This window comes from Hypomesus nipponensis, chromosome 2, assembly GCF_054491055.1.
Source record: "Hypomesus nipponensis isolate SF chromosome 2, ASM5449105v1, whole genome shotgun sequence".
Classification (NCBI taxonomy): Eukaryota; Metazoa; Chordata; class Actinopteri; order Osmeriformes; family Osmeridae; genus Hypomesus; species Hypomesus nipponensis.
Window position 1 is genome coordinate 13,628,824 of NC_140362.1, and position 106,654 is coordinate 13,735,477.

The following is a 106,654-nucleotide window of genomic DNA, read 5'->3' on the forward strand; positions in this document are numbered from 1 at the left end:
ATTGAGACACAAATGAACATTTCAAACAACGCATACAAGACAATCAAAAAGACCCACTGCCTTTATAACCACGGTAACCCAAAGCCTCTGTAACTACGGTAACCCCTCACCTAGCTGCATCTGCTGGTGAAGCTTTACAAAGGGGAAGTGACATCACATGGCACGCCACGTCCACAGGATTTTATCATTACATCAAGAAGCGAAAAGAAAACTATCACCGGGCCATTGAGAAATCCTGATTGGGTATACTTCTAAAGCCCTCTGTGACATGCTTGCGTGTAAAAAGGGCTATACAAATAAATTTGATTTGATTTGATTAAAGGGTGGAACAGGTCCTATGATTCATAGCAGGTGGGATTTCGGAGGATCAGCAGAGGATCCAACAAAGCAACACCCTATTACCAGCTACACCCATCTCACCTCTTCTCCAGCTCTCTCGACCTCATTCTCTTTCTCTGCTACTCTCCCCTTCTCTCTCTCTTTTGCTCTCTCTCTATCTCTTTTGCTCTCTCTCTCTCTCTCTCTTCTCTTTCATTAATGCTTCAGCTTCACCCCAGCAGATAATTCTACACACCGACAACTGGTCTTACCCTCTGTCTAGCCCTCAAGTCAACATTGGGCACCAGGCTAACGGATAACAGTTGGAACAACACTTTCTGATGATTTGATAGGCAGTCACCCACACACAGCCCAGCTCAGTTCAGCCCAGAGGTGACCCAGGACTAGCCCTAGCCCACAAACAGCCCAGCTCAGTTCAGCCCAGAGGTGACCCAGGACTAGCCCTAGCCCACACACAGCCCAGCTCAGTTCAGCCCAGAGGTGACCCAGGACTAGCCCTAGCCCACAAACAGCCTAGCCCAGTTCAGCAGCAGCTGTGGAATTCCCTGCCAGGGTGTTACAGCAAACAATGTACCATCACCAGAGGTGTCTGCAAATATCTCCCCACACACACCAGCTCTCTGCCTGCCTGCCTGCCTTCCTGCTTGCCTTCCTGCCCGCCTGCCTTCCTGCCTGCCTCCTTTCTTGCCTCCCGGTCTGACAAGTCTGGTCTCGAATGCAATTAGCTCCATTCATGAAGAATGGTGAAAGATGCATACAAAGCCATGGGATCATGAAACTCCAGGATTCTGTCTCTTCTCATAAGATCAGCTGTAATAGGAATCAACAACATTTTCAAGATAAACCACAACAAAACAACATCAAACTCATATTTGAAGAAAGCGGCGGAGCAGCAACTGCTCCCTCAGTTGTTTCTGGGAGAGAGGCTGTGGGAGGCGGGGTTAGGGTGTGGGAGTCACCTTCTCGGCAGTTCCCTAAATGTCTGCAGACGTACATAAAGTTTGGCCAATCAATGGATAAAGCAGGGCACAAATCCCACCCCCTTGAACATCCCCAGTACAAACAAGAGACCCCAACCCCTAATTCCCACAAGGCCTTGCTCCCTCTAACCTCCGCTAAGCTCTAGGCACTTTAAAACACAAGGTCACATACACATACACGGAATTTCGTTTAATCTCTTTACCAAACAACGGTTTCTTTAGGAACTCTAATTTGAGTCTGTGTGAGGTTGTAAGTCTGACAGCCAGTTCAGATTGAGGTCCATCGACCCAGGACCTGACAGGAAGTCCACAGATCTCTGTGTTGGGGGGGGGGGGGGGGGATCTGAGTCAGCAGATTTGCAGGACACACAGCTGAAGGCTCCAAGTCCATCCATCTATGTTCATCTGTCTGCAGCACCAGTGGTTTGTTGGTTGGAGTTGTGCTACAAGGATTCTCACATGCTTTCTTTGCTTTGCATTGATGCTTGACCAAACCTTAACCCCAGGTGTGGCCAGGTGGGGGCAGGGGAAAGGGAAGGGGTGTAGGACCCCCAGAGCAATGGAGAGGTTTGGGGGGTTCTCGAGGGTTCCTATCATACGTTAAAAGCCAGTCCTCACTGGCTACCGAGCCCTGGCTGTCCCGATCTTACGGACCAAGCTCTGATACAGCCAGTCAAAACATTCCGATTCAAATTTTGAAATTCGAAACGATAAGGCGAGGAAACCCCTTTATCGGGCGACTCGGCAGCGAAACCCCCGACAGGTGACTCCTGCACACAAACACGTTTTCCGATCCCCCCTCTCCCCACTTCCCTCTCTTCCCCATCCCTCCGTCGCTGCGGGCTCAGTTGCAGGGCAGCCAGGTCGAGTAGGCGTGCTGCTGACACGTGAACACGGGCTGCACCTGCGCAACGTAATAGTTACTGAAGTTGCCGTCGGCAACGTAGGGTGCGGGCTGGTAGTAACAGGTCACGTTGGCCACGTTGGGGATGACGTTCTGCTCGGCCAGCACGCGCACCGCCAGCATGGCGATCAGGCCCAGCGTCTGCCGCCGCTCGTGGCCCATCAGGCACACGGTGCTCTCGTTGACCACGCCGTGCAGCGTGATCAGGTAGTCGTGCTTGCGGTCCTCCAGGCCCGTGAAGTGGTTCTGCAGGTAGGACTCCAGCTTCCTCTGCTGCTCCAGGATGTCCGAGAAGTCGATGAAGAAGCGCGAGCACATGTAGCGCTGCAGGGACTTCATCTCCGTCTCCGAGTCGGCGCGGAAGCCCCTCACCAGCAGGTGGCAGTATTTCAGCAGCCCGCCGCCCCGGATCTCCTCCGGGTTGCGGGTGCAGATGATCTTGTGGCGCAGGTGGTCGAGGGCCTGGCCGAAGTCTCCGAAGACGCTCTCGCCCACGATGGTGGGGTGGAAGGCCGGTGCCATGGGGTTCTCAGAGCACTCGTAGAAGAGCAGGAGAGAGTCCAGCTGGATCTGGAAGGAGTCCACGCTGAACTCAAACTGCCTGCGGAGGGAGTCCACGAACTTCAGCTCCACGTTCTTCCCTCGGTTGTTGGATAGCGAGATGAGACTCCAGCGGTCGGAGTCATTAGACACCTTTACCATCTTCTGTACATAGGCCTCCTAGGACACACACACACACACACACAGGGGAATTATGTAACAGATATTCGTTGCAATCATCTGAAGCAATTAAGATCATTAAGAGAAGCAAGTCATATTATTTTACATCTGACATTTAAAACCATTAATTTATAGCCTGAGCGTCAGACTCCATTCAAAGGGACACTGCTGGCCGAACAGTAGCCGACAGGCGGCTGAGACAGTATCCGCTTTCAATTGGTTTAATGTAAATCCGCTTAACGGCAGCAAACCAACATTTTACTATCAGTAGGCTATAGGTAACACCGGACCAACGCTTCTAATTCGCGTCAAACACTTTCACCTCATCAGACTCTTAACAATTTAGGCTATAAATATAACCTACATACGTATACATACAAGCCTAGTAATCCCGTTTTAATTTTTTATGAAGTAAAATATTTTCAATATTAGAAATATTTTGATATCGGTTCAGACATGATTTTAGATCTCAGAAACTAAACTATACCTTTAAAGTTAATGGAGTTATTTTCTTCTTATTCACTCCGTCGGGTAGGAAATCCAGAAGGCAGTCCAAAACGATATCCTTCACAATCTGAAAGTCAATTTCTCCCTTCATATCCGCGCAAAATATCAGGTCGAGGTCCTTGTACCCGAGTCCACTGTCCTCGTGAAGAACGTGGCTGGCAGCAGACCCGTTTAACCTAACGTCCCTGACATTGATATGCTTCTCCTCCATGCGGCTCCGGACCACCTTCACGATCTCCAACGGTTTCATCTCCAGTGTAGGGAAGTTACCACGGCCATGGATGGGGATGGTCTCCGTAAGAATTGCGTCCAGCCGCTGCACTTGCTCCCAGCTGAGGACGCTGACATTGCTATTCTCCAGCTCATTTAGGGAACTAGCAGAGCCAGAAGAACTGGTGTCGTCCTCTGACATTGTCGATTAAATAAAACCGACTAAGATTTTTTTTTTAAACTGACAACTGATCTATTAAGTTTTCAGTAGCCTAATGCTGGTCAGCGGTCCGACTCAGATTTACACGCAAAAAACTGTATTGGGGATCAACGTCAAGATAGACAGCATCAGTATCCTCAGTGATAAGCCGTTTCCGTAACCTTACCCTATCTTACAACAAAAATAAACAGTATCAAAGTAACTCATCTGCACTCGTTTGCGAAAGTGCGCAGTGAAAAACAGACGCTGAGGGTCTGCAGAATATATATAGATGCCTTTAAGAAAAGACAAAAAATAGCTTCCTTTAAAACTTGTCCTTGCTTCTGCTTTCTTCTATCCAGATTTTAAAACGCGGACATCATCGCGCGCGTGCAGTCCCTATATGTGAGTCCGAGTGCTGCGTATTACAGTCTGGAAGCAGCTAGTAAGCCAGGGGGTTCGCCTTTCAGTCCGCGAGTACATGGCTAAAAAGAGGCACGCCTATGATTTTATAAATTTGCATGAATAGCCTACGCGAGTCGCACTTGGCACGCGGTCCGATGATAAACCCTCTTTGGAATCCCGTGGGTTTTGACGCGCGAGTCCTACATATTTTATTGCCTCTACCCAGAAACATAAATAGAATCCTCTCAGTTGTAACCGTGCTCTTCAGACCTCGCTATCTATATTTTGCTGATCCCGCTTCATTTCACTTGATAGAATAGCTTTACCCCTCCGTCATAGAATCGACTCTCCGTTAGGCTTCTAACACTTGTCTCTGGAAGACAAGTTCTATTCTAGAGATGCCCGCGGCAGTTGCTCACGCCCCTCTCTTTCTCCGGAGTGACAACCATGCTCACCAATAACTGGTTGTCTTTCGCTACAGCCTTGCCCAAAACATCACCTCCACCACTCTCTTTGGCTTAAGGGTCCACTAAGACAGTTATGTAACATTTAGCGTCCATATAAATACATGCTAATTGCTCCATGTGGAATTCGTTTTTGAAAAGAAAGTTAAGGCTTAAATCATTGCACTGCTGCCTGCATTCATGGTAGAATATGCTAAGGCATGATTATGGTCTCAGAAAATAAATAATTTCAGACACAGATCTTCTTGGTAACTCTAGGGTACTTTACCAGTTCGGTTTGCTTCGTTTGGCAATGCCAGATCGCCCTCTGTGGGCTGAGATTGTCTCCATCCACGTTTATGTCTGTAGTTTTACTAAGTATCAAGCTACTGCAAAAGGTGCAATGTTGAGCCTAGGTTTCCTGGAATAGATTTGAGCTGTTGAGGAAACACGGTGTCATATTTTCTCTAATCTCATTAGTTAAGCCGATACTCATTATCTTTCACTCTGCCTTTAAGACGTGTTGGCTGCTTCTGTGCTCTGTCTGTAAGACTGCTTGACTGGATGTTTTACTGCTTGTTCTAAGACATGTGGGCTGTTTCAATGCTCTCTTCACCTGTTTGACAGGCTGTTTTACTGCTTGTTCTAATACCTGTGGACTGTTTCAGTGCTCTGTCTCTACCTGTATGACTGGCGGTTTTACGGCTTGTTCTATAAGACCTTTGGGTTGTTTCAATGCATTGCCTACCTGCTTGACTGGCAGTTTTACGGCTTGTTCTATAAGCCATGTAGGCTGTTTCAGTGCTCTACCTGTAAGGCTTTCAGGCTGTTCCACCATTCTGTCTCTCTGGCCCTAACTCTGACCTCACAGTATCTACCTAAGCTTCCAACAGCTCAGAGATCTTATCTCACTGAGCCAGAGATGTTAGTGGGTGAGAAGATGACAGTCTGTAGAAGTGTGTGTGTGTGTGGTGTGTGTGTGAGTAGGGCAGCTGTCACTGAGAATCCATCAGGTGGAGTAAAGCTGTGCGTCACAGCAATCACCTAGGACTGTAACCCCAGTTTATCTCATTTGCTCTGTGACACAGGCAGCCCAGCCAAACACACACACACATTACATTACACAGACTGTTCATACCATGTTCACATAAGATGTACATTTGCATTCATAAAAATGCAAATGAATCCCGTACAGTGTAAGCTGTCCTTTGATAGGCTAGCACCAGCAACAGGCTCCTGCCAGTGTGTGGAATCGTGAAAGAGCACATCTGGAAATATGGAGCTGGTCTTTTACGGCATCTCTGGGCCTCCTAAACTCCTTAATAAATGATCATGATGGTTGGGCCCAGTGAACTGTAAAGAGAAACCTAGGTGTTCCTTGTGCCAGCCATGTGACAGGGCTGCTGGATTTATGCCCTGTGATGTGCAGCTTCTCGGTGGAGCGCCACATCATCTCTGTCTCTGAGCTCATCCCATGGTTAGGCCCGCGGGGAGCGTTGAATCAAACGTCTCACTAACTGCCTAGACCTGTCCAATGACAACAACAATGCTGTTTTCTTCATAGCTCACAACTCGTTGGTAACTGGACTGGATGGAGCAGACAGATTAGCTAAAGTTCTGAAAGGAGTGACAGTGATCGGTTAGTGTGTTAGATGGAGTAGAAATGGACTGGCAGAAATTCAGCCATTTGCTGTGTGACAGTGATTGGTTGGATGACTGGAGGGAGCAGTCTGGGATTGGCCGAAATGCATGATGGGGTGTTTTTGGAGCAAGATCAACCGTGACCGGGGGAAGTGTATCCCCAGAGAGACCATAGGAACAGCTCCAGAGAGACCACACTGTACAGGGTCAACTGGTCTTTGAAGAACAGAGTGATCCAACACAGCACCTCATCTCTCTAGCCGGAGGTTGTTATGCTACAGCACCAACCACTGACTCGCCAGCCCAGTAACTATCTGGAGGTGCATGTTGAAGGGAAACAGAAATACCCAAACACCTGTACACACACACACACACACACACACACATCGCCACCACCATTAACACTGCCACTATCTGACTAATGTGCACAGACTTGCCAGAGTGAGAGAACTGGAAGAGATGGTAATGATGGAAAAGGATGATGATGTCTGCTGTTAATGCTTTCAAGGTAGGGTGAAAAAAACCCCCACTAGAGGTGATTCTCTCTCTTTCTTTCTTTCCTTTCTTCCTTTCTCAGCGCTCTCTCCGTCTCTCTCTTCATCTTCACCTGACCTCCACTCTGTTCCTTCCTGTTTCCATCTCGGTTTTTGTCTTCGGCCGTGGAAACAGCCTATATGCGTTCGCGTGGGTGTGTGCGTGCGTGTGTGTACGCGTGTGTGTGCATATGGTGGATGTGGGGGTGGCCTTACACAGCTGTCTTCACCATCTATCTGGCTGTGCGGGGGTTTGAAAACGAAACCGTCCAATGTTGATGGCCACTGCACAAGTGGCCGAGCTGCTGGAACCACATGAAAGACGCCTCCTCGTTACCGACACAAATAAACAAGAGGCTCTCGATCGACGCCACAACGTGCTGCTGTGTCCCTCCTCGACACCACTCGCTCTCTCCCCATTCTCCTCCGTTCCTCCCTTTCCCTGGCCCCCGGGCCGGTGCTAAGTGGATTTCCAGGCGGGCCGCATTAGCCGAGTGATATTCCCAGCGCCGCTGGAACAGTTAGTTTTGGTATTTTGTCAGGAGCTCCTGAATGAAATGGGATTTCCAGCACGCTTCGGTCATCTTCGCTGGTTGCAACCGACAGTGACAGTGTTGTGGAGACCTCCTCTGCTTTTCCAGAGCAGGGTTATGTGGGGTCACTGCAGTGAGCTGCAGTGTTTTTGTCACACATGCCACCACCTTCCACATTTCGGGGGCCGCTGTGGTTTTAAGTGCGATGTGTGTGTCATGATGTGTGTGATAAGCGTCTGCTACTGCGGTAAATAGGGTATGCTGTTCCTGCAGAGTGATGTTACTCTCTAAATTTTGTCTTTTCCAATTGAATATTGTATAAAAAAAAGTCATATATACATATGACATGCGTGCCATTCACATTTCAAATGTACTACATATAGACAAATAGATGTACATAAATACACGAAAAGACATCAGCGTGTCCGCTGACATGTTCATTAAAATAGAAATGCCACCTCTCTCTACCGTCTCTCTTGCTCTGACGCGCGCAAACACCATGCCATGCCTGTGGCAAGGTGTGAGTTTGAATGTGTGGGGGCGTGATTCTCAGCAGCCCGAGCCGGAGGAGACTGTGGGTCAGGCAGGTGTCTCTGACCACGGAGTAGCCTCAGCCTGAGCCTCAGGACAGGGTGAGGGGATCCTCTGTCTGAGATCTAGAAGGTTCCGGAGACCTGGGAAACACCAAACACCAGGTCGTGACGCAGACTCAGAGAACCTGGAACACTGGCGGGTCACAACCTGGTTGACTTCAGTGCCCGACAGCCACCTTACCGGCAGGCAGGCTGCACGCAGGATGTGATCTTGGCCCAGGAATACGGGGGTCTATAGTTAGGTAATCCTCCGGTAACTGGCTCTTCGTCCACTAAGAGGGATAGAGAGGACTGGTCTGATAGCAGGGGCTGGGAACGGCTGTGAGACTCTAAGCTGCTTGAAGAAGCTTAAAGCACATCTTTGTGGCTTCTGGTGGGACTGAGGGGTATGAATAACTTTGGATTCACTTCAAACAGAGAACGTTTTCCCAGTCTGTCTTCCTTCTCTGTTCTGGTACAGGGCGGGACTGGTTTGGTCCAAGTCTGGCTTGGCCTGGTCTGGTCCAGGCCTGGTTCCCCTTTTTCCTCCTCCTTATCAGCAGCTCCTCCCCCTGGAGCGCGGCACGATCACTTTCCCATCTGCCCAGTCAGACCACTGTCAGGCTCTCCCTGTTTCTGTGCCGGAGGAATGTCCTCCCAAAATGCTTTGCTGCTCTGCGGAGCTCATCAGATCCCCGGGAATGTCAACCTTCCCCACTGTCATCACAAGCACAGTCACTGTGCCCAAACCGGACAGATTCTAGATCATTATGGTGATGTAACTCTGGGCCTGGAGAACCATGATCACATACGTATGGAAGTCTCTCCTAAAGCCAGTCTTCGCAATGTGGATCGCATAAAGACAACTATAGATTTGACAACACAAACTCATTCCCACAGCATTCATCGTTTATTATTCTGAATTGTTACGCATACCGGTAATAGCAGTAAGTTGTTTAGGTTGATTGCATAACTGGTACCATCAGAACTACGTAAGCGAGGTAACAGTCTCGGTTTTCATGGTCCTGTAGACCTTAAACACATTGAGAATGTATCTTTATTACAGCCACACAGTCCACCCCCCCTCTCTGCCCCCTCACTGCCTGATTGGTCTTAATGTGTAATTATCAAGTCTCTTTCTGGTTCCTCATGTGGTAATCTACTTGCAATTAGAGCTAATAAAACCACTCTATCAGATACACCCCCCCCCCTTCCCTTAATAGTTCCAGCTAATGAATCTCTTCATTCAACACTCTCTCTTTCCCAGTCAGGGTCAAGACTTCCCATCAGCCGAGATGACACCCTAATGGCCGCTAACTCATGCAGGAAAGAGCTTGTTTTGGGAAGGCTGACGACATGTTATTGCCATTACCTTCCTCCTTTCTTCTCTTCCTGCCTCGCCCTTTCCTCTCTTAATGGCCGCCAACCCACGCAGAGCCGAGCGCGTCACGGGAGACGCGCTCCGTCCAATACCTCGGGTTACGCTGAGGGGATTCGGCACCCATGATGAGCTCCGATTTGACGAGGCAATACTCACCACGGCAACAATGGAGATCCAGTGAGTTCCACTACCTCCTCTTCTCTCATCCCTTTCCCTACCCATGCTCCTCTCCCTCTCCCTACCCATCATCTCCTCTGCTGATATCGCTTCCTCTCTCCGGTATTCCAGTAAACACACACTTGAGTGTGACACAGTAACAAGACAGTAGTCGGGGTCACTGAGCAGGTTGGCTTTTTATTGCATGCCTTTTTGTCTTCGTACAGGGGGGAGGGGGGGGGGAGGGGGATACCAAGCCAACACATGGGCTCTGGCTCCAGGCTTACATAGCTGGCTCCATAAACAACTCAACAAAAGAAATCAACGAATCAGAACAAGAGAGCCAGCCAGGAGAAAGAAAGTCAATTGTTGTGTCGGTATGTGGTGTGTGTGTGTGTGTGTGTGTGTGTGTGTGTGTGTGTGTGTGTGTGTGTGTGGCGTGCTCTGCAATCTGGTCAGAGTGAATGCAAGGCGCATTCCCTTCTCCAGCCCTTGTACATTTTGATACAGAGAGAGTAGCTTGCTGCCTCCTTCTCCTTCCAAATCACACACACCCTCCTCCCCCCACACACACACACACACACTTCCCCCTCCATAAACATTCTCAGCAGAAATGTACGACTGAGAGCCGAGTGTTGAAATAGAGAGTAGCTCACTGCTTCCCTCGCCTTCCAAACAGTGTGCAGTTTCACACACACCTTCCCCCACCACACACACACACACACACACACACACACACACACACACACACACACACACACACACACACACACACACACACACACACACACACACACACACACACACATCCCCTCAATAAACATTCTCAGCAGAACTGTATGACTCAGGGCAAAGGGTTTCTAGGTATCCCTCAGGTCAGGTTCCCCCCTCATCTAAATAGGCACAACCTCAACACTGCACAGCTGGTTATGATACTTTGGACCCAATTGGTAGTTCTGAATTCAAAACTGTCCTTGCCGGACACAATTTACACATATTTGGAAGGCAATATCTTTTGGGAAATCATTCTCGTTTGGCAAGTATCTGCAACACAGGCGCTCCAGATGCACGGCGTCATGTCGGAGGATTAGGTTAGGGTGGGTGTCAAAGGTTGCGGCTACATTATGCGATGTCTTGGAAGCAGAATGGGTTCATGGGCGTAGGTGGGTCTGTCGATGGATGGATGGTATTGTGTCTGACGGTGTGTGTGTGTGCGTGCGTGTGTCGTGCAACAGGTCTGTGTGCGAGTGCGTGTGGTCTAATGTTTGTTCCAGGTGGGCGTGGCCACAGGGCCTTGGCTGGACCTCTCCACCACCACCAGCTCCTCTGGGTTGCCACGGCTACTGTAGTGGACAAGCAGGTCCTGGATTGCCCGCTCCTCAATCTGTGGGGAGGGAGGGGGAGAGAGGGAGACAGAGGGCAGAATGGGAGAGAGAGAGAGGTGGCAGGGAGGGGTTAGAAGGGGAGAGAGCACTAGTGTTTGTGTGAGACAGGAGCAGGGCAGACACAGATGTAAACACACCCGGACACACACACACGCTCACTCACCTGGATGAGGGCCAGGGGTTTCTCTCGGCTGCGGATCAAGGCGGCCTCCTGCTGCCTCTCCTCCTCCACGATGGAGGCAAAGGTTACCATGGCGCCCACGGGGGGGCTCCCCGCCGCAGCCGCCCGCACCCAGGGGCTGACGGGAAAATGAATGACGCGGAGGATCAACAGTGGTAACCAGGGGCGACAGGCAGACAGCACTACCCCTGCGCCACTACAGTTACTCTAGAGCCTGTGGGTGTGTGTGTGTGTGTGTGTGTGTGTGTGTGGGGGTGGGTGTAGCACCAGACTTTCTGTGGTGACCCTACTCTGTGATTATGAGTGATCAGAAGCGACACAAGGCTCTGGCCTAATCTCATCTGATCAGCCTCATGCCCTACTCTGGACCAGACAAGCTCAGGCCAGACCAGACCAGACCAGCCCGCTATCTAAGGACTGCACACAGATAGCGGTGGGGGAAGGAGTACGAGAGAGAGAGAGTTATCTCTGTGTGTGCTGATCTTAACTCACTGAGTCACTAACTTCTGCAAACGCACACACACAGACGAATGCTCACAAGCACATCCTCCCAAACACTTCTTGCAACACTTGTGGTAAGATAAAGTCTCTGAGGTCTTAAACTAGCTACTTCCACCGAGAGGAGGGGCCGTCAAACACACCAACTTCTCCAGTGCGTCCGTGGGATATGTTTTTGTGTGTGTGTGTGTGGTATGCATGCGTAAGACAGTGTGGATTTGTCAGAGGTTTCCTGTGTCCAACGGCGATAGACTCACCATGGGACAACAGTGCCATCACATGGACAACACTGGCATCGCATGATCCGCGACGTACACGTTAAGTGTGTTTGTGAGTCCGTTGTGTCACTGTGCGTCTATCGGTACTGTGTGTGATTTTGTGTGTGTGTGTGTGTGTCTCACCCAGCTGGTTTCCCAGGCTCACACTTCTCAGGTTCGGCAGCAGATTTGAAGGTGACTCTCCTTGCTGCAGAGGCCGCAGGTCCCTGTCCGCCCTGCCCGACAGCCCTGCCTGGAGCCCCAGGATGCCCTTGGACCCGGACCTCCTCCTCCGCCAGGAGGTCCCTAAAGGAGCGAGAGGAAGGGGGGGACTGGACTGTCTTGGCCCTGGAGGGGAGGGGAGGTGGGGTGGTGGATTGGAGGAGGAAAAGTGGGACAAGAAAGAAACTATCAGCAAAGCCCTGTCTGTCGACGCCAGTCCTTCCTGGCCGGATTAATATCTCTTTTCAGACTAGGTGCGTTTGATCGAGATCTCCTCGTGCACCGGGTGGGTGGGGTTCCTCAACCTCACGACCAACCCGAATGGCACGTAAGTAAATGTGATCCCAGTGAGAGCAGGGTGCTCCGTCAAGCGAGACAAGCGCCTCAGCAGCGTAGACAGCAGAGGTCACGTACCAGGCTTTGATGCTCTTTGGGGGGGTGAGGGCCGGGGCGGCCCTGGGGAGCGCGGCCTCCACACTGCCCTCCTTGGTGGCCTGGGCCATTATCTTCCTCTGCTTCTGGGAGAGCTTGGCCGGGATGGGGGACGGCTTGCTGCTGTTGGTGCTAATGTCGCGGGAGGGGAGGGAGGAGCGACCGATGTAGGAGGGAGGAAAAGGAGGTGGGAGGGGGGGGGGCAGAAGGAAGGAAAGGCGGGAGAAAAAATATATATCAGGAGCTGTCAGATAGAGAGACAGACATGAACCTGTGTTGGCCTGAATGCTTCAGTTCACAGACAACATCCTGTGGAGCAGAGAGTCAACAGACGAATGGTACCATCCACACCTTTCTCCTACCCCCGACAAGGGAAGGGTCTTTCCCCCTTTGTCCTTATCTCCCAGAGCAGGAGCTTCAAAGCCCTGACCCAGCAGGGGGTCAGGAACAGAGATCACACGGTCCCACAGTATCAGAACAAAGGGAAGTACTTGGAGGAACTTTCTTGTGTGGACTTACAAACATGTTCTCAAGGACTACATGGCTCATGGACACTAATTCAATGACAGTAGTCGACGTGTTATAATGTGTGTTTTTCCTCATTTACCTAGAACGTTGTTTTATTGATGTTTGATTATAACTCCCCTTCAGGTATAGTTAAATCAGTCAATCTTGGTATCAAAATAATTGTAACATACTAACAAAACCAGTTATGAATGTTGTGTTGTTATATTCTGAAGTTTAAGCATTCCATGGACATTTGAAATAACGGAACTCAAAGCTAAAAGCCACTTCACACCTCTGGGCAGGTCCCAGAACGACGCCCAGGTGGAAGTAACTGACCAATGAGAGAGGTCACCGTCACATGGATAAACCCCCGTTCTTTGGAGTATAAAACCCCCAAAAGTACAATCACCCTCGCTTGTTTGTAGGATTAACCTGAGGTGAACGCGTCACTCTCTAACCTATTCCTCATAACCTGCACATTCACTTAGCGCCCGGAACTTTGACAAGATTCCGTTTTCTATTTGTTGGACATAACGAACCATTGACTCCGTTCTTCAAACCGACAAAAGTAACTGCAATTTGCAATATTTCTTACTTGTGACATATTGGCATGTTGTGATTTAATTGTTGATGTTTGATTGTATTTTACAAACAATTTAACTTAACCATCGTTAGGTCAGTTGCCATCGATCGTCCATTGTTACTATAGAAGCCTCTTCCTCTCTACCTCTTCCTCAGCTTCTTCCCCTCCCCCTCCACACGCGCTCTACGCAGCCATTGTGTAGTGCGCTCTCATTAGAATCTAGGCCTACTGTACTGCTTTAGCCCAACTAACCCATAACTTATCTGGTATGTGTTCACTATAATTACATTCTCTTAAATAAATCATTGTGTATAATACTCGCTTATCTCTCACGTTCTATGATCTGCTCTACTTTCATAGAATTCACTACTTAAAATTAGACTGATTATTACGAGTGCTATTATTCAATATTATTCAATAAGGTTCCTCTGCTCCTTTCACAATTCAGAGGTGGTGCCCCCAAGAACCACTATACTTTATGATAAACCAAGTATTGCTAATCTTAAACGTGCAAACCACGCTACACCTGGTTCTATTTCCTCATTGGACGCAGGCAGGAGGAGAGCACATACGGGGCGGGGATTCTAGGCGGGGCTCTCAGGCTCGTCTGGGAGTGGGCCTCCATGTCCATGATGGCTCTGAGGTCCAGGACTGGCGGGGTGCAGACAAGACTGGAAGAAAGGTGGGGTTGGGGCGGGGGATTAGTGTAACCATCGGTAGTATACCCATCGCTTAACACAGCACACCCAGCCTGGCCACACCTGGTGATGGGCTCTGGGGCGGAGCTGCCCGAGGAGGCCTTGGGGATGGGCTCTGTGGCGGAGCTGCACGAGGAGGCCCTGGGGATGGGCTCTGTGGCGGTGCTGCACGAGGAGGCCCTGGGGATGGGCTCTGTGGCGGTGCTGCACGAGGAGGCCCTGGGGATAGGCTCTGGGGCGGAGCTGCGCGGGTGAGGGAGTCCGTTCCTTAGGGTGGACGGGGTGCTGGGGGGGGTCCTCCTCCGCTGGATTCCAGCCCTCTCATCCTGCACACAACACAGCAACTCTGGTTAAATGCACCATCGGAGTGTGTGTGTTTGTATGGCTCTGTAGAGCAGGGCTCTCCAACCCTGTTCCGGGAGAGCTACCTGCCTGTTCGTTTGGGCACCGACCACACTTATTTGACCCAATTTAACACTGGTTATCTGATCAACCAGCTAATTATTCCAAGAATTAGATGTGCTAGATTAGTGTTAGAGCGAAAACCTCCAGGCAGTTAAGCTCTCCAGGAACAAGGTTGCCCCCCCCCCCCTCCTCGCCCGCCCCCCCCGCCCCCCGCTGTAGAGGGCGTGTGCGTACCTCTGTCCTGTGGAGGCCGATGGGGGACTGCAGCTCGCGGGGGCTGCCCGCCCCCACGTAGCTGCCCTCCGAGTCCGAGGTCAACAGCTCCTGCAGAGACTCCATGGAGCTGCTCGCCCCTGGCTTCACCAGGCCTGGGGAGGTCACTGACAGGGGCAGAGAGTGGGGGGGATTAACTTTGTTGGACAACGATGACCCTACAGTGAAATGACCTTACACTACTGCATGTGTGTATGTGTATGTATACCTTGAGTGGTTGCGGCGGGGGGGCTCTGGATGATGTCAGAGAGGTTGTACCCCCCGGAGCTGTCGGAGCGTCGCCGGGGTTTCCTCTTGGCCTTCATCCTGGCCTTCTTCAACAGGCTCTCCCTGAGGAGAGAGGAAGAGGAGGGCGGGGAGCGGGGGGAGAAGGGAGGATAGGGAGGGAGAGGAGGAGGAAGGAGAGGGGACAGAGAGGAAGGGAAAGTATGATACAGTAATCCTATACAGTCCTACTGTTTTTGCCATAATATAGTCTTCTAGTTTTCTAGATTTGTATACATTCCTGGTCCTCCCTACCTGCAGCTGTACTCCGTCTCTGCGTCTCCTCGGGGGCTGAAGGGCGAGTCTGGCTCCTCCTCCTCGTACACACTCAGGTCCGGGGCGTCTGGGTAGGGGGTGATCTGACGCTTCTGCATGGCAGGGATCTGACAGAGTGGAATACACAGAGCGAGGGCAAGAGAGGACGAGAGAGGACGAGAGAGAGGACGAGAGAGAGAGAGAGAGAGAGAGGACGAGAGAGAGAGAGAGAGAGAGAGAGAGGACGAGAGAGAGAGAGAGGATGAGAGAGAGAGAGAGGACGAGAGAGAGGACGAGAGAGAGAGAGGACGAGAGAGAGGACGAGAGAGAGGACGAGAGAGAGGACGAGAGAGAGAGAGAGAGAGAGAGAGAGAGAGAGAGAGAGAGAGAGAGAGAGAGAGAGAGAGAGAGAGAGAGAGAGAGAGAGAGAGAGAGAGAGAGAGAGAGAGAGAGAGAGAGAGCACGAGAGGAGGGGAAAGAGGAAAAGACAGGGACAACAGAGAGAGGAAGCAAGGCATAGACAGACAGGTCGGTTAAACACGACCACAGCACCGCAGCTTAATGGACCTCAGAGAGAAGCTAAAAAGGTGCTCCTAGGTAGCCCCAGGAGCTGTGAGGGGGCATGACCCAAACCCCACCCTGGGCCAGACTCACCATCCTCCTGTACGACGCAGACAGCTCCAGCAGAACCTCATCGCTGAGGACATCCAGAGCTCTGAAAGGAACAGAGCACTTAGAAAACAACCTTCAACCCCCCTCCCCCCACCCTGACCACCACATGCGTAGGCCACTCACCGGGTCTCCAGGAGGGCGGCCATGTTGAGCACTATGAACTGCAGACAGGACAGCTTCAGCTGCTCTGCGTTGTACACGGCAGAGAACTCCAGGAGCTCTGCAGCGTTCTTCAGAGTCACTGATTAGGAGAGGAAAGAGAGGAGGGGGCCAGCGAGGAGAGGAGGCGGGCAGGTTAAGATTACGGGTTTATAAGGTGAGACTGTGAGAGCCTGACTCTGGCGGCACAACACCATGTATTGCAAGAAGACTTATTGTGAAGTGGAGGTGGAAGGTTGCTCAAGGGGAGAGGGTGAAGAGAGAAGAGGGTGGGGGGTGCGGAAATGAAAGGTCTGAAAGAAAAAACTATGGCGGGCGAGAGAGACAGAGAGAGAGCGAGAGCGAGAGCGAGAGAGAGAGAGAGAGAGAGGAGAGGTGGAGAAGGCGTAGGAGAGGTGGATGAGAGGGGCCTGGGAGAGGGAGGAGGGCTGAGGTCTGGAGCGTACGGTTCTCTGTGATGGCCACCTCGCACATCTCCTTCAGCCTGCTGATGAGGAGCTGGTCCGCCACAACCAGCACGCCGCACACAAACTCCACGCTCAAGGACTCTGGGGGGGGGGAGGAGAGAAGGGGATGGAGAATTCATTCATATTTTTTGTTTCAAATGCTGCTTTTCGACAACCGAGTCCATCCAAGCTGGAGGTGTTTGATATATTTGATTCAATTCACAGGAAATAATAATAAACATTTGAGTTGAAATGAATATGCATCTGAACATACTGTGCCGAGATGGATTTAGCTCAGCATTTGACACTTAGGGTGTAGGTATGTGGTCCGGACATTCTGTGAGGTGTGTGTGTGTGTGTCGGTGCGTGTGTGTGTGTGTACCTTTGATGGTCGGGGACTCGTCAGTGTAGACGTACTCCAGGATCACCTGCAGGATCTCGGAGCTGGTGGGCATCTCCAGCGCACTGCATGAGGTAGCCTGCAGAGGGCGCACCGCAGCACCCACACCACCAACCAGACCATCATCACATCACTCCACACCAGTACAGTACATCCCTGAACTACACGCCAGACAATCTGACCTCAAGAGACAATCACGCTCGGACAGAAACTCAGAACACAGGCCTACCTCAATCCAGGGGTTCCCCAGCATACTGTTGAAGTACTCTGTGGAACCGCGAGAGAGAGAACACGCTAGAACAATCGGCACGCCTCACAGCCAAGGAGCAGTCCAGTTACGACCGAACGGTGACTCACCAAGTCGGGCGCACAGCACACACTTGTGGCAGGGGAACTCCTTGCCGTCTTCAGACCTCAAGGTCACATCACACAGGTAGGAGCTATGGAGAGACACACACACACACAGATGAGTGTCTCTCCACCTGCTTATCACCATCATCCCGTTACACAGGAGGGCTCGTCTTACACACTCTGCTCACCATTTCTTGGGGTTGAGGCGGGGCTTGTGGCCCGTCTTCTTGGGCACCACGCTGATCTGCCCGTTCTCAAACTTCACCCCGTCCAGCCTGCCCAGGGAACATCGTCCAGCCACAATCAAAACACGCGAGAACATGCCTCCACACCAAAAGATACTTTGCCGCCAAACCTACAGCGGAGACGCGTTAGGGTGAGCCCTCACCGTGCGGACAAACTACCTATGCCCAACTTCTTGGCCACGCCCTGCAAGGTCTTGACCGGGTTGGCCCCTCCCTCCGTGGTGCCCGCCTTGCCAGCCTTGCCCTTCTTCCCAGGCTTGCTAGCTTTCCCCTTGGCCTTGTCCCCGTCGCTCCTGGCGGAGGGGGGCAGCGAGCGGTAGACGTCCAGGGCCGCGCGGCCCCTCAACCTGTCCTCGAGCCCCAGCTCCTCCAGGGTGGAGATGAGCTGCTCCTGGCCCAGCCCGGGGCCCTGTCCCTGGGAAGAGACGCGGGGCCGGGCCCCCGCCACCAGCATCTGGCAGCAGTCGGTGTAGATGAAGGTGAGGGCGTGCTCCAGCATCTCGGCGGACACCTTCTCCAGGACCAGCAGGTCGCAGCCCACCGCGTCCTCGCTCCTCCTCACCTCGCCGTCGCCGTCCTCGCCGCCGCGCTCCGCCAACAGCTGCTTCCGGAAGAACTCGGACCTCATGGAGAGGAGGTACTTGTGGGCGGGGAAGGTGCGGTCCCCGGCCTGCAGCGTGACGTCGTGGATGCTGTCCGTCTCGTCGGCCTCCTCCAGCAGCCGCTGGAAGTGTTGGGTGAGGGAGGAGGGGGAGACGGAAGGGATCTCATACAGGCTGGGGGGGGAGGAGGGGAGCAGGGAGGAGGAGAGGAGAGGAGAGGAGAAGGGAGGAGGGGAGAGGAGAGGAGAAGGGAGGAGGGGAGAGGAGAGGAGAAGGGAGGAGGGGAGAGGAGAGGAGGGGGGAGGAGAGGAGCAGGGAGGAGAGGAGCGGGGAGGAGAGGAGAAGGGAGGAGAGGAGAGGAGAAGGGAGGAGGGGAAAGGAGAGGAGAGGAGGGGAGGGGGGAGGAGAGGAGAGGGGAGGACGAAGGAGGAGAGGAGGGTCAGCCTTCCATATCCTACTTGGTGTCTATGTTCAACGATTCCAAGGCTCCTCACGCTCAACGTTTCCAAAGTGCCACGCCCCCCTACCTGGTTTTGGGGTCCGACTGCAGCATGCCAAAGTTACGCCCCTTGGTATCCATGGTGACGCTGACCGCCCGGTGGACGTACGGAAGCTTCTCGAGGCGGATCCGCTCGTAGGCCCCGCCCCCCTCGCCGTGGCCACACCCCTCCACAGCCCCGTCTGGACAAGACGAGAGACAATGACAACCAGCTTGATCGAGACAGAGAGAAATACGGGGCGCACACAGGCCCAGTTGTAGAACGCACCGATTTAACCCAGTTCCCATCTGAGAAATATTAATAGTCTCTAATTGTGGAGCAGGTTCTCTCTTGACACTATAAGAGACAGCGAGTCAGCACACACACACACAGATTGTCCTTGGCACTAATCACTGAAACGCTGCTCAGAACTGTGCACTTCTAGTCCTCCCTCAACTTCCTGCACACGCTTTTTGTATGTCGCGCCTAACCAGAGCGTCCTCTCGACAGAGAACCTTCCGCGTTCGTGGACGGCTGACCTCTCCTCTCGCCGGCCTTCCTGGGGTCCCCCAGCCACTGGCCGCTGAAGCCCTCGCCCTCCGGCGTGATGAACATCAGGCCGCCGCGGCCGAGCGCCATGTCGGACATGAACACCTGGCGGCCGAACGCCCAGCGCACCTGCCGCACCGGGCTGCCGCAGGAGCGCCAGCAGAACACCTGGAGGATAGGGGGGGGGGGAGACAGGGGGGGAGACAGGGGGAGGATGGTAAGCCAGTAGATGGCCATTAGGGCCGTTGGGATAATGTATCTTTGGCCTGATTGGGGTTTGCTGCGTGACCAATTCTGGTCCGAACCCCACACCTTCCGCCCGCCCCCATCCCCCGGGTCGTCGTACCCACCCTGCCTGCTTGATCCAGGGCCAGGATCAACACCTTCTCCCCCCCGCTCTCGTTCAGGACCTGGGGATCCACGCGGTGGTCCAGACTACCCCCGCTCAACAGAACCTTCCGGATGTTCAACTGCCTGAGGGGTTGGGTGGGACAGAGGAGAGTCAAAAGGTGGAGAGCTGGGCCTGGTGTGACTGTCCCACTCCATCCCACGAGGGAGAGACCAACACCCACCTGGACGCCAGCTTCTTGCACTGGTAGTCCGCCAGCAGGTAAACATCCCCTTTCTCCGTCACCACGACCGTCGCCCCGTTACTGGCTGCCGCCATGGCGATGGTCACGTCCTTGTGGTGCAGGGCAGAAACTTGGCGAGGAGCGGTGACGCATTTCTCTCCGTTGGGGTCCAGCAGGTAACCTGAGGGTTTGGGTCATGTATAAGGTCAAATAAAAAGCAGGATGACAGTGGCGATACAGGCGGGTGCCACATCAGCAGAATGCTGTTACATTGTTACAAAAGGCGTCCTGAGGTTGCGCCAGGTACCATAGGATTATGGGTGTGTGTGTCTCTCACCTAGTTGGCCTCCGTTCAGACCCATGGTGTAGACGGCCTCCCTGGTCCACAGCACCGTGTGGAACCTTCCTGCGGCAACTCCAATCACAGTCCTGCCTTTCAGCGTTTTGGAGAATACCTGTATCCCATTGGACAAGGCCCAGGTCACTCAATAACCAATCAACAACACAGGCCGAGCATCACTGCTGTTTCATACAGCCTTAAGCCTTCCCGCATGGGTTTAATGTGGGCCCTAAGCCATGCAACTTCCTCTGGAAACACTTAACACTGGTTGAACTCTGAAAACACAAACGCATTTCAAACAGAACTGTTACACATGCAGACTGAACACAATTAATGACAACATTGCAATACCTGGCCGGGGAGCAGGCTATTTCCCACCCACCCTCACCTGTTTGGGTAGATGGCTGGCGGCCGGGGGCGGAGCCAGGCCCAGCTGGTGGGAGGAGTTGAGTCCGAAGGTGTACACGTATCCCTCCTCCGTCAGCACCACCGTGTGGTCCCTGGCTGCTGCCACCTGGGACACCAGGTGAGACAACAGGCCCTCCACCACCCTGGGCACCTGGGGAGACAAGGGCACACAGGAGTGAGACAGGGAGAGACAAAAGGCACTCCACCACCCTGGGCACCTGGAGAGACAAGGGCACACAGGAGTGAGACAGGGAGAGACAAAAGGCACTCCACCACCCTGGGCACCTGGAGAGACAAGGGCACACAGGAGTGAGACAGGGAGAGACAAAAGGCACTCCACCACCCTGGGCACCTGGGGAGACAAGGGCACACAGGAGTGAGACAGGGAGAGACAAAAGGCACTCCACCACCCTGGGCACCTGGGGAGACAGGGGTGAGACATTGACTGCAGCCTCTCCATCACACACCCGGGAAGAGACCAATTATAGGGGGTCTCTCCCAAGCATCTCTCTTTTTCTATTTGTACAGTTGGTTAGAGTTAGTACAGAAGTGTAGTGTTCAAGGCTAGTAAGTAGGTAGTGTGCAGTGTCCAATGTCTTGGGCAGTGTATAATAGATAGTGTGTAGTAGGCAGTGTGTGGTGTCCAGTGTAGTAGATAGTGTGTAGTAGGCAGTGTGTAGTGTCCAGTCTAGTAGATATTGTGTAGTAGGCAGTGTGTAGTGTCCAGTCTAGTAGATAACGTGTAGTAGGCAGTGTGTAGTGTCCAGTGCAGTAGATAGTGTGTAGTAGGCAGTGTGTAGTGTCCAGTCTAGTAGATAGTGTGTAGTAGGCAGTGTGTGGTGTCCAGTGCAGCCTCACCAGGTATGTCTGCTCGTCCCCGTGCCCCAGCCGGCCCCCCTGGCCGTGTCCGCAGGTGAACACCTGCCCCTTCTGAGACAGGAACACCGAGTGGAACTTACACAGCACCACCTAGAGGAGACGACAAGCACATGCCGTCAGGACATGCAGGAGGACAGTAGCAGCCGGTGACCGTTGGGCAGTGATCCTGGGGGTGACCTCGGTCCGGTCTCCGTGGCGGGCCGAGGCCTCGTGGAGCAGGAGCACGGCAGGACGCCTGCGTGGGCCGTGGCACAAGTGGAAAGGTAAACATCATTACTAATGCATGGCTCCCTCCCCTCAGGATCTCAACAGGGCCGCGGGATGTGCTCTGGAGTAGAGCGATCACTTTGATACACTCCAGCGTAGGCCATTTAATTAAAAGGATGTCATTCTTAGGATTAATATTTAACCCACCAGCACCTGCAGGACAGGGATGGGAGCACAAAGGCACTGTCTCCCCGGTGTGTGTGTGTGTGTGTGTGTGTAGGGGAGGAGGGGAGGTCGTGAAACAAGATCTCTATCAACCCCCCACTGACCTGAGGATTATGACAGTAAGGTATCCTCAACCAACTCACTAGCTAGATGACCAGGCCATAGGGCAGGGTTCGGGCTATATTTTGGGGCTTGGGATCAAATGTTAGCTTAACACCCCAACAGTGAAGTAATAAATTAACAGGCCTGAAGCATCTGTTGAATAGTCAATAAAAAAGCATTGATTCACCAGGATGAAGGCGGGCTGGTCGGATGCTTATCTATCGTCAATATTTGTTCATCCACGACAAGAGTTTAATAAAAAGGATATTCCCCTTGATGCAACTTGCGACTTAGAGCCAAGGACGTGAAGTATAATAACAGACAAGCAAAATAACAGCCTACAATGCACACAGACAGCCAAGAGTCCAGAGACAGCCAGGAGCCCAGAGAGACAGCCAGGAGCCCAGAGAGACAGCCAGGAGCCCAGAGAGACAGCCAGGAGCCCAGAGAGACAGCCAGGAGCCCAGAGAGACAGCCAGGAGCTCAGAGAGACAGCCAGGAGCCCAGAGAGACAGCCAGGAGCCCAGAGAGACAGCCAGGAGCCCAGAGAGACAGCCAGGAGCCCAGAGAGACAGCCAGGAGCTCAGAGAGACAGCCAGGAGCTCAGAGAGACAGCCAGGAGCCCAGAGAGACAGCCAGGAGCCCAGAGAGACAGCCAGGAGTTCAGAGAGACAGCCAGGAGCTCAGAGAGACAGCCAGGAGCCCAGAGAGACAGCCAGGAGCCCAGAGAGACAGCCAGGAGTTCAGAGAGACAGCCAGGAGCTCAGAGAGACAGCCAGGAGCTCAGAGAGACAGCCATGGGCCCAGTGCAAAGTCAAGACACCTTTAGGACTGCATAGGTGAACATCTGCTGAGGCAGACCTGGGCCTATGAGACTGTTATGGGCCCCCATGCCTCCCCTCGGTGCCCGGTGTCCTGTCTTCCTCACTCACTCACCAGACCCTCACAGGGGATTAACCTGCTGTGCTGCCTGCCTGCGAGTCTAACGACCAAGTCACACTGACAGGAGAAACAATACACTGGAGCTGCATGGGGCCTCGGGTTACACGCACCTCGCCCATCTCGTACCCTGCATGCAGTGTGTCCACCAGACCATCCAGAGGAGACCTGCCTCCAGGCTAGCATCAGCGTCTCCGTGAACGCTGCCGACCCGGTCCATAACAGCCTCGGTTTGTGCGCGCGGAAAATTGGAAGACGGGCAGAGACAAACACGTTTTTTTCTTTCTCAACCAATGGGGTTTTCCCCTGAGCAGAGGGGCCTGTTGTGAAGGCGGGCACCCAGGAGAGAGGCCCTGTTTTGCAGGGGGACCTAGGTGACGACACGGCCAATCCCAGTGGACCGTGCTCGGGTTCAGCTTGCTGCATAACCCTGGTTTCCACAGAAACCCCCCCCCCCCCGAGGGATGAGGGTGAGAGGTAGCAATCACCCAGGAGACCAAGGTGTTTAAGGTGGGGAAGCCCTTTCGCGTGGACTCAAGATGTTAAATAACCTATATATTTTAAAGGAGTTTGGCTAAACCTTCCGGCTGCTTGCTTGCTCACTTCCTGTTATGTCCCGTCAGGTTGGAAGGTACCCGGCAATAGTTCTGTTTACCTGCTTGATGTACACCCCACTCCGGGCGAACACATCGACGATCTCAGGGTGCTGTCGGCTCTCCTGGTTCCCATGACCCAGGCTGAAGTTGGTGTTGTTGCCCCAGGTGTAGACCTCAGTGGGATCTGGGGAGGCAAACAGCCCAGGCATCAAAACACTTAACTCGACTGCCCCAGCTGCCTGGAAGCTCATCTTGACCTGCTACCAAACCACAGCCCTAGAAATACCCCCCGGATACGCTCCAGCCCAGCTCACCTGCGTTTCGGAAAACCACGTGCGACGGGCGGTCCTTCATGGTGAGGTCCAGCACCGAGAGACCCTCCTTATCCTGGGTGGACAGGAGCCCGCCGTGCTGGAACACAAACCCTCAAACTGGAACCACTGGTTTCACCTCCATACGAAAAGACATCCAGAGCCACTGTCCCAGCTTTACCCGACGCATATTTTACAGACTCAGTGTAGCTGAATGCTTGAACCCCCCCCCCCCCCCCCCCGCCTAACCAGACAGAGAGAGACCCACCTTGACCAGGGCCATCAGACAGTGGATGTGTCCGTAGAAGACGCTGCGGTGCAGGGCCGTCCAGCCCGACTCCTTGTCCTTCACCATCATATCTGCTCCCCGGTGCTCCAGCAGCCACTCCAGCAGGGCCCTCTTCCCCAGGGACGCCGCCAGGTGCAGGGCCGTCCGTCCGGAGGCGTCCCGCAGCGTGGCGGCGTTGTGGCAGTGCGCCGTCAGGAAGGCTCTCAGACGCCCCTCGGAGCCGCCCGTCAGCGCCGCCATGACCTCGTCCGCGTGCCGGGGCGAGCGGCATTTCGGCGTGCAGTCCGGAAGCGCCTGGCTCATCCTGACCTCTGACCTGCCCTCGCTGGGAGTCCCCTGCCCTCCCCTCGCTTTTCTACTTTGAAGCAGTGGCCCTCCACAACCCTGTGCTGGACTCCCCCCCCTAGTCCCACACCCCCTCCCCAGGAGGAAAAACTCCTAAACAAACAACTGTGACAGATACTTGTCAACGCAGTCTCAACTCAAGCTCGGATTCTAATAAATATCAGTTGTGTAACAGAGCTGCTCAGCTAAATTATCAAAATTATAATAATAAATAAGACGGTGGAGAGATAGTGTTGGGGTACTAGAATTGTGCTTGTGTTGAGGTTCCACCGCACCCTAGCAACCCCAGAGCTTTGTTAAGGCTCACCTCAGTCCACCATGGTGACCCATTCACAGTCCAACATCACAACCAGCTGTGCTCAGAGCAGAAAATGGCATCTGGAATTTCAATAAATACTAAACTCTAGTTTTATACAAATATCATACAAATATAGATGTATATCAAAAATATGTTCTTAGTTCAATTGTATCTTAGATCATTTACAAAGGCAACAGTTCCAGCCCCCTTCAGAGACCCCCCACACTAGTCCATCACACACCGAGGGAAGGACTCCACTCCCCCCAATACACCCTGCTCCTTCTCAAAACTCCATAATTAGATTGGGAACCTAGGGGCAAGAAACACCAAACTTGAACAATAGGCAAATTCATGTTCACACAAAAGGGCAGAGGATGACCTCATCAGCTAAAGGCTTTTCACATTCATGAATATGAAATGCATTATTTGCACAGTCTGAGACCTCTACGCCTTGCAGATGGTCTGTTCTGTGGTGGTTTGGGTTACCATGGTTGTTTTTAGCACGGCTGATGCAGGGACCACCAGAGGGCAAAGGTCAGATAATACACCTAATTTTGTGGGTCTGGGTTCAAGGATCGGTCACTAGTAATACACTTGCAATGCTAACTGGCAATGCTGACTAGACAAACTGAAAGTTATATGACTACGTTTGGAGAGAATTGGCACAATTTGGCCTGGCGCTTTACCCAAATACTGTTTTGCATTAAACTTGAAGCGCATGATGATAAGAATGTAGACTGACAAGTTCTAGAGACAAGTTGTAGCTACACCACATAATTTTATGTAATATTGGCTAAGCTAGCTTCACACCTACCTACGTAGCAAGTCGCAATTTACAGTCCAGTTGCAACACTTGAGACTAGCTACCAGTCATTTTAGTTAGCTAACTAACTAGCCACCTCCGCAACCTCTATATCCATAGTTTGTCGACACAATTAGTCTAGCTAGCAAGCTAGGTGCAGACAGGTCAGTTAGCTAGCTACTGTATGTATCATTTGTTTTGATCATGTTGAAACAGAAGGAGGGCGTGTAAAGATGTAGCCTAGATTGGGCTAGCTAGCTAACTGACACATCATCGCTAGCTTCTTTGCTAGCCGTGGACAGTTACATAGTGCCTGTTTCCAGTGCTAGCTAGCAAAATATCTGCACATTTATTATATATGTCGTACCTGTCGCTAGATGAAGACTGATGTAATCATACGGCTGGCATCAACGGAGCATATCCAAAGTGTAATCTCTGACATTTTTAAATGCGTATGAGTTTGTTAAACCGGTTTATTTTGGCAGAGCAGTCGAGCACCAATCCCTCTATTCGGATTCTCAGCACAGGAGAGAGGCTTTGCAACACGACGACTTCTCATTGGTTGGCAGCACTTGCATCGCAATCTTTGATTGGACTTTGGTACTGCAAAATCTGACATTCTGGAAACCTGTGCGTGGCTGAAAGGTTTGCATCCAATGTCATTCGCCCTGAGTAGGAGCGCACACCTCAATTAATCGTACTAATGTATTAAAATGAAATCAGTCCCAGAGAGATATCCGTCTCTGAGACCATGTGAAAGTCTTAAGGGAACATTTAAGGATAAAGTTTAGCGGTTACATTTTTTTAATGAAAACTATTCATGAGCCTAATGGTCAAAGGCTGTAGCCTATTAGCCTATCTCACATGTAGAGTGATCATTCGATTTAAACGCAACCCTTATTCGAAACATTTTGTGTGCATTCACAGCAATAGTGTTCGCTGCATGCCGTCATGCAGAGTCTCTAAAGTTAGTGTCAGGAGGGAGTAACAGTTAAGAATAGGCTTTGGGTCGAGAATGTGGATCAGGTTACCCAAAGAGGTTCACACCAGGCCGTGTAATATGACATTAATGAGGCTGCCTCCAATCATTATCAGCACCCATTCACAAGTCTGACAGTCACAGCCTGCTGCTCGGGGTGCAGGCTGCAGTCCGCTCTGAGACACGCTGCCTGGTCCGGTTCAACTGGGAACACTGAGAATACAGAAGAGTGCTTAGCGACAGTTCTCTCTCGCTTTCTCTTTTGCTTTCTCTCTCGCTTTCTGTCTTTCTCTCTCCCAAAACCAAACCAATATCGATTTTGGTTCTACGCTGACCGCTGAGCACTCCGAGTTCCTCATTAATCAATTAGGAATACAAATGGGCTGTTATCAGCCACTAATCAAAAAGGCTGTTTGAAAATTGTAACTCTAAACAGCATGTCGATGGATATACAGCAGCGACCTGCGTGAACATAATGCCTCCTCTCCGCATTTAAAAGCTTTAAGTGAGGCCCTGTAAGTGCATCAGACAAACTGATTGATTTAGATTTAGAGAGTGTGTGGCATAGGCTACTAAAGTTTCCTTGTGGAATTAGCTCGCGTTTCCCTTTTGCAGAGGAATTGAGCATGTCTTTCTTTCTTGTCATGTCTCACGCACTCACACACACGGATTTATTTTATTGCAGAAAACCAAATATGACAATTAAAAATATGATCACATGATAGACTCAGCCTGAGTAGCCAATGCGTTTCACAGTACCCGTTACACTGAATAATGGCATATCCCCTCCTCCCGTGGTTTGTGCCGTGGCACGGAGTAGAATATCATTCCTTTCTCACACATGATAAGATCATCTGAAGCGGAGAAGTGTATGGGCGCATGTTGCAGGGGTGTATACATTCCGGTTGTAACACTTTTTTTTGTTGAAAAGCGGATTTCTACTGAACTTAACTGGTTCAGGCGTATGCAATTTTCCAGATAGGCTGTACGGGAAAATGTATGATTAGTAGCCTACCGGGAAAACGGCAGCCTATTGAGAAACATTAACTGTTTAATTCGCTGGTTTCTTTTGCTTAAAACTTTAAGGATACCTCATGGAGCTGAAGGACATGTAGGCCCGGAAGAGAACGATTTGGACACGAATTGATTGGACTATCACCAACAACAAGTCGGGAGTGGAGCTATTTTTTAAGGAATCACAGTCCTGGAAACATTGAAAAGTTACTCTTTATCCCCGTTGAGTACCCGAACCGTGATCGCTGTATTTGCTTAGGGGAAATACAACATTTTGACTCTAGCAGTGATCCTTTAACATCGCCGATTATAAGGAGCAAGAGATGAAAATGCGCGTGGAGAGCTCGTCGTTTTCTTGTAAAGGTAAAGAACATCGGGGCAGCACGAATAAGTTTACTCTCACACATTTATTGTTTTTCTTTGCTGCTTTTGTGTCGGGTGCTGCTTGTCCAGACAAATGCGTATGCTCCACAACGACTGTAAAATGCGTAAACCAGGACTTACACGCGGTTCCTCAACCATTGCCAACCAACACAAAAACCCTATTTATTACTGGAAACAACATAACCCGCATCTCCGCGGCGTCCTTCCCGACACGGCTGGATCAGTTAACAGAACTGTATCTCACTGGAAACCAGCTGGAGTCGCTGGACTCGAAGGTATTTAGCAACTTGCCAAAGCTCAGGCTCCTGGATCTTAGCAACAACCGGATCCAGAGCTTCGACGCCGCGGCATTCCCTGCAAATAATACGGTCCAAGAGCTTGTTCTCAGCCGAGTTTTCTATAACCAGTCCTACACAGAGGAGCTTCTCAGCCTGCTGCAGAGCGGAGCTCTCCCAAAGCTGACCCGCTTGGACCTGTCCAACAATGAGTTGCTGGTGTTAACAGATGGTACCTTCTCCCGCCTCCCCAGCCTGGTTAACCTAACCCTCCAGAACAGCTCCATCATCTCGATCCAGGACGGGGCTCTGAGGGCCCCCCCACTATTAGAGCTGGACCTGCGGGACAACGGCCTGCGGAGGCTTTCCAACTCCACCCTGACTGACCTCAGCCTCCACCCAGGAATGTTGCTGCGGATGGCAGGGAACCCCTGGCGGTGTGACTGCAACATGGAGGATCTGCTGGCCTGGCTGAAGCAAGGGGACCAGGTCCAGGACCTGCAGAACCTGACTTGCTCTGACCCGGAGGAGCTGAAGAGCCAGCCCCTGGTGCTGCTGGAGCAAGCCCAGCTGGAGTGCTCCTACTCGGGGGACATGAAGGGCGTGCTGGAGACCTCGTACGTGTTCCTGGGGATGGTCCTGGCCCTCATCGGGGTCATCTTCCTGCTGGTGCTCTACCTCAACAGGAAGGGCATCAAGCGCTGGATGTATAACATCCGGGACGCCTGTCGGGACCACATGGAGGGCTACCACTACAGGTACGAGATCAACACTGACCCCCGACTGGCCAACCTCAGCATCAACTCTGACGTCTGAGGACAGACCCGGGGGTGGGGGGGGTCACCTCTACAGACGTGACTATCCTCCATGGCTGTTTGGCCTCCGGACCACCCCTGAGCCCTCACTCTCAGCTCCAGAGCTTCAGCCCCAACCCCAAAGCCCCAGACCTCCAAGCCCAAAAACCTCTGCCTGTTTTGCATGCTCCTCTCTAGCTGCAGAGCTATATTGCCTGATAATTGCCTGATCATTTGCCCCTCACCCTGCAGTGTAGCATGGCATGGACTAGCAGTCATTACACGGGGCTACCAGGAACGACTCTGCAAGGGACTCGTTTTCCAAGTGCAATCGATTGGAATTTTCTCAGACTCTTCTGTTGAGACACCCGGGCCACCGATGGCCTTTTAAAAGAAAACCTGACAATAGTGTTGCTATGCTTCAGAACCCGGTTATTTTATGAGGTGCAACTTTTAATTCTTGTAGTGCTCATATTTACTAGTATTACACCTATGTGGACATTCGTAATTATAATGTTTTTTCCATAAATGTGTCGAGCTGAATAAAATGTCTTTATTGGCCGATCTTCTCGTGTGTGCCTAAGGTCTTTAACCCCCCCCCCCACCCCCCCCCCACCCCCAAAAAGAAGAAAAAAAGAAAGAAATGTGAGCTATGAGGGTGGGGGGAGGGTGAGGGGAGGGCAGGATTCTGGAGAACAGAACACTCGCCGCAGCTTCAAAGCCATCGTGCTGTAGGCATTACCACAAACACATACACACAAGCACACACCCATCATTTTTTGTTGTTGCACACCATATCATTATTGCCTTCAAAAGCTTGATTTCAGCCATTACTGGCTGTATCCTCTGTGTTGTGAAGGGGTTTCAGTTGTTTTTGATGTAGGACGTGGAAACGCTTTGAAGATCTACTCGACCTGGACCCTCTCCTTCCAGGCCTAGTAGAGCTCAGGTCCGGCTGAAAACATCATTAACAACACGGTCAAATACCTGTGTCTCTCCGGCCCGGCCCAGATGGTGTTTGACTTGCAGCCAGGAGACACACCGAGGCCCTGACGACCACAACCTCAGGAATGGCTTTCTATCAAGGCATTCCTCCTGTATGTTGTCATTGTAAACGGATGCAAAATGAGGGAGGTGAGGGGCCTCTTGACAAATGGCAGTGACCAAACACAGCATTGTGGGATTCCAAGGTGTCATGGTTCTAAGGTGCCCTTAGTACCCGAGGTGGTTGTAGACACAGACACCCACCAAACACACACAGAGGAACTGTGTACAGCTAATCACAGCCTTTGCATTACCTGTAGGTACATGTACTGTGTAATTGCTCCGGGACAATGGCGAGACCTCCCTCCTCTGAGGATGGCATTTCTTCGGGGGTTGCATAAGGTTTTCACACATCTTTCTCCCGAGTCGTGCGTTCACAGACCACACCCACCACTACTCTCTTGCTCCCTTTTCCTCTCTCTCTCTCTCTCTCTCTCTCTCTCTTTCGCTCTCTCTCTCTCTCTCTCTCTCTCTCTCTCTCTCTCTCTCTTTCGCTCTCTCTCTCTCTCTCCCTCTGTCTCCTCTCAGGTGAGGGTATACCAGCGTCTCTCTCTCGGGGGCATGCAGGTGCACCCTCCTCACTCGCTCATGTTTCCAAGGAGACCATCTCAACTCTCGCACACTAGGGGTGCTGAGGAACGGCAGTCATCTGAGTTAACGTTTGTGTGTGCGCGCGCGCGCGTGCGTACGCCCGTGGCCCTGCACGGCAGAGCTGGTGTAATTACGTGGGAGAACATTGAGCGTGGGGAGCCAGGGGGGTGCAGAGCGAGTCTGAGCTGCTCCTCCTGGAGCCCCCTGACTCACACCAGGGGCCCGTGGTGCTGGGCTTCCAGACTCCCCTTCACAGACCCACAGACAGGCAGCCAGCCTGGAAGGCAAGCAGGACGAGAAAGGTACACACAAAGCAGACAGGCAGGCGGGCGGGCAGACCGACACCGAAGTAGTCAGAAGGAGAGAGAGAGAGGGGGCCACGCAGAGACGGACACCGACATGTACACGGAGGCAGACAAGCGTACGAGTCCTGTGTGAGCTGTCCTTTCGAGCCTGCTGACAGGAATCACTTCGCACCTATGGGACAGACTCGCTACAGATACCAGGGGAGACCAGCCCCTCTCTCTCTCTCTCTCTCTCTCTCTCTCTCTCTCTCACTTACTGTCTCTCTATCACACTCTCTTTTTGTCTTTCTCTCCCTCTCTGTCTCTCACACTTTCTGTCTTTCTCTCTCTCCCCCCCCCCTCTCTCACACACTCGCTCACGACCCTGGTCAGAACAGTCTTCGTAAGTTATGCACACACACACACAAACACTCCCTTGCATACAGTCTTTCACTGAGCCACATTTAATATTCCGTGTTGTCTCCCGGTGGTGAGAGACGGAGGGCCTGACGGCTAGCTTATCAGATGGCCTGTGAGGGAGTAATTACATTCACTGTGCTGGTCCACGGCCCTGCTGGCACCTGGCACGCCGCCCCAGCTCCAGCACCTGGCAGGGAGCCCCACCCTGACCTTTCACAGCAGCCTCGGCTGTGGAGATGGTTCCCTGCTTCCTGGTTCGCTGGGATCGAGCCCCAGCCTCAAATCCAGGTGAAGCTGCAGCCCTAACCCCGACCCTGCCCCCCCCTCACCCCCAGCCTCCAGCCCCCAAGCGCCCATCTTCAGCTCTATCCCCAGCCCTAGCCCCCAGCTCCAGGTCCCCCGGCTCATATGCCCTCCCCTCATCCATAATGTGGATTGATGGTGGCGGTGGAGTGGCACCGCGGCGCGCGGCCCGCAGCTGTGTGCTGGGCTTTGATGAAACACCCCTACCTTCAAATGAAGACTGAGTCGATGTGACAGCAGCGGCGGCTCTCTGAGAGAGGCCTGCCACCGAGCATCTGGCCACCGGGGGGGGGAGGGGGGAGGGGGAGCGAAGTGTGTGTCCGGGTGTGATATCAGAGTGAGGCGTCGCTTGGAAGGTGTGTGTGTGTCGCGGTGAGGGTGTTTCTCGGGGAGCGGCGAGGCGTGCGTGTGTTCTGAGGAGAGCTGTGTGCGTGTGTGTTTTTGAGAGAGTACTAAGATGTGTCGCGCGAGTGTCGGGGTGAGCGTGGCGGGTGGATGAAGTGTTCGTGTTGTGACTGCACCCTCACTGTCTGCCATCTAGCTGCCTCTCGACCGTGTGTGGTGAGCTCATGGAAACATCATCCATCGCTCAATATCTCCGCTGACACAGCGTCTGTCTGGAGATCCACCTTCCCGTTGACTGACAGCCGGGTTACACCTTGTCTGGAACGGGGTCTGACAGCACGTATCCAAATACTGTGGGTTGGAACATTCAAGTTGTCTTTCGGAACATCAGCACTGCTTTCCTTCCGTCGCATGAGAAACGAACGTCATTTGGAACACAAACCCCAGCAAACGGGTCGAACAGGAACCACTATTCCAACTCTGGTAGTCATGCATTTAGGGAGGAAGAGGCTTGTAGGCAGTCTTGGAAGGCTTCCTATAGTACCGGCTTGATGAAAGTGTGCATCGTTGGAAAGTGTGTGTGTGAGTGCATGTGTGTATAGGTAATTGTTACCCTCTCATGTTGTCAGAGAGGTGTGAAACCAGAGCTGGAGAAGGAGAAGCTGGGAGGAGGAGTTAAATGATCCACACGAGCACACACACACACACACACACACCATCCCAGATGCACACAACCCAGTTGCCGCGCTATTTCTCCCTGCAACAAGACAGGAATGTTAGCACCAACTTGATTCATTTGTGAGCACAAGCCAACTCAAACAGCGATGCGAGGGGAAGGTTGAATATCAAGTCTGTGCCTGTGTGTGTGTGTGTGTGTGTGTGTCAGTCCACCTTTCTGTGGGTGTTCCTTCACCCTGGAGCAGCCAGATTGAGAGAAACAGACAAACCTTTAAAAGCTGATGTTGTTCTTTCATGTCCAAATAAGTCCAGACAGATTGATGTCCAGCCATGTGGGAACACCAGACTTGGTCGGCCCAGTCTGTGCAACCAAGGTCATTACAGAACGAGATGGACTGGGTTGAATAGACAAACTCCGAAGGATGTTCCATGAAACAATTCTCAGCATGGTAGTTATTTATTCCAAGGTTGTACAGTGTATGAACGTGTGTTGTCGTAGCAACACCACAGTCTGTCTCAAACCATATTTATGCAACATGTGGCTTCTCTGTGAAACAAAGATTCCAGCGGGAGTTATATCTGCAACTGACATAGCTGATTACTTCCACAATGTGTTTTTGCACATCCGTGTATCGGGTTAGGGTAAGGGTGTGTGTGTGTACGTACAGTATGTATGCGTGTGTGTGTGTGAATCCAAGGAGGTATGGTTATTAAACGGCAGGTAATACGCTGTAGACCAGCGGACCGTGTCGCCGTGAGTAACGACCTCGTCACTTCGGCGGGGACGGCAGAGACGGCGCGCGGGGGGGGGGGGGGGGCGTCCTCGCCGCGCTGAGCCCACAAGGCCGAGCGGCGCCACGCCTCTTGGGGGACATGCCGCCTCTCCAAATGACAATGCTCGTCCGACCATGGCAAAGGGAAGTGGAGAGTCCCATCAGAATAGAATAACCATCCCTGCTAACGGCTGGCTGATTTGGCATGGATAAAAAGGAGAGTACAAGAGCATCATTTATCCTGTGGGTGTGTATATGTGTGTGTGTGTGTATTTGTGTGACACTTACAGTAAGAAGATCAGCCCGTAACATTGTACGTGGAACCTGAGTGCTTACGGAAAACACTCCGCCACCGTTGCTCTGGTAACAATCTCAGGCCCCCCGCTGTCAGATAGCCCCCCCCCCCCCCTCTTACCCCCACACTGCCATCCTGTCGTGACTGACTTTGCCTCAGAGGAGGGGGCTGATCAGTGGGCCTCCGTGCCAGCGCAGTCGTTTGCCAGCCGACCTGGGCCACAAACGAGACAGACACACATAGCCCCCCAACCGTCACATGAAATGTAATATATTAAAGTGCTGGGTAACCTGAGTGCTGTATGAAGATATCAGATATGTGTGTCGGGTGTTTTTGTGTGCGTATGTGTGTGTCCCTGACCAGACCACTGATACTGTCCACATGTCAAAGGTTTGGTCAATGATGCCCTCTCTTGTTACCCCTCCCTGTGTGTGTGTGTGTGTGTGTGTCTGTGTCTCTGTGTGTATGTGTTTGTGTGTGGACTTAGGGGTCTGTGTGAGGCCAGGTGTGTATCTGATCGTGATAAGAGTTCTCGAAGGAGTTGCCAAGTTGGCAACCTGGTCCAAGTCCATGACAAACCCCACCTGACCTTTGTTGAACCAAACACCAAACTAGTCCCCTCTCGGGGGCTAGTCTCTCTCTCTCTCTCTCTCTCTCTCTCTCTCTCTCTCTCTCTCTCTCTCTCTCTCTCTCTCTCTCTGTCTCTCTCTCTCTCTCTCTCTGTAGTGGAGCATTGTCATGACTTGGCATTTTGAGATGGAAACCTAATTTGTCTTGATAAAAGCACATTCCTGCTCTCTGTTGGGGTAGAGAGGATTAGGTCTCACCCTCAAATCCCCTCAGCTATGTGGGAACCAACCTGGACACAGCCTGGCTGGCCTGGGTAGGACCATTTTACCACGTCAGGCCGCTGGGGTAACCTGTTCTGGACATCTGTCATCAGCCAGTCAACCAACTGGTCCGTCTGCCTGCCAACCTGTTAACCTGTCTGTCTGTCTGTCTGTCTCTCTCATGGAGCCTGCCTTTCCCATGACCACGGCAGTGAGACCGCAGCCACGAGGCCCTCTCCCATGCCATGACAGCACAACACCACCGTTTGTCTCTACTCCTGAGCGGGATGAGTGAATACAGATGGTCTTCTCTGGGCTTCTCGAGCCCCCGCTCTTCTCTTCCCCGCCTCTCTCCCCCCCCCCCCCCCCCCCTTACCCACCCAGGAGCGAGGAGGACGGGAACGCCACTCCCAGATAAATCATTTTTAAATCAGATCCCAGACACGAGTGGGAGCTGCAGAAAGGACGGCCGCAGGGCCTTGTTAGTTCCGAGGGCGCGCAGAGTAGGGGAGAACGTCTCTCTTCTCCGCGAACATCGGCCATTAGAGGAGACGCGACTGACAACAAGCACTCACGGTCTCCCTCGCCCGCCATCTGGGCCCCTCTCGTCTCCGCCGCCGTGTCGTTACGCGCAACGTTGACGTTCGAACGTAGACACCTCGGCCGCGAGCGCATTTATTGTTTTAGAGACACGAGGTGAGTACACAACACACATCAGAGAGAGATGGAGGGATGCAGGGAACGCTGAAACAAACGTGTGTGTGTGCGCGGTCTAAAGGTAGCACAAGAGAAAGAGAAACATGGAGGGTAGGGTGTGTGTATGGCTGTGTATCGTCACGATGACGATGCTGTTGATGGGATTCAGATTAGGCAAACATTCAAACATTTCCAATTACCATTGATCGGACATTTAGATGACAGACGATAGATCTGCTCGCAGGCAGATATACTGACACACAGACGCACAGATAACTGTGCACAGAAGTACAGGGAGACAGACAGACCGACATGACCAGAAAGGCGATCTGGCAGAGAGGTCAACATACAGACAGCGTCTGAAAGTCAGACAGATAGAGGTAGACAAACAGACAGAGAGACTGTCAGACAACGGACAGACAGAGAGACAGACAGACCGACAGAGACACAGACAGAGAGACAGACCGACAGAGACACAGACAGAGAGACAGAGCGACAGAGACACAGACAGAGAGACAGAGCGACAGAGACACAGACAGAGACAGAGCGACAGAGACACAGACAGAGAGACAGACCGACAGAGAGACAGACAGATGCAGGGAGACTGTGTCAGAGAGGAAGAAGACAACACAGACAGGCAACAATTCCCAGCCCATAACCCCCCGGGGGAGACATGAATATGCACACTACACCACGGATTGGCTGGGAGCGTGGATGTACGGCAGTGAACAAACAAAGGACATTTACCTCTATCTTTCTCACTTTCTGTCCCCCTCCCTCTCCATCTCGCTCTATTTATATCACGCACCAAGCGCCCCTCTTTCTCTTCCCCTCGCTGTCCCTCTCTCCCACTCTCGCTCAACCAGATGTTTAATTGTTAGTGAGTGCTGACAGATGCTGCGATTGTTGCAAAGGGGGGGGGGGGCGCAAAGATGAAGGTGATCACACCATAAACAAACGACGACACACAACAACAGGGTGACATAATGCGGCTGTACCCGTTCATTCGACCAGCAGAGAGACGCTGGCAGAGCGTCTCTCGGCCGGTCAGTTGACCCCAAGGGAGAGAAAAGAGAGAGAAACGCATTGAGATTAGAGGAGAGACATAGAGAGTGGAGAGGGGAGAAATAAACCCAACGTAGCGAGAGAGAGAGAAACATCGACGCGAGGATAGAAGAATGGAGGGAGAGAGAGGAGGAGGGAGGTAAAGACGGGGTGTAGCGGAAATGAGAAGAGAGAGAGGAGGAGGGAAGTAAAGAGACAGATGAGAGAAGAGAAGCGTCTGTCAGAACAGCGGCAGGGAGGAGTCAGGCTGGCAGTGAACTACAGAGGAAGAAACGAGCTTTGGCATCGCAAGTAATGGATGACACAAAGGGGAAAAAAGAAAAAGCTCAAATGTTCTCAGAAAAAAGGCTTTATGAAAGTATGTGTGTGGATGGGGGTGGGGTGAAAGGAAGCTCTCTTTGAAGAGTAAAAACGGAAAAATGAAGATGTTCCCTGCACAGCACCCCACCCTCACCCTCACCTCCTCTCCTCTGGGTGTGTGGAGGTCAGAGCCCGAGTCTGTCAGAGCCGCGGAGGAGACTCCATCGTGGGGAAGAAAGACTTCATACTGACAGGGAGTTCTGCCTCACGCACCTCACACATCCTACTCCAGTAAGAGCCTGGGGTGGTGGGAAGGGGGGGGGGGTGTTGGAGAGGGGGGGAGGGGTGACGGGTGGGGGTGGAACTCCAGGCTCCACACAACTCTGAGAGGGAGAATGATGTGCTAAGTGTTCCAATCACTCAGCAACCAGAGGAACACTCTGGTCTCAACGACTTCCTGTGTCACGATACAGAGATACCGTATGTAGCCAGAATATATCCAGCAGGGGCGGATTCTTGTGGGACTATTAAACACGCTCTGCACACACACACACACACACGCACGGTGTCTGTGCGTCTGCTGGGCGTTGTTTGGCTGTGTGTCCGGCTCTGCTGAGCTAATCACATGAGGACAATGCTGTTGTTCTGTCCTGAGGCCAGGGCACACACACACACAGCCGCCCACACAGCCCCCCTCTCTCTCCACACACACACACACACACACACAAAATGAGAACCATGTGGAACGGAGAGAAGGACCGGAAAGCAGAAGAGAGGGATCAAATCATAAAAGAGAGAGGCGGAGTGGGGTGTGAGCGAGTGGAAAGAGAAGGGAGGGAGGGAACAGGCATGGGCATCTCTCTGCTGGTCTGCTCACGGACTGTATGCACGCACACACACACACACACCCACACACACCCCGCGGATGGAACTGTTTGATCATCATTTGAAGATTAGCATCAGTGATGGAGCAATTCGCTTTAGATCCACAGGTTGAAATCCCACTCCACGCGTCACTTTGGATCAAATCATCTGCTAAATGAATCCGTTTGAGACCGTGGCGTATTTGTATTCTGGGGTGTAAAGGGAGTGGAGTTTTGCATGACTGAGACAAGGACTTGGGTTCCATTCTGAAAGGCACGATCTGTGAAGCACAGATAAGTATTTTGACCCGGGTCATGTGGTTCTGATGATGCCTCCTGGCTGCGCTGAACCACAGCAGCTGCACAAGCCCTGGGAGACACAGAGGGTCTGCTTCACACACACACACACACACAGACACAGACACACACACACACCCACACACACACAAGAGACCAGGGTCTGTGGCTCCAACTGTGCCTTTCCCCAGAGCTGCTCTGACAAGAGAGCAGATTGGCTGATCTGCAACTCTCTCCCAGACACACTCCCAGGATAGGCTAGGCTCGGCTCACTGTCGGGCCCTCGCTGCACCTGTCAGTTCTGGCCCTGTCACACCACTGTCACTGCGCCAAGGCGAGGACAGGTTCAAAATGTGAGATACTGCAGGTGGATAAGAATAACCGCATAGCCGTCCTCATGTGGGACTTCTTTCACAGTGTGTCTCCGGCCAATCATCTGAGGGCTTTGGCTCCCTCGTTCAGCTGACTCCGCTACGGCGCTCCAATCTCTTTGTCAACCCCCCAAACTAAACACACAAACAGGCTCGATGTCGCTACGGCGTACCATTCCTGCCGGGCCTGCCTCTCACATCCAGGCTCCGAATCCGGATGTCACCTTGACACTCCATGGCCGGGGGGCAAGACTGGATCTCTGCCCAGACCCGGCCTGCAGGCATGGCATTTCCATGGGCGACACTGCAGGGTGGCCCAGCGAGGCGCGGGAGGCACGCTGCCCGATAATGAGTCCCTCGACAGCCCTTAGAAAGCCTGTATATACCCTTTAGACTAGTTAGAGAGGCCTGGGAGGGGAGGGAGGGAAGAGGGCGATCGAGTGGGTGACCGAAGAGAGACAGGAGGGAGAGGAGGAGGCCCGCGGCTTCGGCAGGCCTCAAGACCCGCGACGCCATTCGTCTGAATCTGCATGGAAGCCTCTTGTTGTCATGTCATTGGGACATGACAGACAGCTGCGTGGCCACCCTGTCCTCTGAAGACAACAGGGAACAAACGTGACGTGGAACAAGGCGACCCCCACCCTCCGTCTCTGACGCGTCAGCCAGAGGCTCTCCTCTTATCTGCTGCCCGGGGCGGGGACGTCCGGGGTCAAAGTTCAGGGCCTTTGCTTTGCCCATGCTCCTCTGATATGAGAGCACCGATCCCGGATCAGGCGCTCCGGGACCATGTCGACTCCGGATCGGCTCTTCAACACCTGCAGGGAGAGACGGCTAAGTCCTTGAGGAGGAAGCCCAGTTAAACACATCAGATGACAGGTTGAGTTCCAGTGAAGCTGGAGTCTTCAGAGGGCCAAGCACAATCTGTCCTCTTTTCTCTCTCTCTCTCTCTCTCTCTCTATATATATATATATATATATATATTCACACATTCCTACATAAGAGGGGGGAAAACACAGAGCTGTCTCACGAGTGCACGCACACACGAACGCACACACAGTCCTCAAGCGCGCCATTAATGAACGCGGCGAATCCGGCCTGCGCCCGTTTTGATGAGTATAAGCAGCAGAGCCCACTAATGAGCATCACAATGTCAACCTGGGCTTGAAAGAGACGAGAGCTTCTCATTTGACACCCTGTATCATCTCCCTGGGTTAATTGCCAAGGACAGACAGACAAGCAGGCAGTCGGGCCTTACGGTGGCAGCACATCACAGTGATCTGAGAACACTACAGGCTGGCTCTCTTCTCCTGTTCAGCGCTGGTTCTCCTCCCCTTGTTCAGCTCCTTTGCCTGCGCAGCGACAGAGCCTTTTTGTCACTGCCGGGCCAAAGGAAGAGCAGTAATGTGTGCGCTGCTCTGGACGGATCTAATTAGCTTTGTCCCTCTCGGCTGTGACGGCTCTCTGGGGGACGGCTCTACGTGCTGCTGCGCTCGTCAGAGGGTTGCTTGGTTCAGCGCTGGGCACGTCCTGCCCAGCAACCGGGATAAACGCAGCTCGAGCCACAGCCACAAAGACCCTGTCTGAAGGCACCGAGACCTCCTGCTGCATAACTGTCTGTGGCGGTTAGGTGGAGCGCGGGGGGGGGGGTCTAACCTGAGCAGACAGGGAGTGTGCGCTCGCTGGCCGCGGAGACTGGGGGGTCCGTGTGTGATCCGCGCCCGCACAGAGGCAGGGAGTTCAGGCTCCGGCCTGGCGAGTTTTGCATACTCGAATGCGTTTTTCTGCTGCGAGTCAGACAAAGCACGGCGTCTCTAAGTATAGAGTGTAGGCTGACTCATCACATGACCTTTTGATTTGTCTGTCCCCCCGGCAGAAACAACAGTTGCAGCGCTACTTTATTATGAAGCTTCCAGATCGTTTTTGGTTTGACTTTACGGGCTCATGCAACTGTAGGGCTCCCTGATCATGAATCAAAACCCACAGGTAATGCGAGCGCACGCAGGGAAATGTTGCATTCATTTGAGAAATTGTGTTTATTTTATAGCTTTATGTAATTACATTTTTTGGACTTGCCGAAAAAGACAACTCCCCCACCCATGCTTTAGAACATGTAGACACACACACACACACACACACACACAAGTGTGGGGCGCACACACTGAGCCAATGACAATGTTTTATTCTCACACAGAGAAAGAGGGGGGGGGGGGGGTACAAAAATACAGATATGACTTCATGTAACGTTCCAACACATTTAACATGGCACCATAGGGGTTCATTGTGCCCATGGGATGATCACATGATTAGATGTCGAGGCCATCTGACCAGGCTTCTGGGTCACCTGACGCCCTTCTCCAGGTCTTCGGGGACAGGTTCTGGTGATCTACAGAGAACAGGTGTCTTCTCCGGGAGGAATGACCCCATGACCTCACATCCTCAGGTACGCCACCTTGACACGAAAGCAACAGAAATGCAGAGAGCACAGGAAGGTTGGAGGCAGTAAGGAAAAGGCGACAGTACGGCAGATGTAAAGAGGAAGAGAGACCTTTCTTCCGTCCTCCGTTGCATAGATACGTCAACCCAAAAGAAACACGCGCCAAACCCCGCTCACGTCGCCGTCACGACGCAAAAAGGACGAGTTACCGGGTTGAGATCAGGGGGATCCGATTGAAACGTACCTGCGCGCGAACTCCATTAGGAACACGCGGTGAACACGGGCGCAAAGTACACCCGAGACGAGCCGTGAGCAAGAGGGGCCAAAACAACGGCGCTAAAAAAAGAGGCTGGCTGGAGTGTTCTTCGGCTCTGATATTTAAAGGGGGCAGTGTTCCGTGGCACTGTGCGCCTCTCTCTTTGGGCCCGCCTGGTTGGGTGGTTATAAATACCAGCACATTAACAACCATTACCCTGTCTGTCCGGACTGCCAGCGCTCACGGCTTTAATCAGCATCGGGAGAACGGTCTCCCTAAGTCTGAACGCGGGCCGGGGAGGAGGGGCATGTGTGTGGGGGGTGGGGGGGAGGGGGTAAGGGTGGGGGGAGGGATGGTCCATCTGCTGGCTTTCTGGCTCTGGAGTGCTGGGTCTGGACCAGGATGATGAATTGGGTTCTTGTGTAACCCAAGGCCACACGTGCCTCTCTCTGAGGGCTGGGGGGGCCGTGGGTTGGGGGCTGTGGGCCGGGGCCAAGGCCGAGGCTGCAGACTGGAACTGGGGGCTAGGGGAGCGAAGCTGGGGTCTGACGTCCGGGGGGGGCTGTTGTTTGTCTGGTCCCTGGAGCGAATGCGGCTAAGCTCCACACCATTACCCTCAGCAGTGGAGCCGCTCTCAGGCAGAAACAACATTTCCTGTAACTCTAGACGTCTCCAATCGAAGTATCCAAGTGTAAATCACCATTTCCTTCTCTCCTCTCCTCGCCCACCCCCACCTCGTTTTTCTAGCTTTCCTTCAAGTGAAGAAAAGGGCTTGAGGAGTTTGAAAAACAAGGAGGGTTGTGAGAGACGAGGCGTCGTGCTGGTAGAAGGGCAGTGAACTGGTAATTAGTGTCTTCTCCTGGGGCGACGTGGCAGGCTGGCAGGAAACAGTGTCTTAATCAGACACACGGTGGTACCTGTATACAACACACGCAGACGGGAGCCACACCAGCCTCTAAACGCACTCCGCGAAAGCACAAGTCACACCATGACAGATGGCCGTCAAAACTACAAGTTTGCCAGACGTGGGACATTTTGAACGCGAACTTCGTACCGGGTGTTCCGAGGGTTGTTCGGAACAGACACGGACATCGTCATCCGAGACGCCTGAATCCATCCATGAAGTTCAGCCCGGACGAGCCCGGAAGATCTCGGGAAAAGTTCCACCCGCGCTACCCACAATGCTCCTCACCTGATAGGCATCGCAGCGCCGCAGGGACGGAGGCAAACAGGAAGTGCAAGTGGTCAGCAGCCGGAGCACTTCCACACAGGAAGTCTGAGGCAGTTCCAGAGGATGGACACTCACGGTCCTCTCCCAGTCTGTGATCAGTCTGGAACGCACACACACACACACACGCGCACACACACACACACAGAATGTCAGGAGCAATAGTCCAATTGACAGAAAGGGAGAAAAATGTGGACCTGGGAGCGATATTCATAACTAGAGACAGAGGGCGCGTGCAAGTGAGAGAGGAGCAGAGAGAGAGAGAGATGGATGTCCTGTCGCAAAGGGTGAATATGATCCAGTTATCCAGGTGAAGCCATCTGTGCAGAGGCTGGGCGAATCTCTCTCTCTCTCTCTCTTTCAGCCTATCATAGTGAGAATGTCAGCAGGAAGTTGATTAACGGGTCACTGTTGATTTTGGCCAACAGTGTCCCCGCCTTTCTGTCCAATCAGAAGTAATCAAATCATCGTCTCCCCCAGTGACAGGCAGGATTCAATTAGACGAGACCTCACTGATGCCGCGGATTCATTAGACACATCGACTCCGTGCAGCAAGGGCGCAAGCACACACTTACGGACGGATGAGACAGACGGGCAGATGGGAAATAGAGGAATGGACAGACGGGCGGATAAGTGTGTCATACTCTTCCTGTGAGCGGTCGCCCTCGGAGGCGGAGCAGTCCACGTAGAGTAGCTTCAGGGCGCCGGCGGCCGAGCGTGACTGGCTCGGCGAAGGCGGGCGGAGGCTGGGGGAGGAGTCGGCGACGTGGGCCATGAAGGTCTCCCCAGGAGCCCACAGCACCAGGGAGTCGCTGTTCAGCAGCCACAGCTGAGGACACACACAGGCGTCACTCGCGCCCCCCCGTTCCGTCTTCCACCCCCCCGACGACACACAGCATTTCGATTTCATGCTTTCACCTCATCGACACAAGGAAAATGTCACTTTCCTTTCGCACGAGGCACAAATCGAATCCTCCCTACACCCACGCTTTCATCAGGGCCCTCCCTCCCTCCCTCCCTCCCTCCCTCCCTCCCTCCCCCTCTCTCTCTCTCTCTCTCTCTCTCTCTCTCTCTCTCTCTCTCTCTCTCTCACCAGGATGTGGGCCCGCTGGTCGGGGGTCTGGATGGAGAAGCGGAAGATGCTCTGGGACGAGGAGAGCTCCAGCAGCCTGGCGGCCAGGGTCCTCTCCAGGAAGGCACGCCTGGACGCACGCCTGGACCACAGCAGACACGACACCGGGATCAGACACGGCAGTCACGGGACGACCAATATACGTTCAGATCGAGCACCTCACACTGTGCTGACGTGCTTCACACCATTCAAATCCATCTGGCACTGGCGCAAAGGATCTAGGACCCTACACCGTGTCTACATTGAGAGCCGTGCCCCCCCCCCCCCCCCCCCCCCCCCGCCCCCCCGCAGCATATGCGAGGCTGTTACCTGTCCGCCTCCTGTCCCTCCCCCTCGCTGGTTCGAGATGCCCCCCCAATACTGTCTCCATCCTCCTGGCTCACCTCCACCTCTGTGATATACAGCTTCAGAGTGTCTGTAGGCATGGGGGCGGGGGGGGTTATAGTTATATACACATGCATAGTTGTACAGCACCTTGAACATCCTTGATCAACAGCTCGCATGTGTGTGTGTGTGTACCTGGTGTGACAGCCTCTCCCAGGCCAGAGGAGCAGCTCTGGCAGGAGATAACGGTTCGTCGACGACATGGTTTCTACACACACACACACACAAGACAGCTCATCTTGTTTACAACGCGAGCAATCGATGAGCTCGCCAGGCAAAGAAACTGACCAGAAAAGGCACCTGAGCAAGACTGACACTGAGTGTCCTGAAATGACTCTCTCCCTCTCTCTCTCTCTCCATCCCTCTTCCTCCGCTGCCCCCCCCCCCCCTCCCAGCCAGAGAAACGGCCCAAGCTGAACAGAGAGTGAAGGATAGGAGCAGAGGGACATCCATCCTGCTGGGGGAAGGGATTGAGGGAGGGAGAAATTTGGGGTGACGGTGGCTTCGTTTTCCTCTGTGTGTACAAACCTTGGTCGAGCTTCTCAAACAGATCCAGGACAAGTTTCCTCCAGTCCCCTGGCCCTATTCCCCTAGCCCCGGCGTCCTAGCCCCAAACACTTCACTAGTGGTCACCTTGGTCTCATGAGTGTCCCCCTCCTCTGTGTCTGTGAGTTCCTGGACCTCCTGTGTGAGGGTATCCTTGCAGCCGCTGTCAGAGGGCAGCAGGAGGTAGGAGTCCCCCAAGAGGCAGTCCTCCGGTCGGGGCAAGAGCTTGAGGTTGGCGAAGGGGTCCGGGTGGCAGCACCAGTCATCCACCAGGGCGTTCCAGTTCCCATTTGGCAGAGGTAGAACACGCCGGAACACCCTGGAAAACAGACCCAGTTGAAACACCGAAGACGGCAGACAAAGAACGCTGTCTCGCCTGCAGACCCAGTTAGAACACAGTAGACAGCAGAGACACCGTCAGAACACGTGGACGACCGTTCCTTCTCCAAATGAACCTGTCTCCTCTCTGCTGACTCAGCGTGGAAGAGGAGGGGGAGAATACATCCTGCAGGGGAAGTGGGGGGGGGGGAGGACTATGTTTCCTCCTCCTCGCAACTCATCCTCCTACTGTTTTTATTTTATTTCTTCTTCCGCCCCCACCTTCCTCGTCCTTTCTCACCTCACCGTCCTCCATCTCCTCATTACTATCCTCCTCCTCACCTGTCCTGCAGGAGTCTGGTGCCACAGGCCTGGCAGGTGAAGCTGTAGGTCTCCCGCACCCTCAGCCTCTCCATCACATCCCGACAGGGCTCTGAAAGGGAGCACGCGCACGCGCGCACGCAAGTCAGAGTTAGCAAACAGGTCTTCAACTTGCACTAGAGGACTGCAGTCAATAAATCCTGGTTGGACGGGAGCAGCTCGGGAGGACGAGAAGACATCAATCTGGTTTGGTGATTGGATTTGTCACTGACGCTTCGCCCAGCTGTCCCTGCCTGTCTCTCTGTCTCGCTCGGCGCTGTCCTCACAGACAGCACACGCACCTGCCCTTTACTCACCAGGCAGGGAAGGAAGGAAGGGAGGGAGGTGGGAAGGGCTCGAGATAGACAGGTATGAGGGAACCGTAGGCAGGCAAGAAGAAAGGACTAAAGAGGGAGGAAGGGAGGAAGGATGGCGTGGCGGAGTGAGGAGCAGCTCACTTCACCGGTGTCTGGGTCAATATTAATGGCTGCCCGGTTGACTCCGGGGGAGGTACTGATGGTGTCCATTAAACTGGGGGGTGAATCACAGTAACAGCTCATACTGCAGTGACTCAGACTGATAATCTGTGTGTGTGGGCTAGCTGGACCCCTGAGGATAGTTAGCACATACAGTAAGCTATTCCCCACCTCATCTACACTCTACTGCTGACAGTAAAAGCCCAGATGAGAGCTGAAAAAAAGACTATTTTGAGCACGGAATTTATAAAAAATGAAATAGCATGTGTGTTTGAGGCCACACTAAAGCAGGTTATTACTTTCATCTACATTCTGGTCTATTGTGATGCGCATCCTGTAGTGCAGTTCCTCTCCCGGTTGTCCGGAGGTCTGCACAAGGGACTCCTGTGTGACACTGACCCCTGGTGGCAGCTTGAGGGATAGCAGGCCTCTGGCTGTATGTACCAGGAGGCTCGACTCTCCTGCTGTCACCCTGGCCTCTGCAGGGCTGCCAGCCACCTCACTCCTGGGAGACCAAAAGAAAGGACAGTGAAACATAATGGCATGTTCCTTTAACCACTGTAAACGGCAATAATATCTCATTTTGAGCGAGGATGTGTGTGTGTGTATTAGATACAAGAGAGATGAGGAAAAAAAAAAAAAGAGTTAAAAAAATATATATAAACAAATGAGTCAGACAAAGGTCAGTTAACTCTGAAGTTTGCTGTTGTTTCTGCTACAGTTTCAGCTCAGTGTAACTATCTCAAGCATGGAAGATGGGTTACCCCTGTCCAGTCTAAAAGACCATGCAATTGTGTCCACAAGCCAGACAATGTATCTCTGTCTGTTCCTGGGACAAGCCCCCTCCCCAGGGTAAATAATGTGTTTTCTTTCTAAACATTCCCTGCATCATTAGGTTTGTAACGGCCAATTCAGATTCTCTTGTGGCCCATGCAACAATCACACACTAGTGATATCCAATAAGAGGGCAATTGTTTTTGACTCAGACTGAGATTAAGCTTCTTACATTTTTTTTTTTTGTATGCTGATGTATGATTCATTAAAAATCCCTTTAAACACACGCATCATAGCACAAAAAAACATCATACACCAGTAGACATGGGGTGATGTATATTACATTTACTGATAGACATAGAATATACTAGGTACCACAAATAGTTGTATATTCACCAACATTTTACATTTTAAACTACTGTAGTTTGGACATGAAGCTGACACGTTAAGTAAAATGAATGAGTACTCAATTGCTAGCAATATTTTACCCCACCTAGTGGTCTACCTTATGGCTACACTATACAGACCAAATTATTGGAACAGCTACATATTACACCTACAGGAGCTTTTATGCCATCCCATTCTAAATCCACAGGCGACAGGCCTTATTATGGACCATAATCAAGCCAAAACAGGAAAGGGCAGAATTTGGGATCGGTTCTAACGTCATCTGCAAGCCAGGTCTTGTCACCCAACAGCAGTGCCCAAACTCCCTAATGCTCCATATTATTGCCTGTGTATTTTGAATGGATGTCATAAAAGCTCCTACAGGTGTAATGTGTAAGAGTCCCAATACTTTTGTCTGTATTGTGTATACATCAGTGGGCGCATATGTCGCTTTAGCTAGCAACCATCACTAAGAGCTGTCTTGTTGCTTGATAAAAACAGACAGGATGGTTTGCTGGCTAGATTCAGAGAGTGCATACTTTTGCAAAGCAGGTACTGTGCCATTGCTAGCTTGCTTGCTAACGAGCCATCTAAAGCTGTGTTAATACAATTGAGCTAAGGTAGCTAGCTAGATAGCTCTATTTATTGCCCGCATAAACTGTAGAACATACTAACCCCAGAACAAGTAGTCCACTCTGCAACCGTTTTCTGAGTTCAAGAAAGATTCCAACTTGTCCGTCGTTGGTCATGCTATCCCCCATCACTGAAACACACGTGTTGTGTTGATAGCTACGTAACCCAGATGAACAAGAACTGATGGCAAACAGTAGTATGGATGCCAAAGGGAGTTAATGGCCCAATAAATCCAAGGTTTGTCAGAAGTGAAAATAGTCCTAAACCTCTATATTTGCGATGGAGCTGATGCTAAAACTGTAGCAGCTATTCAGCAAGTGGAACTGTTATGGCTGTAGTGTAGAACACATCCAATCCTAACGGACAAGTATGATGAACGTACAAAAATCTGCAATGCAGTCTGGGAGCTGTCAGTTGGATTGTTTGGGCTTTGTGACTGTATCCAGGGGCTGATAATGGTGACAGCCGTTTAAATCACCAAGACAAACACAAGGAAAGCTATGAATAATGTAGATATGATTAGCCATATCTTACTGGCTCGCAAGCCTTCTGTGTCTTCATGACAAGTGTCACAGACTGCTTAATCGAGTGACACCGGGGCCCAGCGCAGCGCATCAGCAGCAACACAACGAAGAAGAGTCGGAATCGGAAGCTAACTAGCTTGCTTATGATGCTGCTGACAGCTGTGTCCTTTATCCATTAGACGTTTTCTGAATAGTGACAGTTGTTCAGCAATATCATAATAACGGTAAGCATGATTCATTCACGTTTACACCCGTTCTTCTTGTACTGCCAACATGGCTAATGTTACCTAGCTAGCTAAACAATTACCTAATCGCATCCGGTGTCTTTATTGGGTTGTTGTTGCGTTTGACATTTCACACTAGTTAACCTTTGGGTTGTTTGTTAAATATCACTTAATTATAAACTGTTCAGCGATATATTCTGTAACAGTTCCCCCTTCCCAATTCAGTGGTGTCCGGGTATTTAGGTGCTTTGTATGACGAGTACTGGTGTGTTTTACTCTTGATCATATAGAGGCTCAAACTGGCTGATTTTCCATAATAGCCAGGCCTAACAACAGGCTACTGTATAGCTAACCCTGCAGGGGTCTTTGCCATTCATGTATATGAGTCATGGGCTGCTTGCCCCAGGCCATTATATAGCCACAAGTTATATTTCAACTGAGATTTGAGATGCATTCAGTTTTCTCATTTATTACATTCGTGTGACAACTCTAAAGTGCCAGGGAAAGATTTCACGTGCCACATTTTTGACTTTCCAAAAGAAAGTTTCATTGTGTGCTGGCCATGTGATCAAGTAGAGCACAGTCCCCTTCTTTGCACGTGCAGGAATGTGGTATCTCAAACTGGATTTACATCCTCTGGAAATCAGTTTTAGCTGAAAGGGTGGCATTGTGGTTCCCTGGTGCTCAGTCGATTTCCCCATTATCAGCGAGATTTCCTCTCTTCCCGCCCCCCCCCCCTCTTCCTCTCCACCTCTCCTCCTCTCTTGGGGTGTCAGACACAGGGATCTGGTATGCGTTGCATGATTCAGCACTGCTGCCTCCACCAACCTCATCAGGCTTGGCCGTTTACTACTGCCTGCCAGACTTTGCACCTCATGTATATCATGTGACCCGTCAATAAACAAACCCTGCCTCTTCATGAGCTCAGCAGCCCTCTCTCCCAGCCGAAGGGCTGTCTGGGTTCCGGATTTAACGGCATGTTTAATAGCGAGATACAGATTAAGCTTTCATGCATGAAATAGGGCTGTGAGTGTTCAGGCCTGTCATAACTTTGAGTCATTATCTTCCTGTTGTCCCACCCTCCCTTCCCCTCTCCATCCCTCCACCTCTCATGGTCTCTTTCTCCCCCTCTTCAACCTGGGTCTTCCTCCCTCTGTCTCCCCTCGCCGTCTCCCTCTCTCCACTTCCCCTCTCCCCCGCAGGGGTGATGTGTGTCGGTGAGCCCGGTGTTGCCCTGTAGCCGACCAATCAGAGGGGAGGATGAACGCGGAGGAGGTGGAGCTTCTGAGCGACTCCAAGTACAGGAACTATGTGGCAGCCGTGGACAAGGCCCTCAAAAACTTTGAGTACTCCAGCGAATGGGCCGACCTCATCTCCGCGTTGGGGAAGCTCAACAAGGTCGGGCGCCTCATACACAACACATGTCAGGGTCATACAAACAGGGTCAGATGGCTGAGCAGTTAGGGACTCGGGCTATTAATCAGAAGGTTGCCAAATGACGTGTCCTTGGAAAAGCCACTTCACCCTACTTGCCTCGGGGGGAGGGGGGGGGGGGGTGGTGTCCTTGTACTTACTGTAAGTCGCTCTGGATAAGAGTGTCTGTTAAATGACTAAGTGTAAATGTAAACACATCCACCCGCATCATCTCATCTTCCGCGCTGACACCCCGGCAGCTCCCGAGCCTTTTCGCCCACTGTGCCGCCGGACGAAGCACGGCAGAATCTTAACCTCCCCTGTCTGTGGTCCGTACCAGGTGCTCCAGAACAATGCCAAGTACCAGGTGGTGCCTAAGAAGCTGACCATCGGCAAGCGCCTGGCCCAGTGTCTCCACCCGGCGCTGCCCAGCGGCGTGCACCGCAAGGCCCTGGAGACCTACGAGATCATCTTCAAGATCATCGGGCCCAAGAGGCTGGCCAAGGACCTGTTTCTCTACAGGTAGGCTAGGCCGGAGGGACAGCTCGGAGGGTCTCTGCGTACAGGCTGGCTGGACAGCTTCACCCTCACATGTACTGTCATGTAGAAGTACTAGCTGTCGAAAGCATGTTGTTTTCTACATCAGGCTATGCAGGAAGAAGTCAACGTGTATTTGTGTGATCTGTCTGTTACTTCCATTGTGTGTGGCTCGTCCATGTTGACTTGTGTCCCGTGCTCGCTCTGTGCCACAGCGCTGGGCTCTTCCCGCTGCTGTCCAACGCAGCCATGTCGGTGAAGCCAGCGCTGCTGGGCCTGTACGAGACCTACTACCTGCCCCTGGGGAAGACCCTCAAACCAGGCCTGCAGGGCCTGCTCACCGGGGTGCTGCCCGGCCTGGAGGAGGGCTCCGAATACTACGACAGGTAAGCTGGAGCTGGGGGGGAGGTGTGTGTGTGTGTGTGGGGGGGGGAGGTGTGTGTGCGTGGGGGGGGGGGGGGGATCATGTAACACGCGTAGGAAGTGAAGAGAGGCCCCGAGGACATGAATATCTCAGCTGTCACGAGGACTATGACAGGATCTCACAGCATTACATCTTTTTGAACGCCCCCGCTTGTCCCTCCCTCCCTCCCTCCCTCCCTCCCTCCCTCCCTCCCTCCCTCCCTCCCTCCCTCCCTCCCTCCCTCCCTCCCTCCCTCCCTCCCTCCCTCCCTCCCTCCCTCCCTCCCTCCCTCCCTCCCTCCCTCCCTCCCTCCCTCCCTCCCTCCCTCCCTCCCTCCCTCCCCAGGACCAACGCACTGCTGGAGAAGGTGGCGGGGGCGGTGGAGCAGTGTGCCTTCTACAGCGCCCTGTGGGGCAGCATCCTCACCAGCCCGGCCGTGCGGCTGCCGGGCGTCACCTTCGTCCTGCTGCACCTCAACCGCAAGCTGTCCATGGAGGACCAGCTCTACGTCATGGGCAGCGACATCGAACTCATGGTGCGTGTGTCGTCGGATCGAGCGCCTCTCCGGGGGCTCGAGTCATGTCGGAACGCCCGACCCTGAGCCGGGTAAGGTAGTGACCTTGCGTGCCGTGTCGCCCTCCGGCCTGCAGGTGGAGGCGGTGAGCACGTCCGTGCAGGACTCGAGCGTCCTGGTCCAGAGGAGCACGCTGGACCTCATCCTGTTCTGCTTCCCCTTCCACATGAGCCAGGCCACCCGGCCCGACATGATCCGCATCCTGTCGGCGGCCCTGCACGTGGTCCTGAGGAGAGACATGTCCCTCAACCGCAGGCTGTATGCCTGGCTGCTGGGTAGGGCACGCGCACACACACACACAGACACACACACACACACAGACACACACAGACACACATGGCTGTGTCGCTTTGTACCCCGGTGTTGATGTTAGTACTCTGCTCTCTCTCACGTGTGTGCGTCTGATGACGGACGACCCTGCCGGTGAGTTTCTGCGAGGCTGCTTTGTCTGAGGAGGAGCTAGCTTTCATGTCCTCGCTCCCAGCTCATTCGTAGCCTTTGTGTGTGTGTGTGTGTGTGTGTTCCGTTCCCAAGGCTTCGACAACAACGGTGTGAGAACAGGTCCGCGCAGCACCCGACAGAGCAACCCGGAGGAGCACGCCACTCTGTACTTCAACACCTACTCCAAAGACATGCTGGTTCAGGTCTGTAACACACACACATACATACATACATACACACACACACACGCGCAAGACATGCAGTACGAAGCCCCGAAACAACTTCAAGGCCTCAAAGTGGTACAGGAGAGAAGGGGGGTGGGGGGATTTGAAAACGTTTGGCAGCAGGAGAAGTCCTCCACCTTCTGCCCTCTTGCCTCCCCTCCATCACCTCCCTCGCCACCCCCGCCTCCCCTTCCCACCCCCTTACAGGCCCCCCTCCCTACCTCCCTCCCTCCCTCCGCCCCTCCGAGGGCAGGCCAGCGTCTGATGTCTCAGTTACTCGGGGGGGGGAGACGGGAGCCAGACAGCCAGACACACCGGGAGAGCTCTGCCTCTCAGTCGTTTGTCTGTTGTTTCGCCATCTGCTGCCACTTGTTGAAGCCCCCCCCGCTGGGAGACTCCGGTACTGCAGGGACCGTGTTGCCTTACGTGACAGACGAAGCGTGAAACGGGAGCTCGCTCACACACAAACACACACACACACACACACACACAACAACACAAAGACACACAGGAACAGAGGGTTTGACCTCAGGGATATCATACAGAACACCAAAAACAAAGTACCCCAACCAGGAAGTAAATCCATCTGACCACCTGAGCCCGCCTGGCAGTCCCTGTAGGTGTGTGTTCAGTTAGGGTCGTGTGGGTGCATGGATTCCTCGTTGAAGGTGTGTGTGTGTGTGTTGCAGGCGATGGTGGAGATCCTGCAGGGCAAGGCGCGAGGAGGAGAGGAGGAGAGCGTCCTGATGCACGACCTCAAGCCCTTCCGCATTCTCATCAGTCTGCTGGACAAACCAGAGCTGGGTACAGAGCACTCGAATAATAACACACACACAAGCGCGCACACACGAGCCCGCACCCCCCCCCCCCCCCCAGTGTCAGCAGTGTTGATGTGCCCTACAGGCCCAGCGATCCTGGAGGACGTGCTGATTGAGGTGTTCCGGACCTTACACACGCAGTGCCGTACCGAGCTGGACCTGCAGAACCACAGCCCCTTCAGCAAGGACCACGCGCATCTCAGCAGGTTGGGGAACACACACACACACACACACACAGGGACGATGTGCATCTGCGCAGGTTGGGGAACCCACACGTACACACACATAAGCCAGCTAGCACCACAATCATCTCAGCCGGTTTGGGGTATCGGCACACACACACACCCACACTCACACACACAAACATGCACTTAGCGATGGCTATGTGACCCTGACGTGTCTCTCCTGCAGCAAGCTGCGTGAGAACAAGAAGACGGCTGAGCTGATCAAAACGGCCAACCTGCTGTTCAACTCGTTCGAGCCCTACTACATGTGGGACTACATCGCCCGCTGGTTCGAGGAGTGCTGCAGGTCCGTGTCCCGGCACGCGCGGCAGGCGCGGGGAGGTTTCTGTGTGGCGGCGATCTAGAACACTCTCCTGTTCATGTCCAGTGATGGTGTTACTGGCTTTGAGAAGCCTCGGCTGGATGTTGTAGGCTGTGGAGTTGTGTGTTCTGAGAAAGGCTCTTGATAAACAGGTCCACTTAGGAATGTTTAGGTCTACTTAAAAAAATAATAAACAAAAACGGCAAATGAACCCCAAGACTTCCCGAGGATTAGGAGGAGGAGCGTTTGAATTGTGTGTTCATCGCTTATTGGCTAACTGCTGACTGCCCTCTCTCTGCATCGTAGGAGAACAGCCAATGGCAACGCACATCCCGCCAGGCTTGCATGGAGCGTTGAGTCTCCAGAGCTTTCATTGGTGGAGTTCTGTCAGCTGGTGGACTTCCTATTGGACATAGTGTCCCTGGTGAGACACACGCACACACACGTGCGCTCTCTGTCCCTGTCTCTCGGTTTCTCTCTCTGTCTCTCTCTCTCACAGTTTCAACTCTCTCTCAGCGAGTGCTTATGACCACAACCCTTATGGTTTGGTGTTCCCTGTAGTGCGCTTTTGTGTTGTGTGCTGTGCGCGCAATAACAGGTTCTGAGTGCTGTCTTGTAGTCTCTTAGCACCTTTTATCGAACTGCCTTTCCAACCTGAATCCCTGACACAATAATAACTGTACGTGGGTGTTTCCTCGAGTGAGTGTCTGGAAGTGTGCGTGCCTGCAAATGCTGCAAGTGTGTGTGTGTGTGTGTGTGTGTGTGTGTGTGTGTGACCGTGTGTTTGTTAGTCTACTCTGCACTCCAAGTGTCCTCTGGCCTATGCTCCGCTCGCTCCTGTCCTGTTCAACCTCTCTGCTCTTTCTCCTCGAAGCCCACTAGAAGCATGAGGGTGATCTGCCAGGTAAAGTACTGCTGTCTCCTGCCTCTCCTCCTCCTCCTCCCGTGCTCCACCCTGCTCTGTACCCCTCCACCCTGCTTCACCCTGCTACTCTGACCCCTGGCCTTTTCTGCTGCCCCACCACCAACACCGTCCAGCATGCTCCATCGCTGCTCCGCCCCCGGTGGCTCATCATTTATGTATTTCTTTTGGAAGAGTGTCGTTAGTATTGTGCCAGCGTGAGGGAAGCTGTCGAGCTCAGCACTGTGTGTCACTGATGACAGGATGACCCCCCCCCCCCCCCCCCACACACACACACACACACAGGAAATGAGGTATAGGTTTCCTGTCTGAGGTGTTTGAGTGTGGATGTTGTTGGCCTGCATGCTGTTAGCCCCACCCAACACCCCCTCATGTCCCCCACACGCTGAGTTCATAACAACCATGTTCCGTTGAGGGTCTTCCCTCCACTCTTCATTTTGTTCCTGTTCAGTCCCGTCCCCCTTCCCCATTTCACCACGATCAGTGTCATGTGTTTCTGGTTGTCTGTTCAGTGATGTACAGTATGCCGTATGTGTGATGTCGGGGGGCCGCCAGAGTTCTGAACCAGCTTCCTCACCAAGGCCAGCTCGCCTGCTCTCCTCCCATGAGCCTCCTCCTCCATCTCACCCCTCTCTCTCTCTCCCTCCTCCTCCTCCTCCATCTCACCCCTCTCTCTCCCTCCTTTTCCTCCTCCTCCATCTCACCCCTCTCTCTCCCTCCTCCTCCTCCTCCATCTCACCCCTCTCTCTCCCTCCTCCTCCATCTCACCTCTCTCTCTCCCTCCTCTTCCATTTCACCTCTCTCTCTCCCTCCTCCTCCATTTCACCCCTTTCTCTCCCTCCTCCTCCTCCTCCTCCATCTCACACCTCTCTCTCCCTCCTCCTCCATCTCACCCCTCTCTCTCCCTCCTCCTCCTCCTCCATCTCACCCCTCTCTCCCTCCTCCTCCTCCTTCATCTCACACCTCTCTCTCCCTCCTCCTCCCCCTCCTCCTCTCCCTCCTCCTCCTCCTCCTCCTCCCCCCCCCCCCCCCTCCAGGAGACCTACATCGAGATCCAGACAGAGCACCTCCCCCTCCTGCTCCTCCGGATGGTGGCGGCCCTCACCGGCCAGCTGCCCTCCCTGGGCCTGGGGGAGCTCACCCACTGCCTGCGCCTCTGCTCCAAGATCCTCAGCAAGGTGCAGCCCCCCCTGGTGTCCCCCCTGGCCCTGCCTCCCGGCCCCTCCGGGCCCAAGGCCCCCGCCTCAGCCAGGGACAAGGAGGAGAGACGGGTAAGGCGCGTGTGCATGCAGCAAGTCGACTGTTGTTTTAGCGTTTAGCTACCAAGACGACAGCATCTTTTTGGGGGAAGCCTGAGGCGTTATTAAGGTTTTATTTGTGGACATCGTTAACCCATGGTCAGCAGGGACCTCTCAAGGGCTGGCACAATTGTTTGTTGTCATTCACATTTTGGTCAAGCCAGGGTGTGTCGATGGGTGGGATCTGAAATCCCAGAGGGCCTCTGTGCAGTGAACCCGAGGTCAATCAGCTTCCTCTCTGCCCTGCCTGCGCACTTCCTGTCTGGGGACGCGGCGAGCTGACAGAGAACGCGGTGGTTGATCGCGGCAATCCCGCTGTGCTCCTCAGATCTGAGCCGTGATTCACCATTCACATCCGCGGCGCTTTGGTCTGCGGCCAGCAGAGAGAGAGAGGGAGAGGGAGAGGGAGAGAGGGAGAGGGAGAGAGGGAGAGGGAGAGAGAAACACGTTGGGCGAGCAGACGCACCTCGACCTCCCTGTAAATAAACACCGCGTCCACCGCCAACCTCCAACATCAAACTAGCTCCCCACGTCGGTCGCCGTTCCCCCGCTGCCAACGCCCCGCCGCCCTCTCCACATCTCCCCTTTCAAGCCCCCTCAAAAGAGTCCCGCGCATGCGGAGCGCTGCCCACGGAGACCTGGGCCTCGCTCCTGTGTACTGCCTCCAGTTGGGGACGTGAGCGCGGTCCCCTGTGTCGGACAGACCAGACTCACTAGTCACGGCCCAGATAACACCCATCCCTGGTCCTCATGGTGTCCCCCGGTCCCAGAGCTGAACCCCCCCACCCACCCCCCCACCCACCCCCGAGCCCTGCCAGCCTGCCAACACCCCCTCTAGACCTGACCAACCTTCTCATCTCGACCAACCCCCCCCCCCCCGCATCCTGCCAGCCGAGCCATACTGTGCCCGCCCCATAGATCACGGACACGCCACATTGCGCTAACCCCCCCCCCCCCCCCCCCGACCCCAAAGCCATGCCAGGGCCCTCCCTGCCCTCCCCAGGCGGGGTGGCCCGACAGCCGGCCCTCGCTGTCCTCCTCTCGCCCCCGACGGAGGCGTTTGAAGGTGTCTCCAGCCCCCGGGTGTGTGTGTGTGTGTGTGTGTGGGTGGGTGGTTGGGTGCGTGGGTGGGTGCTCGTTGGAGCATCACAGATAGTTCACCCTGACATGGGGAAAGGCCCTTAGGAGAGCATGGGGAGGAAAGGGGGCGGGGCACACACTGTGGTTAGTAACAGCTGAGCCCCACACCCTCGCTCCCCAACGCTCTGTCTTTGTGGAGACCAGGCTAGGGTGTCCCCCAGGTCTGCCCTCTCCATCAGAGTGGAAGACCTCCCCCCCCTCCCCCCCGCAGGGAGAGGGTCTCCTCCGCCATCTGAGTCCAGCACTCCAGAGCGCACTGTTGCCTCGGTCCAAAAGCATGCTGGGAAGCCCCTAGGCTGTGTGCATGCATAATGGGCTCTCTGTCTGTCTGTCTGTCTGCGGGGTCTTACTCACCCAGGTGTCAGCCCACAGCTGTGCTGTCCTCTGTTCTCACCCTCCTCCTCCCCCCCCCCTCTCCTCCGGCAGCCCCTCCCCACCACCCTGGAGCTGCCGGAGGAGGGAGAGGTGTTCGAGGGAGGGGCCACCCCCACCGGCGGGCCCCCCTCCGAGGGCGTCTTCTCCGACTTCGTCCAGTACCAGGAGGGCGGCGGTGAGGGGCCGGACCTCGGCGGGCCCGAGGAGGCCCAGCCCTGCCCCAGGACCAGCCGCAGGGGGCCCGGCCCGGCCCAGGCCAAGCCCCAGGACAAGCCTGTGATGCAGAGCTGCCTGGAGCACTTCCAGCTGTTCCTCTCCCGCCTCATCACCCTGTACATCACCCCTGGGGAGGTCCAAGGGCGGGGGGAGGGCCAGGAGGGGGACATGGTGCGGGCAGGGCCCCCGGTGGCGGAGGTCGCCCAGCAGAATGGGCACGCGACACGACCAGGCCCGGTGGTACCGGGAGCTGGCCCGGCCAGTCAGCCGGCCTCCGCCCCGGGCCAAAGGGAGTGTCTGCCGGCCTTCACCGCCGCCTGTCAGCTCTTTCTGGAATGTTCCAGCTTCCCCGTCTACATCGCCGAGGGCAACCTCAAGTCTACATCCACCCTGGACGAGCGACCTGGTGAGACTGGACCGATGACTGCTGTCTGCCTCTCAGACTGGCTTTTTCTGTCTGGATTAAACTGACTGGCTGACTCTGAATATGTCTTTGTCTGTCTGGCTGACTGATTCTGTATGTCATAAACAGACTGATTCTATGTGTCTTTCACTGTCTGTCTGACTGATTCTGTATGTCTTTGACTGTCTGGCTGACTGATTCTGTATGTTGTAAACTGCCTGTATGGCTGACTGATTCTGTATGTTGTAAAGTGCTTGTGTGGCTGACTGATTCTGTATGTTGTAAACTGCTTGTGTGTCTGACTGATTCTGTATGTTGTAAACTGCTTGTGTGTCTGACTGATTCTGTATGTTGTAAAGTGCCTGTGTGGCTGCTTGACTCTGTGCTGTCGCCCCCTGCAGATGGGGAGCAGGTGCTCCCGCCTGTCTGGCTGCAGACCCTGATGGACGCCTGCTGTGTGGGCGGAGACTTCAGCCTGCAGGGCGTGGCCATCTCCCTGCTTATGGACCAGGTGGGCCTCACGCAGTCCGTAGCCATGGTGTCCGCTGAGAGCATCGGCGGGCCCGACTCCGCCCCGCCCATGAGCCCCAGCCAGGGCCGCGTCGCCGTGGTGATCCGGCCGCCCCTCACTCAGGGAATCTTGAAGTACATCGCGGAGAAGACAGACTTCTTCAAGGTGCGGGGGGGGGGGGTGCACCATGGGATTTGTAGTTTCTTTCCACGTTAGGTTCCAAGCATTGAACCAGGGTAGCTCACGTTTCGGTTGGCAGCCACGAGGGGTTCGAGATGGTCTGACGGTCTAACCCCCCCCCCCTCTCTCTCTCTCTCTCTCTCTCTCTCTCTCTCTCTCTCTCTCTCTCTCTCTCTCTCTCTCCAGAGCGTAGCCCTGACCCTGTGGGAGCAGCTGGGGGAGGCCACCCCCCAGCACCACCAGCGCAGCGTGGAGCTCTTCTACCAGCTGCACAACCTGGTGCCCTCCTCCAGCATCTGTGAGGACGTCATCAGCCAGCAGCTCATGCACCGGGACAAGGTCACACACACACACACACACAAGTATACAGTAGGCTCCAAAAGTCTGGAGACCACTAATGTGGTCCAGATACTGCTGTTTTGCCTATGATATTAGCTTAACAATGAGTGTGAAAAGTTGAATCTTTTCAAATATGTACGCGCAGACGTTTCAAACACACACTCACACACTCGTTACTCAAGTGTGTGTGTGTGTGTGTGTGTGTGTTTCCAGTGGATCCGTCTGGAGGCTCATGTGAAGTTCTCAGTGTTGTGGCACCTGACCAGAGACCTGAACATCACCAAGTCTTCGCCCTTCAACCGCACCTTCGACAGGTGGGCCCACCGACCTGCACAGCATCACCCCGGAGTCTCGTTCACTTGACCAGTACTCACACACACACACACACACACGGGTAGCTCAGGGGAAGAGCAATTGACTGCAGATCAAATTCCCCCCCTGTATGTCGCGGATAAAAGTGTCTGGGGGGGGTCTTCTGTCCTTCTCACCGCCTCACCCTAATATGTCCCACCCGAATATTCCGGTGCCTTCCGTCCCCCCAGGTCTCTGTTCATCATGCTGGACAGCCTGAGCTACTGGGACCCGTCGGCCAGCGCCGTGGGCCGGGCCTGGCTCAACCAGGTCCTGCAGAGGCACGACATCGCCCGCGTCCTGGAGCCCCTCCTGCTGCTCCTGCTGCACCCCAAGACGCACCGCGTGTCTGTCCAGAGGGTCCAGAACCAGCGTTGGGCCCAGGCCTGCCCCAGCCAGCCGGAGCACGACCCCTCCGAGCCCATCTACATGAGGGATTCGGGCTTCTCAGACAGTGAGTGGAGGGAGGGGGATGTGTGTGTGTGTGTGTGGTCGAAGGTGGAGCCTGCTGGGTGTCAGGAAGAATATCCAAGGGAATATCTGTTTATTCTTTTGTCTTGTCTCCTCTTCTTCCCCCTGTCTCCTCTCCTCTGCAGACTTCAACCAGATGCATGGCGAGTTCCTGAGGGCGGGCCCCGAGCCCCTGCGAGGCCTGCCATTGGGCGACATGGAGCCCTTCAGCCTGACGGTCAACCCTCTGAGCGACAGCCTGTCCCTGCTGAGCCTGAGCAGTGAGAACCTGCAGTACCAGCCGTCGGACCAGCAGGCGGAGCCAGGAAGCTCCGAGTCCAGCGCCTCCCGCTCCTCCACGCTGGACCAGGGCAGCTTCGAGGAGCAGGAGGGCGGGGGCACGGCTCTAGGGGGGCCGCACGCCCCCCCAGCGGACAGCCAGACCGAGGAGGAGGAGGAGGAGGAGGGTTCTATTGAAGAAGTGGTGGCCTCAGTGCTGGCTGCTGTCATAGACCACGTGGTGGGGGAGGTGGATGAGGTGGACGAAGGGGACGAGGGGGAGGTGGAGCCCCCGACCCCCTCGGAGGCCTGGCCCCCGAGCGACTCGGACAGCTGCTCCTCGGACACCTCCACTGGGACCCCCCTCACCCTGGACCCCCCCGGGCCCCCTCCCCACCCCCAGACCCTCCCTGAGATGCTAGCCGGGGGCACCCTGGAGTTCCTGTCCGTCGCCCTGGAGACGACGGGGGGCGCGGCGGCGGAGGAGGAGGAGGTGGTGGTGGTGGGGCCTCGCGAGGTCATGACCCGCCACAGCTCCTCCCCCTCCATCGTGATGCAGCCGGACGGCCCCGCCCCGCCGGACCACACCCTGCGGGTGGACGACGCCCAGGCGCGGCAACGCAGCCACAGCTCCACCCAGCTCAGCCTGCGGGGGAAGATCCTGGAGCGGCTGGCCGACAAGTCGCCCGGCGCCAAGCCCAAGGTGGTGAAGAGGAGCCGGCGGAAGGAGGAGGAGCGCCACAGGAAGGCCCTGCAGGCCGAGAAGGCCCGCCCCCCCAGCATCTTCTTCGGCGACAGCCTGGACCTGGAGAACTGGTACAGCTGCGGCGAGGGCGAGGTGTCCGAGATCGAGAGCGACGCCGGGTCGCCTAGCGGCGGCGGCGGCGGCGCCGGAGTCAGCCCGGTAGGTCTTCGGCCGTCGTCGGCGCCCCCCACCCGCTTCAACATCCACCCGCTCTACCAGCACGTGCTGCTCTACCTGCAGCTCTACGACTCGTCCCGGGCGCTCCACGCCCTCTCCGCCATCGCCGCCATGCTGCGGGCGGCGCCGGCCGGCTTCGTGGGCGCCATCGCCACCACCAGCATCAACAACACCTACACGGCCCAGCTCAGCCTGCTGCAGAACCTGCTGGTGCGCCACCGCATCGCCGTGATGGGCAAGGACTTCTACTGCCCGCTGGCGCAGGACTCGTCGCACTCGCACGCCTACCGCAGCGCCATGTTCCTGGAGATCCTCATCTCCCTCTGCCTGTACTTCCTGCGCAGCTACTACGCCGCGCACGTTGCGGCCGGCCCCGGCGACCTGGCGGGCAACCGGGCCATGCAGCTCACCAGCCTGGAGGTGCTCACGCTGCTGTTCAGCGAGCTGGCCAAGGTGACGGACGGCTCGGCCAAGGGCTTCGCCTGCTTCATCGGCGACGTGCTGTCCAAGTGCAAGGTGCAGAAGGTCCTGCTGCACTGCCTGCTCTCGTCCATCTTCTCGGCGCAGAAGTGGCACGAGCAGCGGGCGGCGGCGGCGGGCGCGGCGGCCAACGCGCCGGCGACGGAGGAGGGCCTGTCGGAGGACAGCGTCATCAACCTGTCGGAGGACCAGCTGGACGGCTGCAGCGCCGTGCAGTCGCAGCTGCTGCGCCTGCTGCAGAGCCTGGTGGTGCTGGAGCGCGGCGTGCTGGGCCCCGCCGACGAGGCCGGGGACGGGGGCGGAGGGCCGGGGGGTGTGGGAGGGGGAGGAGGAGGGGGGGGCGGAGGAGGAGGAGGGGGCCCCGGGGCCGGGTTCGAGCTGCTGGGCGGCGACGTGGAGCACGTCAACCCGCAGCAGCCAATGACGTCGCTGCAGTACCTGCACGGCCAGCCCATCACGGGCCAGGGCATGTTCCTGTGCGCCGTCATCCGGGCGCTGCACCAGCACCACGCCTGCAAGATGCACCCCCAGTGGATCGGCCTCATCACCGCCACCCTGCCTTATATGGGCAAGGTCCTGCGGCGGGTGGTCGCCTCGGTAACGCTGCAGCTGTGCAGGAACCTGGATAACCTGATCCAGCAGTACCGCTATGAGACGGGGAGCACTGACATCAGGTTAGAGGAAGGACACACACACACACACACAAACACACACACACACAAACACACTAGGGCTGTACAGTAGACCTCTATCTAGAGCATGGCTATGTGACTCTGAAAATCTAGACTTCACTGCTTCACTGTTCCCATAAGCTGGTCTGATTTTTCCTCAAATATAATATTTTGGTTTTTGGTTGTTCATGTGTGCTTCTTGTTTTGGCTAGCCGCAAAGCTTTGGGGCTATGTTGTCGTTATTATCAGTGACCTATGCACTTTGTTAAGCTCTCTCTTGGAAGTCGCTTTGGATAAAAGCGTCTGCTAAATGAATACATGTAAATGTAAATGTAATATATTAAAGATAATAAAATATCAGATTCCGCCACTAGATGGCACTCCTGTTCTACAGATGCCATGGTTCCTGTGAACTGAGACGTTCCATGGTTTACAACCGCTGTTAGTAGAGTCCCTGTCTGACTTGTGTGTGTGTTCCCTGCTTTGTGTCCCCCAGACCCCAGTGGATGGCCCTGTGCATCCCCCCAGACCTCATCCTGACCGTGCTGGAGGGAGTGACCGCCATCATCCACTACTGCCTGCTGGACCCCACCTCCCAGTACCACCAGGTGGGGGCGATAGAGAGCTGTCGTCCGAGCAGTTAGAACTGAATCCAGTAGGGAAACGTTTACATTTAGTCATTTCGCAGATGCTCTTATCCAGATCGACCTACAGTAGATACAGGGACATTCCCCCCCGAGGCAAGCAGGGTGAAGTGCCTGGCCCAAGGACACAACGTCATTTTGCGCGGCCGGGAATTGAACCGGCAACCTTCTGAATAATCGCCCGATTCCCTAACCGCTCAGCCACTTGACTCCCTAACACACAGTTGCCACAGAAATCTGGGTTTGTGTGTATCTAAAACACGTGTGTGTGTGTGTGTGTCGTCTCCCCTATGCTGACCCGTGCCCCCCCCCCCCCCCCCCCAGCTCCAGGTGAGCGTAGACCAGAAGCACCTGGCCGAGGCCCGGTCAGGCATCCTGTCCATCCTGCACACCATCATGGCGTCCGTCACCCTGCTGTGGAGCGTTCTCTACCAGGCCGACAGCTCCGATAGGCCGGCCGCCGCCTGCGCCGCCTCCACCTCCAACATCAACCTGGGCTCCACCAAGGTAACCGTGACGACGCCGCCCTCGTTCGAACGACCGTGGCGACGCCACGGTATGTTCTTCGCGACAGCCTCTCCTCACCTCCTACGACTGAATGTAATAACGTATTCATTGAGCGGATGGAGTGGCGGCTTGCATCACGGGTGGGGCGGGAGGGATTTGATCCTACGACGTCTTTGGTCAGATCCTCTAACCACTGAGCCATCCCTGGTCCGCCTCCCTCTCTCCCTGCAGAACCTGCGTCAGCAGATCCTGGAGCTGCTGGGGCCCATCTCCATGAACCACGGCGCTCACTTCATGGCTGCCATCGCCTACGTCTGGAACGAGAGGAGGCAGGTCAAGACCCCCGCCAGGAACAAGGTACTGCAGGCCTCGCACACACACCCGACCCTGACCCTTGACCCGACCCCGACCCCCGAGGTACTGCTGCAGGCGGCGGGCGTCGACCCTACACTCAGAACCGGCTCCCCACCTCTCTGTCTTCACGTGTGTGTAGTGTGTAGTGTGTGTGTGTATACCGAAGGTGTGTGTGTGTGTTACCAGGTGATCCCGGCGGCCAGCGACGAGCAGCTCCTATTGGTGGAGCTGGTGCGCTCGGTGAGCGCCATGCGGACCGAGACGGTGATGCAGACGGTGAAGGAGGTCCTCAAGCAGCCGCCCGCCATCGCCAAGGACAAGGTCAGGCGCCGCTTCCTGTCTGCCGACGGCCCCGCTTCCTGCCTCGGCACACCCGACCAGGCTCACTGCGATCTGTCACTCTCAGACCGCATGCATCTCTGCTGTAACTCTCTGTCTCTCACTCGCTCTCTCTCCCCAGAAGCACCTGTCTCTGGAGGTGTGCATGCTGCAGTTCTTCTACGCGTACGTCCAGAGGTGAGGAGATCGGGGGGGGGGGGGGTGCCCGAGGCTGTGTCTTCTAATACTGCTTCACCACGTCACACAATACCAATGTCCCTTTTCTTCTCCTTTCTGTCTCCTTCTCTCCTCTCCCCTGCCCTCTCCTCCTCTCCCCTCCCCTCTCTCCTGCACTCTCCTCCTCTCCCTCCCCTCTCCTCCTCTCCCCTCCCCTGCACTCTCCCCTGCCCTCTACTCCTCTCCCCTGCCCTCTCCTCCTCTCCCCTGCCCTCTCCTCCTCTCCTCTCCCCTGCCCTCTACTCCTCTCCCCTGCCCTCTACTCCTCTACCCTGCCCTCTCCTCCTCTCCTCTCCCCTGCCCTCTACTCCTCTCCCCTGCCCTCTACTCCTCTCCCCTGCCCTCTCCTCCTCTCCTCTCCCCTGCCCTCTACTCCTCTCCCCTGCCCTCTACTCCTCTCCCCTGCCCTCTCCTCCTCTCCTCTCCCCTGCCCTCTACTCCTCTCCTCTCCCCTGCCCTCTCCTCTTCTCCCCTGCCCTCTCCTCCTCTCCTCTCATGCCTCCTCCAGGATCCCAGTCTCCAGCCTGGTGGACAGCTGGCCGTCTCTGCTGGCTCTGCTCAAGGACTCTGTCCAGCTGGGGCTGCCTGCGCCTGGACAGTTCCTTATACTGGGGTTAGAGCATGCGCGTGCGCGTGCACACACACACACACACACAGCACACACCCACACACAGCACACACACAGCACACTCTCACTCAAGCATGAATCTCTGTCTCATTACTGCACATAGCCTCACTCTTTTCTGCCCTTGTTTCTCTCTCTCTTTCTCTTTCCCTGTTCACTCTCAGAGTTCTAAATGAGTTTATTCTGAAGAACCCTAACCTGGAGAGCAAGAAGGACCAGAGAGAGCTGCAGGTGAAACACCCCACCTGCCGTCCCGTCGTGCTATCAACCCGGTCCGCCGCCCGGTCTCCTGCTGGACTGAACGAGTTCACCTTAAACAGTGCTGATGACCCCTCTCTCTGTCTCTCTGTCTCTGTCTCTCTGTCTCTCTCTATGTCTCTCTCTATGTCTCTCTATGTCTCTCTCTGTCTCTCTGTCTCTCTCTATGTCTCTCTGTCTCTCTCTCTCCATGTCTTTCTCTGTCTTTCTCTGTCTCTCTCTCTCCATGTCTTTCTCTGTCTCTCTCTGTCTCTCTCTCCCCCCAGGATGTGACCCATAAGATTGTGGAGGCCATCGGCACCATCGCCGGCTCCTCCCTGGAGCAGACCACCTGGCTGAGGAGGAACCTGGAGGTCAAGGCGTCCCCTCAGATAGTGGTGGACGGGGCCAGTCTGGAGACAGACGTAGAGGGTAGGCACGTGTGTGTGTGTGTGTGTGTGTTTGTGTGGGGAGGGGTAACTTGACCTCCGGATAGGACATCGGACAGCCTGCATGTGTCCTGCATGTTTCTCACTAACTGTGTGTGTGTGTGTGTGTGTTCCAGACCTTATGTTGACAGTGATGGAAGCGTCCAGCTTCACCCCATCTGTGTACAGCGTGCACGCCCTGACTCTGCTAGCTGAGGTACCGCATCAGGCTCTGGCTGCAGCTGTCCGCTACTGCTTGTCCACACACACACACACACGCACAAAACACCGCCTCGGTCCAGCTCTCCAGCTCAAGCAGACCCCTCGTGTCTGTGTGTGTGTGTGTGTGTGTGTGTGTGGTAGGTTCTAGCACACCTGCTGGACATGGTGTTCTACAGTGATGAGAAGGAGAGGGTGATCCCGCTGCTGGTCAACATCATGCACTACGTCGTGCCCTACCTCCGCAACCACAGGTGAGCCACACCCAGGACCCGGATCTCTGTCTGGGCCTCCACCTGGATCGTTAGACTCTGACACACTGTGCAATGTGTGTGTGTGGTCTTGCTAGCTACATGTATGTACATTTAGAAGGAAGAAAAAAAGACTTTGTGGTGACATTGTCTTGGACCCCTCAACTTTAAGTTAGGGTTGGAATTCGTAATTGGGGTTAGAATTACATTAAGGGTTTGGGTGAAGGATAAAACTATTTTAGAGGTGAATTCAGTAGGGTAGTAAAACTAACCTGTGTGTGTGTGTGCGTGGCAGTGCCCACAACGCGCCCAGCTACCGTGCGTGCATCCAGCTGCTGAGCAGCCTCAGTGGCTACCAGTACACCCGGCGAGCCTGGAAGAAGGAGGCCTTCGACCTCTTCATGGACCACACCTTCTTCCAGATGGACTGCTCCTGCGTCAGCCAGTCAGTACTCACTCAGCCCCGTCTGTCTGTCTGTCTGTCTGTCTGCATTCAAACATATCTGTCTGTCTGTACCCACACATATCTGTCTCTCTGTCTGTCTGTCTGTACTCCCACATATCTGTCTGACTAAGACAGGTCTATGTACTGACAGACCGGAAGACTGACAGATTGTAAGGTCTGTGTATTGTCAGTACACATACTTGTCAGTCCTTATGTCTGGTGTATCGTGTGTGTGTGTGTCTTCTCCACTAACTGCCGGACCTTTCTGTCCAGCTGGAGAGCCATCATTGACCACCTCATGACCCATGACAAGACCACCTTCAGAGACCTGATGAGTGAGTGACCTCCACATACAGTAGAGCTCTCTCTCTCTCTCTCTCGCTCTCTCTGTCTGTCTGGTAGAACTCAATGAGCTGTTACATGCCACCACATGCTTATTGACGTGTTGCGTGCGTCCTGCAGCGCGCGTGGCCGTGGCCCAGAGCAGCTCTCTGAACCTGTTCACTAACCGAGACGCAGAGCTGGAGCAGAGAGCCATGCTGCTCAAACGCCTGGCCTTCACCATCTACAGCAGCGAGGTGGACCAGTACCAGAAGTACCTTCCTGACATCCAGGGTACACACACACACACGCACACACACACACACACATAACCAGTCTGTGGAGGAGTGTATCACAGATCTGAGTCGATAACTGTATACTGTGTATGTGTCTGTGTGTGTGTGTGTGTGTGTATGTCTGTGTGTGTGTGTTCTTGCAGAGCGTCTGGTGGAGAGTCTCCGGCTGCCCCAGGTTCCCATCCTGCACGCTCAGGTCTTCCTGTTCTTCCGAGTGCTGCTGCTTCGCATGTCCCCCCAGCACCTCACCTCTCTCTGGCCCACCATGATCACCGAACTGGTAACACACACACACACACGCTCTTACCACACGCACACACGCCCGGCTGTACACACACTCATCTTCAGGTACACCTGCTGAGTGGCTCACCGACACGGTATACGGTGAGCACACGTGTCATCGAGTGTGTCTGTATTGTAGGTGCAGGTGTTTCTCCTGATGGAGCAGGAGCTGCTAGCGGATGAAGATATCTCCAGGTGAGCACAGTGGATGCACCCGTGGACCAGCCGTCTGCTGAATACTGGCTGACTGTCTGCTCTACCATCTCTCTGTGTGTCCTGTGTTCTTTCCATCTCTGACAGTGCTGTCTCCCCTCTCTGTCTCGATTTTTCTCTCTCTCTCGCTCGCTCTCTCTCGCTCTCTCGCTCTCTCTCTCTCTCTCTTTCTCTCTCTCTCTTTCTCTCTCTCTCTGTCTCTCTCTGTCTGTCTGTCTCTCTGTCTCTCTCTGTCTCTGACTGTCCCATCTCGCGTCTCTGTCTCCAGGACGTGTGGTCCGTCGGTGGCCGGTCTGGAGACCACCTACTCTGGAGGGAACGGTTTCTCCACCTCCTACAACAGCCAGCGCTGGCTCAACCTCTACCTGTCTGCCTGCAAGCTGCTGGACCTGGCCCTGGCCCTGCCCTCCGAGAGCCTGCCCCAGTTCCAGATGTGGGTGGCCCTTTACTCACTCACACACACACTCACACACACGCACACACACACACACACAGTTGGAGAGTCAGATTGTTAAATTACACCCACAGTGGAATGTTAATACAATTTGTGCATTAGTCCTATTTGAATACATTAGCCCTTTAGCAAATCATTTAGCAAACACTTTTACCAGATGCAATAGCTCACTGTAACTGTTATCTGTAATATGTGTTTGTCTTATGTGTGTGTGTTTCGTGTGTGTTTCTCCAGGTACCGCTGGGCCTTTATCCCGGAGGCGTGTGACGACGCGGGCCTGGAGGTCCGTCGTCAGGGAACCCACCAGAGAGAGTTCAAACCCTACGTGGTCCGCCTGGCCAGGCTGCTCAGGAAGAGGGCCAAGGTACCCCGGCTCGCACCCCTCGTCACTGGGGTAGCACACTGACATGTTTACCAACGGCTGGAGGCTGATTGAGCACTTTTTGTATGTCTGTCGCACTAGAACATGGAACGGTACCGTACCTCCGAAGTTCTGTAGAAACACATCAGGAAATGTTCTCATTTCATCTGCTCTATCTTTCTCCACCTCTCCCGTCCTCTCCTCATCCACCCTCTCCTTTCCTGTCCTCCTCTCATCCCTCCTCCTCTCATCCCTCCTCCTTTCATCCCTCCTCCTCTCCCCCTGCAGAAGAACCCAGAGGAGGACTGCTCCAGTCGGAGTCTCTCCTGGGAGCCGGGACACCTCCTCCTCACCCTCTATGTGATCCGGAGCATGGAGCAGCTCCTCCCCTTCTTCAACCTGCTCAGCCAGGTGTCCAATAGCAAGGTCGGCAGCCGTTCCGGCCCCGCCCCCAGCCCCACTCCCAGCCACGCCTCCATCTCCAGCAAGGACGGGAAGCTGGAGAGCCAAAAGGTGTTCTGGAGCCGCGCGCGTCAGGACATCGAGGAGATGGTGGAGAAGGACTTCCTAGAGGGACTTATCAAGACGTGAACCCAAAGGAAATTCATCAGGAAGGAAGCGTCAAGAAATGTAAATTAAAAGAGGCGTTTTTATGTTCTAAAGGGATCTCTACTGCTATACTAGGAGCCTAAGGGAGCTCAAAGATGCTCCCTTCCTCGCTGAGCAACAGGAAGTTGAGAGGAAGTACTTGAATAAGTAGACAGGAAGTAGACTATAAACACTAGTGACATAACCTCAAACCTGTACATAATAAGGGAATATCAACGAAAAAAAAGTTTGTACATTTTCTTTCCTGTTTTTGTATTTATATCAACTTGTATTTTACTTTTCAAAAGCTATTCTATTTCGTTTTAATGATTTGTATATAGGGGCAACTGTGCTAACTGACTTAAACATTCTGTGTGGAAGTCCACTGGGGCTTGTGTTTCATTCCATATTGATGTGACTTATGAAATAAAGACTTGGAGGAAGCACAGCCTCGGCTCAGTCTGTACCGCATGAATAATGCGGTGAATAATGACAGGTTTGTTTCATCTCACTCCTGACCAATGTAGTAGCCAACTGGTATATTTCAGCAAGAGAAAATAAACCGCTAACTTTGACCGTTTTTGTCAATTATTTAACCGTTTTTGCAAACCATATCTGAACCATGGTAATATAACAACTAGGCCTACTGTATCTGGGCTTTCATGGAACTCAGGTAGGTCTACAACAACAATCGGCTCTTATAGCCTACCATATGCAGCAAGGCGTATATGGACCATCATTACAAGATTCGTCGGCTGCCTAGATGAGAAGATGCCTCATCGTGAAGGTGAGCATTTCCCTCGGCAGTGAGGCTACCCCTGCGCGTGTGAGCACGTAACTGCAGCCTGGTTGGCTGCCGTCCTCCCCTTTAATCCCTGTAGTAGCGGAGCGGGAGGGGGATGCTGCTGTGTGAGTGACGTGTCACCTGACTCAGTGGGAGGAGTAAGTGTGATGATAAATAAATAAATACACTAGAGAATGCCAATCTGCTGATAGCACCACCATCTACCTTCTCCGTTTGAAGCATCACCGGTGGTCATCGGTGGCACGGGGATAACGGGGGCGCATTTGGACGCGGCTCTGGATGGAGATGATACCGGGTACCGACTGAGCAAGAAACAACGCCTCCGTTGAATTTCAGGGTCGCTGTGAGGACTAATCCGAGAGCTGGAGGAGAGAGGAGGACGAGGACGCGACGAGCATCTTTTACGACGAGCAGTCATTTTATAAGGCTGACTAACGCGTTACTGTAAGCAATAGAAATGACTATCCTTCTGGGGGGGAAATATTACATGTTATGACTAAACCCAATATTGGAAATAATCAAGGAATCACACTGACCTACATTTAAATTTATATCGAGTTCGACGTTTGGGAAAACACAATTTTATTGTATGAGCTGTTTAATTAGCCCATAGCTAGTGACCAGGCCTGTCTGACACACTGGTATGTGTTACTGTTATAATCGGCGAATTTCACTGGAGATAGAGTAGAGAAGGTGCAGCTTTAATTGCTTGCATTTATTCGTGTCAGTGCGCTCGTCATCAACCTGCCATTGCAATTCCATGCTTTGAATAGAGAAACGCACACGTCTCAACCAAAAATAAACCGGGGTCATTATTTGTTTCTGACCATCACGTAGTGTGTCCAGAGTGGATTTGTAGAAGTGGTCGACTGGAACATTCTATCAGCGGGGACTGGAGAGTCTTTTGGGGGGGGGACGATCATCTGACATTTGATTCTCGGGATTTGACACCGTGAAGGGAAGATGTCGGGGCAGACGCTCACGGACCGCATCGCCGCGGCGCAGTACAGCCTGACGGGATCCGAGGTGGCTCGTGCTGTCTGCAAATCGACCACTCATGAACAGACGGCACCGAAGAAGAAGCACTTGGAATGTGAGTATCCCCTCATCTGGCGTCCTGAGGGTATGCATGCTAGGCCATGACACCTCCACCCACATTACTCTCCCACATTATCTCTCTCTCTCTCTCTCTCTCTCTCTCTCTCTCTCTCTCTCTCTCTCCTTCTCTCTCTCTGGACCAGCTCCAGTGATAGGCCATACATAATTGAAAAAGTTGCAAGGGCTGTCACTAATTCCGCAGGACCATTATCTGGCAGGTTCTATGGAGGGTATTGAGATCAGTCGGCCTGTATGTGATAACAAGTGACCCATCCTAGCACCCGCTGTCTCCAGACAGTGGACCAGCAGATACCTTATTTCCAGCAGAACCTCTCTTAGAACCCACATTTCTCTCTCTCTCTCTCTCTCTCTCTCTCTCTCTCTCTCTCTCTCTCTCTCTCTCTCTCTCTCTCTCCCTCTCTCTCCTCATCACCAAACACAACTCCCCAGAGAGAGATGGAGGTCCAAGACACAGACCAGACCCATGTCATAGATCTCTGATGCTGTGTGGCAGAAGAAGCATGTGCTTGTGTATGTGTGTATGTGCGTGTGTGCGTGTGTGCATGTGTGTGTTGTCAGAGTTTATAGGGCCCTCAGACCATCTGGGACAGGTCTGTTAGCAGCGGCAGGTTCTGGGGTTCAGATTGAAGCAGATTTTTATCAACTGCTCTTCATCATTGCTCCCTGATTGTGCCTAAGGCCAGCCCTGCCGACGGTGTGTCAGCAATTTTTTTACGTTTCAAAAAGCGCCCACTCAGCAGTCAAGTGCTCTTATTGGCTGATGACTGTTGTGTTGATGTGCCCCCCCCCCCTCCCTGTTTGCTGTAAGTCTTGTGGCGACTACCTGCAGGACCACATCCACACACACACACACTACCACCAATTATAGGAACTAGTGAGATACCAGGACTGAATATCCTGATCAGCCAATCCTTCCACCAAGACTCAAGGCTCTCTCTTCCTTACTGTCTCTCTCTTTCTCTCTCTCTCTCTTTCTCTCCGGCCCTATCTCTCTTTCTCTCTCTCACTCTCTTTCTCTCTGGCCCTCTTTCTCTCTCTCTCTTTCTCTCTGTCTCTCTCTCTTTCTCTCTGTCTCTCTCTCTTTCTCTCTGTCTCTCTCTCTTTCTCTCTGTCTCTTTCTCTCTGTCTCTCTCTCTTTCTCTCTGTCTCTTTCTCTCTGTCTCTCTCTCTCTTTCTCTCAGGCCCTCTTTCTCTATGTCTCTTTCTCTCTGTCTCTCTCTTTCTCTCTGGCCCTCTTTCTCTATGTCTCTATCTCTCTGTCTCTCTCTCTCTTTCTCTCTGGCCCTCTTTCTCTATGTCTCTTTCACTCTGTCTCTCTCTCTTTCTCTCTGGCCCTCTTTCTCTATGTCTCTTTCTCTCTGTCTCTCTCTCTCTTTCTCTCTGGCCCTCTTTCTCTATGTCTCTTTCTCTCTGTCTCTCTCTCTCTTTCTCTCTGGCCCTCTTTCTCTATGTCTCTTTCACTCTGTCTCTCTCTCTTTCTCTCTGGCCCTCTTTCTCTATGTCTCTTTCTCTCTGTCTCTCTCTCTCTTTCTCTCTGGCCCTCTTTCTCTATGTCTCTTTCTCTCTGTCTCTCTCTCTTTCTCTCTGGCTCTCACACTCACACTGTCTCCCCGAAGCACACAGGGGAGACACACACACACCGTTACTATGGGAATGGAGTGTGTGATGGTGAGCTCGCTAGGCAGAGCGGCAGAGAGGGATGAAGAGATGGAGAGGGTGAAAGGGGTGACATTGAGAAAAATAGACAATGAGATGGAGAGATAGAGGAAAAGAAGGAGCAACAGACAGCGATAGGGCAGAGTTGCTATGTGTCACACAAACACACATACACACAATCACCAAGCAATGCCATATTATTGGTGTTTGCGCAGCAGTAATGAGTCATGAAAATGAAAACAGGATTTGGACACGTGCGCGCACCTCATCCATATTCATGTGTTCACGGAGTGGGTTGTGCCTACAGTATGTGTGCATTAGGGATCACCCTCGCTGTTCACCCACATCGAAGGCCTTTCCGACGCACCCGTTTCCCAGAAGGAGGTGAAAAAGGATGTAGGAGGAAGGACGTAGGAGGAAGGATGTAGGAGGAAGGACGTCGGAGGAAGGACGTAGGAGGGGGCAGGAGGAGGTGGGGAGGGGCGGAGAGGCGGGGTGGGGCTGAGAGGTGCATGGGGGCAGAGGTCGAGGAGGTGAGAAAGAAGCAGGGAGGGAGGGGTAGGGGAGGTGAGAGAGATGGAGGGAGGGAGAGGTGGAGGAGATGACAGAGGTGGAGGGAGAGGTAGGGGAGGTGAGAGGGATGGAGGGAGGGAGGGAGAGGTGGAGGAGATGAGAGAGGTGGAGGGAGAGGTAGGGGAGGTGAGAGGGATGGAGGGAGGGAGGGAGGGAGAGGTGGAGGAGATGAGAGAGATGGAGGGAGGGAGAGGTGGAGGAGATGAGAGAGGTGGAGGGAGGGAGAGGTGGAGGAGATGAGAGAGGTGGAGGGAGAGGTAGGGGAGGTGAGAGGGATGGAGGGAGGGAGGGAGGGAGAGGTGGAGGAGATGAGAGAGGTGGAGGGAGGGAGGGAGAGGTGGAGGAGATGAGGGAGGTGGAGGGAGGGAGAGGTGGAGGAGATGAGAGAGGTGGAGGGAGGGAGAGGTGGAGGAGATGAGAGAGATGGAGGGAGGGAGGGAGAGGTGGAGGAGATGAGAGAGGTGGAGGGAGGGAGAGGTGGAGGAGATGAGGGAGGTGGAGGGAGGGGTAGGGGAGGTGAGAAGAGGCGTGGAGACGTCCCAGATAAACAGCAGTGTTTAGTCCTCAGTCCGGGCTGCCACAAACACACTGACTCACCTCGGCTGGGTTCACACCCCTGTGCTGCTAGACTGCAGGCTGTCTGGTGCTGGGTCGTGTGTGTCGTGTGTGTGTCATAGGGATATAGCAGCAGTACCATTCAGCGGGATGATTGCTGGCCCAGAGCCAGATGCTGTCTGGCTGAAGCTTCCCAGATTATAGAGATCAGAGCTGCTTCCTCTCTCAAGTCCTGTCAGCTGGCTAATGGAGGCCCTCCTTACCACACACAATGTCCCCTTTCGTGCTCTCCCTCATACACACACACATGCGCGCACACACACACACACACACACAATCAGACACACACAATCAGACACACACACACACACACAAATAGACAAAGGCCTGTTTAAAGAGGGAGTGGATTACCAGAATGTAGAAAGTATGACATTGAGAGATGTATGTTGCTGTGTGTGTGTGTCTGTGTGAGAGAGTGAGAGAGGGAGAAAGGGAGACTATCCATCCCAACTTTCCAATGCTTTTCTATGTCTAACCCTAACCCTTTTACTCGCTTTTTTACTGTAATAGTCTCTCTCTCACACTCTCTCTCTCTCCGTTCCACTCTATTTGTTTCCCCCTCCCTACATCCGTCCCTTTATCCCTCTCTCCATCCCACTCCCAGCTCCTCGACTCATGCAGTGCTAGCAGGCAGTGCTGCAGTAAAGGAGAGACACATAGGAGAGAGAAGGGGAGAGGGCAGGAAGGAGAGAGAGAGAGAGAGAGAGAGAGAGAGAGAGAGAGAGAGAGAGAGAGAGAGAGAGAGAGAGAGAGAGAGAGAGAGAGAGAGAAGAGGGTGGAGGGGGAGAGGGTAAGAGAACCAGGAAGAGGGTCTTGGCAAGTTGGCTGCTCTCGTGCTGCAGTGATGATGTCATAGGAAGTGGCTGCTGCCTCTCATTGAGTTGGAAGGGACTGGAAACACACTCCACACTTCCTGGTTACCACGTCAATGACTGCTCCGACCCCTCCCCCTTTTTGTGTGCCTGGACACGCCCCCATCATCACTCCCCTCCTGTCCTCCTTCTTGGGAGGTCAGTGTGTCCTTGAGTCTGCCACTCTGAATGTGTGACAGAGAAAGTACAGTATATGTACAGTATATCCTGCTGCCAAGCTGGCTCCTAGCTAGACAGAGTTGCAGTACCGCAGGAATGCAGGTGTGGCCGGTTTCTTTTTGCTGCCTGTTTCTGACCGGATCGAGCAGCCAAGGAGGAAGCACGCCAGGAGGAACCGTCTTTCCCTAGGGAGAACGATAGTGGGTTGCACAGGGAGCTGGGGAAGACTGAGGGAGGTGGGTTTAGTCTTAGCAAACCAGACAGCAAGCAGGACCTCCTCTCCCCACTTGTCCTGGTCTGGTGCTGGTCTGGCCAGCCAGCAGTGCTTTCTGGGTAATGCTCCCAGTGCCCTGCTCCAGGGCTGGGACTATAAATATCCTGCTGCTTTATGGACCATTCATGTGCAGTGAAACAGCCTCACAGAGTCCTACTTCCAGGCAGTCTGCCTGTCTGTCTGTCTCTATGTCTCAATGTCTCTATGTCTATCTGTATGTCTGTATGACTGTATGTCTGTATGTCTGTATGTCTGTATGTCTGTATGTCTGTATGTCTGTATGTCTGTATGTCTGTATGTCTGTATGTCTGTATGTCTGTATGTCTGTATGTCTGTCTGTCTCTAATCAGTTGATTAAAGCAGTATCAGAACAGGATACCATGACCCTGGGTGTGGTACAGCATTCCCTTGCTGGTCAGTTGCACCGGGATGCTGGTAGTCCTGGCGACCAGCCGACAGTGATGAGAGGTCTCTAGCATCTTTCATGTCGAGAGGAAATACGAGAATGCCAGTTGCCAAGGAAACAGACTTGGCACAACTTCATTTGTACTCCATCGACATCTATGAAAAATACCTTACCATCCTGTGTGTGTCTGTGTGTGTGTGTGGTGTCTGGTCCAACCAGAAGGATTATTGTTCCTGTACTGTATCTAGTATCACTTCCTTGTAATGATTGGTAACTGTTGAAATGTGAGTGTTTTCGATATGACACACGCTCACACACACGCACACACTGATGCTGAGCTGAAAACATGACACTCAATATCAGCTCCCCTCCCTTTCACACACACACACACACACACACACACACACACACACACACACACACACACACACACACACACACACACACACACACACACAAACACACACACACTCTTATCCTGTCTCTTCTCTTATTCTACTACATACATTTGATACAGTCAGCCTCCCCTCTGTCTCCTCCCCCTCCTCCCATTGGCCAGTCACAAACAGGAGGATGTGATAGCGTGATGTCAGACCCACAATGCCCCTCTCCACTCGCTCCACTTCACCAGTATGCCTGCGGTGATGTGATGTCAAAAATAGAGCAGAGGGGCTGTGTGTGTGTATGTGTGTGTGTGTGTATGTGTGAGAGAAAACAGAACCTTACACTATGATACAGAAGTTGATGACAAACCTACCTGCGTCTTGTGAATGACATACTCAGACACACCCAATCACTCGCACAGGCATCCACAGACTCATGCCTGTTAGTTCTAGCAGTGTTCTGCTGCTCAGAGCCCCAACCCTGATTCTTTCTTTATCTTTCTCCTGCTCCGTCTCCATCTCTGTCTGACTACCTGCTTCTGCCTGTTGGTAACCTGTGCGTGTGTGTGTGTGTTGTTTCAGACCTGATCCAGGCGACCCAGGAGACCAACGTCAACGTGCCCCAGATGGCAGACACACTATTTGAGCGCGCGGGCAACGCCAGCTGGGTGGTAGTGTTCAAGGCCCTGGTCACCACTCACCACCTCATGGTGCACGGAAACGAGGTGAGGAGGTCACACCCACACACGCACACACAGACACACGACACACACACACAGACACATACAAACAAGAGCTTGTTTGAAGCTACGTTCCAGCAACAGTTTGTTGATTCAGTTATTCAAACATGTATTCTTTCATTGTGTTTAAGGAGATCAGAGACAATAGTAAACGTGTGTGAAGCTGTTGGTTCAGGTTCTTCAGCACCAGGGACAGCACCCACATCTATCACAGTTTAAATGTGGATGGTGTTCAGTTCAGCACACACGTGCGCCAGTACTAAAATGTAGACAGTGAACAGTTCAGCGGAGATGCGACTCTCTTCTGTCTACATCTAGCTCACAGCACAGTTTGTGCATGCATTCATGTAGGCACTCATTCAGTCATTCATTCATTCGTTCATTCAGTGTTATGCCACGGTGGTCAACTGAAGGCGACAGATAGAGAGGCAGATGTTCGGCTGGTGGATCCAGCTGACTGTCACATCCTGACGACCCACTGCATGGCCACCCAGACAACAGGTGGAAGACAGACAGATGGCAGACAGAGAGAGAGAGAGAGAGAGAGAGAGAGAGAGAGGGGGGAGGATGGAAACAAAAAGATGATGAAGAAGATTTAGTGAGATGTGTGTGCGTGTGATGCTGTGATAGGAAGATAATGTCATTACACAGAGAGTCTGTAGAGAGATTACAGTGGGGTGGAGGATATGTTATGAGGTTGCCATGGGTAACAAGGGTCACTGTGCCCCCCCCCTCACCCCAGTTCATCTACTCACTGGAGGCTTAGCTGGAGAGAGTGTGTTTCGTGATGCTTATGTGGGTGTGTGTGTGTGTGTGAAGACAGGTGTGGAGTGACTAGCTTAGTGTCTGAAGTGTGCGTCTCCTGTGAGACTGGGTAGATGGTTTCTAAGCTCACTGTCTGGAAGGAGGAAGGATGAGGAGAAAGGGATGGAGGAGGAAGAGATGGAGGGAGTGAGTGGTCTACTTCCTTTCTCCAGAGAGGATCTCCTCTCCTCACCTCATGAAAGTCATACTTTGATTTGGAAGGCAGCCAGTAAAGCTCTTAAAGGGGCCAGCAAAATACACCTGAGGATATTTTAAGCCATGGTATATCTATGTATGTGTGTGTGTTGCTGATTGGAAGGTGCTGCTTTCTGTCTCCTCAGAGGTTCGTCCAGTTCCTGGCCTCCAGGAACACCCTCTTCAACCTCAGCAACTTCCTGGACAAGACCGGCTCCCACGGTGAGAAGTGACTCCTGTCCCTGTCCTGACTCCCCTCCTCCCCCCCTCCCCACCTCTGCTGTTAGGAGTGACTCCTGTCCTGACCCCCTCCTCCCTCCCTCCCCACCTCCTCTACCATCGCCCACCCTTCCTTTCTCCCCCACCTTGCATTCTCCCCTACCCTGTCCCCCATCCACCTTCCCCTTCTCCTTCCACACCTCGCACTCCCACTTCTCTCCTCTTCACCCCACCACTAATCTCTCCCCATTTTCCCAACCTCTCTGATGTAGAGTCAAACTGTCACCCGTGGCGATTAAAAACGGTCTCTGTGGTGATTAATATGGCATCCCGCAGAGACATAAACAGGCCACTGTAGAACAACATGCAAGGGTGACACGTGTGTGTGTTTTCCTCCCCAGGCTACGACATGTCTACGTTTATCAGGCGTTACAGCCGCTATCTGAACGAGAAGGCCTTCGCCTACAGACAGATGTCTTTTGACTTTGGACGAGTGAAGAAGGGGTGAGGCCTCTCCTTCTCTCTCTCTCTCTCTCTCTCTGTCTTTATCTCTCTGTCTCCTTCTCTCCATCTCTCCAACCGTCCGTCTTTCTCTCTTTCCATCTTTCTCTGTTCATCTCTCTGTCTCTTTCTGTCCATCCCACCAACTCTTATGGCACCGTCTCTGTATCTTTTTCTCCATCTCTCCATGTCCCTCTCAATTGCTCTCTCTTAATCTCTCTCTATCTCTCTCTCTCCCTCCATGTCTCTGTCTCAGGCTTTCCACCCCTCTCTCTCTCTCTCTCTCTCTCCCTCCATGTCTCTGTCTCAGGCTTTCCACCCCTCTCTCTCTCTCTCTCTCTCTCTCTCTCTCCATCTCTCTCTCCATCCCTTCATATCTCTCGTTCAATCTCTCTCCATCCTGCTAAAAGTCAGTCACTTCAGCTAGACTGATTCTCTGTTGAGATCTTCAGCCGTGTTTAACAGTGTGGTCTACATCAGTGCACTGCAGTAGACCGTCCCCCCCCCCCCCCCCCCCCCCCCCGACCCCTCCGGCTGATCCTGCCAACCTCCCCTCAGAAGAACAACAGGCATCATCTGAGCCACCTTTCTGAGTCAGGGGTCCTGTCTGTCAGGAGGAATGAGTCAGCGAGCTCCGGGCAGAGAGAGGGCCCTGCCTGTGCCTGACCTGCTTGGCTGATTTCCTGCTAGAAGCATTTACTATCTGCATGGTAGAAACATCATTTTGGACCGTCAGTGTTCCACAAGAGACACCAATGTTCTTACTCATGGACCTCATTCTGGGCCTCATGTACTAACGCTTTTGCGCCCACTTCAGGTCTATTTGATTCGCAATATGCCTGTATGCCTGTAAAACCATATGCAGCACTGAGGTAAGAGTGGCAGGCAGATTGCCCGGAACTGAATAGGGCAAATTGCGCTTTTCCGTGTCGTGCATATGCATCCACGGGAGGGTCAAGGGGAAAGTGGGAGTTTCCCATAAAGAAATGCGAGGGGGTGCGTAAAGTGCGCCTAATTATGTATTCCGCGGTGTGTCCAAAAAGCGCCCGTGAAAGTGCACCTCTATTTTGCGGTGATTTTTTTTGGTGTGTGTCGGTGTGGAATTCCGGTCTTGTATAATATTTAAATTTGCTGTTACCTCATGAACAAGCACATCAATTTCGTTATCACTAAATCTTTGTTTTTGCTGTTTTGACTTTGGTGGCCCATCCATGATAAAGAGAGAGAAGGAGGCCCATTCAATTGCGCGTTCAAATTGCGCTCGCAATTTACGGTTATCGTGGGCAGAGAAAGGCACTGATAACCCGATGAACTGCAGGTTCACGGCAGCGTGGCCATGGCGCTAATAAAGCTACGTCTCTTTATCTCTCTCTGTATTTCTCTCTCTCTCTCTTTATCTCTTTATCTCTCTCTGTATCTCTCTCTCAGGTCTGATGGAGTGATGAGGACCATGTCAGTAGATAAGTTGTTGAAAGGGATGCCCATCTTACAGAGCCAGATAGATGCTCTGCTGGAGTTTGAGGTAACTAACCAGCTAACGAAAAAGCCAACAAATGAACTAACAAACTAACTTTCAATAATGTTTTTGATCATCTGTGATGCGGCACCTTGCTCCTGTCTGATAGGTCCATCCCAATGAGCTGACCAATGGCGTGATTAAAGCCTGCTTCCTGCTCCTCTTCAAGGACCTGATCAAGTTATATGCCTGCTACAACGACGGCATCATCAACCTTCTAGGTCATGGTTACCTCCGTCTCTCTCTCTCTTACATCTTGGTTAATCTTTTTCGATCTCTCCCCCCCCCTCTCTCTCTCTCTCTCTCTCCCTCTCTCTCTCTCTATCTCTCTTTCTTTCCATCGTTCTCTCTCCCTCTCTCTCTCCCTGTCCCCCTCTGCCGGTGGTTCTTAAGAACCTCAGTAGCAGACTGTTCTCTCTGGCCTGTCACTGCGCCTGTCCTGCTTTCTGCAATGTCTCCTCTTCTTCTCTTCCTCCTTTCTCTCCTTTGTCTCTCTCCTCTCTCGCCCGCTCTCCCGTCTCTCTTTCTCACGCGTCTCTCTCTTTCCTCTCTGTCTCCCTCTCTGTCTCTTTCCTCTCTTTCTGTGTGCGACTTGCAACATCCGTGGGCCCCACAGAGAAGTTCTTCCAGATGAAGCGAGGCCAGTGTAAAGACGGCCTGGAGATCTACAAGAGGTTCCTCACCAGGATGACCCGGGTGTCCGAGTTCTTCAAGACCGCTGAGGTACGGCGCCTGCCGCACACACCACACTGCTGACCCGCCGGGTTGAGCTCTTCAGTCCTGTACACATGCTCCTGCTGAACCTCAGTCCTTCTCTTTCACAGCAAGTGGGGATCGACAAGAACGACATCCCGGAGTTGACTCAAGTACGACCATCTCAGTCTTCAGCCTCTCCGCTCTCCTTTGTGACTCTCCCTACACTGTCTCTCTATCAATACTAACACACGCTTAGGACTAACTGCGCATGCCAGTGTTGTGGTGATTTATTTAGTGTTGCCTGGGTGTTTGATTCACGGAACTACAAATCCCAGAATCCTGTTCTCTGTAGGCGTCACTCTGGACCCCTGCTTCTTGTAATTTAGCTGCCATCCCTGGCCAATCACTGTCAATGTTCATTCTCAAGTGACCTGAGGGGTTCTCATTGGTGAGGTTGTCATGGAGGGGGCGTGACCCATGGACCTATCCCGTCCTCCATGCCGCCAATGAGCAGTGGTTCCCTGGTGATTGACAGACCCTGTGCCCTGTCTCTTGCAGCGGTGCCGCAGCATCGTGCAGGCTGAGAGTGTGAGTAGTGTGTAGTGCACACAGCTAGCTAGCTTCATAGAGCCAAGCGCACAGGCGAGAATAGCATTGCGCTGCACACACAGCACAGCAAAGTGCAGCACAGTCGATCTGGGCTGAGCTGAGCGCACAGTCTCAGATGCAGGACTGGATGGACCTGAGCGGACCTGAGTCTCAGCGCTTGCGTAACCTCTGGCTTTTGAAACCAGAGCACAGTCTTCCTCTCGGTCGGAGTCTTGGTGCACTGGAATGTTGCTGCAAGTCACACTGCTGCCTGTCTGTTCCACGAAGCCTAACCCTCTTGTTTTCTCCTGGGAGCGGAATAGAGTCGGCATCCCTCTCTGGCTGGCACCGGGCCAGACATTATGGCTTCTGGTCTTATCTGAGTTCCGACCGAGAAAGCAGCGGTCATGTGTCCGATCTCCCCGAGTGCCTGCTCTCGGGTCTCTTCTGGAGATCAAGCCCCCGCCTCCCTCCTTGTCTCATGAGACAGGTTCATCACACTCTGGGGGCCCCAGTGTCTTATTACAGCTGATAGACGTATCATAGCTATCACAGCTGCTATTGCTGTAATGGCGTCAGGCTTCATCGCTCAGAGAGCCGAGGAAGTGGAGAGGCTGTCGGCGGACGCAGGCCTAGGAAGTGGAGCAGGAGAGAAGGGAGGAGAGGGGGATAGAAGGACGAGGGAGATTGATTTAGCTGTTCTATATAAGAGTGACATGGTGATCCAGCATGGTACATGTGTGTGTCTGGCTGCCATCGGCAGGTGTATGTGTGTGTGTCCTGCCTGCATGTGTAACGACGATGGGCTTTAAGTCTGTCTAGCCTGCTGCAGTGCATTGTGGGTACCCGGAGCATGCTCATTCAGTCTTTGCATGTGACCCCTGTGAATCACCTGAATGTGCGTCATGTCTTATATCCGTCACCTGTGTGTGTGTGTGTGTGTGCTTTACGTTCTGCCCTGTGTGCCCCCGCCAGTATAGGCTGTTGCCACCACCACCTCCCGGTTCCCATAGTAACCCCTCTCTCTCATCCTGCAGGCCCCGGAGAGTCTGCTCGAGTCCCTGGAGACACACCTCAACACCCTGGAGGGGAAGAAGCCGTGAGTAGCCCTCCTCACTCCCATCGGTCCCTCACACTCGCTGACCTGCACATGCCCAGCAGCCCCTCCCTCTCCTTAGTAGCTCTCTCAGACACACATCGTAGTGGCCCGACTCCCTCTCTCAAACGCTCACGCTCTCGTTATATAGGCTAACTCGCTCCTTCAGACGCACACATATCGCGACGGACTGATTCCCTCTCTCAAACGCTCACGCTCACGTTGCACAGGCAAAGTCCCTCTCTCAAACCCGATCACACACCTTGATGTAGATCCTTCAAGTCCCTCACTACAAGGACCTCTCTCTGCTACGCTGAAGCTACTAATCTGTCCTTCACCGGTCGTGATTGCTCAGTGCTGACCTGTGTGTCACTGGCCAGGCTGGTAACTTGTCTTGTCTGTTCCTGTTTCCTTTGTGCTCAGAGAGGAAAAGTGAGTATTCAGCTTGACAGGGTGGTGTGGCCTGCGGGGAGGTGGGGGGGGGGGGGGTGGAGGGGGGGGGGGGGTGGAGGGGGGGGGGGGTTGGTGTCTGGATTGCTGGACGACATCTTTAATTGAACATTTAACCTTTACTTCTTTAACATGATACAATGTTAAGCCAGTGCTGCGTTGTGTCATGATTACAAACAAGGTTCCATGAAACGTCAGGACCCTATGGAACTCTTGAAGTAAAAGAGATGGCGTAGAATGGATGTCTTTTTATATTTTTGAGACTGTTAATTACTAACAGAAATTTTATTTTGTCTGCTAATAACGTGACACTTTTGATTTGAACTTGTTTTCCTGTGTGTCACTAAGCTCAGACAGATCATGTCTTCTCTCATTTGATCATGCATGTGATACGTTCATGAGATCTATTGATCTGGCTGTGATCAGGTCATGTTCAGATCTACTGATCCTGCCCTTAATGTGAACAGGTCATGTTCAGATCTACTGATCCTGCCCGTAATGTGATCAGGTCATGTTCAGATCTACTGATCCTGCCCGTAATGTGATCAGGTCATGTTCAGATCTACTGATCCTGGTCTTGATGTGATCCAGGCCATGTTCATATCTACTGATCCTGGTCTTGATGTGATCCAGGCCATGTTCAGATCTACTGATCCTGGTCTTGATGTGATCCAGGCCATGTTCAGATCTACTGATCCTGGTCTTGATGTGATCCAGGCCATGTTCAGATCTACTGATCCTGGTCTTGATGTGATCCAGGCCATGTTCAGATCTACTGATCCTGGTCTTGATGTGATCCAGGCCATGTTCAGATCTACTGATCCTGGTCTTGATGTGATCCAGGCCATGTTCAGATCTACTGATCCTGGTCTTGATGTGATCCAGGCCATGTTCAGATCTACTGATCCTGGTCTTGATGTGATCCAGGTCATGTTCAGATCTACTGATCCTGGTCTTGATGTGATCCAGGTCATGTTCAGATCTACTGATCCTGGTCTTGATGTGATCAGGTCATGTGGTCACGGCATGATCTGGCCAGGTGATGTTTTGATGGCGATGGTTGTGATGTCATGATGTAGGGTTGTTGTGATGTGGTTAACTCCTCTCCTGTTGATCTCCCTCCAGGTCTCCCAGCAAGGTGAGTGAGACCCTCTCCTCCTCTCTAAACAGCTATTCCCAGTCTCAGTTGATGATGATGTGTTTGGAACGAGGCCCCAAGGGGTCCAAGCAGTCAAGTCATGCCTCGTTATGTAACCGGGTCAAGTACCATGGTAACGGGGGCATACTCTCTGTGGTAACAGGATACGACAACCAACAACGTCTCCCCCGCCGCCGCCGCTGCCGCCTCCGCCGCCGTTCCGGCTACGACCACCGAGCCTCCCGCTGCCGCCTCCGCCGCCGCCAGCGGCCCCCCCGCCCGGCCCGGCCCCCCCGTCCGACCCAGCCCCCCCACCATCACCTCCCCCCCCCAGGTGAGCCCCCCACTCCCCAATGCTGGGGCACCCAGGGAGGATGTCCACGTATGTGTGGATGTCCGTCTCTTATCTCTCCTCTCCCTGCAGCACTGGCTTCGATGACCTGCTGGATCTGGACCCCATGGCCGCCCCACCGGGGGGCGCTGCCGCAGCCTCCACCACCACCGGCTGGGGAGGTGAGACACGGCGCGGCCCTCCTCCACGCCTCCCCTCCTCTTTTCCTGCCTCTTTCTGCTTCCTCTCCCTCCCCTGCGCTCCCTCCCCTGCTGTCGTCTTCCTATTCCTCTGTCAGCCACTAATGCGAATACTATGAGAAGTAATGATGTTTCTCTCTCTCTCCCTCTCTTTCTCTCTCTCTCTCTCTCTCTCTCTCTCTCTCTCTCCCTCTCTGTCTCTCTCTCTCTCTCTCTCCCTCTCTCTCTCTCCCCCCCCTCTGCCTCATGCAGATCTGCTTGGCGAGGGTGAGTACGGTAGAGAAGCCGTTCCTTGTTGTCTTGTGGTCAAGATGATGACCAGAGCCTTCGCCGGTGGTTCTTAAGAACCTCAGGAGCAGACTGTTCTCTCTGGCCTGTCACTGCGCCTGTCCTGCTTTCTCAATCTGCAATATGTCTCCTCTTCTTCTCTTCCTCCTTCCTCTCCTGTCCTCCTTCCTTCCTTCTGCCCCTGTCTTCTCCTGTCTCCCTTGTTTCCTTTTTCTCCTCATCTCTGTCCCTGCCTGCACCCCTGGTTTCCATGCTTCCTTTGTGGTTGTGTCCGGGGGGGGGGTATTTGTGGTTGTGTTTGGGTGGGCGGGGGGTGTTGGGGGTGATTTGGGTGTTGACCCTGTAGCGACCTCGGCTGCTACCGACGGCGCCGCGGACGCTCTTCTGGACGAGTCTGACTCTGTCCCTGACTCCGCCCCCGCCGCCGAACCTGCCGCCGCTGCTGCTGCGCCCGCAGCTGCCACGCCCACCGGCGCCGCTGGCCCCGCCCCCGCCTCACTGCCCGTCCCCGCCCCCGCCTCCTCCGCCTCTGACATGGACCTGTTTGGAGGTCAGTGGGGAGGGGACGGGGAGAGAGGGGTTGAGGATGTGAATGGTGCTGAAGGGTACAGGGAGAGGAGGGGGGGAGGGGGCGGGCTCGCACAGCCTCTTGCTACCTGCAACATGATTGGTGAACATTCAATGATTGATTACAGTAACATCCGAAATGCAACTTCAAACATCCACTGATACTCAAATACATAAAAAAAATCAATTAGTACATATCAATTGTGATACAAAAAGACGTTCAAAACAGGTGTGTACCTATCGAGTGTACCTGTACTGGAGACATCAGTCCTTAAGAAAGATAACCACACACAGCACCAGCCTGGCCTGGCCTGGGTGACATCACCATGCTCCAGCCTTGTTGCCGAGGAGATAACATCCCTCTGATGTTACTGTGAGATCAACCGCTTGCCCTACGAGCTCTGCTTTACTCTAGTATACTCTAGTATACTCTGCTTTACTCAGCTATACTCTAGTATACTCTGCTGTACTCTGCTGTTATCTAGTATACTGTCGTATACTCTGGTATACTCTGCTGTGGTATACTGCTCTCCCCTAATGCTGACCTCCCATCTCTCCTCCCATGTCGTCCCTCCATTGTCCTGGTCTCCATCCACCTCATCCTTCGACCCCTCCTCTGTCGTACTGCGTACTCATCACTATTCCTACTCCGTCCGCGTCTGTCTGTCTGTCCGTCTCACTGTGCACCTGGGTGTCATGCCCCCCCCCCCCCCCCTCCATCATTGTCCCCCCCCCCCCTCCCTGCCCCCCCAGATGCGTTCGCTCCCTCTCCAGGCGACGGGCCAGCTACGGCAGTACGAGCACCTGCTGCTGATGCATTTGGTGGATCTGGTGGGTGACAGCACCGCTAAGCGTCTGTGTGTGCGTGCGCATGCGTGTGGGCACGTGTGTGTGTGTGTGTAGGACGCTGTAGTGAGTATAGGCTGCTTCCGTTTCTACATGGGACAGTAGGGAATCATGTGACCTGTCATCACCTTGATATGTCTACTGTCCCCTGCCACCCCCCTCCCCCACGTCCGTCACCCGTCCCTTGCCTCCCCCCCCTCCCAGCCTAGCCCCTCACTGCCCCCGCCACCTAGCCACGCTTTGATATAACCCGCTCAATACTCAAATAAGCTCATACCGCCCAACCCCCCCCTCATTAATCTGATGACACCCGCCAGACGTCATCCCTCTGGATCTGGTTAGCCGCTCTCTCTCCGTGGGTAACCAGGTGGACCTCAGCTCTGGTCCTGCCCACCCCCCACCCAGAGCCTGACCGCTCTGGAACAATATAGCTGATGCTTAGGGATTCAATCACAGAGGTCTGTCCGTACTATCCAGGACAGAGCTTCTGTAACCAAGGTAGTGTGTTCAATGTGTGTGTTCAGGCGTGTGTTCTAAGTTGCATGGTGTCTCTGTGTCCCGATGTTCGATCGCTCGATTTTCTCTCCTGTCTGCTTTTAACCATGTTTGTTGTTGAACAAACCTTCCCACGTCCTTTCTCCGCCCTTCCCTCTTCCTCTCCTCTCTCCCCCTCCCCCTCTTCCTCTCCTTTCTCCCCCTCTCCCTCTTCCTGTCCTTTCTCCCCCCCCCTCTTCCTCTCCCTTCTCCCCCTCCCCCTCTTCCTCTCCTTTCTCCCCCTCCCCCTCTTCCTCCCCTTTCTCCCCCTCCCCGCTTCCTCTTTTTCTCCCCCTCTTCCTCTTCTCCTCCCCCCTCCCCCTCTTCCTCTCCTATCTACCATCTCTCCCTCTTCCTCTCCTTTCTCCCCCCTCCCCTCCCCCTCTTCTTCTCCCCTCTCCCCCTCTTCCTCTCCTTTCTCCCCCCTCCCCTCCCCCTCTTCTTCTCCCCCCTCCCCCTCTTCCTCTCCTTTCTCCCCCTCCCCTCCCCCTCTTCTTCTCCCCCCTCCCCCTCTTCCTCTCCTTTCTCCCCCCTCCCCTCCCCCTCTTCTTCTCCCCCCTCCCCCTCTTCCTCTCCTTTCTCCCATCTCTCCCTCCCACAGACCCCTTCGCCCCCTCTGAGGGGAGTGCAGCCATGGCTCCAGAGATGGACCTGTTTGCCATGATGCCGTCCGACACGGGGGCCGTCACCATCACCCCCACCTCCAGCGAGGCTCCGCCCATCGCCCCACTCGCTCCGATTGTGCCCGTGGCGCCCCCTAGGGCCCCGGCCACCACCACAGAGGCTGCGGCTCCACCTACCCTCGACCTCTTTGGTGGTAATGTCACCACTCTCTCACTACTACCCTGCACTGCATCCATCTGCATTTTGAAGGCGATGTTGACTGTGATGACGATGGCGATGATAAAACGTCCCTCCTACATTTCAGAGTTCTATCGTTATAATTTTGTTTCCTTCCATGTTTCAGTTGTTTGATTTGGAACATTTTAGGCACTGAGTCATTCAAACATTTTGACCACCTCTGTAAATAATTAATGTTTTTTAATGCAGTATTGAGGCATTGATATTAGCCTGTGTGGAATATTGAACCACTTAGAGTAAATTCCACAATGGGTATTTCCAACCTCGAAATCTGATTGACAGCCTTGGTATGTTGATCATAAACCAAGGCAAAAACGTTTGCTTTGTTTTATTTGAGATATTATTGCGTATCCCCACGGATTATCAGTAAACGCATTTATTTAATATCATGTAGATCATTGCGTTTCTACTGAAAATAAAGTAGCAATTTTATATTTATATATTAGCCCTCAACTGTAAAATAACAGTAATATACCCTGGCCTTTTGTGAGCTATTGCTTACAGTGAGTATATGAATCCTTAGAGGAAGTAACTGAACATAGTTTGTCCATATATCCAGAGGTTGGTCAGCTTGTGTTGATGAGTCCATTTACTAATGATCCTGTGCAGTTTGCTTCCTCGCACATCACCTCTGACCACTTCCTCCTTCTGATGACCACTTCCTCCTTCTGCCGCTCTTATCAGCTTGCATTTTGAAAAACATGTCGATGACTGAACCAAAGTCTGCTTTTCTGCTCTCTCTGACCCTCTCTCACGCTCTCTCGATTCCTCTCACCCTCTCTCTCTCTCTCTCTCTGTTCCTCTCTCCTTCCCACTCTCTCCCCTCCGCCCTCTCCCTCTTGTTCCCTCTCTCCCTTGAACTCATCAGCTGCCCGCCGAGCTAACCGTTTGTCCTTGTTTGTAGATGTGTATGATTCTATGCCTGAGCACAGCCCCACCACAGAGACCAAGGCAGTCACTCCTAGCGTAGACCTGTTTGGGTCAGGTACAGGCCTTGATTCCTCTCTTCTTGTGTACCGGTTCCCCTCCTCCTCCTCCTCCTCCTCCTCTTCTCATCTGTTATTCCACGCGTCTTGGTTTGTCCCCATAGTGGTATGCCACTTGTGCATGTCTCCCCACTTGCTACTTGGTCTATCCTTCCTCCGCTCTCTCGCACTTTCGGTTTCTGCTAATGCTTTTTCTCTGCTCCTCCGCCTCCTCTTCCTCCTCGTTCTTCTCCGGCCGGCCCGGGCAGACCTCCCTGCCGTCTCCCGTGGGCCCTCTCCGCTGCCCGAAGCCAACGTGGCCGGAGACATCTTGGTAACGGGTGAGCGCGCTCTCCTCGGTCATGTGACCCCCCAACGCCCCAACAGTGCCCTGTGGCGCGATCCGGAGCGGCCTCGGAATCTGCGACCCAGCTGACTGTATCACACCGGTGTCTTTCTCTCTCTCACCCTCTGTCTCTCTTCTTCTCCCTATTTCATCGTGACCTGTGACCTTAACTTGGTTTATCGTTCCAGGACTAATCTCAATGGTTAGTTAAGTAAATCTCTGTCTTTTTCTTTTTCTCTTTCTCTTTCTCTCTCTTTGTCTGTCTGTGTGTGTCTCTCTCTCTCTTTCTTTGTCTTTGTCTGTCTGTCTCTCTCTCTCTCTCTCTCTCTCTCTCTCTGTCTCTGTTTCTGTCTCTCTCTCTCTCTCTCTCTCTCTCTCTGTCTCTCTCTCTCTCTCTCTCTCTCTCTCTCTCTCTCTCTCTCTCTCTCTCTCTGTCTGTCTGTCTCTCTCTCTCTTTCTCTCTGTCTATTTTTAGACTCGTTCTCTGATCCAGCTCCAGTTCCGGAAGCCTCCTCTCCTCCCAAACCCGAGCCTGAAGCAGTCATTGACCTGCTAGGTACTGGGGCACCTCCTCCTTTTCCTCCTGTACACCCCTCCTCCTCTTCCTCCTCCTTCTCTTCCTCCGTCCTCTTCTTCCTACACACCTCCTCCTCATATTATTTTCTGCTCTTCCAACTCCCATCCCCTCAAAATTCCTCCTTCTCCTCCATTTTCAGCATCACTTCTTCAACAGTATTTCAGCCCTGTCTTCCCTCCCCTGGTTGTGTTGTTTGCGTGGGTGTGTGTTTGCACTCTAACACCCCCCACCGCCCTCCCCAAGGGAGCGACAGGCACATCATTTGCTAACCCTCCTTATTTTTCCTCCATACTCTCTGTTTGTCCCCCCCCCCCCCTATTCTGGCTGGCCCTGCAGACACCTTCAGCAGTCCTGCGGAGATTCAGCCTACTGCCCCTGGGGGGCCCGCAGACGACCTGCTGGGAGGTACGCACCCCCCACCCCCCACCACGCACACCACCACCACCCAAAACACTCACACACACACACCTCCTCTCTCGATCTCTCACACACGCACACACGCGTTCCCGTGTCTGTGTTCACTGCGTGTCGTCGCGGCGTCAACAGGTTCTGAGTCAGCCCCGGCGTGACTCGACGTTTGTTCCCCTCCTCGACAATTCCCTCCTCCGTGGCGGAGCTCCTCTGCAGCGGCCCAGCACCAGGGTCTCTCCTCCGCCTCTCGTTAACGTCCCTCTCTCATCTCACAGGGCTCATCTCACCCAGCCTGGCCCCCACAGCCGCTCCAGCGCTCGCCCCGGCCCCGGCCCCGGCCCCGGCCCCCGCCACGCTCCCGCTCCAGAACGACCTGCTGGAGTCTGGCTTCGACGTCCTGGGATCCCTGCCGTCCCCGACCCCCCCTGTGCCAGCCATGCCCGTCATGCCCGTCATGCCCATCATGCCCACCATGCCCACCATGCCCACCATGCCAGCCATGCCAGCCATGCCCACGGCCCTGTCAACGGAGGATACAGCTGCTGTGACGGCGCCATCTGGTGGCTTCGACACCTCAGGTAGTAGGACCTAGGAAACGGAGAGAACAGAGCAGAGTAAACAATTCCATCAATCATGTCTCAAAACATAGACGGAATTGTAGTCCCCGTAAGCTAGTCACTAGAATGGGTGAGAGAGAATGCTGGTAATAGTACTATGCAGCCTATTGTTTATCTGTAGTGTTTCTATTGGATGTTTGAGGCTGAGCTAGCAGGGTACTCTTTCAATGCCACGGCTGCTGTGGTCATATCTCTGTCCTCGATAAAGCCATGGGTTGTTCTATACTGCTGCTGTTGTGTACATGTGTGTGTGTGCGTGTGCAGTTTCCATGCGACTGGCTGTGTCACGCTTCACTGCTGACAACACTGCTTATGTAACTCTGACAGTCACCACTGCTAACAGCTTTACTCCTCCTCACCCCCCCCCCCCACCTCCCCCTTTCCTCTACATGTTGGCCTTCGTGGCTGATCCTCTCGCTCTCTTTCTCTCTCCCTCCATCCTTCCCCCTGTCCTTTTCTTCTCCTTCCTCTACCCCCTCCCCCGCCCTCACTGCTCATTGCTTGCTGCTACCGTGTCATTGGTGAGTTCACAAGCCTTCCCCCCCCCCAATGCTTTGTAGCTGCTTGGATTCCGTAACCGTCGTAGAACGTCCGTTGTGTTTGCATGGTTCTGGCACATTAGGATTCTCGCTGTATCTCCCATTATGGATTGTATCCTGCAGGTCTTTCTGCAGGCTGGTTTCCCTTCAGCCTCTGCTCTGGGCGTCTAGTATGTACTGGACACCTGAGGCAGTTCATTACACATTACCAGTGAATGGTGCCAAAATGGAAAATTGATGTAATGCCCTTCGATGCATGCTAATCATGGCAGTCATTTGGTGCATGCAGTCCACAGCATACTGAGTGTGTATGTATGTGTGTGTGTGTATGTGTGTGTGTGTGTGTGTTATGTCACATACATGTGTGGTGATGTCACATCTGTATGAGGGGATGTCACATGTCTCTGTGGTGTCGTCATGCCTGTATGTGGTGACCGTCCCACCGCGTCCTTGAAGGATCTAACCCGGCCCTCGTCTCTCAGTGCTGGGGGGTCTAGGGGAGCTGCTCATGCCTGCTATAACGCCCCAGAGCACTGGGGGCAGCACAGCAGGAAGTACCACAGGGAGCACTGGCACCCCCGCCACTGTGGGGCCACCGCCGGCCACGCCCCCTGCCAAGACCATCGGGGGAGACCTGGACTCCTCATTGGCTAACCTGGTGGGAAGTACGTATATGGTCACGCCTGGGCACACTCTTGTTTAGCAGCTGCTGGGGCAAACAGTGCAGGCAGAAGCATTCATGATTCCTTCCTATTTCTGTTCCTCTCTCTTGTAGATTTGGGGGTGACGAGCCAGAAAAAGTAAGTATGGGTCTGTTTGTATGTGTTTATATGTGCCGTATGAATTTGTGTGGGTCTAGTCTCTGTTATTAGGTGTGTATGTGCATGTGTGTATGTTTAGTCTTTCTGGCGAGTGTGTGTGTGTGTGCCTAGACTTGAACCACTGGTCTGTGTGTTCAGTGTCTGATCTCTGGTGTGTGTGTCTAGCCTCTGACCACGTGTGTGTGTTGTGTTAGGGACCAGCAGTGGAATGAGAAGAAGCTGACTGGAGGATCTAACTGGATCCCCCAGGTGGCCCCCACCAGTTGGGGTACACCCGGACCGCAAATGGTAGGAGCTCTCATCATCACACCGGCCTCAGCCCACTCCCCCCCCCCCCACCTTCCCACCCAGCCCCACTCCCAGCACAGCTCTCTTTACCTTCCCCTCTGTTGACGGTTTACTTACTTCCCGTTTCCTAGCCTGGCTTCGCCCCCGGAGCCCCAGGAGCCCCTCCCCCTGGAGGAGCTATGGCTCCACCAATGGGAGCCCAGTCCGGCTTTGGCATGGTGAGAACTGGGACACACACACACAGACAGCTATAGGAAAACGTATTGCCTCATGATGCCCACCTCATATATATATATCTAACCTGTGATGCCCCTCCTCCCCTCTCCCTCCCCCCACCAGGCCCCTACAGCTGGGCCCGGGGCCCCCATGATTCCTCCCATGATGATGGGACAGACCCCCATGATGAGACCAGCTTTCACTGGGGCTGCCGCACCTGGAGCGCCGGTAAATCGAACACACACTGTGTAACAGTTTCGACACAACAACACAAAGTAACCAGGGTAGTGCAGCGTGTAGTATCCCATCTGACTGCCTGTCTGTCTATCTTCCTGTCTGTTTGTCTACCTGTCTGTCTGTCTGTCTGCCTGTCTGCCTGTCTGCCTGCCTTCCTGTCGGTATGTGTTTGTGTCTGTCTGTCTGTCTGTCTGTCTGTCCCTGTCTATCTGCCAGATCTCTCCTGGTCCTGCCAGTCAGAGTCCCAAGAAGCCCAAGGACCCCCTGGCAGACCTCGACCTCAAGGACTTCATATAAACCTCCTTGCCCTCCTCCCCCTCCCTCTAGGTGGGTATATCTCTTCAGTCAGGCCTGGTGAGGCCGGGTCAGGACCAGCAGTAGTATTCCTGATGACGTGAAAGGTTGCTTTCGATGAAGTGTAGAATGCCTAGCCTGACTGTCCTCGTTCTTTCTGTCTCCCAGCTGCTTGTTTTTCTGGAGCAGGGCCCTCCGATCTGTCTGGTGTTTTACTACGTCCCAAGATTCCAGAGATGTTTGTCAGCCCCCCGCCCCACCCCGCCCTCCGCCCCGCCTCACCCTGCCTCGCCCCGCCCACTTTTGTGTAATGTTGTAGCACAGACTGTGAAAGTGTTCGTTGGTGTGTGCTCGTGTAGATGTCCTTTGTCTAAACAAATCTACACGAAAAAAAAAAAAAAAAAGAAGTGGACATAAACGAGCAGGAGAGTGGAGGCGGGACTGTTTAGGCTCTTTTTCCCAGTGTCTGCGTTTCAATTGGATGACGTGTGTTTATGCCCCTGGCCCCGCCCCTTGCTCTCTGCGCTGGGCTCCACCCCCTTCTCGACCGGCCCCCTGGTCAGCTGTAAAGAAGCCTCGTGTGGTCTGCAGAGCGTCGTCTTGATGTACATAAACCTGGCAGACAGACACAAAGGCTGTCCATATTCTGTATGTCCGTGGAAGAGAATATTGATGTGAATCTGATATCAAGCTCTATGAAGTCATGTGACCATTATCTCCCGTCGTCATTTCAAACGTACTTGGAGACAAATAGTGAATATACTGTATAATGAATACATATTAAGAATCAATGTGTATGGGTTGATTCCAACAAGAGTGTCTGGTGATATTTAAGGATATGTTTAGTTCTCTGTATTTTATGTATTTGTATTTTTTTATTTATTGAATATTTTTCTATTTGTTTGATATTTTGGGCGTCTGGTCCTTTTGGTGGCATCCTTCTCTCCTCTTCTGTTTGTGTGTGTGGTTGGTCTCTGGAGCGGGCCGGTCCCATGTTTCTGCTTGTTTTCAGAGAATACGATTTTAGTGACTCCAAGGTAATATGTAGATCACAGTCAGCGGGTCCCTCCTGAGTCATGCTGTCATATCAACCAATCACACAGGATCAGTCAGCATATCAGCCAGTCTCTAAAATCACCGAGCCGTTCGTGAAGTCAACCCGTACGGATTGTTGTCATGGCCACGCCCAGTTATAGTTAGAAGTAGGTTCTTTTTGTATTTGAGAGGAGTATTCCTTTCCCGTCCTCCTGCTCTGTTGTCATATCTTGTTTCAGTCGTGCGACCCTCCCCTGTGGTTGAACCTGTGGTGTCGTGAGTGGACACGGGCTGGCAGCCCGTGTGCGTGTGTTTGTGTGTGCACAGGAGGTCGCTGTTGAACAGTGAGACCCCACCCCACGACCCATGACCCCACCTACCCACCTCCCCCAGATATAGAAGACACTCTGTTTTAATGTCTATGAAAGTGACCGTCTCAGACATTGTTGTGAAAAAAGATGGTATAAAACTATAAAGGGGAAAAAATATTTTCTCATGATTGAGCTAAAAAAATTATTTTTATTTTTTAAATTGGTATGTTTTTTAATTTGATTTTATTTTTGTTTACGATGGCCCTCTCCCAGTGCATGTAAGCCCTTTGAGATGCAATAAACTCAATGATGGAAAGAAGATTGCTGGAGGTCAGTCTGGTTTCTTCTTCTGTGGTAAATGGACCATCCCACTTCGCAGCTGCTACTGTAAATGTGTTCTAAAAAGGAACTCACACTTTGTATGGCTCTGAGGGCCCCACAGTCTAGATCCTGACCTGCGATGCTTTCCATAGAGTGGAATCAACTGACTCACCGAGTGCTTATTTAGTTATTAAATTAAGAGCAATGTTATAGGCTACTTTGTTCTGTGTAACATGTCCTTGTGTTCTAAGCAGATGTTAGGCTACATAGTTCACTATTATGTCTCGCAATACATATAGTTCACAAACACACATGTACAGGTAGACATCCAAGTTTATTATTCGTTTTCATTGAATGTGACATCTCATTTCATGTCTTTGGTAATCAATAGCAAATCCATACAAATTGTTATGCCGATGGCAACACAAGAAAATTTGACATTCAGGCTGGAGAGGGTTGTTCAAATCCCCTACAGGTAAGAATGTGTCCACCAACCATAGATTTAATGACAGGAATCTGTACAGGTTTTGCCTGGTCTGTGTGTCTAAGCCACAGCATAACCTCACAATACAGTACATAGTTACAGTACCAAGCCATCAGAACTATATCCTGATAGGTCTGCTCGTATTAGCATAGCACCAAGTTTTAGAGAAGCACCATGATTTGTTCATGCATCACAATGGTGAACTGTGTTCCTTTGCTGGGGGGGGGTTCTGCTAGACTCCTACACAGGGCCGAGCCCTTCACTAGCTGGTCTCAGAAGCATCTCTCAGTCCTCCATTTCAGGTGGGCTATCCATAGTCTACAGAAACTCAACTACAGTATTACACTATGAAGACACTGTTGCACAACTGACATGTTAGGGTTGGAGTTAGTGGGTGTTTGTCCAGAGTTGGCTTGGGATCTACAGACGAACCTGCAAGGGTTTCTTCGAACAAAGCATTACAGAAATATCCGATAAAAAAGTACTTGTAAAAAAGGGACATTACACTCAAAGATCTAGATATACACCATTTAAACCACCAGCATTTTGATTTATGAAATACTTAAAAAAAACAGTTATCAAAATCTCAATATATCTAATGATAATTTCTCAGGAAAAAAACAACTTTTTTCTGGGTCTTCCACAAAATGCGGATGCTAACAGCCTCTTTGTACAACGGAGAGAAAGAGTCCAGATGTGACGTTTTCTCTCATGGGAAAACCAAGATGGATAACAGGAAGTCATGGACGTCACAAGAGACAGCAGGATATCCAGAACATGTTCAACGATGTGTCAAAATCTGTCAAATGAAAAGCTTTCAACATCAACAAACTGAAACAGGATGGTTTTGTGTCAGACTGCTTGATTTTGATCATCAAATAAGTTAAAAGAGCTGAACAGCCAAAGTTCCTGTTAGTCTCAATAGCGAGTCTGTATGTTTGTGTGTGTGTTTGTGTGTGTGTGTTTGTGCGTGTGTGTGTTTGTGTGTGGGGGGGGGCTGGCACATGTTGTGTCAGGAGCCTGTGTGACAGAAACCATCAGAGATGAGAGGAGAAGAGGAGCAGAGAACAGGGGATATAAGAGGAGAAGAGAGGATTGAAGGAGAAGAGAGGAAAGCAGATGAAAAGAGAGAGGAGGAGGGTGGAAGTAAGGAGGGATAAGAGGAGAATAGACGATAGAAAGAGGAGAGAGAAGAGAGGAGGAGAGAAGGAGGTGACGGGGGAGTGAGAAGACAAGAGAGGATTGAAGGACAAGAGAGGAGAGGACAGAGAAGGAGTGGAGAGGAGAGAGGAGGACAAGAGAGTAGGGGAGGAGAGGAGAAGAACGTTTGCCTCGTCAGACGTGGCGACACTGGCTCGAGTCTCCGTGGACCCAGAGGCAGATCTGGGCGTACTTTAGGGGCGTGATCCTGACCGCCACGTTGAAGTCCTGCTGAGCTCCGTTCCCGCTAACGTCCACCCACTGGTGCCCGGAGAACACCCCGATCACCTTCCGCTTCCACGCTTTCTTCCCGGGCTCCTTCAGCCGGACGTACACCCCCGAACCGCTGGAGCCCGGCTTGGCGTCGCAGTGCTGGTACATCAGGTCGTTGGACTCCTCCGACACCGAGCAGAAGCGATACACCAGGTCCTCGTTACGGTCGTCATCGAAGCCTGAGAAGTGGATCCGTCCGGCGGGCAGCTTGCGGACCGAGGGGACCACGCCCAGGTCCATGGGGCGGAGCTTCTGACTCTTCTTCAGCTCCAGGACGGCATAGTCGTAGTCCGCCGCCACGCTGTCGGCCACGCCCCTGAACCAGCCCTTGGGGACCTGGGTCTGCTTCACGCTCGTCCAGCGGAACGACGACTTGGCGGCCTTGGCGCTGCGGCGGCTGCGACCTTTCCTACCCTTCCCTTTCCCTCGCCTCTCGCCTCCATCCCCTCCTTTCTCTTCTCCCTCCTCCTTTTCCTCGTCCCCCTTTCTCCTCTTCCCTTTCCCTCGACCTCCTCCTCTCCCCTTCCCTCTTTTTCCCCTCTTCTCCTTCAGCACCCCCACACGGAGCTTCTGGGCCGCCGCCAGGTAGTCCCGCCCATCGTGGATGCAGTGGGCGGCGGTCAGCACGTGTTTGGGGGACACCAGCACCCCGGAGCAGCCGGTGGAAATCTTGACGGAGGTGGAGAAGGGGTACTTGGTGGAGAAGTGTTTGTCGGCGATGGTGAAGCGCGTGTCCATGCCGTACACCTCTCGTCTCTGCCGCGACCTGGAGGAGGAGGACGAGGCGTTCCCAGGCCAGGAAGGGATGTCGCTGAGCCCCTGCAGGGAGACGGAGGTCAGGGTGCGCGTGCCGTTCTCGTACACGGTCTCGTAGGACAGCAGCTCCTCCAGCTGGTCGAGGGAGGGCTCGGGGAGGTCGCGCTGGCACTCGATGCCGCAGGCGGGGCTCTGCCGGGGGTGTGGCCGGGCGGTGAAGCTGGGGGAGTCGAGGGGAACGGTGCGCCTGCTCCTCACCAGCGGAACCGGCCCCTGCGGCCAGGTGAGGTCATCCTCCTGCGCCGCCGTCACGGCCAATAGGAGGGTGACAGGAAGCAGCAGACACAGGGGAACAGGGCCCATTGCACTGATCGCTCTGACTCTGGAGGAGAGGAACAGAGATGGATGGAGAAAGAGAGAAGGCAGCAAAAAAAAGGAAAGAGAGGTGTGAGGGGGAGAGAAAATGCACAGGGTGAATGGTGGCGTTTATGGTATGTAGCCTTTGGTCATTTACGCTTTTACATGCTGCAAAACCTTTAAACGTTCCGTCTGGAAACCATTTAATCCACAGGGAGTGTATCCTGGCTGCCAACCCAGGAGGCTTGCTTTACAGCGCCACTGCCCCTCCTTCTCCACAAGGGGGGAGTGTAGAGCTCTCGGCACCATGTCTCAATAGAGTTCGCCCTTCAACCATGCAGGTTGAGGCAGGAGGTCTGTGGTCTGGGGGCTTTAGGTTGGGATTAGGGGCAAGGGCAGGAGACCGGGGTCTGAGGTTTGTCCACAGCTGGCCAGATGAGGATTCTCCATCCCTCCATTGTGCAGGGACACATGTGACATCAGTGGCAGGCTGTGTCCTGGCTGAGCACAGAGGTGGAGAACCAGGCTGAAACACCAGCCCTACAGAGGGAACCAGACTCCAGGGCATTTCATCCACTCAAAAGACCATCACTTCACCACTACGACTACCGCCGATGACGGGCGCTGTACTTAGTCAACACAGTGGAGGAGGAGAACTCGTCACACACACACACACACACACACATAGCTGAACACCAACATTGGCCTTCAGCCATACAGCTCAACCCTGACCACAAGAGAGACCTCCGCTGAACACTGACACTGGGAGGATGCAGGGAGAGACACGTGCCCTTGTCATGGAGGGGCAGAGAAGTGGTCCAAATCCAGGAGCGAGTTCAATGAGTTCTCAGGATGAAAGGGAGAGAGCGGGAGGAGAGAGCAAAGGATGAAAGCAAGAGTTGATTTGGTCCATGCTGCCTGTTTCCCCAGTCTAAATAGCCTGTGACCATTGATGTGATTAAATCCACAGATCAGACCCTGTGATTAGCTCAGATAGACTCCTTCAGTTCTGATTGGATGGTGGCATTCAAGCCACTCCCCCTATCTGAGGAGTGGCTTGAATGCCACCATCCAATCAGAAATGAGCAAAATAATGGAACTGGAGATACAGCATGTGAAAGAATGAGAGAGAGAGAGAGAGAGAGAGAGAGAGAGAGAGAGAGAGAGAGAGAGAGAGAGAGAGAGAGAGAGAGAGAGAGAGAGAGAGAGAGAGAGCGAGAGAGAGAGAGAGAGTGAAAGAGAGAGAGAGAGAGAGAGAGAGAGAGAGAGAGAGAGAGAGAGAGAAAGAGAGAGAAAGAGAGAGAGAGAGAGAGAGAGAGAGAGAGAGAGAGAGAGAGAGAGAGAGAGAGATTACTTGCCCACCTTACACTGGCTTGGCTTACATGATAAACATTTGACTGAACACAGGTAGGCCTGTAACACCGACATTACAACTCCAACTGTACGCGATGCTCAGGGCAACATTCTTGTTCCTCAACTCCATCCCCCCACCCCTATCAGTCCCACCAATAACTGAGGAGACATCAAAATCCAGAAACACGCTGAATACTAAACATGCTCTCGGTATGTATTGTCGGAAACAGAACGCGAAAGATCTGCTTCCTTTCTTGCCAGCCTCATTTCATCCATCACCGCCCAGACGGAGACATAACATATTCTCCAGAAAACCTCAAATCACTGAGGATGAAGTGGTCATTGATACAGCGCGTAGTCAAAAAAGTTCTCAGTGGAGGAAGCGCCCTCACTTCACTGAACGATTTTCCATGACAGGATTGTATATCTCATACGATGTCTGCACCCCTACTCCATGCCAGTGCAAGGTCACACAAATTTTGCGGAGGTCGGCTGTTCGAAGCACGCGGGCGCACCAAAAGATGGCGCTAGGGTGTCTCACTCGGTCTCGTGGGTTTACGGGTCGTTTTATGAGCGGAGACAGAGTGTTTAATTGAAAATAATTTAATATGAGGCAAGGTTTCATTCCCAGGTTGACCCATTTTTAGGACTGACTCCAACGTGCGTCTTTGATAGCATGTTATTCGACATATGACAACAAACACCCATTAAAAAAAAAAAAATTACGTTCTATCATAACTGCAACCAACGGTATTTCCAATAGGGCTATATATTTTTGTATTTTATTAAATATTCCTCATAAAATTGAAAAAGACAATAAAGGTTTGTAAAAAATCTAATAGGCCGACTGGATACACATTGGAAACTTTTTTTAACCATTGAGTTATAATGTTGGCTGACAATGGGAAATATTAATTAAAGAACCTATTCCATCATTTCGAATTTTACAATTTCACAAGGAACTGTTGTATGGTAACCTACACTGTAAGTCTGAAAGAATGAAACTTAGAAAATACTATTAGATTTTTTAAAATGTATAATCAGAAGGAATATCAGTTTAATATTCATACTTAAATAAACTTGAAACAAAGATAACACAAAAAACAAACAACTAAACGCCCAATATTAACTATCTAGAATATGAAATTGTAGTTATCCAATTCATCAAATAATAATCGTCAATTACTTTCAAGTCTTTCCACTAGAAAAAAGTATTTCCACTCTGCAATAAACCCCTAAAATAGACCAAAATACGGATGTAAACGGAAGTGAGAGATTTGGCCCATGTGGCTTCTCATCACTGACTGGAACGATGCATGTAGAAAAAAAGACGGCATACCTGCTTGCATTCGATTGATGATATGATAAATCCGCAATGTATTGTTTGTTGTTTTGTACAAATATTATTCCCTTTTTTCAAAAAACAAACTGCTAGTGCATCCCAGACGCGCTCTTCTCAGTTCGTGAATGTTCGCCTGTCTTCATGGCATTGGAAACAGGGCGGCTGGGAGAAGTCGCGGCCGGAGCGCTCCGTGTAGGCTGCACTTGATGCTTAGCGGCTCGGAGGGAGGTTGGGAGAGAGGGGGGGAGACAAAACTTTGAAAAGTTTTTTTTACTTGCGACAAAGGCTGTTCACACAGGGGAGGGACCAACCAATCTCACCAAGCCTGAATAGAGTGAAGTCAGAAGACTATTCAACGCGGCAGTCTGCAGAGCGCTGCGCGCATGATGCTACTGCTGGCAGCCTTTGCCATAATTTTATAAGATGTCTGTCGTTTGTGCTCCCCGTTCAAAGGAGCTTTCAATGGACCGGGGATAGAATTCGTTCCACAGAACTAACAAAAAAACGCGTGGGTAGACGTTCATTGTGAGCGATCTAAACTTCCACAGCTGCTACCACAGTCTTGAGTCCTTGTGCTCGATCAAGTGGTTAATACGCACGGGACGGGGTCCAGGCCATACACACAATACACATAGAATTAATCAAAGCGCTAGCTAGCCTACTTGCCGAATTGTAGACAGCAAAGTAAACGCAAGGAATGGAATGTGCCCTTTATTATCCGTTTGACGGCGATACTGTGTGTCTGTGCGTAATTTGGATGCGAGCACGCATAAATCCATTCCATTTATACTGTTACTAAGTTTTAAATCCAAAATAAACACAGGTGGCTGTAATCCACTGGCAATGGCATATGATTGGTAAATGTTTGACTTTAGCTGTGTGTGTGTGTGTATGGTGTGAGCATGTCTAAACTGAGGACCTAAAATACATGAATGACAGAGGGATAAGCTACTCGTGCCAAGGAAATGTATGCTTGCTCAGGTAGGACAGTATGTGTGTGTGTGATTGTGTTGGTTTTAGTGTGTGTGAGAGAGAGACCTCTGGCATAATGCAACGGAGAATGGAGAGGACCTATTGAGCCAAGAAAGCACATGGCCAAAAGAATACGGAAAGAATGTGTGAGCAATGACGGGAGGGCGAGAGGAGGAAAGAAAGCGAGAGGAGGAGGAGAGAAAGAGAGAGAGAGAGAGAGAGCGAGAGAGAGAAAGAAAGAGAGAGAGAGAGAGAGAGAGAGAGAGAGAGTGAAGATGGATGGAAAGCAATAATGCACATCTGGCCCCAGATGACAGAGTAGATTATGAAGTGTTTTTGTCAGAACCAGATCCCTTGAGAGCCTCCTGTCAGTCAATGTGACAGGTATGCACACAGACGCCTCATTGGCTAACCTACTGACACCTCCTAACACTGAGCTGAATGAAGTCTGCCATAGATCACGGTGTGCCTTCTCCTTGTGTGAATGTTTGTGTGTGTGTCTGTGTGTATGTAGTATATGTGTGCGTGGGTGTGCATGTGGGTCTCTCTTAGGTCCTCAGAACGTTTGTCAGTCATCTTTGAAGCAGAACTTGTCACCATGGTGATCACTCACTCTGCCCGTATAGCACAACAGCTTTGGACTTTTGTTATAGCAACCCTCAAAAAGGTAAAAGAAACACAGTTACACTTCCTGTTTTGAGCCTGCATGGTTCCTGGTCAGGGGTCATGACTGGAGTGTGAGAGGCCAGAGAGATCTGCCTTCATACCCCAGGGGAGAGGGCCTGAGTGGGGCAGAGCAAGGCAGGGCAGGGCGGGTTGGGTTTGCACTCTGCTGGAGATTGGGATACGCTGTTTGAATAGAGGACCTTTTGTACCCAGCCACACCCCACAGGAAGCAGTCCTCCAGCTTCCTGGACCTCGGGAGGTTTAGGTTGGAGTTAATCATCTCAGGGTGCTGTGTTTGTGCTGTGGATGGCATCAAGGCATGGTTTGGGAATCCTCACCATAGGAGAGATGATCTTCTCCTCAGTGACCAACATCTACTCTCCTAGCATTCCTAGCTGAGGTCCACTCAGCCAGCTACAGTATCTATCCTCCAGGTCCACACAAAACAGCACTCAGACCCACACTAACTCATCTCTATCCTGCTCCAGCCAACCCCAACCCAGACCCAGGGTCCACAGCTTAGGGAGAGAGGGAGATCCACATGGATGAGTCCTTTTGTGTGTAACTGCTCGTGTCTACTCTGGTGTCCTGTGCAGAGTTGTGTGTGAATCCCGTACACAGCTGTGGCACTGTGTGTTTCTATGAGAGCCTGTCTCCTCTGTCACTGGCCACACTGCCAAAGCATCTCAGTAGCACTAATGACCCTGGCTTCACTTCCACACGCTTTATTTAGACAACCGCACTCTCTTTCAGCTCAGCGTCACACCAAACAGGCACCCATTGATCAGACAGGCCTCTCTCTCTCTTTCTCTCTCTCTCCTACTTATGTTCTTACTTTCTCTCAGTCTTCCCGTCGCTAGCTCGCTCGCTCGCTCGCTCGCTCTCTCTCCACCTCTTCCTCTCTCGCTCCGTAGACACACACAAACAAGCAAACACGCAAATACGAGCACACACTCGCAGGCACTTACGAGCACACACGCATTCCCAAACACGCACACACACACACACTCTCACAGAGTTATGGGACAGTGGTGAAAGGTTCCACTTAGGTCCACATGCTGTATGTAACTTTATTAACAGTAAATATTTAGGTAAAAGGTTAGCACGCCAAGTAGGCTTTAGAAACTGTCGCAATATTGATGAAAGAATGATTAAGTAGACTTTTGCACACGTGCTCATGAACCTCGATGTGCTCACACACATACGAGCACACAACAGCACACGCGAACCACCTTTGGCATTGCAGTGACCCTCCAAGGTCAGCATGTGTTTCAATGGTTATATGAGTGTGTCTATACACATGTAGGTGTGTGTGGCCCAACGTTTATGGACTTTCCATGTGTCCCCCCCCCCCCTCGCAATAAAGACAGAAATATGTACGTTTCACATCACACACCTGCGTACACACAGGCACACCCGAACGGACGAACCCACACACAGCTTAAACATCCTATGGACCTCAAAGCAGCGTGCATGAATATCGCTTTTGAGCCGTGCTCTGAGGAAGCGGAGAGCTGGCTACACAGCCGTGACTGGACCTTTGTTCCCTCATCTGAAAGTGTTTCTGCTGTGATTGATGATATGGTCGTCAGTCCTTAAGTCCAGATATCACACCCAGAAGCTTTGAAGTCCTCCTCCGAATAAGGCAGTCCGATGTCAACTACACACTATGGACCTGCCTGGCTCTGGGTTGCTGGATGGTCCATACCAGATCGTGTCTTGCCTATTTGCCTTTGAGCAAGGCACTGGCTGGAATCACAGCTGTTTGAAGTGGCAGTTTGCTCGCTCCACACTCTGTTGTCAAGGCACACACACCGAAACACCAAACATGATCTCAGCTTAACCCTCTGTCCCCTGGTCAGGTATTGACAGGGCACACCCCTCTTTCTTCACGCCTCAATACTAAGCACACAGCAGGCCTGACCTACTGTACACTGTACTGTATGAGTGGATGCTGTATCAGTATGCACAAAAGCCTGGCCTCACCTTCTGGGTCTCATCTAAGAACAGGCCTTCCAGTCAAACAGGAACAGTCAGTCATTCAATACAAACAGTGACTGGAGGAAAAGTCAATATTTCTGAAGCAAGAATATGTGCAAGCAAGGGCAGATGTTCGCTGTCCCGGGACATGGATGGTGGGGAGAGGAGTTGGGAAGGCTTCAGGCAAATCCTGTTGATTCAAACGAAGGATTATCCCCTGTCCACGGGGCCGTGTGACTCTAAAAACACAGACCACGGTAGCTGGCAGGTCCATTGCTGGGTTGTTCGGAATGTCTAAACTGGGATCAGCACACTAACTGTGACAAACAAGAAAGATTCATGTCAAGCAAAGTGGATAAGGGAGCTCGAGGGATAGAAAATTAGGGGAGAAAGAGAGAGAGGAAGAAAGAGACAGAGAGAGAAAGAAAGAGAGAGAAAGAGACAGCGAGAGCGAGAGCGAGAGCGAGAGCGAGAGCGAGAGAGAGAGAGAGAGAGAGAGAGAGAGAGAGAGAGAGAGAGGGAGAGAGATTCCTTGAGGTCAGAAAGGTTATATAAACACAGTACTCAAACTAAGTGAACACACTGATCACTGTCGCTGGAGAAGAAAGAGAGTTCTGTTAAAAGCAAAATGTTGACGCCTCCTTCTCCACAAATGTGAATCATACAAGTTTCCCCTCTCATCAGCCTTGTCCCCTTATCCTCCCAAGCTCCCCATCTCCCTCCATCCCCCTCTCCTGCTCTCCTCCACCTCTCCTCCTCTCCCTCCACCCCCTCTCCTCCACTCCCTCCATCCCCTTCTCCTGCTTTCCTCCACCTCACCTCTTCTCCCTCCACCCCCTCTCCCTCCATCCCCCTTTCCTGCTTTCCCCCACCCCCCTCATCTCCTTCTCCTCTCCCTCCATCCCCTTCCCTCTCTTCCTCCCCCTCTCCTGCTCTCCCCCACCCCCCTCACCTCTTCTCCGTCCACCCCCTCTCCCTCCATCCCCCTCTCCTGCTCTCCCCCACCCCCCTCATCTCCTTCTCCTCTCCCTCCACCCCCTTTCCTCTCTTCCTCCCCCTCTCCTCATACCATACAAGCTATCATCTGTAGTTACCTGAACTGGACCTCAAAGGGACCTTGAACCATCGACCAGCTCTGCTGTCGTTGAACTTGATGCATACTACAGTGTGTTCTGGAGCAGCAGTCACAACCCACACACATAGTTAGAGGGAGGTATGCAGGCAAACTGGGGGATGATCGTAAATCTGGCATCTTGAAAGATTCCTCCCTGATGTTAAACTTATTCCCCACATTCTAGACACTGCCCTTAAACAGTTCCTGAACACTGAAACCTCCTGCATGGAGGGAGGTGAAAGACCCTATTGAGTGTGAGTGTGTCTCCCTCTCGGCCCCCCCACCCCTCCCTTTCTCTCTCTTTGTGTGAGTGTGTGCAGGGGTGTGGTTACAGGGGAATATTGGATTAGCTGCAATGATTCACACACCTCTTGCTCTCTCTTAAAAGTATTCCTACAGCCTTTAGCTAATCCAATCTCGCTATGTTACCCCCCCCCCCATACACACACACACACACACACACACACACACACTCGTACAGAGAGAGAGAGAGACAGAGAGAGAGAGAGAGAGAGAGAGAGAGAGAGAGAGAGAGAGAGAGAGAGAGAGAGAGAGAGAGAGAGAGAGAGAGAGAGGGGGGGGGGCGGGGGAGGTAGAGAAGGAGAGCCGCCAGCAGCCCTAGAATTGTACTGTCCCCCAGGATTCTCTCCATAAACATCCGGACCTTGCAGGGGCAGGGTGTGTGTTCCACTCAGGGACCAAACAGCATCATCAACAGTTCTGCTGTTATCCACCCATCTTGGGTGGGGGGGGGCTCTGGCCATTGTTCAGGATGAGAATGTGCTCGTTTAAACTGCTGTGCTGTTTGTGTGAGAGTGTGTGTGTGTACTGACCCTTTGAACTCCGCAAACACTGACCTTGTACCATGACCCCAAGCTTTCTAACTGCTCCTTCCTCCTTCCTCCTTAGATAGGTTGTAGATAATAGCCGGCCCCCCTCCTTTCCCTCCCTCCCTCCCTCCCTTTCCTCTCTTCCAAATCCACAGGACATGTTCTTGCGTTCCGTCTCCTTTGTTTCTCATTCTTCCCGGGAAACAATCCTTCTCATTCTTCTCCATGAACACATCAAACCTGTCAAACTGACCCGAGCTGAAACAGATCCCCTACACACTGTAAGCTCCCACTGTGCGTGTCGGCGCGGTGACAGTCGTTTCTATTGGCAGGTGTGAACGGCAGGCCTGCTTCTCTCGTTCCAGACATCTGGCAGGGCTAAGGTAAGCAGCCAGTCCCCCCCCCCCCTCCCTCTGAGCAGGAAGTGGGCCAGGTGCCGCTGCTGGGACAGACAGGAGCTGAAGGAAGGCCAGTAATCCTGTGTTTGTGGACTATGTGATCCTCTGTAATTTCCCTCCCGTCTGTGTGTGTGTGAGAGAGAGAGAGAGAGAGAGAGAGAGAGAGGGGGGAGACAAAGAGAGTGCATTTCTAACCCCCCCCCCCCCCCCCCCGTCCTACGTGATAAAAGCCATCAGAAGCAGGCTACAGGATCATGCTGTCATCAAGTGGGTCTGTGGGACTGTAATCAAACAGCTGGCTAACCCTAAAAACCTGTTATTGAGTATGTTTCCAAGAGGTACCCAGCTTTTAGGATGCCAGGGCCTGGGTTCTGCCCAGCATAGACACCTCGATCTGGGCAGGTTCTGAGTCGGAGGCAGGTAAGCGGGCAGTTTTTGTCTCGAGGTCAGGAGGACACAGAGTCAGGTCCCAGCCGCAGTGAGTCTGCAACAGACCCAAGATGGCTGCAGCAGGGCCTCAGCAGGGCCTGACAGCTGCACTAAGAGGAGGCTCTCTACCACACTCTCTTTAACTTCCCTTGTCTATTACTGTCATTCCCACTCGCTCCTCACATGCCAGACATGCGCTACCCAGATCAAGGTCCAGGCTTCTTGCTGTGTCAGGCCCATAGCACACAGGACACCTTATCGCCATGGAACAGACACAACAGTTGGCTTCTCAGTTGGCTTAACAGAAGACTAGGCTAACACAGTTGACACGTACATACACACAGACAGTAAATAGCCCTAAGATATTACTTAGGACTTTTCTGACTTGACACATTGTGTTGTAACCTATTTGGTGCAGTCACACATGTTGAAGCCCTACTTTAGCTCAGCAGACTCATGTGAGGTCAGGATATTTCTGTACTGCGTTGGGGTCAATGACACCATGGGGTGCCCCATGACCTAATGTTTCACAATCACAACTCCCAACCAGTATGCAGGGAAGATTGTGGTCTGACCTTGTTTTAACACACACAAGTATGCCTGTGTACCCACGCGCACACACACAGACACACACACACACACACACACACACCCACACACACACACTATCAGACAGGCTGTGTTTTAAAGGTTGACAGTAAAGTTATGTTACAGTTTTACATATTATGGCTCTCATCTAAACTGTTCCAGATTTTTTAAAGAAACGAAAAAAAGATTAGTTCCCTTTTCTCTGACAGTTTACATCATACGACCAGCTGTTGGTTTCAGGCGGGCTGTTTCA

The 106,654-nt window shown here is 53.0% G+C and overlaps 7 protein-coding genes across 10 annotated transcripts; 3 read left to right on the forward strand and 4 right to left on the reverse strand.

The window, feature by feature from the left end:
• Nucleotides 1-1,134: 1,134 nt before the first annotated feature.
• tent5aa (terminal nucleotidyltransferase 5Aa) lies at nucleotides 1,135-4,616 on the reverse strand. The gene is made up of 2 exons (XM_084707216.1): nucleotides 3,431-4,616; nucleotides 1,135-2,943 (listed from the first exon to the last, which is right to left on the reverse strand). The coding sequence occupies exons 1-2, from the start codon at nucleotides 3,860-3,862 to the stop codon at nucleotides 2,164-2,166; spliced, it is 1,212 nt and encodes a 403-aa protein (XP_084563342.1). The 5' UTR covers nucleotides 3,863-4,616; the 3' UTR covers nucleotides 1,135-2,163.
• A 5,085-nt stretch (nucleotides 4,617-9,701) lies between these two features.
• ibtk (inhibitor of Bruton agammaglobulinemia tyrosine kinase) lies at nucleotides 9,702-26,221 on the reverse strand. Of its 2 annotated transcripts, none has more exons than XM_084707238.1 (28): nucleotides 26,067-26,221; nucleotides 24,234-24,977; nucleotides 23,969-24,065; nucleotides 23,714-23,838; nucleotides 21,565-21,675; nucleotides 20,687-20,857; nucleotides 20,296-20,413; nucleotides 19,959-20,139; nucleotides 19,737-19,860; nucleotides 19,377-19,554; nucleotides 18,886-19,039; nucleotides 17,900-18,532; nucleotides 17,700-17,786; nucleotides 17,518-17,600; nucleotides 17,390-17,427; nucleotides 17,143-17,239; nucleotides 16,761-16,862; nucleotides 16,279-16,396; nucleotides 16,138-16,198; nucleotides 15,484-15,611; nucleotides 15,173-15,294; nucleotides 14,926-15,071; nucleotides 14,350-14,612; nucleotides 14,161-14,259; nucleotides 12,481-12,630; nucleotides 11,989-12,192; nucleotides 11,072-11,207; nucleotides 9,702-10,907 (listed from the first exon to the last, which is right to left on the reverse strand). In XM_084707238.1, the coding sequence occupies exons 2-28, from the start codon at nucleotides 24,555-24,557 to the stop codon at nucleotides 10,782-10,784; spliced, it is 4,176 nt and encodes a 1,391-aa protein (XP_084563364.1). In that variant the 5' UTR covers nucleotides 24,558-24,977; nucleotides 26,067-26,221; the 3' UTR covers nucleotides 9,702-10,781. The 2 variants fall into 2 exon arrangements, with proteins under 2 accessions (XP_084563364.1, XP_084563355.1); XM_084707229.1 differs by having other exon boundaries at nucleotides 24,234-25,207.
• Nucleotides 26,222-27,440: 1,219 nt separating this feature from the next.
• Nucleotides 27,441-29,702, forward strand: tpbg (trophoblast glycoprotein). The gene has a single exon (XM_084669923.1). It carries the CDS (start codon nucleotides 28,016-28,018, stop codon nucleotides 29,165-29,167), a length of 1,152 nt encoding a protein of 383 aa, XP_084526049.1. The 5' UTR covers nucleotides 27,441-28,015; the 3' UTR covers nucleotides 29,168-29,702.
• A 10,603-nt stretch (nucleotides 29,703-40,305) lies between these two features.
• Nucleotides 40,306-47,544, reverse strand: ube3d (ubiquitin protein ligase E3D). 2 transcript variants are annotated; one of them, XM_084707270.1, is made up of 10 exons: nucleotides 47,271-47,544; nucleotides 45,734-45,939; nucleotides 44,941-45,031; nucleotides 44,368-44,599; nucleotides 43,870-43,942; nucleotides 43,660-43,765; nucleotides 43,312-43,432; nucleotides 42,863-43,047; nucleotides 42,183-42,321; nucleotides 40,306-40,749 (listed from the first exon to the last, which is right to left on the reverse strand). In XM_084707270.1, exons 1-10 carry the CDS (start codon nucleotides 47,354-47,356, stop codon nucleotides 40,729-40,731), a joined length of 1,260 nt encoding a protein of 419 aa, XP_084563396.1. In that variant the 5' UTR covers nucleotides 47,357-47,544; the 3' UTR covers nucleotides 40,306-40,728. The 2 variants fall into 2 exon arrangements, with proteins under 2 accessions (XP_084563396.1, XP_084563405.1); XM_084707279.1 differs by having other exon boundaries at nucleotides 45,834-45,939; nucleotides 47,271-47,293.
• Nucleotides 47,545-47,657: 113 nt separating this feature from the next.
• Nucleotides 47,658-68,692, forward strand: dop1a (DOP1 leucine zipper like protein A). 2 transcript variants are annotated; one of them, XM_084707250.1, is made up of 37 exons: nucleotides 47,658-47,976; nucleotides 49,179-49,374; nucleotides 49,730-49,911; nucleotides 50,142-50,312; nucleotides 50,675-50,864; nucleotides 50,980-51,178; nucleotides 51,438-51,547; nucleotides 52,258-52,372; nucleotides 52,472-52,592; nucleotides 52,798-52,917; nucleotides 53,239-53,356; nucleotides 53,807-53,836; nucleotides 54,892-55,125; nucleotides 56,719-57,289; nucleotides 57,688-57,962; nucleotides 58,164-58,316; nucleotides 58,530-58,630; nucleotides 58,859-59,121; nucleotides 59,264-61,472; nucleotides 61,966-62,077; nucleotides 62,438-62,620; nucleotides 62,852-62,977; nucleotides 63,161-63,295; nucleotides 63,435-63,490; nucleotides 64,038-64,142; nucleotides 64,319-64,385; nucleotides 64,679-64,823; nucleotides 64,957-65,036; nucleotides 65,183-65,292; nucleotides 65,585-65,734; nucleotides 66,008-66,069; nucleotides 66,197-66,349; nucleotides 66,495-66,631; nucleotides 66,773-66,828; nucleotides 67,115-67,279; nucleotides 67,535-67,664; nucleotides 67,950-68,692. In XM_084707250.1, exons 2-37 carry the CDS (start codon nucleotides 49,237-49,239, stop codon nucleotides 68,250-68,252), a joined length of 7,575 nt encoding a protein of 2,524 aa, XP_084563376.1. In that variant the 5' UTR covers nucleotides 47,658-47,976; nucleotides 49,179-49,236; the 3' UTR covers nucleotides 68,253-68,692. The 2 variants fall into 2 exon arrangements, with proteins under 2 accessions (XP_084563376.1, XP_084563383.1); XM_084707257.1 differs by lacking the exon at nucleotides 53,807-53,836.
• Nucleotides 68,693-70,017: 1,325 nt separating this feature from the next.
• Nucleotides 70,018-92,257, forward strand: snap91a (synaptosome associated protein 91a). Its single transcript, XM_084669935.1, has 29 exons — nucleotides 70,018-70,147; nucleotides 75,694-75,836; nucleotides 76,997-77,072; nucleotides 77,471-77,573; nucleotides 78,999-79,092; nucleotides 79,196-79,307; nucleotides 79,703-79,809; nucleotides 79,911-79,952; nucleotides 81,408-81,469; nucleotides 81,890-81,898; nucleotides 83,042-83,054; nucleotides 83,218-83,416; nucleotides 83,472-83,567; nucleotides 83,838-83,852; nucleotides 84,220-84,423; nucleotides 85,194-85,271; nucleotides 86,422-86,637; nucleotides 87,586-87,666; nucleotides 87,916-87,987; nucleotides 88,468-88,548; nucleotides 88,906-88,974; nucleotides 89,256-89,558; nucleotides 90,619-90,801; nucleotides 90,912-90,936; nucleotides 91,152-91,245; nucleotides 91,377-91,463; nucleotides 91,585-91,689; nucleotides 91,915-92,025; nucleotides 92,161-92,257. The coding sequence occupies exons 1-28, from the start codon at nucleotides 70,018-70,020 to the stop codon at nucleotides 91,993-91,995; spliced, it is 2,880 nt and encodes a 959-aa protein (XP_084526061.1). The 3' UTR covers nucleotides 91,996-92,025; nucleotides 92,161-92,257.
• A 1,717-nt stretch (nucleotides 92,258-93,974) lies between these two features.
• prss35 (serine protease 35) lies at nucleotides 93,975-99,619 on the reverse strand. Its single transcript, XM_084669949.1, has 2 exons — nucleotides 99,422-99,619; nucleotides 93,975-96,754 (listed from the first exon to the last, which is right to left on the reverse strand). The coding sequence occupies exon 2, from the start codon at nucleotides 96,733-96,735 to the stop codon at nucleotides 95,479-95,481; it is 1,257 nt and encodes a 418-aa protein (XP_084526075.1). The 5' UTR covers nucleotides 96,736-96,754; nucleotides 99,422-99,619; the 3' UTR covers nucleotides 93,975-95,478.
• Nucleotides 99,620-106,654: the final 7,035 nt, after the last annotated feature.

Excerpts from the sequence above, each read along its gene's own strand:
- tent5aa (XM_084707216.1), bottom strand. The coding sequence starts at position 3,862 with ATGTCAGAGGACGACACCAGTTCTTCTGGCTCTGCTAGTTCCCTAAAT. Across the intron at positions 2,944-3,430 it reads TAACTCCATTAACTTTAAAG|GAGGCCTATGTACAGAAGAT; the intron begins GTATAGTTTAGT and ends TGTGTGTCCTAG.
- ibtk (XM_084707238.1), bottom strand. The coding sequence starts at position 24,557 with ATGAGCCAGGCGCTTCCGGACTGCACGCCGAAATGCCGCTCGCCCCGG. Across the intron at positions 17,787-17,899 it reads ATAGGTAGTTTGTCCGCACG|GCTGGACGGGGTGAAGTTTG; the intron begins GTGAGGGCTCAC and ends TTCCCTGGGCAG. Across the intron at positions 15,295-15,483 it reads GAGACGGAGTACAGCTGCAG|GGAGAGCCTGTTGAAGAAGG; the intron begins GTAGGGAGGACC and ends CTCTCTCCTCAG.
- tpbg (XM_084669923.1), top strand. The coding sequence starts at position 28,016 with ATGAAAATGCGCGTGGAGAGCTCGTCGTTTTCTTGTAAAGGTAAAGAA.
- ube3d (XM_084707270.1), bottom strand. The coding sequence starts at position 47,356 with ATGGGGGATAGCATGACCAACGACGGACAAGTTGGAATCTTTCTTGAA. Across the intron at positions 43,766-43,869 it reads GGGAGAGGCTGTCACACCAG|ACACTCTGAAGCTGTATATC; the intron begins GTACACACACAC and ends CCATGCCTACAG. Across the intron at positions 40,750-42,182 it reads GGCGCTGCGATGCCTATCAG|GTGGCGTACCTGAGGATGTG; the intron begins GTGAGGAGCATT and ends TTTCGTGTCAAG.
- dop1a (XM_084707250.1), top strand. The coding sequence starts at position 49,237 with ATGAACGCGGAGGAGGTGGAGCTTCTGAGCGACTCCAAGTACAGGAAC. Across the intron at positions 58,317-58,529 it reads AGCTCATGCACCGGGACAAG|TGGATCCGTCTGGAGGCTCA; the intron begins GTCACACACACA and ends GTGTGTTTCCAG. Across the intron at positions 66,350-66,494 it reads GTACCTTCCTGACATCCAGG|AGCGTCTGGTGGAGAGTCTC; the intron begins GTACACACACAC and ends GTGTTCTTGCAG.
- snap91a (XM_084669935.1), top strand. The coding sequence starts at position 70,018 with ATGTCGGGGCAGACGCTCACGGACCGCATCGCCGCGGCGCAGTACAGC. Across the intron at positions 79,953-81,407 it reads ACATCCCGGAGTTGACTCAA|GCCCCGGAGAGTCTGCTCGA; the intron begins GTACGACCATCT and ends CTCATCCTGCAG. Across the intron at positions 90,937-91,151 it reads GGGGTGACGAGCCAGAAAAA|GGACCAGCAGTGGAATGAGA; the intron begins GTAAGTATGGGT and ends GTGTTGTGTTAG.
- prss35 (XM_084669949.1), bottom strand. The coding sequence starts at position 96,735 with ATGGGCCCTGTTCCCCTGTGTCTGCTGCTTCCTGTCACCCTCCTATTG.